We start from the raw sequence: 144,179 nt of genomic DNA on the forward strand, positions 1-144,179 counted from the left end.
TGCATTATCGTATGATAATTTTGTTCAGTTGAAGAATGTGAACTTTGTAAAACATGTCATTCAGGAAATTAAACAATAAAACAATTACTAAAAAATAAAATGGAATTGGAGCAAATTGACCTGGAGCCCTTGTTTGAATATAAGTTGTCTTTACTTTGTTTAACCATGTGTGTAACAAAGTCGTTTGTTTTGGTATGAAATTAACTAGGCTAATCATGTTTTAATTAAAATTCATTAGAGTGCTCATTACACTTTACTGTCAAACAATTCCACCGGCACAGGACAATAAAAAAGTCATTGTAGGCAGAAAGTGGTCGTTCTTTTCCTTTAGGTTGTAAGCAATTTTCATAAAAAGGATTTTCTCATCACTAGTTGTTCAAGAACCTTGACCTTATGTCAAATTTCAACCTTTGAGCATATAATTTGAGAACGCCTGTGGATAGTTTCAAATGATTTTAAATCCATTCCAATTTTAGGAGTTACCTCATCATTTTTATGGTATTTTCCTATTTTTGAGGTCTTCGTTTATCTTTTCCCTTCACTTTATTGATTTTATGCCTCCTTATCTGCAAACCAGACATTTATCTTGCCACTGATGAAATCCTTCTTGCTATGGTGGCTTCAGATCATGTCTTCGGTAGTGGTCAATGATGCATTGAGCATCATTTTGAGAATGCTGCGGCCTTCCTATGTTTTTTGTGTGGCTCAATTAGAGCAGCTGCACTGTTCATTTGGGTTGAACAGTGGCTCCAGCCTTATTAGCAAGCACTAGATTGAAGGACCCAGACTGGGCCCCCGAGAAGTGGAAGATACTAGGGAGAGTAAGCAGAGTGAAACCAGAGCGAACATTCCCATTAACACATTTCCTGCCGCTATTTTCCAATTAGCTTGCTATCGATCAGCTAGCGACTCTCTTGCCGTGCTGTGGCTTTCACAGACTAGGCTCGTGGCCACTTTACTCTCAAGTTGTGTTGAGATTTCACCACACAGTGGAGGTGGACAAGCAGGCTTGTTTTGGAAACCGTCCAGAAATGCTGGACTGGTAAATTGCCTTTGGATTTCCTTTCATTTAATGTCCCTGTCCTCCCATTGAAAGCTATTTGACCATGTTTTAAGGAGTAAATAAAACAAGAGAAGGCATATAGGTATATATCCATGTAAGGTTTGTGTACTGGTACTGAGAGGTATAGCGGCTGCAAATGTCATGGTTGATGTGAACATAATGCTGGTACACACACTCCTCAGGGAAACACTAAACTGAGAGAATAACCAAGAAAACTAAAGAAATGTCAAAGTTTTGTCTGTGAAAAGCTATTTCCTGGAAGTAAAAAGTTATTATCACACAATGCAATTATTCTAACCATCAAATGCAGTATCCCCTTACAGTTTGCATAATGTGTGTCTGGGTAATGGCCAGTCTGAACTCCTGAGTGACAAGGCAAGGGGGAGAGAAGGTTAAACCCCCTGTGATTAAAAGAAAAGTGGGATTCCAATAATGTCCCCATTACACCATGAAGATGGCAATTAGGGAGAGTGCAGCTCTATAAATGTCTCTCTTTGATTTAACATATTTCTCTATGACCACTAGCCAGCAAGATGGACTATAGATATTGTTCACAACTATTTTAGCTTACACTTAGTCATAAAGCAGTATTAACTGAATATTGTTCCATGTATGTGAAGGAACATGCTGTAAAGCCCTAAAATGGCATACTCTGTGAGGCAACAAGGAAAATACATTATCCGTCAATTACTTGTTCACAGATTAAACACAGAAACCTTTGTTTGGGTACAGGATTTCCTTTTTGGGCTGTAAGGTGGAGCAGATATTAGCACTGCAGACTCACAGCAAAAAGGTTCAGTCAGGGCCAAATAGTATGGAGTTTGCATTGCCTCTATGTGCATTTGTGGCTTTTCACCAGGTACTCTAGCTGCTCTCCAAAAGCATGCTTGTGAGGTTTTTGGATCATTTTAAATTGCAATGAGGTGTGAGCTTCTACACCCATGGTTGTTTGTCCTCTGCATCCCTGTAATATGGTTTGGCAAGGTAGTACCCTGCCTCTTGCTCATTGAGTGGTAAAGACAGTCATCAGTCAGATTTTTTGTTCTCAAAGCGTGGATTTGTAAAATCACAGGTTTGTATATGTTTTTTCTGCCAGTTGCAACAGAATAATTCACTAAATCGTGGCAGTGAAAAAGTATGAAATACAAGAGGGAAGGAACCCGTTTGTTATTTGAACTCAAGTGAGTTGAATTTAAAATGCAGATTATTTAAATTTTAACTAATCTAAAGCTTTGGGCAACACCTAACAAAGCATAGGTTTTAGTCACGTTTGATCTTTAAATGGGACTTAATAGAAAAGCATCCAGCTGCAGACATTCTCCGCCATCTCGTTCTAAGGCCACAACCCTTCCAGTCCTTTTCTGGTTGGAAAAAATTGGAATTATTGACCTAATCCCTAAATCTAACATTGAATAGGTTTTTGTTTGTGCATGGACCAACTTTAAGGGATGTTAGGCATGAATGGGAAGGGGCTTCAGACTGTGGGGACTCAGAGTGGTGTTGGGACGTAGAGTTGTGTTGAGAGTTTAAAGCTACGTACTGAATGTATGACAACAATGCATATGCAATAATATACATTTAGTACAAAAGGTGCCACCAAAAACACAACAGATAAAGGAGGACACTAGCATCCATCCCTCCGTCCGTCCGTCCGTTGTGTAAACCTAACAACCTGAACTCTTTTCCAGTTCTTGCATGTGCAAAGAAAGAAATCACAGTTTGACAACTTTTGCATGTAGTTTGTCTTTACAAACATTATAGTTAAGAGTCAGGGTTATGATTATAGTCGGAGGTTAGATCAGGGAAGATTTTCATGAATTAATGTACCACAAAAGGCCTGAGAGGGGTGGGGCACAAAAAGAATTGTGTCTACTGGAAAACTTCTCAATTGTCCAGGTGACCCAAAAGTATGATGAATATGAGAGCAAGGTCCAGATGGACGACTTGGACATGAAGAAATTTCTACTTTTGCAATTCCAACAAAAAGTTCTGCAAAAAAGCACAACTTTAATTTGTCTTTATGCAAATAATTTAATTAAACATATCAAACTGTGCAATGTAAATGGTGTTTCCCTCCCTCCATGCAGTTGGATGTATTACTAATCTTATGTTTAATAGATCTTTGGTGCTGTTGTCTTGCTAGAATTACTTCAAGGAAGAGGAAGGAGTACTAGTGACATATTCAAGACAGTGGAGCAAAGGCTGATTGAGATGGACAAAGAACTCACTCGACATCCAGCTGACCACAACATGGCCAGCCAGCAGGCAGAGAAGCAAAAGACAAGATGAGGCACAAACAGAACCTACATTTTCCAAATAAAACATAATAACACTCTTCTCAGACAGCATTCTCAGAAAGAAAAAACAATAAAAGATAATGCTAAAACAGATTTTCCATATTCCATTTGATGTGTAACACTATATCCTGGTGTGTTTGCACGAATCACTGTAGATTTATTGGACATACTCCCCTGTAAGCAGCTGCTGACAGCAAGTTGTTTGTTGAGAGAAGTCAAAGTAAGTAAAGCCAGGGGATTGGAAACAAAATAATCCTCTGGTTTTGTCACTATCAATAACTTACCTTGGCATTGCACACTCATTTTAGATATTGTTGTAATCAACATACTCCTTGTTGCACCTTTTAATAAAACCTATCCAGAGTAAAGATATATTGCTTCATACTTGCTTATGATTACTAAGGGTTAGGGTAAGCTAACCCTAACCCTACCCTTAAAACCTTTAGATGATCAGGAGATTTAACAGCACTTTAAAAGGGAGCAACAAGCATCCACCATCCTCCAAACATTATAAAACACCATTCTTATCTTCAACAATACTGAAAAAACAACCTTCATAACAGTGCCTGAGACCAAAATTCAGTATCATTTTCCTTAAACATGAGAGGCCTCTGCGAACATGAGAACTGTCATTTTCAAACATCAGATAGGACTGATGACACTAATTTACATACAATGTATTTCATAACAAAAAGTCTAAAGATTTAATAATCAACCCCAACTAAGATGCAAGTGTATTTTTGCTAATTCAGGGCAGTTATTTGAAAACATCCTCTAACATGTCTTATACCAAGTGGATTTGCCTTCATTGTTTTCTAATACATTAAATTAATATTGTTTGTGATTTTACTGAAAAAGCAACTTAAAACAAATCAGTTTCTCTCCTTAATACTCTATTATATCCCCAATTTCATTTTAGAGAACAGTATTTAACATGCCGCACTAGCAGATCTTGCATAAACAACCAAGAACAATAGTTTTGAAGAGCGCCTGCCAAGGTAAGCAAATCAATCGGATGGAATCTCTTTGTTTCATGTACAGTACCTTGTATTTCTTTTTTTTGAACTGTTGTTTTTGAAAATCATTAAGCTCATGAAGGCAGGAAACAAAAGCTGCTGTCAGTGAGTGTCTGGTAGTGCACCCCGTACAAGCAGCACCCTCTTATCTGAGCTCAGCAAAAGTTCCCATCGATTGGCCGATGAGTGTGCGTCTGTCAGCCTACCTGTCTGCAGCTCTCCCTCCCACACCTTAATACCCACCACATACCCCCCACACCAGTACCCCACCCTCACCCCCTGGTCTCTTTTTTCTATCCATCCTCCCAAGGCCACATTGATTAGTCTTGGCCAGGCTGCTGCCCACTGATCAGTCAGCTTGATGTCTTTTGTGTCTGGGTGAAGTGAATAAACCGTTGGGCTAATCAAACGGGAACGAAGAGGGTGGCTAGGTGGAGATGGTGGTTGGTCCATGAATGTGAGACTGAGAAAGAGAACAGTGATTAAAAGGAAAGGTAAATGGGAAAAGACGAGAGAATGAGGGTACAGGGTCTCAAAACAGTTCAATTTAAAATTCTATACCTTAAGTTACAAAGCGTTTTTTTGCCATTTTAAACAAAAGTTCATAAATTCATGGGAGATATTATTAATGTGGCTTACTGTACTCAGGCTTTAAATATGGAACATGTACAAACTAGAAATTGGAAGATAGAATGGAATGACCGAGGGAAAAAAAGACAAAAACCAGGAAGGACGGTAGGGTTGGAAAGAAAAATAGTATGGAAAGAAGGAATAAAGAATGTAAGCTAGGAAGGAAGGAAGGAATAATGGATGGATGGATGGATAAATAGATGCATAAATTGGCATTTGGAATAAAGTCTGGAAAAACAGAATTTTCTATACTGTGTGTTTCTCTATACTTCTGCAGACCAGGGAAATACATAAATCAAATTTGACATTTTCCAGATTTTTCCAGACTGCATAGAAATCCTGCCAACTGATTCTACGAAGGATCAAGAAGGGGTTGGATTGGGCCTCATCCCAAAAGGATGACAAGCACACTATGCAAACTGGTAGCCAATCCACGCTTATGCCATGAGCACCCCTTGCTTTTCTTCCTAACTGTGGACACAGAATAATTGCATCCATGAGACTGCATGCATTATCTAGGAGTTGAGGCAAATCTATTGGAAAGTGGATGAGGCATAAGAGCAGGGATCAGCACCTCTTAAATTTCTGAGCAGAGCCTCACAGAGAGCCACAAATGGGACAGATTGATTAGAGGGGGCCTGGATAAACCGTAATTTCCCTTTCAGCCTTGTCAATAAGCATTTAATAATGGGGGATGAAACAAAGTTGGAGGAGATCGTGGTTGAGGGTGTTATTATGATAAGTGAAGCTTTTATGAGGATATTTTGTAGCAAGGTGACAGTGGGAAAAATAGCACTGATGGATGCACGGATTGATGATGCTTATGCAGACTAATGTGCACCATCAGAGAGGGAAATATTCAACCAGATGGTAACCTGAAGCAGCAGTCCATAAATGCATTTATTAGCAGCCAGACAATTCCAAGATAATGAGGTTCAGGCAAAAATGGTTTACAGTCTGATATTGCCCAATCAAAGCACATACATATTCTGATATTCACAAATAACTTGTGAATGAGTTATTGTCACAGGAAAGCTGATTCCTGGCTTGCTGCGACAGCAGAAGAATTTCTAATCAATCTTTTAAAAACCGAAGACATAAACAAACATTTATCCAGTTTGGAGGCCCCTGTGTGACTTGGGATTGGTAGATTTTCTTTTCCGTCCTCCATGTTTTCAGTCAATCGTGCCTTAGATAAAAAGAGCTTAGAAAGATTATCCCCCTGGCTTGCATGCCATTATCATTAATCAGTGTGTTATTGACTGCTCTGTCCTTTCCTGTTTCAAGTTCAGGCCTCCCTTAATCCACAGATTCTGCCCAGAAGACACACACCTGACTCTGGGCAGCTCAGTGAAGCTTGAACCACGTCCACCCTTGCATGCATGAATCGATTTGCAGTGAGCCCTCTCTCAAATCAAAATGGCCAAACATTGTGACTGCTGATGTAAATTGTCCTCCTTACTGTATCTAGAGACTCGTTTTTTTTTTCAGAATCTGCTGCAAAGTCCAAAAGAAACCAAGCTCATTATGTGTTAGTTTTCACTAAAAAAACATTAGCCACCCATTTAGAATTTATCAGTATCTAAAGGTATGTGTGTGACAAAATTACAGATTCAAATAGCTTTGATTAAATTTGGAAGTTTACATTAAATGTATAAAGTACATTCAATTAAATTTTTTGTTGCTATAAATGTGAAATATTGTACTTATTTAAAGAGACTCTGGTGTGTAAGGTCAACTTTACTTTGTATGAGATGATGGTTTATTGCATTGAATGTGTATGTGCAGTATTGTGCAACATCATTCATTCATTGTCTTTATATCAAGCTTCCAAGAAAACTAAATTTTCTTGTATTATTTCAAAGTATCCCTCAATCATGTTTTCTCCTATCTCCAGTTCCAGACCATTTAAGAGAAATATTTGTTTTTTTTAAGCAACATAACTCTGACCTATGAATTATTCTGAGAAAAAAAGGCTCTTAAAGTCAAGGACTTCGCAATTTACCTAAGAGCCAGTTTGAAGAAGTATATTACAGCACTTTTCTTTTACCAGCAGCCTGTACAAAACTATTTGTTCTGATTGTTTTAGCTGAACCAGCACACACACACACACACACACACATAGTGTCTTCCTACCGCTACAGGGACCTTGTATTGACTTCCATGCATTGCTATACCCTTACCCTAAACCTAAACTAAACTCAATTCAACCCAGGGGTGAAAGTATTAAATTCTTGCTGCTACTTAGGGGCGGAGCTAGAGGGTGGGCTGGGAAGGCACTGGGGGTATACATATATATATATATATATATACCCCCAGTTTGTTATGGATGCATAACAAACTCCCCCCCTCCCTTCCTCTGCTCCAGAGAAGACGACACCAAGTAATCCTGTTTTGTTTTTATTTCTATTAGAAATAGCTTGGTCAGGATAGTGTAGGATTTTAGGGCGATTTAGAATCGGCACTTATAGTCCAATGTGTTCTAAGTTGTATGTGCATGCAATGTTTTATTGAAACTTTGATTGCTGTTGGACTCTGAAAGCTGCCGCATTTTGAAGCTGCGCATTTCTAACGGTGTTTGAACACCTGAGCACAGACTCAGGTGAACTTAAAGTTGGACTGCTAGAACCTCATGGTGGAATACTCACTATTCCATTGTCTTCACTCTTTGTGTTTTTCCACTGGTTGCCGCCTCACCCTAACCCCAACCCTTTGTGTTTCACGGATCTCCAACTTTGGGGGTTTTATGACTGCACCCTGGTGGAGGCCGCTCCCAAATCTTTGCTTCGTACTATATTTTCTCTTGTTTTTGCCATAACTGCTGGTTAGACTTTTATACACACTCAATGTTCTTTTATCTTGTTGAAGTTAGTTATTTTACCCCTTTGTGTAGAATGTTTGCATGCTTGATGAGGTGAAGATTATTGAATCGGAATAGCGAGGTGTATCAGGGCTGTTGATTTAATAAATATTCACGTAGATAAAGAGAAAGCATTTGTGCTTATTTTGAGCAAGAGTGATTTGTCTGTCAAAATAAGGTCAAAGTTCCCCCACCTTCATTACATCTAGTAATAGTTATCAATTATTACTGAGAATTTTATAATTGTAATTATCAAGAGCTTTGAGCCATAATTACAACACCAGAGGACATCTCTGATTTTGATTTGTAAGTAATGATTTTTGGTTAAGAAATAAATGTTTTTTCAAATTATGATTTTAAATTATAATTCTTGATAAATATTAATTAATCAATAATCATAACTCTTACACTTGTTGCTGTCACAGGTCAAAGGAGAAAGAGCAGACTGGTTTTGAAAAAGAGACAAGCAGAAGTAGCTCAAATACCCATCCAATAAAACAGAGGTATGCAGAATACCATCTCTGAATGCACAACTCCTTGAACTTTGAAGCAGATCAGCTACAGCAGCAGAAGACCATATCCGGGTCCCATCTTCTCCACAAATAAAAGGTAACTGAGGCTACAATTCCCACAGGTTTGCCAAAATTGGACAGTAAAGGTTTAGAAAATGATTGCCTGGTCCATAGAGTTTTAATCTGATCGGCAACATTCAGGTGGTAGGGTGAGGATTTGACAAAACATGAAGACACTGAGACATCCTCACTTGATTCAGCGATTCAGGCTGGTGGTTGTAAAGGCTTATTAAGCCTAATTTAAACTCCAAGGTCTACCTGAGTATTCCAGCAGGACAATGCTCCATGTCTTAAAGCTCAGATCATCTTAAACACTGTAAAATGACCGCCCAAGTCACCAGATCTTAAGCCAATAGAGCATTGTTGTAATGTGGTGGAACAGAAGATTTACATCATGGATGTGTATCCATCAAATCTGCAGCAACTGTGTACATATTGACCTCATGCTATCATGTCAAAATGGACCAAAATCTCACATGTAATATCTGTGACATATTGTTGGATCTACAACATACCACTCATGAACTGACTAGAAAAACAGTGACTAAAGAACCAAATCAAATAACATTTGATCAAACACAAGAAATGGATGAAGCAATAATCGATATCCATGTTAAACTAAAGCACTTCACAAGGATGATGTTGTGTGCTCTCCATGAAAGATAATATATCTCTCCTACAGCTGTGCTATATGCTGTATGTGCACAAGCATGTCTGTGCCAGGATGTTTGTTTACAGGTGAGGTATGTTAGCTTAACAGTGTTTGTGTGCACCATTGGTTTAAGTGGTTAAACACCCTTTATGACAGGCTGCCTCTCACTGTTGACTACAGCTATTTACAGACAGAGATTTACCGACACGTACAGCCTGGTCAAATAGATGGAGATAATCTATGCAAATGCATTCTCAATCAAAAGCCATTTACAAGCCTGTGTATCTTCCGGCATGTGTTCATTGAGACAGTTCCCCCAGGGCCCACCGGTGGAGTTGGTATGGTGATATGAGACTGATTAAAAACAATGCAATGTGGTTTGTTTAGCTTCAAGAACACCAGACAAATTTGTGTTCTCTTAGTGTGCAATGAATGTTATATTACCCAGTTCTAAGAAGCGTGTTTAGTTGTTTTGTTGTCAGTCGTGCAATGCAAGCACCATCTTGCCTTGGGGAGAATCACATAAACCTGCACCAGTCACTGTTTTATTTTTTTTTTTTATGTAGATGTTTTACAGTACTGTGTTGTGTGAAAAATTAAGTTTATGGTGTCCAATTACTAGAGAATTGGATAACTCTGCAGTTCATAGTAGAAAATGGTTGAAACAGAGCAACTCAATGAGATAAAAGATATTCAGGCAGTCATAACTTTTATCACCAACACTGTGTCAATTTGGGCTGGGGTCTCTAGATAGGGTGTACTTTGCGTGTAGAAGATCAAAACCTTTATTGGTATCTGGTGGACATACTTTATTCATTTCCACCTATTTATGCACCACCAAAGCATCACAAATGTCAAGTCAATGCATTTTAAACTGAAAGGTTTAACAGAAGAGCCTGATAAGTGAAATATTGCTTTGCATTACTTTTAGAAACTCTAGGATCCATGTCATACCCGCCTGACAGTGTGAGAACAAAATTAGAAGTATTTTGTGTTCTCTGAGTAATCCTTAGTAGTTTCTCACGGGGTAAAATTCTGTTCTGCTGGATTATATTTACCATGGGTGCAATAAGTATTTCACAGTGGATGGTATAAAATGAAAACAATAAAACACCTTTACTGTCATTGTACATGTACAACAAAGTTTACTTATTGGACTGATACACCCAAACAAACAATTGCTGACTGTTTTATGTCAGTGGTTATGATGTGATTTCATGTTGATGTAAATGCCGACATGACCATCCATTTCTATACCCGCTTCTTCTTTACAGGATCGCAGGGGAGCAGGTGCCTATCTCCAGCGGTCTAGGGGCTAGAGGCGGGGTACACCCTGGACAGGAAGACTAATTTGACCATTTTTTCCAAAGTAAACATATATACATATAAACAAATCCAAAATATTCAAATGAGCATTTCTTGCTATGATGGCTTTCACATACAGTCCAATCACTCAACAAAAACGTTACACTAAAGAAATAAAACAAGACCACCAAATAACAGTTTAATGTTTAATAAGCTCAGATGCTGATAAAAATATTGTTGGCTGTAGTATTACACAGGACAGAAGTTGAAACAATCTCCAGCTCGTGTTGACATACAAGCTATCTTTAGGACTGCAGCAAAGATAGCATATGCAGGAAGCTAGTAAAGGCACAAAACGTCCATATCTTAAAATTAATGCAAAACTTTTGTTTTTCCATGTTTATTTTTGTACAGTCGTTGCTAATCATTAGGGCAAAAATGAATGTGCAGGATGTGTTATTTTGTGTAAATGAGGTTGTTTGAATATCATTAGCATCCACCATGACACATGTTTCTGCAATGAGTTATTCTGCTAGTATTCATTTAATTAGCAATACTGTGAAAAACAAGCTCTAAAAACAATTACAGCTGACAACTAAGCATACATTCACACAAGCAAAGCTCCCATATGCCTGACTGTAGATGTAGTAAACGGAAAAGTGAGGGATGTGCAAAAGGACACTTTGGTATACAGAGGGAGAGGAAACTACTCTTCCTACTACTAATCTCTTCCTTGAGGTTCCTCTTGTCAACCTCTCTTTGCTACTGTCAGAGTAGTATTTACCTCAATTCCTGCCTTGTATGTGCTTTACCCTGACTGTACTTTACAATACTTTGGCTGTAGAGCTCATCATACACAGGACAAAGAGGAAGAGTTTTGCCCAACTTCAAACCCACTAAAACATGGCTATCACCTAAGATGCCTATTGTAGAAGCAGCTAAGAGGCTTATTATAACACCAGAAGAGATTTACAGCTCAGGTATGAGAATCTGTCGACTAGACAGCTATTAGTTCTACTCTCCAACTATTTTGCCAAATACACTGAAATAAAGCCATTGCTGAAAGAAAACCATAAGAAGTTTTATTTGTCAGTTTTCCAAAAGCCACGTAGAGCCATTAGAGGAAACCAAAGCTTAATTTTTGGCCCACATGCGGAACGTCATGTGTGTTTGTGTGTCTGAGCAAACTAGCCTCACAGTCAAAAAACGTTGTGGCAACATAATGATTTTCTTAAACAGGGTCAGGGAAGCTGGGAAGTTGATGGGAAGATGGATGGAGCTAGATACAGGGCAATCCTAAAACAAAGGCTGCAACAACCTGGCAACTGCTTGGACATTACTAACAAGCACAAGCTTGCATTCATACCATTAAAACAAGGTTCATAGTTGTTTTTCTTTTCACTTTCTTTATCTGTTGTGTCCTTGGCTTCACCATCTGAGTGGGAATATTACTGTCCCTGCCAACGCATACAGTCCCCAAAACCTCTGGGCCAACATTCTAAAACAATGGACAAGAGTGAGGGTAGGGTTCTAACCCATGATCAGAATTAAAAAAAACCTTTAGAATAACAGATGAAATGTGCATGAGAAACACAAAGTCCATGTGCCTTTTCAATTCATTTCAAAGATACTTTATTGATCCCCGAGGGGAAATTAGAATTTAACCTTTTAGTGTTATTACATTCTGAAAGGCTGAGAATCTACAACAACATATAAAACAAATGTTCACAGATTCTCTCTATTCAATCTGACGGAGCTTGTGCTTTTTGCAAAGAAAGATTTCAAAATAACTTTCAGTCTCTAGATGGTCTCTAGGTGCAAAGCGGGGAGAAACAATCCAAAATTCTTGAAAGCCAATTGTATGGTTTTTGATTGACTTCACAGTCATGCACTACTTTGTGTTGGTCTGTCCCTTAAGAGCTAAATAAAATACAATGATGTTTGTAGTTGTAATATGTCTAATGTGGTGGGGCAAAAAGGGTGTGAATTCTATTGCAAGGTACTGTTCTTTCAAATTATTATTAAAATAGTCTTGGAATACTGAGAGGAAAAAAGCTAAACTAGTCCTTTCATGCTAACTGCGTGATACCGAAGTTTTTAGCAGCTTCTGATTTAATCATCTGAATTCAATATAAGATAAGCAGATTTTTTGCTAAATAACATATTGCTCAGTGCCACTGTTGGGCATTTTCCCTCGATAAACCTTTGAGCATGATCAGCACTTTAAAAAGTAATCCTGTAGAGCGGTTTTTAAAACTCTACAGCCAACAAAGGGCACATGTTGAAGGAATCAAATTAGTGTACCAGGACGGCCTGTCACACGTCCACACCTCCGCACGCCTCCACTGAAGTATCTCCTCTATCAGCACGGTTGCTTTGTGCGAGCCAAAAAATCATTTGTGCCCATCGTGTATTCTGCAGCTCTTCTCTCTCTTCCACTGCACACGACGAAGCCGAGAGCCAAAAACCTGCCTCTCCCAACTACCCCCCTTCGCCTCACCTCCCTTGCTAAACTCCAAAGTCTCCTAATTCCTGTCGCAGTAATTGGGGCTGACAGACACAGCTAATTATGCGCAGATAATCTGCTGCATCTGACTAATTATAATTCCCATTAGCTACTGATAATACTCATTAGATTAACTTTCTCCAGAAGAAATTGAAAATAATAGGTCGGCCTCAACGCTGCATCTTTTCGGCAATCTTAGGTAGACCGCTTGGTGGAAGGGGGAGTGGGGAGGGAGAAGGAGGTTGTTTGGTGTAGAGAAGGCAGTCTGCTTGTTGTTGTTGGCCACTGTGGAAATAGATACACCATCTGATCCAAATGAAATCTGATACGCATCGACTGCAGTGGCAGGAATAAAGAGAGACAGCCGAGGGGGATTGGATTTCATCATCGGGTCTGTGTTCGGTCAGATGGGAGTATGTTCATAAAAATAAACAGCATATATTTATCTGTATGTGAGGCCTTAAAGGCATTTGCTGTATAAGTTTTAAGAGTGCCCACTCCTGGTTGACCACTCATGCTGGAGAAAATAGCAGCTTTAACTGTTACTCCAACTTGTGCTTACCTGGCAGGGGAGTTTATCAGCCCACTATGCGGCATTATCACAGTAAAGCACCAATCACACACTGCTCTTTAACAATTTCCTTATAGTAACATTCGTCCACCACTGACAGAAAATTAAAACAGTGATCAACTCCAGTGAACTGAAACAGATGAGAGCACCTCCAATAAAAGTTTTTCTTTGATATAAAATACAGAAAATCAACAATACAGAAAATACAGAAAATTTCCTGTCTCCATTAATAAAGGAAGAAACTTGTTTTGATGCTCTATCTTCAGTAACTGTGAATGTGTGACTTTGTTTCATCTTGAAGGATTATTGTGGTTGCAGCAAGGAAACAGCTTCCAAAGACCATTTAAAGTGCTGATAAAGAAAGATTTGAGTGCATTTGCAAAACATTTGAAGTAGGTGTGCTGATGGAGAAACTATAGAGAAAAATATTTGGTCAGAAAATCAGCGTTCTCATCCTCCATATGCAGCATTTTCATTCCCATAATTGTTCCATTAGCGGCCTTTAACAACCGCATCTCACTGTGTCTGCTGTAAAAGGCTCTACAGTAACACTTTGTGCAGCTGTCATTTTTATGTGGGATGGGCTTTAGGGCTGGTAGCAGGGCAGGAGGCAGAGCCAGCGGTTGAATCAGCTGAGAAAGCTTGGTGTGACTCACGTTTAATGATTCCTGCCTGGCTTTCATCTGTCGCAGCCTCTGACCTGCACGGTTTGGTGATGAGAGGTGCAGGAAGCTCCTCGAGAGCTGCTTAGCACAAGCCATGAAAACTAAGTACACCCTTTATCCCTTTGTGTTCTTCAGTTGTGCATATTAGGCTAAAAAACTGAAAAACTTTATTTAATGTAGTGTCTTTTTTTGTTCTGCCTGAACTCATTTTGCTCATCTTCTCTCCATATTTCTGCCTTTTTATCAATCAATATGAGTCGCACACTGTACCAACAATGTGTCCCTTCTCTCCTTTCAGTTTCCCAATCCGTTTCCCATTCTCATCGGCTCTGGATCCCGGCTGATTGCTGGAGAATTTCCATAACAGGAAACAACACTTGTAAATTTTCTAAAGGAAGCTCAGCTGTCTAAAATGAGCTTGCAGAGATAGACAGAAAAGGGCTATAGTGTCCTATTTGCATGAGCAGACAGAAGGTTAATAACACAAGCCCCGCTGTGAAAAGGAAGAAGAAAGAAAGAAGAGCAGAGTTAGTAGGAGGGATGGAAAGTGCTGATCCTCCACTTCTGGCTCATGAGAATCCTTCTAAGACACATGGGAGGAGTGTGGAAGTAATTAGAGCCCCGTATATGTGATGGGTTTCATGTACAGCACCACCTCCTTTTTTTTTTCCACTGCAGCACCTCATTTTCCCCAAATACATGTTGAGACAAGGCTGCAACAACAGCAGTTGCTGCAAATCTGAAAAAGGGGTAGCTTTTAACCGTCTGCTGCTACCGCAGACATGCCTGGGTTGGTAAGATCTTTAAATCTCACCCAACTATTAAAAGGCCAAGATATATCTGACTTGATTTACTGTGTAGGTCAGTTTCTCTTATTGGAGTGTAAAGGTTCCCCAAGATGTGACATTTGACCTTTTATTTCCCCCTCAGGTCATGCACAGTGTAACCTTAAGTATTCTAGTCTCTGCAAAAGACAACCTATTTTTTCTGGTGTAGACCAAGAATGGTCCTGAAAACCTTGGGTTGATAAGACTGCCAGAGTTATGTGTATTTAAGGCACAGAATGTTCTTTTCTTCTAGTTGACAAAGTTAGACAGCTGAATCATTTTGTTCAATCAGCTAAAGATTTAATTACACTTTTAAATGAATGTGGTGCTTCATTTAATTATGTGAATTTGACTTGAATATTTTTTATATATCTTGATGCCAGATTATTGTTGCCCTGATACATTCCTTGTCTATTTAGATGCTTTAAAGACTTTTATAGGACTTTTCCCTTGTCCTGTGTAGAAAACTTTGATCTCATCCACTACAAAACAAATCCGAAATGATGTAATTTACTGATTGCGTTGGTGTCCATGACATGATAGAGATTTTAGGGGTAAAGAAAAAAAATTTCACTCCACAAGATACATGCCAGTCTGAGGACACAAGTGCAACCTCTGGGAACTTTCTGAACAGTTGACTTCAAAGGTTGTTTGGAAAATCTGACATTTCTTTGTGCCAGTCTTCTCTTTATCTTGCCTGAAAGGAGAGACTTTTTTGCTTAGCATTTCGATGCCTCCCAAGACCTGTGAAGCAACTGAGCTATGAGGTGGACACTCAGTGTGGCAGTGCTGAACTCAGAGAGGCTCAAGTACATGAAGGTGGGAGACGTGTTGTCCATCTTCTTTGATTTAAAGAGAAGGTGCACTGGCAGAGCAACGAGCTGCCAGGGAAGCAAGGTGTTTGTGGGGAATGAAGTGGCCGAAATGCAAGGCTTGGCCATCTTTGTTACACATATATGTGCCAGAAGTATAAGTGTTCAGATGGTGGAGTCGCTTTACCAGAGCCCCCTCCTTCGGTGGGTTTCTGCCAAGCCTGATCTTTCTAATTCTTCCCTGAAAAAAGTGCCAATTGCCACTGCAGACCAAGTGCTGCCTACTGTTTCAGACAAGTGTGCTGAAAGAGATAAACTGAGGCTGTGAAGCAATCCCCATGGCAAACTCAAAAGACTTTGTGCCAGTATTGGCCAACCTCAAGAAACAGTCAGACCTCGATGACTGAATGCTCAGGACCCAAGGCCCCTTGACTCTCTCCTCTCTTATATAATTCCAATAATTCATGGGGAATAGAAAATTGTTCTGCTCAAATATGTTAAAATACAAGAAACATACATTTTGTGACAAGTCCTTTGGTGTGTAATTAAATAAATGTACTAATGAACGATCTGGTCTATCACAAAACAATTACCAGTAATTTAACACACAAAACCCCATAGAAAGAACACAACTAATCCAGTCCCCCGACACTTGTGGGAATAAATGAGCGATGGTTTGATATGAAAATCTGTCACTTTAGACCCCTAAATCAACATTGCTTATCAATTGACCAGAGACTTACTGAGTTGTGAAAGCGTACGTGATTACTCTGAACAGAGCCATAAACTCCAAGACACCAGTGCAGGGAGAAGAATAAAAGTAGGGGACTTCCCAAATTACTCCCCATTTGATGACAGATGAAACTGATAAAAAGGACATTAAGCAACAGTTGTTTTGTTTTTACTTCCACTGAAAATAATCAATTGTACCCCTGTCAATTTTTCCCTGTACCGATCTTTGCCAGCATGCTATACTTGGCAAGATAGAAAATAGTGTTACAGCAGCTTTAGAACCAAGGTATGTGGAATATCATCTTTGAACACGCACCACATCAAAATTTAAAACAGGCTAAAACAGGAGAAGACACCACCAGCTGAAACTCCTGTTACTTAAGAACAGGGAGCTCAGGCTACAATTTGCACAGGCTAAAAAAAATTGGACAATGCCAGGTTGGAAAAACATTGTCTGGTCTTGATTTCAGTTATAATATTTGGATGGCAAATCTATCTGTGTGATGTCAACATCAAATGCTTGAAGATGCTACTAATGATTCAATACTATGCAGGGGTTTTTTTTTTTTTTTGGATTCCCTTTGCACCACAAGTGGCCTTTATTTTATTTTTATTTTTTGTCAAAAGTACGCAGACAAGAAATAGGGTGGAGAGAGACGGAACGTATCCAGCACAGCTCATTGAGATTGCGACTCAGACCCGGGACAGCTGCGCTGAGGACTGAAGCCTCCGTGTTTGGGTTGCCTGCTCTACTGCTACGCTACACACCGTGCCATGGTGGGAATTTCTTCCTGACACACTGTAGTCCTCTTAGTACCACGTTTAAATAACTCACCTACCTGAGAAATTGTGCTCAACGTGTCTATCCCTTTATGACCCCAGTGTACTCATCTTCTGATGGCAAATAATTTTAAAAGGAAGATTTCCATAATGGATGTACACCTGTCAAATGTGCAGCAACTGCAGGATGCTCTTATGGCAGTGTGGTCCAACATCTTGTGGAATCCATGCCACAAAAAATTAAGGCATTTCTCAAGGCGAAAGAGCAACCAACCTGTAACTAGAAAGGTGGTTAGTGAGCATATTTTTAAAATATATATTTTTAAATGTACAAGAAAAATGACAACCTATTTGGGCTTCTCAAAAGCAAAAAATACAGAAGTTAGAGATGGCTTTGCACATGTTTGGAGTTTTGAAGAAACAGATCAAGAAAAATCTAGTCAGCTATAAATGCAGCTCACAATTTTTCTAGCTCTAATCTCTTACCTGGTAATGTGGCTGAAGAGTGTACTTCAGAAGTTACTGGAGGGAACTGATCAACAGGCAATGGCAGTATCCCTGCTGGCTCTGGCATAATGAAGTTATTTTATTTTAAGACTATCTGTGGGTTTTTTTAGGACTCATGCGGCTTCTTTTCTGCATTCTCTAGATTGTACAAACACACTGGGAATAACGCAGAAATACTTCATAAAAGTCTAATTTCAAGTTTTTTTTTTTTTCTTTTTGGTCTGTGCAACAATGGACGGCCACAGTTTGGCTGTAACAGAATTTAAAATGAATTATGGAAACAAAGAAGAAGGGGGAAAATAGTCGCACAAACACTTTATAAATAGCAGAGATCCATGGCAACCTGAGATTTGTTGTTTGCCATCACACGCTGCTGAGAGCGAGACAAGAGCGCGGACTTAAATAACACCGGGAGATTGGTTTGTGATAGAGGCAAAGTCAAAACAAATTATCCTTTTTCTATCACCACAGGCCTGCTGGTAAAGGATCTGAAATAGCTTTGTGCCTGGGGACATTTTACCACTGAAAGAATATGGCGGCAATATCCTCGGAGGACCTTAAAAAGAAAAAAAAAACAAAGGGGAGAGGGACAGAGGAGAGAATGGGGAATGAGAGGGTTTAGTTTTACTTCAAATCACAGGTGGCGACTTGATCTCCTTAACTAACCCTTTTTTTCACTTTATCCTCCTCCCTTTTGCCTTCCCCTTCCCATTTCATGCGAGCGCCTGGAAAAATGAGAAATACCTCCTCGGCCGACCGGCCTCTCTTCTTTTTTGTTGTTTTCTAAAAGCAGGGCCCAAAAGGGGGCTTGAATTACGACATTGTCTAAACATAATGAAAATGGAATCGTCTCTTGGGGTCAGTCCTGACGGTTTTATCCAATTTCCATCAGCTCCTGCTTGTTGATTTAACTTGTTTTCCAGGTAAACAAAAGAGAAAGATGTGTTTTTGCTCTTCTCTATTTAATCTGACCTTCAGCAGACCTCTTTCCAGTTGGCTCTGTAATGCAAATAACCACTTGAAAACCACACACTTTGTACTACCCCATCTTTCCATTATTACTTGCAACATAAAAGCTGTAACATAAGATATTTATCATGGTTTTAATTGTTTTTTGTTTTGCAAGATAAAGTAATTCAGTGCAAGTGTTTTACTCTGGCCCCTGTGCTGTTCATTAATTTGTACCTAGTGGGAGATGCATCAACCTGTTACACATCAGACTTGCATGCACATCCCCACCCTGCCTGCCTTCTGGTATCTTGAGGAGGAGTACTTGTGACCACTTTGGTGGCTGGCATTGTGATGGCTGTGCTAAAGGGTTGAAATGGAGCCAGGCATTGTCAAATAGTAGATGGATGGGTGCTCAAGGAACTAGCCCTGACCCTGAGCAGCCTCAGCAGCATGGATGAGAGGGACAGAATGAAGCGCTGATAAACCATTTGGTTGTTTGGCCTGCGAATATTTTGCAGCATATTCCCAAAGTTGTTTACGGGTGTTAAATGCGGGGAAACTTTTGTACGTGCTTCAAATTCTGAAACTAGATGCAAAGGCAGAACTCCGAGCAAATAGAGTCTCTCTGCACTTACAGTTTGCCCACCTTAATAAAGGTATAATGATTGCATTTAGGGAATAGCAAACCCAGATTTATTTATATTTATCTTAATTACAGCCAGAGCAAATCTGACCAAACCTTCCATTTCCAAAGACTAGAGACTATTTTTTTTATAGCAGTTTCACAGAAGGTTCATCCTTACTTAACATGAGCTCTGCGTGATATTGTTGCATCATTCCACTGTTTTACAATCTATGGCAGCACATTAAAAACATTCATGTCACTTATTGATTTAGAAGGACCAATCTAATGTGATTCCTCCAGACAGATCTTGGTCTCCAGGAATGCCTCATTAGGTCAGGACTTGCAACTCACTGTTAATTACAATAATAACTAAACTTTTTTCTCCATCTCTGTTATAATTTCCTCATCTGCTGCGTTTGTGGCTGAAAAGAGGACAACCTCAAAGCCGACTGTTCAAATTGTTCCCATCTGCTGAACAGGTTTGCTTCTGCATGTATTTAACGCAATCCGCTTTGCTAATCCAGTACAGAAACAAGGACCAAAGATTTTTTTAAAAAACAGGAGATTTCAGTGCTTAATAAATTCCCCATTTGTGTCTTATATTATTTAAAGGGATAGTTTTGGAGTTTTTTGAAGTACGGTTCTGTAAAATTATTACCAGTATAGTTATTTTCCCTGTAGTAAGAATATAGCAAATTGCAGTGAGTTTAAAATAAATCATCCTAAACTACAATCATCCATATTCTTAAAATACAAAACTATATCAGCAGATATATAAACGGATAGTTCAGGATTTTATTTGTAAGATTTTGTGGTATATAGATTATCTTAAAACTACACAAATCTCAAATTTATCATTTAAAATCATTTAAACATTTTCATGTATGCTTTGAGTGGGTATTTGATGATGACGAAATCATGATGTTAGCTGATGATAAACCACTTCTGGTTGAAGTTACTTAAATAACCTTCTATAACATTTTAGAACTAACTAATCTGCATTTGTACCAAACCAAGACCTGCACAAGCCATTTGCTAAGTCTAATCCTGTTTAGTTGGCTTAACAGTGTCTGCACCGACAGCTGCAACTGCTTAAGATTGGTCTAAACGGCTGGATTTTCCATCAAGATGCATTAGTACAAATCCATTGAAGACCAGATGTTTTACTGCTTTTCCAGGTCTCGTAGTGGTCTGAAAATGATCCCGACGAGTCAGAGCTGGCTATGTGGATTTATACAGATGGCAGTGTAGCCAGTTGCTGGGCTGACTCCATTCATTTCCAAAAATCCAAACTGTCAATTTACTAGGCCATGAAGAGGCACAAATAACTGAAAGAAGAAGCATTTCAGAATGTAACATAAATAATAATAAGAGCCTACCAGCGTTTCACAAGGCATACAAATCAAAAAGCAATAACATATAAACAGAGCAGCAATTGTTAAGGTCTTCTAATCTCCCCCTAATATAAACAGACAAATAAAATCTACTAGGAACCTGTTTTTGTCCTCACCTCATTTTGCATAAGTATGAAACAGAAGGAGCGAGAAAAAACAACATATTTTTAGGATTGGAGATAACAGACATAGTTTGTTGAAATTGGATGATACAGCTCAATAACAGGAATGCAACCGTAATACAAGAAAGCTCTCATTGTATTTCCCCATATTTAATCACCGCTGACATGTGTGGTGTTACAATGTGCTAACTACTGTGCTAAATCTCATGCTGTTGTTTGTGAGAAGCAGAGATAAAGGAGGGAGGGGGAACACATTTCCATTGCTCCGGCTGCTATAAAGGACCCCTGTTAAATGGATTTTTTTAAACCCATGGCAGTAACAAAATTACAAACTGAACAATAAAAATGTCTCCGTCAGAGATGTGTTTCTGGGGTAATTTCATGTTAAATAATGTGACGGGGCAAATGTGTTCATTGGATTGTATATCGATGCTGACTGACAACAGTTTGCAACAGCTGTGTTAGAAATAATAATGATAACTAAAAACCAAGTATTGGATGTTGGAAATAAGGGTTATTGTGTTGCTGCTTTTAGCTTCTATTTGAGCTGGCAGACATTTACATTCATCAGAAGCCACTTTTGCTCCGATACTTTCTGACATCTGGCTGTTGACATTACAGCGGTGGACCGCTCAGCAAATTCATCAGCTTCTAATATGTTGCTAAAAACAATTTTTTTAATTTTTCAATAAATATTATAGAAGTCAAACTTGGAAGAGTTAAACTACTTTCCAGTCAAAGTTGCTGAGTAGGTGAAATGGGTTTGGTTGTCTTGTCACACATTTGTTGTGTGGATCTTGAGGAATTTTAATGGGGATAATGCGGTGGAGTGGTGTGCTTATGCTAGCATTGCTACACAATTCTAGCATAAGCAGATAAAGAGTTTTGTCTTATTTTGATTTTCTCTTGATATCACAAAGAAAGAATGTTTGAGGCATTGCCTTGAAATACTTCCATAGGTATTGCTCATAACATAAATAAAGTGAAATTAGCCTATCCAGAGTTTTTAAGACATTACATCATCATCTGGGTTTTAGTATATTGTTTAATGGCATAGTAGTCTTAATATATGTAAAATGCATCCAACAACTGCTTTTGATCCCCACTTTATTCTATGTTTTTGTATCTATCATCAAACGTTGTAGCAATTGCCCTCCAGCATAGAAAAATTTGGATGCAAATAATTTACTGAACTTTAAATCAGAAGAGTGTGAGGTCTAAGGGAAAACTTTTCAAGCTTATTTTGGAATTTAATAGTGTTTAGGCTCTATATACCCAACTAAAAGCTTTTTAATGTTTCACAGAGCATAGTTTTTGCCACCAGAATTGCCTTTCAATCGAAGTCTCTTTCCTTGTATGCAACACAAAATCAAACCATGGCAAATCCACCTCTATTTATGTGCAGACTTCCAACATTAACACTACTTATAAGGTCATTTGTGCTGTTAGTTTCATACAATAAAACAGGGGACTATATACCAGAAAACGAGATCTGAAGTGTCTTTCAAACTCTAAAGTTTTACTTTGAAAACCCTAAAAACATTGACCATCAACTTATAGACTTCTTGCTTTGGCCTCGGCAGCAATTATTTTAATTTAGGTGGTACGTGGTAGCTGTTTGGAGGAGCTTATTTTTGCTAATTGTCGGGAAAATAGGCTGTATTTATTCACCTCTACAGTTTGCATTACATGACCTTTAGCAGCAATAAACAAGCTCTTCTCCTTTGTAAGCTCATTAAGAAAAACCTTGGTTAAAGCTTTATGAGAGTTAAAATCTCTTGATGTGCCCAAGCATTTGGATAGTGCACCTTCCCTTTTGTTTCCTCTTCTCACTAAAAAAGCTGTGCAAATAAATATACTTATCTTCTGCTTCTTTTTCCTGGTGTTCGGAGCTTTTAGTTTTCAGTGCCTGGTGGTATTTCGTGAGTCTTTTTGAATAAGGCTTATTTTCCCACTTATTTCCTTCCTTAACACAAATTGGGACCATTTGGTGAATCAAATGATAGCTGCTGTTTTTGTCCACTGCTTTTGGACAACCTCTTTACAATCTCTCCACATTTCCTCTAGCAAATACAGATGCAACGCATGGAGCACAAGTACCCGAGGCTGTGAATCAGTTTAGGAATTAGAATCTTTTTGGGCATCTAACACATAACAGACCAGAAAAAGAACTTCTGGCACAAATAATATATGCTACATAACTGGGAAATGGCAGAAGAAGGATACATGGTTTTCAAATAAAATTCCAAAAAGTGTGGCATGCATTTGTAGTCCGTCACCATGGTTAAATACATTGTGGAGCCACCTATTGCTGCAATGATGGCTGCAAGTTCTTTGCACATCAAGACACTGAAATTCACTCTTTCTGTGCTAAATAGCTGGCAGGCAGGTTGGATGGGGATTGCCTTTGTGGCACAGATTCTCGTTTTGATTTAGGTCTGGGCTTTGACTGAGCCATTTTAACACACAAATATGGTTTGATGTAAACCATTCCAATTAGCTCTGGCGGCATGTTTGGTGTCGCTGTCCTGCTAGAAGCCCTCACTCTCTTTTGCAGCCCCACCTCATTTATCTCAATCCATTTTCCTATCAACTCGGACCAGCTTCCCTGTCCCTGCTAAGGAAAGCATTACCCCCAGCATGATGCAGCTATCACCGTGTTTCTATGTGGGGATGCTGTGTTCAGGGCAATGTGCAGAGTTAGTTTTACTGCAACACATTGTTTTTTGCAGGTAGGCCAGACAGTTTCATTTTGGTCTCATCAAAACAGAATAACTTATTCCATATGTTTGCTAGGTTCCCTGCAAGACTTGTGGCAAACCGCAAACAGGAATTACTTTATTGTTTTTTGTTTTAGCAAAATCGGGTTTTTCTTAATACCTGAGCTGTGGCTCTCTGCTGCTCCTCCAGAGTCACAATGTCCCGTTTGGGTGCTACTCTGATAAATGCTCTCCTTTCCCAGCCTTTCAGTTTAGGTAGATGGAAGCATGCCCACAGCATGATGCTACCACCATAGTTTTTCCTTGTAGGGTTGGTAAGTTGAGCGTCATAGGCAGTTAGTTTCCTGATATCTAAGGGTGAATGTTAAAGATTATAAAGACTGTAGTGACACACTGTTAACACTTATCTCCATGTGCACCAATTATCAGGGAAAACCAGGCTTACTTGAATTCTTTAGTAAAACAAAGGGAATCGGATTGGTTTTGATAGCTGAAATAGTGGCTTTTTTTTACTCTGTATGACAGCTTTTCTTTGCTACTGTGTGCCAAATCAAGATAAAAACCAAAAACAAGTCTTCTCTTTGGTGCCCTAAAACCAGCTAATTAATACATTCAACCATTAAAATTCTTAAATCAAACGTGTACTTTATTTTCCTTGTATAAAGTGGCTGCAGTCATTTAATCAATGCTAATTATTTTTCATGCAACCAATTCTACTTAATAAGCTGCAACATGCAAAACTGCTCAGTTTCTTTTCCTTCTTAAGTGATCAATATTTCCACTAACTGCTTTGCTTTACCCAATTTACACAAAGGTTGGTTTTTCCAAAGGATGTAACTATGGATTGTAGAAAGGACAGTTTAAATATATTACTTGTTTTTTGCATGTTATGGTGCCTTGTTTTTAGGCTTTAATTCAATAAAGCAAGCCCCTCCTTGAACCGTCACCTTAACGTGGTGGAGGGGTTTGAGTGCTCAAATGATCCTAGAGGCTATGTTGTCTGGGGCCTAAATGCCCCTGGTAGGGTCTCCCATGGCAAACAGGTTCTAGGTGATGGGTCAGACAAAGAATGGTTCAAGAACCCCTCATGAAAAACACAATATCGAGGCACGTGACGTCGCCCGGTACGGCGGAGCCGGGGTCCCACCCTGGAGCCAGGCCTGGGGTCGGGACTCGTCGGAGAGCGCCTGGTGGCCGGGTTGCTCCTCGCGGGACCCGGCCGGGCCAAGCCCGAACGAGAGACGCGAGGCCATCCCCCAGTGGGCCCACCACCTGCAGGGGGAACCGTGAGGGACCGGTGCAAAGAGGATTGGGTGGCGGACGAAGGTGGAGACCTCAACGGCCCGATCCCCGGATGCTTAGGCTGGCTCTAGGGACGTGGAATGTCACCTCGCTGGAGGGGAAGGAGCCTGAGCTTGTGCGGGAGGTCAAGAGATATCGACTAGAAATAGTCGGGCTCGCCTCCACGCACAGCGTGGGCTCTGGAACCCATCTCCTTGAGAGGGGTTGGACTCTCTTCTACTCTGGAGTGGCCCACAGGGAGAGGCGGCGGGCTGGTGTGGGTTTGCTTGTTGCCCCCCAGCTCAGCCGTCTCGTGTTGGGGTTTACCCCAGTGGACGAGAGGGTTGTATCCCTGCGCCTTCGGGTTGGGGAGAGGTCTCTGACTATCATTTCAGCCTACGGGCCGAGTGGTAGTGCAGAGTACCCTGCCTTCTTGGCGTCCCTGTCGGGGGTGCTGGATAGTGCCCCTCCCGGGGACTCCATTATTCTGCTGGGGGACTTCAACGCCCACGTGGGGAACGACAGTGACACCTGGAGAGGCGTGATCGGGAGGAATGGCCTCCCCGATCTGAATCCGAGTGGTGTTTTGTTATTGGACTTCTGTGCTAGTCACGGATTGTCCATAACAAACACCATGTTCAAACATAAGGGTGTCCATCAGTGCACTTGGCACCAGGACACCCTAGGCAGGAGGTCGATGATCGACTTTGTTGTCGTATCATCAGACCTTCGGCCGCATGTTTTGGATACTCGGGTGAAGAGAGGGGCTGAGCTGTCCACTGATCATCACCTGGTGGTGAGTTGGATCCGCTGGAGGAGGAGAAAGCCGGACAGACTCGGCAGGCCCAAGCGCATAGTGAGGGTCTGCTGGGAACGCCTGGCGGAGCCCTCGGCCAGGGATGTATTCAACTCCCACCTCAGGGAGAGCTTCGACCAGATCCCGGGGGATGTTGGAGACATAGAGTCCGAGTGGACCATGTTCTCTGCATCTATTGTCGATGCTGCTGCCCATAGCTGCGGCCGTAAGGTCTGCGGTGCCTGTCGTGGCGGCAATCCCAGAAACCGGTGGTGGACACCGGCAGTAAGGGATGCAGTTAAGCTGAAGAAGGAGTCCTATCGGCTGTGGTTGGCTTGTGGGACTCCTGAGGCGGCTGACGGGTACCGTGAGGCCAAGCGTGCTGCGGCCCGGGCTGTGGCAGAGGCAAAAACTCGGGCCTGGGAAGAGTTCGGTGAGGCCATGGAGAAGGACTACCGGTTGGCCTCGAAGCGATTCTGGCAAACCGTCCGGCGCCTCAGGAGGGGGAAGCAGTGCTTTGCCAACACTGTTTATAGTGGGGGCGGGAGACTGCTGACCTCGACTGAGGACATTATCGGGCGGTGGAAGGAGTACTTCGAGGATCTCCTCAATCCTGCCATCACGCATTCCGTGGTGGAAACAGAGGCTGGGGACTCGGGGTTGGACTCTTTCATCACCCCGGCTGAAGTCACCGAGGTGGTTAAAAAGCTCCGCGGTGGCAAGGCTTCGGGGGTGGATGAGATCCGCCCTGAGTACCTCAAGTGTCTGGATGTTGTAGGGCTGTCATGGTTGACACGCCTCTTCAACATTGCGTGGCGGTCGGGGACAGTGCCTCTGGACTGGCAGACTGGGGTGGTGGTCCCCCTTCATAAGAAGGGGGACCGGAGGGTGTGTTCCAACTACAGGGGATCACACTCCTCAGCCTCCCTGGTAAGGCCTACGTCAGGGTATTGGAGAGGAGAGTACGACCGATAGTCGAACCAGTGTGGTTTTCGTCCCAGCCGTGGAACACTGGACCAGCTCTATACCCTCTACAGGGTGCTCGAGGGTTCATGGGAGTTTGCCCAACCGGTTCACATGTGTTTTGTGGACCTGGAGAAGGCATTCGACTGTGTCCCTTGTGATGCCCTGTGGGGGGTGCTCCAGGAGTATGGAATTGGGGGCCCTTTATTAGGGGCCATCCGGTCCCTGTACGAGCGGAGCAGGAGTTTGGTCCGCATTGCCGGTACTAAGTCGGACCTGTTCCCAGTGCATGTTGGACTCCGGCAGGGCTGCCCTTTGTCGCCGGTCCTGTTCATAACTTTTATGGACAGGATTTCTAGACGCAGCCAAGGGCCGGAGGGGGTCTGGTTTGGGGACCAGTGGATTTCGTCTCTTCTTTTTGCGGATGACGTGGTCCTGCTGGCCCCCTCTAGCCAAGACCTACAGCATGCGCTGTGGCGGTTCGCAGCCGAGTGTGAAGCGGCTGGGATGAGGATCAGCTCCTCCAAGTCCGAGGCCGTGGTACTCGACCGGAAAATGGTGGCTTGTCCTCTTCAGGTTGGAGGGGAGTTCCTGCCTCAAGTGGAGGAGTTTAAGTATCTCGGGGTCTTGTTCACGAGTGAGGGAAGAATGGAGCGGGAGATCGACAGACGGATCGGTGCAGCTGCCACAGTAATGGGGGCGCTGTGCCGGTCCATTGTGGTGAAGAGAGAGCTGAGCCGAAAAGCAAAGCTCTCAATTTACTGGTCGGTCTACGTTCCTACCCTCACCTATGGCCATGAACTTTGGGTCATGACCAAAAGAACGAGATCACGGATACAAGCGGCTGAAATGAGCTTCCTCCGTAGGGTGGCCGGGCACTCCCTTAGAGATAGGGTGAGGAGCTCGGCCATCCGGGAGGAGCTCGGAGTAGAGCCGCTGCTCCTCCACATTGAGAGGAGCCAGTTGAGGTGGCTCGGGCATCTATACCGGATGCCTCCTGGATGCCTTCCTCGGGAGGTGTTCCAGGCACGTCCCACCAGGAGGAGGCCCAGGGGACGGCCCAGGACACGCTGGAGGGACTATGTCTCTCGGCTGGCCTGGGAACGCCTTGGGCTCCCCCTGGAGGAGCTGGAGGAGGTGTCTGGAGAGAGGGACGTCTGGGCGTCTCTGCTGAGTCTGCTGCCCCCGCGACCCGGTCCTGGATAAGCGGAAGACGACAAACGAACGAACAAAATCGGGTTTCTCTTAATACCTGAGCTGTGGCTCTCTGCTGCTCCTCCAGAGTCACAATGTCCCGTTTGGGTGCTACTCTGATAAATGCTCTCCTTTCCCAGCCTTTCAGTTTAGGTAGATGGAAGCATGCCCACAGCATGATGCTACCACCATAGTTTTTCCTTGTAGGGTTGGTAAGTTGAGCGTCATAGGCAGTTAGTTTCCTGATATCTAAGGGTGAATGTTAAAGATTATAAAGACTGTAGTGACACACTGTTAACACTTATCTCCATGTGCACCAATTATCAGGGAAAACCAGGCTTACTTGAATTCTTTAGTAAAACAAAGGGAATCGGATTGGTTTTGATAGCTGAAATAGTGGCTTTTTTTTACTCTGTATGACAGCTTTTCTTTGCTACTGTGTGCCAAATCAAGATAAAAACCAAAAACAAGTCTTCTCTTTGGTGCCCTAAAACCAGCTAATTAATACATTCAACCATTAAAATTCTTAAATTAAACGTGTACTTTATTTTCCTTGTATAAAGTGGCTGCAGTCATTTAATCAATGCTAATTATTTTTCATGCAACCAATTCTACTTAATAAGCTGCAACATGCAAAACTGCTCAGTTTCTTTTCCTTCTTAAGTGATCAATATTTCCACTAACTGCTTTGCTTTACCCAATTTACACAAAGGTTGGTTTTTCCAAAGGATGTAACTATGGATTGTAGAAAGGACAGTTTAAATATATTACTTGTTTTTTGCATGTTATGGTGCCTTGTTTTTAGGTTTTAATTCAATAAAGCAAGCCTCTAGACAGGCCTGCAAACACACATTTATACTCTCACACAACACAGGACCTATATGCAGATGAAATCATAGCTGACATTAATAGGTAAACACAGTGACGTAAACAAACACCATTAAAAACCTGAGATGTTTTATTTAGCTGAGATTTATTTGCCCCAATGGCTCAGCTGCAGGGTTTGTTTAACAGGTAAGGGTGATGTTGCTGATGATGGTAGTGGTGGGGAAGGAGGAGGGGAAGGTTCTTTTAGGGGATGCAAACAGAGGTAATTATACTCCACATACTTGTAGTATAGGGGTCAGCGCAAGTCCGTCCCCTTTGTTTCACAATCAATAGCAGAGGAGCTAGCTGAGATGGAGATGAAGGGACGAAGAGGAGAATGAACTTGAAGAAAATTTATAAGTTTTTACGTGTAGGATTAAACATCTAAAGGTATGTCTGGACAGTTGCGAATACAAAACAACAGCTGATTAGTGACTTTAGGAGGTCAGATGCAGCAGAGAAATCTCCAGTTGTAGCTACCGGTCTTTGCAAATGTTATACTCAGCAAATGGTTGGAGGAGATAATACAGTATTTAAGATAGTATGATCTAGGGGTAAAGAGAGAGAAACTTAGCTTACACCTACACTCACTGGCCGCCTTATCAGGTACACTTTATCAAATGTACAGTTGCGGATAATACAAACAGTGAATCAGGGAATCATGTGGTGGCAACTCTATACATTTAGGCTTATGTCAAAGCTCAAAATGAGCATAAGAAAAAGAAAAAAACACAGATTTAGGTGACTTTAATGTGGCAGGGATGTTGGGGCAGGCTGACTATTTCAAAAACTGCTGATCAACCAGGATTTGTTCTTGTAAAAAAGAAAATATCCAGTGAGAGGGAGTTACTTCAATGGAAATGCCTCATTGATGTCAAAGGACAACGGGCAGACTGGCTCAGGTTGAGAGGAAGTTAAATGTGGAACAAATGAGCACTTGCTGCCTGGAACGCACAACACATCAAACCTTGTAGCAGATTGGAAAAATATTACTTGGTCCAATTAGTCTACAGCCGAGCCGAAACATTCAGATGGTGTAATCAATATGAAAGCATAGATTCATCCCACCTTACATCAAAGCTACAGGCTGGCAGTGGTAGTGTAATGATATGGGGCATATTTCTTTACCAACCCAGCAATATTTGAATGTCACAGTCTACGTGAGTAATTGCATATCCCCTATGACCACAGTCAACACATCTTTTTATGGCTACTTCCAACAGGATAATGCATAAATGTGACAAAGCTCAGATCATCTCAAACTGGTACCTTAAACATGACAATGAGTTCACTGTTCTCCAATGGCCTACAGAGTCAGCCGATCACAGTCCAACAGAACACCTTTTGAAAGAGTTGGAACCGGATGTTTGTGTCACGGATTTCAATATGGACCCAGGAAATGTACTTGACAGTGTTTTACATGGCTAAGCCTATATATAAATATCTATCAGGCACTTATATAAGATATGGGTTGGTAAAAAAATTGTCTAAAAAGGCAGATTAAAAGTGGCACATCATACTGTGTTTGTATGAATGAAAAACGGATGCCACTTCTCCAGGGCCTACACATGAAATTGAGACAGAAAAGCATTTATTCCCTCTGAGCTGAGGTAGTAATCTATCTTGGATCGTGTGCACTTCCTCCGCCTGACTGAAAGATAAAAATGAAGGGGGGGCTTGGGGCTGGTTGGGGTGCTACTGTGGTAAAATCATTCTTCAGCCAAATGGATAAACATGAATGGCAGTCTTTTTACAAGCGATATGGATGTTGTTGTCACAGATCCATGGGAGACAAGAGTGGGGTATCTTAATGGCGAGGAGGATGAGGCCTCATCGATTCGCCCACCGCTTTGGGAGAGGAAAATGGCTAACTGAAGCAAAAGGTATCTTTCTACTGCTTGCTGATATTGTTTCTTTATAGAGATTTGAAACCTTGAGTTGAAGTGCCCACCCCATTTTGCTGCCAATTACAAATGCAATTAGGCCTTAATGTGTCCAGGGTTGGCAGAATTTACCCCGTTATGTAACCAAGAGTTGCCCCTTCTAACTCAACCCCTGCCCGAGCAGGGTTTGGCGTTTCTGACAAGTCATTGTTTTGTTTCATCTTGTCAGTGCTTTGAAGTGCGAAGCGCCAGCAGGGGGATGCACGATTATTCAGCTAAACTCTGCAGAGGAAATTACAGCTCTGAGACAGCAGGTGCATGGAAAAATACCCCCCTCCCTCCTATCCTCAGGCATAAACAGGAGCACAGGCATGGACACAGAAGCAAATATGCCAAAATGTACATGAAAAATAAATGAAAATAGCATGCATCACAAAGATAAAGTCGCATTTTGTCATTTTGAATAAATGCTCAAATCCTCTCCTCCTACAATCCGTGGGGGAAAAAAAACATAAAACACAAGCAGCACAATCACTCTGTGACACAGATCCGCACATGATCTCCCAAGAATGCAGCGAGCAAGCATGCAGGAGCTTTTCTAGATGAGGTAATTCTGTTCCTGTTTGTTTGACAGAGGGAAAAAAGAGGGAAAAGATAGAGGTAGAGGAGGGTGGGGGTTTAAATCTAACATAGGAGGCCTGTGGCAGAGCCCCCAGGATCAAATTCAATTCTGGCAAGATACACATTAAACCCCGTCAATCACGGGAGTGCCCTTGGAATTGTGATGAGAGCAGTGGGGGAGTCTCTTTTTGCACGAAAGCGGGGATGAACCTTCTTTAAATCTGCTTTGGCACATTCGAGAACCTGCATCATCCTGGGGGGTCCCTGTACTCGATTCTACATGCTCCTATCTCAACTCAAAAACATTTATGTTCACTAAAGTTACCCCTTTACATCCTCAGGCTGTGTGAAAGACTGTTTAAACCACAAAGAAAGCAGACATTTACAAAAAATTATCATGATAGCTATAATATCAATAAAGAAATAGAACATACTACATTTTAACCAAATTCTTCTGCTCCTAAATTATCAATATTAATCGGTTTAAATTCAAATGTTAAGATCAACTTTTTTCCTGATGAATACACATACATTCCCACAGATCATTGATAAATTTCATAACTAAGTTAATAACTTTAGGTTAAGGATTTAACCCCGGTTCTCTGAAACATGAGTGAGGTATCTCACTATGGGACACGCCTCCAGCGCCTGTCCCCCAGAAGCTCTATTACATTATGCGAGTCTTGACTGGCAGGCGGAAGTGACGTCGGCTCCCATGGGAGGGACTTCCTCCCAGTATAAAAGCCGACGTCACGTAGGTGATCTTCAGTTTAATAAGCACACCTCTTCCTCGCTCCCTGCAAGGAGGGTGATCTGGTGAGATACCTCACTCATGTTTCAGAGAACCGGGGTTAAATCCTTAACCTAAAGTTCTCTTTCAACATTCGTTTCGGTATCTCACTATGGGATATTTCTGCTCCCGTATTGCCAGATAAGCTCACTCGAAGACCAACAGATGCATCTTGCATTCATCAGAATCAGAATCAGAAAAGCTTTATTGCCAAGTACGTTTTTGGACATACAAGGAATTTGTTTTGGCGTAGTCGGTGCAATACAGTACAAATTAAACAGTACAAACATATCTACAATATAATATAAATATAAGTGCACAGTTTTAAGTGAGTGAGAGTAAATATAGAGCAGTATAAGATGCAAGAGCAATACAACAGTGCAGGTGATCATTGTGCAAGTAAAGCAGTGCAAGTAAGCAGGAGTCCAAGCTGAGCGTTAATGTAACGCATAGAGTTACAGGTTACAGGTGTCCTGTCAGCAAAAAAAGGGGGGGTGTGGGGGAAAGGGAGAGTGTCAGTGTGGTTTCCGGGCTTTGTTAACCAGGCTGGTGGCAGATGGGAAAAAACTGTTCTTGTGGCGTGAGGTTTTGGTCCGGATGGACCGCAGCCTCCTGCCAGAGGGGAGAGTCTCAAAGAGTCTGTGACCGGGGTGGGAGGGATCAGCCAGAATCTTCCCTGCCCGCTTCAGGGTCCTGGAGGTGTACAGTTCCTGGAGCGACAGTAGACTGCAGCCAATCACCTTCTCAGCAGACCGAATGACACGCTGCAGCCTGCCCTTATCCTTGGCTGTAGCAGCGGCGTACCAGATGGTGATGGAGGAGGTGAGGATGGACTCAATGATGGCTGTGTAGAAGTGCACCATCATAGTCTTTGGCAGGTTGAATTTCTTCAGCTGCCGCAGGAAGAACATCCTCTGCTGGGCTTTCTTGATGAGGGAGCTGATGTTTGGCTCCCACTTGAGATCCTGGGAGATGATGGTTCCCAGGAAGCGGAAAGATTCCACAGTGTCAATTGTGGAGTCACAGAGGGTGATGGGGGCAGGTGGGGCTGGGTTCTGCCTGAAGTTCACAACCATCTCCACTGTCTTTAGAGCGTTGAGCTCAAGGTTGTTCTGGCTGCACCAGTCCAACAGATGGTCCACCTCCCATCTGTATGCGGACTCGTCACCATCAGAGATGAGTCCGATCAGGGTGGTGTCGTCCGCAAACTTCAGAAGCTTGACAGACTGGTGACTGGAGGTGCAGCTGTTGGTGTACAGGGAGAAGAGCAGAGGAGAGAGAACACAGCCTTGGGGAGAACCGGTGCTGATGGTCAGGGAGTCAGAGACGTGCTTCCCCAGCCTCACGCGCTGCTTCCTGTCAGACAGGAAGTCAGTGATCCACCTGCAGGTGGAGTCGGGCACACTCAGCTGGGAGAGCTTCTCCTGTAGCAATGTGGAACCCACACCCAGCACCGTGTGAGCCAGTGTGGGCCTGGTGACATCCAGTTTATAGAACCTAGTGAAGGTGTGAGGGGTCGCCCAGTTGGTAGCCTCACATATTTCCTCCACAGGTATACCCTGGAACAACGCCCAGGATGAGGCCACACCACAAGTGGAATGAGCCCGCAGACCTGCAGGGGGTGCAAGGCCTCTGCTCTCATAAGCCATAATAATAGCCCCCACTACCCAATGCGAAAGACGTTGCTTTGTGAGAGGCTTTCCTTTATGTGATGAAGCCCACAACACAAACAGCTGCTCTGATTTACGAAAATCTGCTGTTTTTTCCACATAGAACCGCAGAGCTCGTACTGGGCAGAGCGTATGCAGTCGTTCATGCTCCTGAAAGGAGAATGGTGGTGGGTAGAAAGCCATTAATTCAAGGGCACGGCATGGCAGAGCCGTAGCAACCTTAGGTATAAAGGCAGGATTAGGTTTCAGTAAAACCCTTGACTCACCCAGAAACTGCATGCAGGACGGGTTAACTGAGAACGCTTGAATGTCACTCACACGCTTAGCAGAAACCAGAGCAATCAATAAGGCCATTTTAAAGGAAAGCACTTTGAGCTCAACCTGCTGCAACGATTCGAACGGTGCACGTGACAACGCATCGAGTACCATAGGTAAATCCCATGAAGGAGTGAGACTCCTCGACACTGGATGGAGCCGTCATGCACCTTTCATGAATTGACACACCAGGTGGTGCTGCCCCACTGTTTTGTCACCAAAGCCAACGTGACAGGCTGAAATAGCAGCCAGGTACACCTTCACAGTGGAAAAAGCCAAGCCTTTATCCAACAGTGCCTGCAGAAAAGTTAAAACGTCCAACACAGGGCTTTGCCTTACGCTCACCATAGGTTTTGCCCACCAACCCACGAATGCCTGCCATTTACCCTCATACACGTTACGCGTGGAAACGGCCCTTGCATTTTGAATTGTGTCAATAACGTTCTGGGGAAGCCCACTGGCAGCCAGATTTAACCCCTCACAGGCCAGGCCCATAGGGCCATGCGCCCTGGATGCGGATGAAATATTTCTCCGCGTGCCTGCGTCAGGAGATCTCTGCGGAGGGGAAGCCGCCATGGCTCGCCGTGTAGCATCTGAAAAATCTCCACTAGCCAGTGTTTCCCTGGCCAGCGGGGAGCTATCAAAATGAGTGAGTGTTTTCCCTCTCGCACCATGGCGAGAGTAGGAATGATCAGTTCCAGCGGGGGAAAGGCGTACAGTGCGCCATTTGTGCGCTAGAGCATCCAGTCCAAGTGGAGCTTGTTGCTCTGTCAGTGAGAAAAACATCGGACAGTGAGCATTTTCCCCTGATGCGAAGAGGTCGACCCCCGCTCGGCCGTACCTCTTCCATATCTGGGACATCACATCGCGGTGGAGTTTCCACTCTTTGTAGCGGGGATTGCCCCTTGACAGCAGATCCGCGCCTCTGTTCATTACCCCTGGCACGTGAGTCGCTCATAGCGACAGCAAGTGTGAGCTGGTCCAGATTATCAGTCTGTATGCCAGCTCGTGTAAATGACGTGAGCGCAGACCCCCCTGTCTGTTGATGTAAGCAACCACTGTTGTGTTGTCCGTTCTGACCAAAACATGGTGCCCTTTGATAAAGGGCAGAAAGTGTCTCAGTGCCAGCATCACGACCAGGAGTTCCAGACAATTTATGTGAGCTGTCTGTGTTTGTGGACTCCAAACGGCGTTTACCATCATCCCGTCGTGAGTGGCTCCCCAGCCTGTCAGCGAGGCATCTGTGGTTCCCATGGTAACGCCGGTGTTGATAAAACCGGGACGCTTCCACGGGCTCAGTGCGCGTGCACATATGAGAGAAACCAGGACGCTGCGGTGAGCATGGTGTGTGGGGCTCAAGCTGAGTGACGCCACCCACCTTTGAAACGGGCGCATGTGTGATGACCGCAGACGCCATCAGACCGAGCAGTCTGAGGCATAACCTGAATTTCACCTGTGTGCCTCTGCGAAAGAGTGCCAGACAAGCCTGAAAGGCTTTTACTCGTTCTGCTGAGAGGCGCGCTCTGAACTCGACTGAATTCAGGGACAGGCCAATGAAGGTGATTGTTTTTACTGGGGTTAAAATGCTCTTTTCCCAGTTTATTGTGAATCCCAGAGCTGTCAGATGTAAAGTAAGCATCTCGGCATGCGTCATGAGCTCCTCTAAAGACTGGGCTGCAATCAGCCAATCGTCTATATACGTCGCCAGACGCATCCCCCTTTCCCTCAGAGGCGCAATGGCTGCCTCGGTGCATTTCACGAACACACATGGGCTCAGTGAGAGGCCAAAAAGAAGTACCAGGTACTCGTATATCTTTCCCTGAAACGCAAATCTGAGATACTTTCTGTGAGGGGGGTAGATAGGGATGTGAAAATATGCGTCTTTTAAATCTATGGAGACGAACCAGTCTCCTGGACGCACAAACTTTATCAGAGCTGCGTGTGTTAGCATCCTGAACGAATGCCGTCTCAGATGTGTTCAGAGCCAGCAAATCCAATATCGGTCGCAGACCCCCGCCCCTTTTCGGCACGAGAAAGTATCTGGAGTAAAAACCCGTCTCTGCTTTGCTCCTGCGATACCAGCCGGACAGCTCTTTTGTGCTGCAGGGAAATTATTTCCTCTTGCAGGATGCGAGCGGACTCTCCCCGGGCGTATGACTGAACTATGCCCTTGAAACGGGGTGGGGCTGTCACAAATTGGAGCCTGTATCCCTTGGATACAGTCTTTATCACCCAATCTGACGCTCCACACGCTCGCCACAGCTGAGTGTTGTTTGCCAGTGGACCTAAAGGTGCTTCCGTGTAAACACTGCGCAACAACAGCTGAGGGATCTGCTGTTCCGCTACAACTGCTAGCTGCGCTCCACCCAGGTCTGCTTCTTCCACAGAAAAAGCAGCCTGCTGTGTTAGAGGTAGGGTGAGAGCTCCCCCTTGTGGCTTCATGTGCAGCTGCACGGCCATGTCCTGTCCTTGTGTTATTTTTAACATATTTTTCATGTTTTTTTGTTGTGGCTGCGCCCTCGGCTCCAGGCCTGGATGCGTGCCAGAAAACAACTTTATTGAACATGTTGTGAAGGGGGAAGTTCGTGTTTTTAGACACTGGCATATGTTTGTGCACTGGTGTGTGCTTTCTGTCCACAGCTGCGGCTCCACTGAGCTCTCGGTGGCTTTGATCCTCCTCCACTTCGGTCGGCTCTGAACGATGAGCTCCAACATCGGCTCTGCAGGCCGTTTGAGTTGCCTTGAACATGGCGTTCTGAACTCGAACTGGAACAGGATGTGTCCTGGTAGGGGGGGTGCAGGTGTCTGGCAGATCCTGCTCTCCCACTCCGAAGACGGCTCTCTAGGTAGCGCGCCTCTTTTTCTTTGCGCTCACAGTAGCGGAAGGGGTCGCTTGGTTTCCAGGCGTCGTCAGGGGAGCAAATGGCTTCCTTCCCCAAGCACCTTTGAGCTCGGTTTGTTTCCCACGGTCCGCTGACTGCGGCTGAGGCTGGCGTTTGGGGATGCGGTAGGCCGGTCGAGCCGCCGCTTGAGCGAACGGCACACGGGGTGCTGGAGGGGGAGGAGGCTGCGCTTTCCTGGGTAGACACAGCTTTAGCACTTCACCTTCCCTTTTTTTTTTTTTTTTTTTTGCATGGCTGCCACAGTGGGGCCAAATAAGCTCTTCGGGTCCACGGGGGTGTCGAGGAGCTGGTTCTTCTCTCTTTGAGACAGGCTAGACAGGTTCAGCCATCTAGCTCTCTCCTGAGTGACCATCAGGGCCATGGCTCTCCCGGATGCTTGGACAGCGCTTCTGTGGAGACGCAGGCATAGATCTGTCACCACGCACAACTCGTCCCACAAATCGGCCATCGGTGTGCCAGTCATCTGCTCCTGTAATTCTGCTTGGTAAGCGAGGAGAAGAGAGGAAGCTTTAAGGCTTTAACAGATGCAGCCACCGCCTTGTAGCTTTTCTCATTCAGAGCGGACTGAAAAGAATCAGCTTTGAAGGGAAGGGTGGGTCCTGCTGCTGTCATGGCTGACTTCTGCGATGGGTGCAGGTGAGATGCCAGCAGAGGTTCTACGGGAGGCAGATGTGAAAAACCGCCGGCCTCCATGCCCATCCAGTCCAGCGCCGACCCTCCCAGGGCGGGGTTGTTGGCGGTGAGAGGATTGCTCCAGGACCGGGTTGCTTCCTCGAGGCACTCGAGAAAGACCGGCAACAGCTGTCTGCTGGAAGATTTGGCTCTAGGAAGCCGCTTCCCCTCATATCGAGATGCGGTAGTTTCGGTGAGGGTTTCCGGCCACTCGATGCCCAGCTTCTTTGCTGCCCTTCTGCAGACATCATGAAGGTCCGTTGCAGTCGGGTTTGGGGAACCGCAGCGACTGGTGTCATCCGTCACCAAGGGCTTTGCAACCGACTGGATGGCATAAGGCCCGCAGTCCAGCTCGTCATCGTCAGACCCGAGACTGATGGACTCCACTTCAGATTTGGATTCAGCGTTAGGAAGAGTGCTGAAACCTGGAAGTGCGGCCTCGTCTTCCTCTGGGTCAGTCAGTGGCGCGACAGCGTCAAGCTGATCACCCCAACTGGCTCCAGCCAAAGTGGGCTCTCTCTCATCAGTACCAGGAAGCTCCGGTGGCGGGGGATTGGCTACCCCCATCATAGGATCAACCTCTGACAGGCTAGCTTGGCGTGCTAGCCTGTGCCGACGAGACTTAAGGGAGAGCCGTGCACAGTGCTCGCAGCTCGCCGGTGACGCCAACGCGTCCTGGGCATGTTGCAGCCCCAGACACGAAGCGCAGACAGAGTGGGTATCTGCCCCAGCTATGAGATTGCCACATGTGCAGGTTCTAGATGGTGGTTTGACTCTGTTCATGGTGAGAACGAGTGCAAGTTACACAACTTCTTAAGCTCCGTTAAGGTTGCAGCTAGTTTGGTGACCAGTTGCAGCGCTGCTGTTTGGTGACAGACCAGCATTGAAAAGGACTCAGAACAGTCGAGCACAGTTATTGAGAAGCGCTCGGCGACCGAGGTGTTAGCTCGCTCTGTGAACAGTTAAGCTAGCTCAAGTTACTGTAATGACCGTCTGAGAGGTGCTTCTGGGAGCGAGAAGAGGTGTTAGACTGAAGATCACCTACGTGACATCGGCTTTTATACTGGGAGGAAGTCCCTCCCATGGGAGCGGACGTCACTTCCGCCTGCCAGTCAAGACTAGCGTAATGTAATAGAGCTTCTGGGGGACAGGCGCTGGAGGCGTGTCCCATAGTGAGATACCAAAACGAATGTTGAAAGAGAACTTTAATTATAGGGCATTTTTGCTGATAAAATCACAAGATTCTTTACAATAAAATGCAATAAAAAAATACACCATCAAAAAATTAAACAATGAAAATAACAGGAAAAACAGGTTAAAACAGGATACAAGGATCAAAAAAAAAAAAAAAAAACAGGACCCCCCAGTGATACCAGAATCATCAAAAAGCGTATTTAAAATATGTGTCTTGAACTGAGACTTACATCTGCCCATACTTACAGCAGATCAGATGGTTCAGGCGAGGGATATACAGCAGGTGTTGATTAGTAGATCGGAGCAAGGGTGAGGTGGTATGAACTTGGAGGAGGTCAGTGAGATATACTACATTGCCAAAAGTATCGGGTCACACCACCAAATCAATGAATTCTGCGGTTGCAATCACTTCCATGGCTGCAAGTGTATAAAGCTTGATGTGGGGAACGCAAAGCTGGCCTGCACAGAGTCCTGACCTCAACCTTCTTGAACACCTTTGGCATGAAAAGACATTTACATCAACAAATTGGACCTTGTAGATTAAGAATAGGATGTCATCAAAGTTCATGTACATGTAAAAAATTGTCCATGTAGGGCCCTGTATATTGTTTTGTGTATTTTAAAATTGATCCTGTAGGTCAACAGAGGCCAATAAAGGTATTGGAGCAGGGAAGTGACATAGCAATACCTGTTTGACTTAGCGAATAACCTAGCTGCAGAACTCTGAATGGACTGTAATTGCTGAACGGCGGTTTAATTGAGTGATAGAAGGAATATATCCTTTCACATTTATGTAGATGACGTTTAGCTTTACGCCTTCTTCTATAAAGCAACTGAAGATTTTCTTATTCAAACATGCTTTTCTTAAGATCTTTTTAAATACTTTAGTATTTGTATAATTTCATTAGTTGTTTTTTTTTCTTGAAATCTCAAAGGTACAGAGATAAGGTCTAAAATTTATTTCATTTATCTCTGTAAGAAAATGTGCTTTAATTTCAGGAAAATAAAAAATAAACAAACAATATCAATAAAAATGTGGATGCTATCCAAAGAAAATAACGTTTGTACACCCTACCCCCTAAGAGCCACTTTTACTCCCTTTGGTTGAAATACTGTGAGCATCATGCTTTCATTTTAAGCATTGAGATTTCTAAGGGGATTCTTGCAGAACATCTCATTGGGATCAAGACTTGGACTTTGACTAGGTGTTAGGCTTTGGATTTCCGAATTACCTAATCCAGCCAGTGCTTGGTAGATATAATGGTATGTTTTGGGATGTTGTCATGTTGCAAGGTGAAGTTCTGCTTCTTCTCTGTTTTTTTACAGATGGTCTCAAATTTTCCTTAAAGGGACATATCATGCTTTTAAATCCTTCCTTTTCACACTTAAATTCTTCAGTTGTGGTCTATATAAAGTGGAACTGCAATGCTTTGGTCTTAATTCCTTGTTATTGTAGCTCCACAGGACCCCCTTTCACCCCTGTTTTGAGGTGCATCTGAAAGAAACTCGTTTTCATGCGGTTTCTTTAAATGCTGTTGAGGCACTTCACACCCCGCCCCCTCATGGGCATAGACCGTTCCGCTTTGATCCGATCGGCAATTGTTGTTGTTTTATAACAATTATCTAGCGCTGCAGACACAAGACAAATATGGCTAATGCATTGCAAAACTGTATATGTAATAATACTATTCAAAACATGCTGTACGGTTATGTCCTCAAGGAGCTAAAAGCAGCACACAACACTAACATAAGCAGAAGGCACAATGCTACTGCTATCAAAACAGTGGCCCGACTAGAAGGCCCGCTCCCTCTCTCGAAGGCCGGGAGAGGACTATAAAATCCAAGAAAGTGAGAAATAAACATGGCGGATACATAAAACTGATCAACCGGACATCCATGACCTTATTTAGCTGCTCTGCAGCAAATACTGTGACGTAACAGTTCAAAAAACCTAATAGATGATAGAGAAAACTGAATGGAATGAGAAATACGACCCAAACAGAATATAAAGATATCTCCGCAACACCTGGAGAGACTAAAATCTACTTTGCTGCACTCTTAGAGACTCCAAGTACACAAAAAAATATATTTACAGGAAAAAAAAGGGGATTCTGCATGATATGTCCCCTTTAAGCACCTTTTAATAAATGGTAGAATTTATGGTGGATTCTACATTAGTAAACTGGCTTGGTCCTGCTGAATCAAGGCATCCCTAAACCATGATACTTCCAGGTCTGTGCTTCACAGTTGGTATGAAGTTATTTTCGTGGAGTGTCAAATATGTCCTCAGTTCTGTCATCCAAATAAATAAACTTTAGACTCATCTGTCCAAAGAAGTCCTGGTCTTTGTCTATGTTCTGTCTGGCAAACTTCAGTCTGGCCTTTGTGTTTTCCTCAGGGAGCAAAGGTTTATCTTTGCAAACCTCCATAAAAGATAAACTTGTGCAGTCCTTTTTGGCATGTACTTTCATATTAATAGTAGAAAGAGCCTGCTGAAGGCTCGCGATAACATTTTAGGGTTTTTGGAGACTTATTCAGCATCTTGTGGTCTGTTTTCACGGTAAACTTGCTTTGATGGCCAGCCTGTGCATGTTGGCTGCTGATTTGACTGGCTGCCTCATTTATAGACTACAGTCATATTCAATAAACTTTAATAATATTAAAATGTTAATTTTTTCAGCAGATTTCCTTTTAATTATGATAATTTTCCGCTTATAGCTAATGAAAAAATTACTTTTAAGATTAAAATATTACATCAGACCAATAAAAAAAATCTATTTTAATACAAACATGAGCTTAAGGAAAAGTATGTTTAATACCTGCTTAAAGCTGCAGTAGGGAGTTCTGAGAAAACCATGTGGACTTAGCCTGAAAATTTGAACAAGCAAACCTTACAAGTCCCTCCCCCTTGCTCTCTGCTGTGCTACAGCCCTCCCTCCACAGCACCTCCCCCACAGCAGAGCCTTCCGTAAACGTGCAAGTTGCTTTTTGTTCTTGGCCTTCTTCTGTTTATCCGTCTTTGTTTTCTGAGCAAGAGCCACTCGAGAAATTGGCAGTTGTCTGTAACGTCAGGTTTTTTCTCTGCCATTAGCACAGCTGCAGCACACCAGCAATGTCGAGCTTGAATGACGGTACACACTCTGCTGGGGAGGGCTGTGCACAGCGGAGTGTGATTGACACTGCTATGCTAAGACATTCCACCTGGCTCTGATTGGTTGTTTCTGACCAGGAGCCATGCATTTCTGCACATAACAGTAGGACCACTGGGAGGAGCCAGAGAAGCCTGATTTTTTTTCACAAATTATCCAATGTTTTACTGTCAGGACATAGTGACATGTTTAACAAATATCTAAAAAATAATAATTTTTACAACAGTTACCTACTGCATCTGTTAGTTTAAAAGGGTTATTTAATCTGACAAATTAGCCTCATTGGAACACATTCTCCAATTTATTGAATATGCCTATATTCTGCACAATAGAATTACTTGTTTCTAAATTTTTTTACAATCTCTTGCAGTCAGGTAAACTATAACAATCTGAAGGCCTTAAGTACCTTTTTGGATCTCTCTATGGTATTTACTCTACTTTCAACAGTCGGGAGGACACCAAACTAAGTGTCTGAAGTTTAAACTGAGAAAAACTCCTGGAAAATGCTTAGTAGCAATGTCCTCATCATGTGCACCTGATGTGATTAGTCTTTGTGTAATTTTATCAATTTACATGTGAATAAATTTTGATGTTTTCTCATTTTTTCCTCCCCAGATATTGCTTCCGTTTTTACATAATACATGGATTTTTGGGTTTATTTATAAAACTTGATCTTTTTGTGTGTTTTTAACCCATATGTTCATATATGTTGTTGAATGTTGTGGTTGTAGCATGCCAACGCTTTCCAAGAAGGGCTGTGCAAACTATTGCATGGCACAGAACATGTGCTCCAGATCTTTAATCCCTACTGATTATTATGAGTATACACTGTGCTCAGCCAAATAAATGCATATGCTTAATCTCTCTTCACTTTCAGCAGACAGGAAAATTACATGCTGTTCCACTCGCAGCTTGACTTCATTCCGGCTGCAGTGGAAGCGACAGTTAGCCTATTTACTTTTATTCTGGACTTGTGCTAATTATCTTAACTACACAAGTAATTATCTTTCACATCAAAGGGCCTAGCTCTGAGCCCTGCTGATCCCCTCCCTCCGCCTCACACTCCCAAACAACCAGCCTGCCTGGCCCCCGACACGCGCCATCACCATCATCACATTTCCGGAGCCAGCTGAATCATGACATTAGCGGATAATTAGCCGATCGCCTGACTGGGTTTGATGGGGGCAACATGTGATGAAGCGAGCCGTCTGCCAGCGGAACCAAGACTGAACGGTAGCTGCTCACATGTTTTACCTGCAGCCTGAGAAAAAGCTTACAATTTCCACAGATTCATCTCAGATCAATGAGTTTTGTTTACATTACAGCCCTAAAGAAATGCATCTAAGGCAAAGAAAAACAGAATGTACAGTTTATATTTGTGTGCAAATGCCTTTTACTCACTTTATCTGCCTCATCTGTCAATACCTCTGGGCTACAGACAATAATCAGGTCATCTGGAATCAGGCGCAGACTCTTCATTAACAGTATAACCATAATCTCTGCAGAAAACATGTGACTTTGGAGGGGAAATTTACATCAAGTGCATTTAAATTCCTTTGAAGTTGTTTGTTTTGCTCACCTTGGAAACACGCTATTTCTATTTCTCCTATGCGATGCGGAGTAAACACACCCCATAAATATTTATCCACCTTTAGCTATTCTGGCCCAGTGTTTTTCGACATGGCCACCGGAGATTGGGCCTATCAGGACCCGGCAAGAGAGAGAGTGAGAGAGAAAGAGAGAGAGAGAGAGGGCAGAAAATGGGAGAAAGAAGAGAGAAAGAGCAAAAGAAGAGAGCTGGAAGGAAAGAGATGGTGCAGGAGAATATTTTCCCAAGTCCCAAAATGGAAAGTGAAGGGTTCGCAAAATGTTTAATGCAGAAGAATGGTTGCACGGTTCAGAGTCCGTTTCCTTTACAAGTCACCTCACACACTCATGAAACTTCAGTCACACAAGCCTAAGCTGCATTTTTTAAGAGTTTTGGGTCTCAGAGGAAGCTCTTTGAAGCCCCAGACTCTAAGGGAAAACACCTGGTGATTCGGTCCAAATAAGCACCTTGCAAATATTCACCCCTCCTTAAAATTTTCCATGTTTTCTTTTGTTATCAGTATTTTATGTACTAGATGAACCCAATGTAGTGCATAAATGTGTAGTAAAATGAAAAACCAGACATGGATATTGACATTTTTCACAACTAAAAATTTGTATAAGGTGGAAAACTAACCCTGCACTTCACCCTGAACAATGGATTACCATCTAAAACAGGGTGATGGCTGCATTATGCTGTGGGGACACTTTTCTTTTTGGCCTTATTCTGAAATTCTATCTAAGCCTTCATTTCGAAACAGCTTTTTGCTTCATTTCCATTTTTTTCTCATTAGTTTCTAGATATATAATGCAGATTTTTCCAATAGAACAGACACATATTAACCCATTGATTCATTTTAATTTCAAGATGAATGTCTTTTGCCCGTAAAAAAGCATCCCTATTCAAATTGATTCACTGTAATTCAAATGTTTTTATCAGAAACTGAGGAATCCTTTCACTCTCATGTTACACCCAGCGCTGTGCTAAAGTTTCCCACTGAATCTTTTCAAATGTTTTCATATTACAACCAAAAACTTCAATGTGTTTGTTTTTATGCTAGACCAACACAAAGCAGTTCATGCATATGGAGTAAAAGAATGGTTTTGAAAAATGGTTACAAATAAAAACTTGACACAAAATAGTGTGAACCTTTAAATAAAAGCCGTTTCAACCAAATCTCTTCAAAAGTCACCTAATTAGTAAATAACTTGAGCATACTATGCATCCATAAAACACGGTGTTGGTAGCATCATGCTGTGGGGATTTTCCTTGGTAGGAACAAGAACGTTGCTTAGATTTAATGGGAAAATGGACAGAGCTAAATACAAGGATGGCCCTTCAGACACACAACCCTGAACATAAAGCTAAAAATTGCAGTTCACAGATGTCCTCAATCCAGTCTGACTAAGCTTGAGCTATTTTGCTATTAAGAAGAACAGGTAATTCCCCCCAAATATATTCAAGGTATATTTTTGTATTGAATGGAATGCATACTTTCAAATCAAATGTCAGGGTCTTCAAATTAAAAGAAAGAACAGCTTTAGGAATTAGAGGTCAAACATGGGTAAATAATTGTACAGTCACCATAAATAATTCTCCAATGTAACACCAGTTAGTCTCTGGCAGCCTTGTGACTGAGATGACAAGGAAAGACGGCCTATTTCTGCGCTGATTTGGCCATATGTTCAGGACGACTATGCTGCTGAAACACACGATGGGAAGCAGGTCCTCAGCATGATGGGTCCTCCACCGTATTTCACAGTGGGTGTAAGATGGTTTTCCACATTTTCATCCTCCACTCCAGCCCCACCTGGAGAGAGATGTTGTGTCTCAGTAGAGTTTAGCAAACTCCACGTGTTTACATTTGTGATGGTCAACCATTTGACCCATTGATAGCAGTTAATGGTTGTTATGGAGACTTTTTGACCCGGAGAGGCCACTCTTTGCTGCAGCTGTCTAACAGTGAGCTTTGGAGAACGTTTACCTCCCTTTGCATCCTCTAAGTTGTAACAAGATAAGCCAAGGTCCTCCTCCAGCCTTGTTCAACCAAGTTCCAACTATTTCATACTTTTTTAATTACACATGTAGATATGGGCAAGTTTAGAACAGTACCTACTTTCTTCTAGCAGTTTCCTGTCTAATGAAAATCAGGATGTGTTCATCTTACTTGTGCATGATTCTGTAACAGACGGCCGTACTTTTGCCTGGATGCTTTTAAAGAATCTTTCCTTACCTGCAGTCATCTGCCTTTCTCTTCAGGTGTGGACATCCAGAGCTCATCATGATGCCAAGCTGACTGATGCTTCATTTTGTTGTCTTCAAAAGTATTGATTTGACCTCTCCTCCTGTTCCTGCTATTTCTCAGATTGTTTCAGCAGCAACAGAGCAGTCCACGTTTGCTGGCGATGAAAGAATCAAACTCTGGACCTTTCACAGCTCATCTGGCAAGACAAATAGCAAAGAATTAAGAACTCTAAACAACAATGAAAGAAGAAAAAATATTTCCACAATCAAAGCAGCTCTACAGAAGGAAAAAAAAAAGAGCACCAAATGAGAGAAGAGAGAAATATACATGAAGTTTTTATACTTCAATCAACAAAATTTTGCACAATGCTGCAAGTATTTGTTTTCCCCTTAATTAGCACTTTGATTTCTAAAAAGTCATTACCACATTGCAGCGAAAGTACAGTGCCCTGCAAATGTATCCTTACCTCTTTACCGTTTTCACATTATTTCACATGATTATCTCAAACTTCATTATATTTTACACACCATCCCAATGGTGAAATATGGTGGTGGTAGTATCATGCTGTGGGTTTTTATTCAGCAGGGACAGGGAAAGAGGGTGGTGGGATGGACACAATAAATTAAAGACAGAAGGGAGGAGACAATATTTAGGCAACAGGGTAATTTGTGAGGAGAATTTGTGACAAGCCTTGAAAATTAATGTAGAGAGATGTTATCCATTCAATCTGGCTGAGCTGAAGGTATTCTGCAAAAAATCAGCAGGCAAAAAAATTTAGTCTCAGACATTAAAAACTGGGCTGCACGGTGGCGCAGTTGGTAGCACTGTTGCCTTGCAGCAAGAAGGTCCTGGGTTCGATTCCTGGCCTGGGGTCTTTCTGCATGGAGTTTGCATGTTCTCCCCGTGCATGCGTGGGTTCTCACCGGGTACTCCGGCTTCCTCCCACAGTCCAAAGACATGCCTGTTAGGTTAATTGGTCACTCTAAATTGCCCTTAGGTGTATGAATGAGTGTGTGCGTGGTTGTTTGTGTGTTGCCCTGCGATGGACTGGCGACCTGTCCAGGGTGTACCCTGCCTCTCGCCCGTAGACTGCTGGAGATAGGCACCAGCTCCCCCGTGACCCACTATGGAATAAGCGGTAGAAAATGACTGACTGACATTAAAAACTGGTAGAGCTGTGATTTCTATAAACTCCCTTCCACTTTACAATTGTGCATTTGTGTTGTTTTCTTTCGCATAAAATGCTAATAAAATACACTCAAAATGTATGGTTTATAGATAGGATAGGTTGAGGAGCTCGGCCACCCGGGAGAGGCTCGAAATAGAGCCGCTGATCCTCCACATAGAGAGGAGCCAGTTGAGGTAGCTCGGGCATCTATACCGGATGCCTCCTGGTATAGATGAGAGGTGTTCCAGGCACGTCCCACCGGGAGGAGGCCCAGGGGACGGCCCAGGACACGCTGAAGGGAACGCCTTGGGCTCCCCCCGGAGGAGCTGGAGGAAGTGTCTGGGGAGAGGGACGTCTGGGTGTCTCTGCTGAGTCTGCTGCCCCCGCGACCCGGGCCCAGATAAAGCGGAAGCCGATGGGTACGAGTACGAGTCAAATTTCTGGTTGTGACATGACAAAATGTAAAAAAGTCACAAGGTTATAAACACTTTTGCAAGGTACTGCCATAAGTACAGCCAAACACACGTCAAATGGCAGCTTATGAACTAGTGTGGTTCCTCATGCTCCGCACTGACAGCGGACCTGTGTGGAAGCATGACATTTCCTCCCCTGAACTCTGGCGACACCTCTGCCAAAGGTAGGTTGGATTATACATCCAGAAGTGTCACACGACCGAACGCACACACACATCTGCAAACCGCAGGCTTCCACAACGCCGCAGTCCTCCACCTGGATGTTATTGGCGCCCGCCGCACCCTAATGAGCCCACCTCAACTCAGTCAAAGTCATCTGATGACACTGATGTGGGGAGATTGATATTCACGCTTGACTCGCCGTCCTCTCCGCTCGACTGCGGTGTTTACCTCCCCACACAATTAGTATCTGTTGAAGACAGACGAGAGAGGGATGGAGACATACTCCTCTGCTGCTGCTGCTGTTTGTGCGACCACATTAGCTCCAATTGTTTGTGAAGATGGGAGATGTCTTTTAACGCGTCTTGAAGGTGGCTTTCCAAATCACGGGGGTCATTACCGGCTCATTTAATCCCCATAAAGCGGGTTTACCTCTCTGAAGCACCAAATGACTAAAGCCACGTTGGGCTTAAATAAAATGCATATTTCAGCAGATAGCGGCAGAATTTGCATCGGAGGCGCGCCCAGCTTTGGCCCGTAGGCTGCGCGTCATCCGAGGGGCCGTGGAGTTAACTCGGAGCGAGGCGCTGCAGGTTCAGCCAACCCACACAGCAGCACCGTATGGGGTTCTCTCCTGTTAACTCTCACCCGAACATTAGCATATAAACACTTAAAGCGGTTAAAGAGGACAGCTGTGTGCCCACTCTGTAAAGATGGAGATGGTCAGCCTCTGGCATAAACAAACTTTTGGATGGGGTGAAGGAGGACCACAAACAAAACCAGAAACCGTGGCTTCCGATTGATTTAGCAACAGTTCACATGCTATCTAATTAGTCAATTTGCCGTTTCATTACAGTTTATATGCTGAATTTTAATTCCCACTGGGAAGAAAAAGTGGCTTTGGCTGAAATGAGCAGGTGGACATGCAGGTCTGCTGGGTTTGTGAATGTTTTGGGAGGTATCTTATGTGGAGCCACAGCGCCCCTCTCAGGACAACAGGGGCATTGCAGCCTCTTCTGTTTGAAGAGATAAGCTCATGGCAAACATGTCTTTGTTAGCTGAAACAAAAAGAACATCCCTCAGTTTTCTTTATTCAGACTTCATATTAAAGGTTCATTTCATTCCAGACAACACAATTATTCAACCTTGAATGCGCTATGTGTGTTTCATAGGCGTGTTTTTAAGTTTTGCAAATGTAAATGCACAATTTTAAGTTTTTGCAAACATTTGCGCTGTTTTTTTGTCATCTAATATGCACACGTATTTAATTCAAATAACAGATTGACTATGTGTTACCAATAAACCACATCCAGTTTAATTTGAAAAGAGTTTATGTCTACCTGTTTAAAGATTAAGGATCACTGCTCTAAACCAAAACCACAGCAACTGAAGGTTAAATTGTGAACTTTTAAGGGTAATATGGCAAATGTAAGTCAGTTAAAGATACATTTTGAAAAGATAAACTGATGGCAAACAGATACTTGTTTGTTCAAACAGAAAAAAGACCAAACTATCAACATGTAAAATGCTACATGTTTTTCATTAAAAATACAAATGAATTTAATCTAAATAACTTGATATTTTTTATATAAATCTACCATAAATAATATTTCTGTTGAAGATTATGGATTGCATAAACCTGTCATGTCAAAGTTCTACAAATTTCCAGTGTAAAATTCCAGATTTTTTACAATTTTTTTAACATTTCGGCACAAAATATTTTCTTGAATTTCCTTGTACAGTAGTCTTTCTACATGAAGGTTTTGTATATTAAAGAACTGAATTTTTCATGTCAAATTTTATGCTTATGTCTAATTGGATTCTATGCATAGTAGAATTATATTTTCTTCTAAGCTCTAATACCTTTATTAGCTACAGATCCATTTATAGTCATAAGAGCAGACAGGAAATAAGCTTTTGAGATAAAGACGAAAAATGAATATCACTGATACGGCTCATTAAAAGCAACCTTGTTGTTTGTAAGCAAAAACGAACATCTTCAGCCTAATTAAAACATTGCGAGCAACAAATATGCTCGAATGCACATCAAAAGAATCTTTCACTTTCTTTATTTTTTATTTTTATTTTGCTAAAAAAAAAAAAAACAGTCCCAGCAATATTCTGTATATCTCCCCTTTTAAAAATAACACTACAGTAAAGTACAAAATGAAGTATATCAAAACTACCCGGTGCTACCCAGAGAAAATAGGCCATCATATAAAAAAAAATCTTCCAAGTCTACAACTACTAAAGAAATAAAAGAAGGTTACGCTAAAAGGCAAATATTCACCACAGAATGTGTCACTTCACACTCGCTCTGCACGTCTTTCTTCACATATAAAGTAATGCAAATACTTTACAATAAGTTAACAGAGGCACATTCTTTTACGACAACAGCAAAGCAAAGTTACAGTCAAGTGTTTTACTTAAAAAAGGAAAGAAAACACTCAACTTTTTTCTTTTTGTTTTTTGGCAATTTCTCATATAAAAAAAAAATCAAATGGCAAAAAACATCTGGGTAGCAACATTTTTGGTTTCTTTAGTACATTAGACTGTGTTATGAGCTTTAGAGACATATCGAGGGCCAAAAGTGGAGCAGTCCAATACATAATTTATGAAATACATATTTATAAGTTTGCAGATATTGATCTAATCATATTTGTTAAATAAAAACATTACAGATCAGTTCATCGTGAAATTAAGCTATCATTATGTCTTATCAAATGGATCACAACATTGATGAGTAAGACTGACAGATCAAATTAATTCATGTGCTGCAACACAGGAATTTAAATGAAATAATTACATATTTTAGATCATATAAACTGAACACAAATTTCTGACTGTTTTCAGAAGTTTTTAAATTTTATATTTCTTTACTGAACTTATTTATGTATCGAATTGAACTTTTGGCCCCCAACAGAGACAAACATACAGCATACAATGCAAATATAAATACTGTATTTATATGAACAAAAATATACCAAAACTATTTTCATACAAAAAATAAAAAAATGGAAGTTTACAATATAATAACTTAGAAAACAAACAAAAAAGGCTTTTATGGATTTTTGTTGTTTCTTCTTTTTTTTTTTTAAAAACAACACAAAAAACCATGACACTTTTCTAGTCTTTTTGATCATCCAAACAAAACAGCTCTTACTAAATACTAAAAAAAAACAACAGCTGTACAGTACTAATAGTATGTATGTCCAACAAATAAAAAATAAGTTAGTGTCAGGCAAATGTACATATTTACAGTTTAAATACAATGTAAGGGAACCGACATAGAAATGTGGGAATGACGTAAGCTTAATACATGTTCAATCAAATTTATGGGATTTGGTAAGGCGACCAAAACACACTAGATCAGTCGTTCACGATAAAAATGGCAGTGGAAGTGTTTTGATTCAGAGTGGAGAAGGCAAAAAAAAGGAGCCTCTGTCTTGCTGTCTCAGCACAGTCACAAGCCTGAAGAGGAAATGCAGACACATTCATTTCTGACACCACCTGTTACAGCAGGCGCCCGGTAAACATCAAAGTCTCCCGCAGAGACAGAAGGAGGGCGATGAGGAGTGTAGGGGGAACTTTTTGGTTAGTGGTCTTATCAGTCCACGTCGCTGAGGTCGCTCACTTGCTCGTCCTGCACCAGGTTTAGGTGGTTCATGGCCCGGCTGAAGGCGATCTGGACCGCCTTGCGGACGCTGGACGTGCGGCCTTCCATCATTTTGATCTTGTCGATGGTTTTGTCTACTCCGAGAGGAACCATCTTGGATCTAGGAAGCCACTGCCTGAAGAGGTAAAGCAAAAACAGGATCAAACCACAAGAATAGCAGCTAGTTATTGATGTTATCCCAACATTACTATCCTGATATTTTTCTCTTTAGAAAATTAACAAAGCACAAGACCTTTGTTATTTTTAAGCCTAAGCCTATGATGTTTTGCATTTGAAGTTTTATTGAAATAAATAAAGTTATCAACTAATATACTTTGGGGAAAATAAGTACTGAGCACATCTAGTTTTTCCCAGTAAATATTTCTTCGAATTGAGCTATTAAGATTCACACCAGATGTCAGAAAAAACCCAAGTAATCCACACACAAATCTAATTAGTCCATAAATTATGTATAACATACTGAAATGACACAATCAATAAGTACTGAACACGTGAAGAAAAAAGAGACATAAAAAACAGCACAGAAAGCCAAAAATAGCTGAAATCTGTCAGTATTTAGATAGCAATACTGCCCCCATTAGTGCCTGTTAGTATTTTGTGGTTTTGTCCCAAGTGATGGCCCATAAAAAGGTTTCCCATTAACAAGATATTGTACAAGCATCGTGTGATGCCACTGTTTCAAAACAGGAAACACAAGAGAACATGTTTTTTTTTTTAAGTAAGGCAGATTTGTGTTGATCTTCCTATGTCAGGATTACAAATAATAGGCTACTTGTCAAACTTGCCGACATAGTCAGTCAGAGCAAAGAGGGGTCTCCATAAGTATTAGACGCTAGTTACATACCATGGCCGTTTGGGAAGCATCCCAGAAAGATCCTCTTTTTCCCCTAACATCACAAGTGTAAACTTTCTGAATTAGCTAAACTCTACAAACACTTGTAGTGGAATTGTGTCCTCTGGTCAGATGAGACTAGTTTGTTCTGGTTTATATTGCAACGAATTCTCCAGATCAAGTGGAGGTTTACACCCACTGCTGCTGCTAAGTATGGTGATGGGCCTGTGATGCTGTGGGCCATGGGAAGGTTATTATTTTAGATAAACCCATATTACCTCTGCTAGAATATGGGTCATCAGAGAGTTTTTCAACAGGATAATGATCTAAAACATATGGCCCGATCGAGACAGAAATGGTTCCCAGACCTAAGTCCTATAGCAAACCTGCAGGATAAGCTGAAGGGAAGAGAATATAAGAGGAAACCCGACACCGGTTGATCTAGAAAGATCTAGTAACATGTTTTAAAACAAGCCTTCATCCATGTCCTATAAAAGGACATTGTAGAAATTAGTAATGAAAAATTGAATGTAGGATTTTTACCTGTCACTGAATACATTCTCAAATAAAAAGGTTCGATTTGTCCAAAATGTTCAGCATGAGACTAAAGCTGCTGCAATAGAAGACTGATTCATTCAAAGGCCTTTTACACATCTCTACCAGGGTTGCCAATAATCATGGAGCGTGCTGTACGTATGAAATTGCTTGGCATCCTTTCACAATGTTTTAATGGGAGCTGAGGTGAAAATATCAAGTGCCTCTCAAGGCGAAGCCATTTGTTTTCCCCTGACAACTGACGCTCTGCAGCCAGAGGAGAATAATGATCAGCTGACAGGGAGGTTGACAGGTTTACCCTTGTAGATGCTTGTGTCAGCCTAAATCACTCAGACGAACTGCGGCACCCACCAGCTGCGTTTGTTGTCGAAGAAGAGGACAAGATGGAGCTTCTCGTCGGCCTTGTACTGCATCTGCTCGCCGATGCGCAGCACGTCCATGGGGGGAATGGGGATGGACACCCCATTGTGCTGGCAGCCGACGCGTGGCATGTGGGGGTCTACAATCTGTTCATAGCGGGGAGGGGGAGACGCAGGGGGTCACATGCATGTGGTTGCAAGGCCATCATGTGGCCACACAGTCAAATCTGCTAACACAAACAATCCTATGCACACTAGTAGTTTCTGCCAACGGGACTCCTTATTTGTCTTCTAAGGCAGACATTAAATAGTTGATTTACACTGCAGTGCCATCTAGTGGACAAACAGAACACTTTCTCAAGCCACATGAAGAATACGTTTACAATATGGTTTCAGTGAATCCTGAAAATGAAGGTGACATTTAAATAGAGTTAAAAAACCATCAGGCAGTGTCTGCATCGCATACTCACCAAGGCAGGGTAGGAAGGGTATCCACTACATTTGGCCCAGACTAGCTTGAGGGGTTCCAGTGCAACTGTTGCAGCACTAGCTGGCATCCAAATATTGCTGTTGCCAACCTCTACAGAAGTGGGAACAACACCAGACAAGTTATACACAAAAACACTTTCTCAAAGTTGGATGGAAAATGAACTTGAGAAAGGTACAGAGGGACTAATACTTGAATTTGCCAGAATTTCAGTGTTTAATTAGCCAAATAAGGGCTTGAGATCAGACAGGAGCATCCAGATGCAGACTGGTTTCATGCCACTATGGCAGGCGGAGAATAAAAACTTACTGGTCACCGCCAAAACTCAAAAGCCCCTGGCTTGTAGCTGATGTTTATTTCAAACCTTGTGATTTATGCATGAATTAAAACCAGATGTCTGCAGGTTTTATCGCATTAAGTCTTTAGAATTTTATTTAACACACAGATAACTTAGTGTTATCCGCAGACTTTAGGGATACTGCAAATCTATTTAGTCCATTATGCACTGAATACTGCAAAAGTATCCCCCTTAAACTTCTCTACCTTCTGTCGCATGAAAACTACAACCTTCAGTGTATTTTATTGGGATTTTATATGATGGACCAAAACAAAATAGTGCCCAATTTTGAAGCACAAGGAAAATGATACAGAACAATGGCTGCAGCCACAGCTACGATGAAATGGGTTAGATCAAAGCATATTTGCATCTAAGGATGGTCTAGTCAAAGTCCAGAACTAAATCTAATTGGGAACTGTTGCAAGTCCTAAAAATGTATGTTTACAGATGACACATGATCACATGATATCCCAACTCTGGAGTTCATGCTTGCTTGTGGCTGCAACATGTCAACTTGAAAAGGTTCACGGGGTAGCAATACAAGGCAATTAGTATACTATCTGAAACCAATATACAACCTAGACATTTAATTTGAGATGTTTGAGATCCCACAAATCTGAAAATATTGAAAGAATAAGCATCAATGTACTTTTCATCAAAACCCAGATTTCGTTTATACCAGCTTTTGAGAGAAAAGCAACCATGTATTCACGATATGATTCTTAAACCTTTCAACCATGTTCTTACCTGCAGCAATTCGTGCAGCTTTTGCAAAGTTCCCCGACTCAATGCAGGCGATGAGCTCGCTCTTATCATCCACAGTGTTTCTTCTGACCAAAGCCGGTTTCCCCTTTCCACATTTTGGAAGACTGAGGATGGTGCTGTGAGCAAAACATTAACACACACACACATTAGAAGAACGTAACTTGGACAAAACCTAAAAGGCCAGCCTCAGAGGATTTACTTTATGGGAAAAGGAAAAGCTGGCTAGCTTGGATTACCTGGCGCTTCCCTGTAGACTGCTGCATGAAGATATGGAGGACTCGGACGCACAGCGCCGTCGCAGCTCCACTGGTCTGCTGCTCCTGCGCGTTTTTTCTAGTTCCTTCTCCTCATCTATCTCCAGAAAACCTCTCGACAGGCCTGGGAGGAGCCAGAGCAAGATTCCAAAGCCAATCTCAAAAGAATATCACTGAACCAAAAGTTGCACTCTGTATCAGACCAACTCCTGTTAGACTACATGGGAATATTCTGTAAGCAAAAGAAAGATTTTTTGCATATGTTTTACCAGTGTCAAGTCTTTTTCCAGGAGACGCTCCCTCCTCTTTATGCTCAGCCTCCCCTCCTTCCACCTCCTTGCTTCTGCGGTCACTGTGCTTCCTCTTCTTGCTGTGAAGCAGCGTCTCCAGCCGGGGTATGACGACCGACAGGAAAGACTTGGAGCCCAGCTGGGAGCCGTCTTTACTTTCCCCCTCCTGGTCGCTTGATTTTCCGTCGGCTCCATCGCAGCACTCCTCGTCTTCGTTCTCAGGTGGCCTGTGCGTGCCAGCGGTCTTCGACTTGTGAAAGACGACAGCCGTCCGGTGGTTGGCCATGTCCGTGAGCTCTCCGAGGGTGGACGTGGCCAGCCCGCCCACTTCGCCGTCCAACAGAGAACTCTGAAGGGAGTGGCCGTTGAGGCGTGGAGCAGAGGACAGCAGGTCTGCTGCTTCTCCATCCACCTTCAATCGCTTGCTGTGAGTCTTTTCCTCGCAGTCCGGGGCTTCGTCAATTGGTTTGAGGGTAGGGGGTTCGGAATCTGCTTCCGAGCGGAGTAGGGGGGGTATAGCGTCCGGTGGCTCCAATTTTGGAGGAAGAGACTTGTCTCCTGTGAAGGGGACATTATAAAAGCCCAGTTCAGTGGAGAAAGTTTGATCTTACAGCCAGAATTACTTATCTCCATTTAATTTCCATCAAGGAAAGGTATCCCCACAGCATGATGCTGCCACCGCCATGTTTCACCGTGGAAAAAGAGAAAAGAAAGCGGAGGTTTTTATGTCACCAGTCACACCTTTTCTCTGCTCCTGCAGCTTTAGCACCACCATCATTGGCTTGAAAACCTCAAACTTCTGTGTGGCTCACTGATCTGGAACAACAACTTTATAGAAGCCTCTGAACAACTCAAGCTTAAAGTGAAGCCACCCTTTACAACAAAAAAGATCAATGCAGGCGGGTTTTATTTTAACACAGTTCGGCGTTGTTGTTTTTTTCTAAATCTGCCAACAGCTTTTTATGAAAACAAATGGAAACATACTGCTCTCCTGAAATGTATTTTCCCCGTTCTATTTTTACAGCCTGCTGAACAAAACACACATTCATCACCGCACTCTCATACGTACTGCAACCTCTGCACCATTTTGAGGAAAACTTACTGAACACAGAAGGATTATGCTCAGATTCCTATATTTTGATTTCTGGCAGGGAAGTCCAAGGCCAGCCTTAGGCACTAATTATAATTATTATATAATATTATTAATTGTTATTAAAAATGAGCCATGATATGACCTACAGGTCCTTCTCAAAATATTAGCATATTGTGGTAAAGTTCATTATTTTCCATAATGTCATGATGAAAATATAACATTCATATATTTTAGATTCATTGCACACTAACTGAAATATTTCAGGTCTTTTATTGTCTTAATACGGATGATTTTGGCATACAGCTCATGAAAACCCAAAATTCCTATCTCACAAAATTAGCATATTTCATCCGACCAATAAAAGAAAAGTGTTTTTAATACAAAAAACGTCAACCTTCAAATAATCATGTACAGTTATGCACTCAATACTTGGTCGGGAATCCTTTTGCAGAAATGACTGCTTCAATGCGGCGTGGCATGGAGGCAATCAGCCTGTGGCACTGCTGAGGTCTTATGGAGGCCCAGGATGCTTCGATAGCGGCCTTTAGCTCATCCAGAGTGTTGGGTCTTGAGTCTCTCAACGTTCTCTTCACAATATCCCACAGATTCTCTATGGGGTTCAGGTCAGGAGAGTTGGCAGGCCAATTGAGCACAGTGATACCATGGTCAGTAAACCATTTACCAGTGGTTTTGGCACTGTGAGCAGGTGCCAGGTTGTGCTGAAAAATGAAATCTTCATCTCCATAAAGCTTTTCAGCAGATGGAAGCATGAAGTGCTCCAAAATCTCCTGATAGCTAGCTGCATTGACCCTGCCCTTGATAAAACACAGTGGATCAACACCAGCAGCTGACACGGCACCCCAGACCATCACTGACTGTGGGTACTTGACACTGGACTTCTGGCATTTTGGCATTTCCTTCTCCCCAGTCTTCCTCCAGACTCTGGCACCTTGATTTCCAAATGACATGCAGAATTTGCTTTCATCCGAAAAAAGTACTTTGGACCACTGAGCAACAGTCCAGTGCTGCTTCTCTGTAGCCCAGGTCAGGCGCTTCTGCCGCTGTTTCTGGTTCAAAAGTGTCTTGACCTGGGGAATGTGGCACCTGTAGCCCATTTCCTACACACGCCTGTGCACGGTGGCTCTGCATGTTTCTACTCCAGACTCAGTCCACTGCTTCCGCAGGTCCCCCAAGGTCTGGAATCGGCCCTTCTCCACAATCTTCCTCAGGGTCCGGTCACCTCTTCTCGTTGTGCAGCGTTTTCTGCCACACTTTTTCCTTCCCACAGACTTCCCACTGAGGTGCCTTGATACAGCACTCTGGGAACAGCCTATTCATTCAGAAATGTCTTTCTTTGTCTTACCCTCTTGCTTGAGGGTGTCAATAATGGCCTTCTGGACAGCAGTCAGGTCGGCAGTCTTACCCATGGATTGGGGTTTTGAGTGATGAACCAGGCTGGGAGTTTTAAAGGCCTCAGGAATCTTTTGCAGGTGTTTAGAGTTAACTTGTTGATTCAGATGATTAGGTTTATAGCTCGTTTAGAGACCCTTTTAATGATATGCTAATTTTGTGAGATAGGAATTTTGGGTTTTCATGAGCTGTATGCCAAAATCATCTGTATTAAGACAATAAAAGACCTGAAATATTTCAGTTAGCGTGCAATGAATCTAAAATATATGAATGTTAAATTTTCATCATGACATTATGGAAAATAATGAACTTTATCACAATATGCTAATATTTTGAGAAGGACCTGTATATTTTGTGGAGCTTGATCAAGTCCAATCTATGCACAAGTAATTTTAAACCAGCAACATTTAGTTCCTTTCAAAACTTCCATATATTTTGATGAGACTTTATGTGACAGACCAACAAGGTACAGTTATTTTTTATATTTTTTTTATAAATAAAAATCTAACAAATTAAAGCATAATATTGTTTTTAGCCCACTTTGCTCTGATACCCTTGAATAAAATCCAGTCCAATGGCCTAGTCAAACTTCAAGCCTATATCCCAAACAGAATCTGCTGCAAGACTTGACAAATTTCTTCCAATCTGACCTACACTGAACTATTCTGCAGAGAATAGACACGTGAAGGTGTAAAACCTGTCAAGACAAACCCATAAAACCTTGCAGCTGTTACGGAGATGAAAGGTCGTTCTGCAAAGTACTGGTTCATGGTGGCTGAACAAAAGCACACAGTGTGCTTTTTAGATTTTTATCTGTAAAAAGATACGGCATTGATGAGGTTTACTTGGTTCTGTCCTCTACTTGACTATGATCCTGACTGAAATAACCAGCACAAGCCAGATCATCTGTGAGGTTCAGCTTACATACAAGACTGTTTATTGGTTTACATTATTACATTCAGCTCCCACAAGGACACATTTCTTCTTCTAGGTGTCTTTTGTTGCTTTAAAGAGACATATCTAAATTATTAAAGCTGAACATTTGAATAACATCAGCTCGTCAAAAACAGGCAGAAACAATAACTGTCTCTAAGATAGCATTGTTTTCCCTGAGTTTCTTAATATTATACAGGTTCCATGTTTGTCCATATTAGTAAAATGAAAAATGTTGCATACCTTCATCATCTTGAAAATGCCCATTGGGCTGCAGTCTGTCATCTGTGGACCTCTCCAGCTCCGGAGGGGACGAAGCTGGTGCTGGTACGGAGGTGGAACTATGGTGGTAAGAGGGCAGAAGTTTCTTCAGGCTCATTTCACTGCGCACGTCATTGATGGTTTTTTTAAGCAGCTTCAGGCGCTTGCTACGGGAGGGACTGGACTTCATGGCACACGTCAGGTCGAACTTCTCCAGGAGATGCTGCAGCTGCTTGTCCAGAGGCAGATACTCTCGGTTGGCCGGCACCAGCAGACGGTCCACTGAGGATGGGAATAGGACACAAGATCACCAGAAGATTCATAATCATGGTCAGCGTTCCTATTTGTTTCGCTATCTGGTAGTATACTGATGTCCACTAAAACTGGGAGGACTTCAGGTTGTTGACATCACATCTAAGAGGCATGTTGTTGTAATTTGACTCTCACCGTCTTCCCAAGAAAACGACGCCGGCTCTTTGATCTCGGGAGCTTCTGACAAATGCATGCCGCTCTCCGCGTCGAAGCCGATCTTCTCCACATCCCGTCGGGCCTTCCTGAGCAGGACTCCGCCCTGGTCTCTGAGGCGAACCGCGGCCCGGTAAAAGTAGGTGTCCTTTGAGTTGTATTTCATGCAGTTGTCGACGATGAGGTTGAAGTCGGCCTCAAACTGATCTAGGTTGGTGTAGGCTTGGGTGTCAATACGCAGCCGAATGGTGGAGAAGTCCATCGGGTGTTTGATGTGGTCAAGGTAGTCTGGCACCTGCAGGGGGCATCAAATGATGGATAATTTGCAAAATATCACTGCATTTTAATAATAGAAAATGAAAGAAGAGTTTTAAAGAGTTCATGCTTGAGTTAAAAGCAACGCCCAACGTGGGGCTCGAACCCACGACCCTGAGATTAAGAGTCTCATGCTCTACCGACTGAGCTAGCCGGGCCTGACGTGAAATGTGCCCTGAGCTCTTTTTTTCGTACTGCCACAGGACCTGGGTCACAAGTGTCAGATTCCCCTTAGCAGGAAACAGCGTTGTGTAACTCGGTCTACACGGGCTTCATGACCCGAGTCTCTGAGATCAGAGTGAGACTGAAACCAGCAACTGGCTGACGGCTGCAGGCTGTGGTGTTCCACAACCTTCAAGACGACATCGCTTATTTTTAATGAGTCGAGTCAAAGACAATTAGGAATAAAAGGATAGTACAATTTTTTAAATAAAATACAGCTGATATACTTTTACTTCTTCTGCATTGCAGTTTAATACATAAAACCCTTTAAGGCCAAAGGTTAGTGATAAGGTGACAGGTTATTTTTCGCAGTTTAAATGTGACGGAGTTTGTCTTAACCGCAAAAACGCTGAACACACAAAGAACTTGAAGCAAGTGAGATGTTTCCCTTTTTTTATAAAGAACATTGTCATAAACTGAAAAATATTTAATTAATTGTACAATAACAATGAAAGTGTAAAATATTTTCATCAAATTCTGGAGGAAATCAAGTTGGGGAAATCTACAACAATGAAGCAATGAGGCAGCGCAGGATTCCACAGCATTTAAAACATCCGGGGTTTTCTACATTTGTTTCATGACGAAGTTCCAAACTTCTCAGGAATCAGTTTTCTGAAGTCCTTTTATTGCCCGTTTTTAAAAGTATAAATGCAAACATTAACAATGAATTTCTGTCAAATATTTCTACAGTGGTCAAGCTTTAAAGGTGGAACCTGAAAAAAAAATCCCAGACAGGATGAAAAAGATGGATGGATGGATGGACTGACTAATGGACAGAGGTATACAATGTAATATGGGTGAAAATCTGAAAATAGAAACATTTTTTCAACGGTTTTTCTTTTCTCCAATTATCCAAACTTGGAAAGCATATAAATAAAAACCTGGACTTTTTCAGCATCTGCAGGAACCCTGAAAATAAGAGAACATGTTCAAGCGTCTCTTGTAGATCACCTCATTGACATCAACAGGCTGGGTGAAGATCTTCGCCTGGTCTTTGGCCTGTAGCTGGTCCAAGAGTACACGGAGCAAAATGCTAAATGGTGTTAGCTGCATCTCCAGGATGGACTCATGTAGCTTAATCTACAACACAGTCATGAAGAAAACAAAGACAAATATAATTAAATAGCTAGAGGTTATAGTAAGGTAGTCAAAAATGTGCCCCAACTTGTTAATGTGTCTTCCTCTACCTCTTCCCTCTTTAGCTTCTCTCTCTTGCGAATGAGCTCCAGCAGCAGCCGAGCTCTCTCCAGGTCGTGTCGGAGGCGGTGCCATTCCTTCAGCTGTTCCTTCAGCGTTCTGCTTTCCTCCTCATTCTGCCTCTAAGGAGGTAAAAAAAACTAAGAAATTCAACAAATGCATGCACAACTTATGTTGAGTTAAATCAAAATGTTGACATGTTTTTTTTTCTGGCCATGTAACTCTAAAACACTGACCAGTTCCGGTTCGTTGTGGAATTTCTCTAAAGCACACAAAATCATACATGCAGGTAATATGTATAAGAGAAAAGCATACAAAAAAACATGTGAAAATAGATAAGTATGCAAATATGCACCATGTTTCTCAACACCTTGGCAAATGTTATCGCAAAGTACAAGGGGGTCGTACCGGTTGTGCGTTTTTCTGAGACTGCAGGCAAGTTTGAAGGCGTCTGATCAGAGGCAGCCCATTCCTGGATCGCCTTTTCAGTGTCCAATAATTTAGGACCAGTTCCACAAAAGCTCTCTTCTTCTGTATGGACACCTGGTTCAGAATGGTTTGTAGCCTTGACAAGCAAAAGGAAAATGTATTTGTTAGAGTTATTACCAGTGAGATAATACATGACAAAAGTATCCAGAACTACAGGTCCTTCTCAAAATATTAGCATATTGTGATAAAGTTCATTATTTTCCATAATGTCATGATGAAAATATAACATTCATATATTTTAGATTCATTGCACGCTAACTGAAATATTTCGGGTCTTTTATTGTCTTAATACGGATGATGTTGGCATACAGCTCATGAAAACCCAAAATTCCTATCTCACAAAATTAGCATATTTCATCCGACCAATAAAAGAAAAGTGTTTTTAATACAAAAAACGTCAACCTTCAAATAATCATGTACAGTTATGCACTCAATACTTGGTCGGGAATTCTTTTGCAGAAATGACTGCTTCAATGCGGCGTGGCATGGAGGCAATCAGCCTGTGGCACTGCTGAGGTCTTATGGAGGCCCAGGATGCTTCGATAGCGGCCTTTAGCTCATCCAGAGTGTTGGGTCTTGAGTCTCTCAACGTTCTCTTCACAATATCCCACAGATTCTCTATGGGGTTCAGGTCAGGAGAGTTGGCAGGCCAATTGAGCACAGTGATACCATGGTCAGTAAACCATTTACCAGTGGTTTTGGCACTGTGAGCAGGTGCCAGGTCGTGCTGAAAAATGAAATCTTCATCTCCATAAAGCTTTTCAACAGATGGAAGCATGAAGTGCTCCAAAATCTCCTGATAGCTAGCTGCATTGATCCTGCCCTTGATAAAACACAGTGGACCAACACCAGCAGCTGAGACGGCACCCCAGACCATCACTGACTGTGGGTACTTGACACTGGACTTCTGGCATTTTGGCATTTCCTTCTCCCCAGTCTTCCTCCAGACTCTGGCACCTTGATTTCCGAATGACATGCAGAATTTGCTTTCATCCGAAAAAAGTACTTTGGACCACTGAGCAACAGTCCAGTGCTGCTTCTCTGTAGCCCAGGTCAGGCGCTTCTGCCGCTGTTTCTGGTTCAAAAGTGGCTTGACCTGGGGAATGCGGCACCTGTAACCCATTTTCTGCACACGCCTGTGCACGGTGGCTCTGGATGTTTCTACTCCAGAATCAGTCCACTGCTTCCGCAGGTCCCCCAAGGTCTGGAATCGGCCCTTCTCCACAATCTTCCTCAGGGTCCGGTCACCTCTTCTCGTTGTGCAGCGTTTTCTGCCACACTTTTTCCTTCCCACAGACTTCCCACTGAGGTGCCTTGATACAGCACTCTGGGAACAGCCTATTCATTCAGAAATTTCTTTCTGTGTCTTACCCTCTTGCTTGAGGGTGTCAATAGTGGCCTTCTGGACAGCAGTCAGGTCGGCAGTCTTACCCATGATTGGGGTTTTGAGTGATGAACCAGGCTGGGAGTTTTAAAGGCCTCAGGAATCTTTTGCAGGTGTTTAGAGTTAACTTGTTGATTCAGATGATTAGGTTCATAGCTCGTTTAGAGACCCTTTTAATGATATGCTAATTTTGTGAGATAGAAATTTTGGGTTTTCATGAGCTGTATGCCAAAATCATCCGTATTAAGACAATAAAAGACCTGAAATATTTCAGTTAGTGTGCAATGAATCTAAAATATATGAATGTTAAATTTTCATCATGACATTATGGAAAATAATGAACTTTTTCACAATATGCTAATATTTTGAGAAGGACCTGTAGTTTGTCTTTGATCATAACAAAAGAACAATACAGGGTTCCTGCACATTCTTATGCAAAAAGTCTAGATTTTTCCAAATTCAATTTTCCATAGTTGTCAATCCAGACAAGAAAGAAAGAAAGAAAGAAAGAACGAACACGTGGGAGGAAAGGAAAGGAAGGATGGACACAAAGAAGGCAAGCAGAAAAAAAAACATCAATAAAGAGCAGAACAAAAGGCAAAATAAAGAACCCTAGAAAGGAGTGTAGGCATGGAACAAAGGATTGAAGGAATGCAAAGAGGGAAAGTAAAAAGAAGAAAATGAGATTGGAAGAAAGAAATTAAGGAGAGGCAACTGTGGCTCAGTGGGAAGGGTGGTCGTCTTGAAATCCAAAAGTTGGCACTTAACCCCAAGTTGTCTACCCAGTGTATGAATTCAGTTCATTTAAGGAAGAAAGAAAGAACACAATTAGGAAAGGAAGGACACAAGGAAAAAGGAAGGAAATAAGGCAGGACATAACGGAGAGAGAAAGGAAGAACACAGACGTATAAAAGGAAACAAAGTCAAAGGAAGGAAGGACTGAAGGAAGGATAGAACCTTTGACAGTATGCAAAGGAACAAAGTCTTGTAAAACATTTTTCCATTCAAGCACCATACTTTTCAAGTCTGTGTAGAAATCCTGAAAATAAAACACTGATTCCTGAAACTTCCCACATTACAGCTTGGGATTATACCTGTGAGCAGGAAAACTAGGCACAGTAGCGGGAGTTGCAGCCTCACTTTCATCGTCGGGTTCAGGCCTCTTGCTCTTGCTTTTCTTTTTCTGTTTTCCCTTGCAATGTTCTTTATCATCTCTCCTCCCTTTATTCGCTCTCTTACAAAGCCCGTTTTTCCGTTTGGCATCTTCATAGATGGAAAGAGGCCTCCTCACACATCCGTTGGGCGTGTGAGCTCCACAGTAGGCGGTCTTTTTAATGGAGAGGACGGACTCCCCTGTTTCGGTTACCTCGTTGATCGGCTCCATCTTCATGAAGAGGCCAGCCTTTTGGGCACAGGTAACATGGAAAGCTGTGTAACAGTTGGCCTTGTGGCACTGAATGCATGCGCCGACGTTTTTCTCCTTGCATATGTAGCAGGTGAGCTTCCAGCGAGCCGGCGGAATCTGACCGACGCCGTCGATGGGTTCGATAAATGTAGTGTTGGAGAAACCGACCTCTGGCACCCAGAGGGCGCATACAACGTGGCCCCACCGCTCGTCGTTCGTCTTTTTCACAGCTCCACCTTTGTTGGGACAGAGAATGCAGTCCGGCGGCTGGGTCGGTGACTGGAGGCAGTGTCTGCAATGCCACTGGCCTTCTGGGATGTAGGGGACGCCGTAACATTCTTGGTGCACGGACACGCTGCACATGCCACAGAACAGGATTGTGTTGCTTTTGTGGCACTCTCCGATCATACAAATTGAACAAACTGCATCCTCATCAACGGGGGGCTGCTTCTCACTCGCTTGATCCAGACTCTCCAAGTGCAACTCTTTCTCAAAGCGGTCAATTAGAAACTCAAAAACATTATGGGAAACCTGACTCATCCCTTCGCTTTTACGTTTTTCATTCACCAACTCCAGCCATGTGTAATCTTCCTCGTCCATGTCATATTCTGTTTCCTCGTCCAGCTCCTCCTCTGTCTTCTCTATGTACTTATAAAATGCACCTGGGCGCTTGGGAACTGCAGGAAGGTTATATTCAACGACTCGAAATTTAGGCTCGGGAAGCTTCGGGGCAGCATGGCCTCCAGCATGATGCCCGCTTCCCTCTGCGTGGCCGGTGATGCCCAGCGCCGCGTTTCTCTTCTCCTGATTGTTTTTTAGTCGAGCCGATCTCTGGCGGACCTGCTGCTGGGGTTTGTCTGCATTCTCCTTGTTGCTGGTGCACTCCATCATCTCTTGGACCACGGGGTCGTCATTCGAGATCACGTCCAGATTGTCATATATGCTGAGGCGATGGATGCGGCCGTCCAGTTCGAACTCCACCATGCGCTGTGCCTGGGCGTAGGTCAGGATCTGCTTGTTGGGAGAGGGCTTGATTGGAGACTGTGACCTCTGGGGCACCGCGGGCCGGTGCTGCCGAGCTTTCTTCTTCATCTTGACTCTCCGTGATTCTGTGGAGGGATAGAAAACATATCATTTTTGATGGAATGAGAAGTAATTTTGCTGGAATGCTATGACTGACCAACAACAATTTCAGAATCAGAATCAGCTTTATTGCCAAGTTCGTACATAAAAACAAGGAATTTGACTCTTTGACTCTACACTTTGCTCTTTTGTTCTGTTTTTGCATTACAGAATATACAAATTTACAATGTACAATATACACATATATAATAAAAAGGTGCATTTGCAACATCTGTATGCTGTTGTTTTGTACTTTATTGAATGTTCATCAGAGAAACAGCCTGGGGGAAGAAACTGTCTTTGTGGCGGCTGGTTTTAGTAAACAGTGCTCTGTAGCGGCGGCCAGAAGGTAAAGCTCTGAACAGTTTATGTGCAGGGTGTGTGGGGTCTGCAGAGATTTTAGCAGCTCTTTTCCTGACCCTTGACCTGTACAAGTCCTGGATGGAGGGAAGGTCAGCTCTGATTATTCTCTCTGCAGTCCTGATTATTCGTTGCAGTCTGGACCCGTCCTGTTTTGTGGATGAGCCAAACCACACTGAGATGGATGAAGACAGGACAGATTGAATGATGGCAGTGTAGAAGATGACCAACAGCTCCTGTGGAAGGTTGAACTTCTTGAGTTGCCTCAGGAAGTACAGTCTCTGCTGGGCCTTCTAACGAACAGTGTCTATGTGTGAAGACCATCTCAGGTCCTCAGGTCTGCATAATTTTGACGTGGATGAAAATTTATACACGATTTTCAACATTCGGTTGAATTCGGTATTAGCGGAAAGGGGGCTAAATACAAATGCACCCAACATGCCTAAAACCATGCTTTTTTTTTTTACTTCTGCGTCCCACATTATGCACTACTTTTTTTGTCAGACTATCACGCAAAATCCACACAAATACTTGATACTTGTAACTGTATGTTACAAAATGTGAAAAAGTACAAGGGGTATGAATACAATCTGTCCCTTTATCAGCTAGTTTTATTTAGCTGGTTATAAAATTGTTCCAGAGAGCATGCTAAATTACGAGCAGAGGAAGCAAGATGTTATGCAAACGCTCCTTTTAAGGGATCAGAACAGAAACATATGTTTATAAAATAACCCTACAATATTTCTAGCATAATGCAAGCTTATTCAGGATGGACATTGCTCCAATCTTCCGTTAACACTAAAATGAGATAGATAAAGTTTCAGTTTATTCCAAAAGCTATGATTGTTAGTGGAGGAGGTTCAGCTATTAGAAGTATTGCAGCCTGCAAATAAGACAACTTATACCTAAGAACATGAATTCAAACTGACTGCTAAATTGCTTTTTGATACAAGGATATGATCACGTTTAAATCAACATCAACTACAAGACTTGTTTGTTGGCTATTATACGCTGTCAGGAATTCACACCTTACACTGGAAATACATAATAAGTGTGTTGGATGGGGTCTCCTTGCAGTAATTCCCACCTGACACAATTGATGGAGCCTACCATGCAAAGGTTCACAGACAAAGTTGAGAGTACTGTGATGACACACGAGTGGGGAGAGGAAAACTGATATCGCCCTTGCAGCATTTAACAATAATATTACCATTGCAGGATTATCTAATATCGTGCAGACCTATCAGGGTTCACAATGAATCCATGGTTGATACCTCTTCAATAAGTAATCTTTAAATAATAAATCTCCAAATACTGATGGATGGATGATCAGTGGTTGGCTGGAAGGACAGATGAATAAATTCAGTGAATGAGACCAAGAGTAGATCAACTGAAGGATATCAGCTCGATGCAAGTTTAGAAAATGGGACAGGGAACAAAGTCTGGACAAACATTTTATATGCACCCATACCCTTTTTCCAAACTTACTCAGTTCAGGAAAATACTTCCATACTTTTCCACATTCACTAAGGAGCTCTGCTAAATCCAAACCAAAAGACTCCAAACTCTTTTAAAAGTACTTTCCGAACTTTAATCGGGATAATAGCGCAAAAAAGCCGCTCCATTACCAATGCTAGTACTTCAGAGCTCGGTAATTAGCCATTCTGTAAACAGTATCTTAGCAGCCGGGTTGTCAGTCAGCTGGGGCATTAAATTTCAAAGGGAGGCGTCCACTGGGTGCTTTCACAATTTAAATGCACAAGGAGTTGACCCATTTCACTCAAGAATTAGCATCAAGGTGAATTAGCTAGGATGCTAACAATAACGTAAGCTAACTAGCAAGAAAAGCTAACCGCCTCCCCCCCAGAACAGAAGCAAGCAGCTTTAAACAAAACAAAAGCCATTTGAAACAATGTTTGTGAATTAAAGCAAAATAGAGAGCTCTTATGAAACACATAAAAGACACTGTCTGACTCGGAGTCAATTCAAGAAGCAAAAAGGATGAAAAATCCAAAGCACATACCTCTGATAAACGAACAGTTTTGCTAGTAGATAGCTAGCCAACAGCCGTACAAAGCAACGGCCTGAGATACGGTTCCCGTTCCCTGCACAACGTTATCATCCAGCGGGAAACACTTTGGTCTTTTCACCTACTAATAAAAGAGAAAGAGGTCTGCTTGTTGCCCGGGAGGCTTCTGTGCTAATTTCTATAGAGAAGACACAGTTCCTCCTTTTGTAGGCCATTCAAAGGCTGCAGAGGCAAACAGCAGCGTTACAGGATGGAACATCCCCCCAGCACAACAATGCGTTTATCCAGCAGCAGACAACTCCCACTCGTACGCACAACTCTACGCGTGACGCTGGAGGTCATATTGGTGATGATTTCACACAAAAGACCCCCCATCTGTCACACAATCAATGCATTGCCTTTTTTTTTTTTTGTCGGTCCAAGCTAGCCAAACACAGACAAAGCTCCACACAAAGCTCGGGGATGGGACAGGAGCGCCGTGGGAGTACAGCTGTGACGTGTTTTGTTTTGACTTGAGCACCGTCAGATGAGACAGATACGACTTTTAAACCAACAAGTCATGGTCTGTGTTAAACCTTAACATACACCAACAGCGTAGTTTGAACAAGACAGAAAAACGGGTTTTAAGCCCCACCCAGATTACAGGTGTAACACCAACCGTCGTCTCTTATCACATCCAATGATGTCAGGACGAATTCCTGCTTTACAGAGTTGTACGTTTTGTAATCCCCTCCAAAAACATTTCATGTGGAAATTGTGTTTAACTACATTAAAATCTAATTTGAAGTGTTGGTGTGCCATTTAAATATTTAGTGGCACCACTGTCTGGGAAAACAGCTGTTAAATACTGTTACTGTTACTTGTTAAATTACTTTTCCTATTTAAATACCAGAACGTGAACGCAACACATGCGAATCTGATGGAAATCAAGTTTTTTTTACATCTAAACTTTACTGGTAAGTTTGTTCATTCATCAACTCTGACCAGCCTACTTGTCCCTGCTGAAACACAGCATCCAAATAGGATGATGCTACCTCCACCATGTTTAATGGTGGGGAAGGTGTGTTCAGGGTGGTGTGCGGTGTAAATGTTCCACTTGATCGTGCTAAATCGGATTTTGCATGATCGCCATCAATATCAGCTATACTGTCATCTGACTAGAGCGCCTTCCTCCCTGTTTTTGCTGTGTCCCCTACATGGCTTAAGGCAAATATGACTTATTTCTTTCAACAACAGCCTTTATTCTTCTCATTCTTCTATATAGGCCATATTTGTGGATTTCAAATCAACAGATTTCCCCCACATATCTCTGCAGCTCCTCCAGAGTTCCCGAAAGCTTCTTGGCTGCTTCTAAGAGTAATTCTTTCCTTGTCATGTGTTATGAGTTAAAGTTACACTTCTGGTATAATACTGACTTACTTATGATGTAAGTATGCTCCAGTTCCCAATTAAAATTGTACATGAGAAAGGCAAAGCTCAGGTTTATACAAAAAGCAAAACTTGCAGATGGATTAGGTGCAACTCAACTTTTCTGTGGACAAAACAGAGTTGTCGGCCGTGGGATGTTTTGCACCGACCATGAATTAATTAATTTGCACTAAAAGGGTGTTTGACTTTGATTCCACTCCACTCCTTAAATGTAATATTTATTGGGGTCACAAAATTTGATTTTTTCACAGTAGACTAGGTATAATATAGAAAAATACCATCAAAGTAGGGACAAATGGATACATGGTCAGGACAAATACCCCATGTATTCAGCACTATTTTATACCTTAAAAAGGAGGGTAGGAATGACCAGATCTTTAAAAGTACGTAATAGGGATCTGATCAGCACGCGAACGCACCATTAGCGCAAACTAGTAGTTTCATTGATTTTGGTGGATAGGGCTGATTAATCAAATTAATTCACAATGTCCGTCAAGACCGGACTGTGAAACAATAAAATAAATATTGAGATTGCTATAAATGTTTTGTGCATATAATGAATTCAAATTTTTACTGTTTTCCTCATTTTTGATTATACATTTTATGAATTTATTTACGTATTCAATGAATGTACATCCAATTTTATTAAAACTATCACATGTATATATATTTTTTTGTTTATTGAATTTTGGAATTTTTGGCCCTAGCACATGGGTACGAAATAGAAGTACCATAAGGAACGAAATGGGGATACAAATTGGCAAAGAGGAGAACTGACCCCCAGCCATTTGTGGTTGTAGTTCAATTTGAAATGTTTTCCAATATTACATGAATGGGTGAATTTAGGTTGCCTAATATGAAGTTATCAATTTCAATATTTGGAAAGAGAGAAAAAAAAATGTTTGGTCCAACAAACAACACTCTGCACTGTTGTAGATAATACATTGTAACTTGTTCAGCTAATTAATGTAAACATAAAAATCTTCAGTATGTGGAATCTGGTAGTAAAGTGTGATGTCATACAATACTTGAACTCTTACCCGTTTGGTCATAAGGAAGACTATGAGCCCAGTGACATCACTGAGCGCGTTCCTTCCGTCCGACGCTGCGTGGAGCTGCTTCTCCGGCCGAACACGAACTGCTAGCAAACCAGGAGACAAAAGCAACAAAGTGAAGCCCCCTCCGGATCAATCAAATGTGTCATATTTAACCGTTTACGAACCGAATCCCTTCGATCCCACCCTCAGAGTGAACAGTAAGTACGCTGGGCTGATGTAGGGGTCTGAAAAAGTGGGCTTAATGCTGGTGGGCCGTCGTGGTGAGAGCTTCCTTGATTCGGATTCCGTGCGGTTCGTGTGCTGCCTCGGCTGGGTTCTGCCTCGCCAGGTTAGCTTGTATGTCCTGTGTGTGGCCTAGCTGGCAGCTAACCAGCTAGCAGTCTTGGTGTGGTCCGACTCTAACTGGGCGTATGTCTAAGGGTGTAAGAAGAATACCAACCGTGTATGTGTAAATGTATCGTAGCTGTGGGTATTAGTGCTAAATTCACGTGACAGAAGGACTATACCTGTGCGTTGCTTTTGTGTGTTTATTAGCGTTGTGGCTAACTATTAGCCCTAACGTAGCTACCGTCGTGTTTACTGATAATGTAGCCTTAGGATCGACACTATTTAAGTGTAATGCGGATTATGTGATACATGGAGTAGTTTCATGATTATAGCAGCTTAGGTTCATTGTGGCCAAGTGAAAAGCCGGCAGGTAACACTGATGTAAAGCGACTTGTTATACGCTGATGAACGCTAGCCAGCCGTGGCTATTTTCTGCTGTCCTCTCTCATCTTCCTGCCTAGCACGTAAAGCCAAACCCGGAAAACTCACCGCCGGTTCTCAATAAGGAAACTTCGTCATCATCTTAATGATTTCTTTTTAGAATCGAGGTTGTTTTCATAACTTTTGAAGGTGTTTATGTTACCTACATTCATAGAACTAGAAACGGTGATCTTTTTATTTATTTAAAGAAAACGAAATCCAAACCATTGAGAATGATATGGCCTCAGTAGGTATGGTAGCAGAAAGAATATTAAGAAAAACTTCTAAATGCTACCGAGATTATGTGTAAGGGTTAAAAAATAGGACAGATACGTTTATGTTAATTGATGTCCTTCCATGTACTCTGAAACATGTGGAAGGTTGTGAGGCAAAATAACAAAAAATCTGGTTAATTGGTTTGTAACAATCATGTTATTCAGTCCACAGGTCATATCTTGCATTATTTTTCAATAGATCACTATAGTTAAATCCTAAAATAAAAATCGGAATTATTTTCAATTTCCAAAACTATTATCAAGCATTTATTAGTAACACACCAACTCTGATGACACCAATCTCTTTTGGATGTCTCCCTTAGTATTTTTCTTTTTTTCCCTCTTTTTTATTTTATTTGATTGTGTTCATTAAATGCTTTCTTCAAAATGTGTTTATATGTATTCTAGTAGTGTTTACTAGCACCAGCTGATCAGATTGTGCCTCTTGTGATGTCATCCACCCAGAATACAAAGTGAAATTTAAAGGTCCACTGCAGGATTTCACAGATATACAGTGCTACAGTATATGTCATGTAAAATGTATATACTTGTCCCTATTAATTAATTAATTAAATAAATAAGTAGTTACCCAGTTATGTTTTTATTTCAGTGTAACTTTTAGTGGAAAAAATACACAACTGGATGGTATCTTTTTGCGGTTTTAATCTGTATTACGAGGCTTTTTGTGCACTAGAGGATCCTTGCAGTACTCTGTGATTTTTTTTTTTTTTTTTTTTTTTTTGCTCTAGTTTTGCTTCTGTTCTTTAGAATACTGCTTCCTGCTTTTCCTGTTGACCTCAAAAACCAAACCTCAATCTAGGCAGAGAGTTGTTGATTTTAAAGATTTCAAAGATTACTTTCCCAATCAAGGTAATTACAGGTACTTATTGGTTCCTTGTGGGTTTTACTGTTATAACGTCTGTAATACATGAGGAAATTAAATGCTTGATAGAGAGTCTTGCGATATTAGTGTGTATTCTCTGAATGATGAGGAAGAATATCATGGGCTATATTCAAAAGAATTTGGCTTATTTCTGGATAAAATGGAGATCTTTTTAGACAGGTGACCCACGGCAGCTGACTCGAACGTGAGCCGGGGAGTCCATACATCAAATAGGACATGAATAAATCAAGTTAGCACAACTTACAACAATCTAATGATTTTTATCATTTAAAAACCGTTCATTCTTTGAGCGTAGAAAGAATAAAATGTAGCACTGTAATCAGGCATGGACCAGTATGATATTCTCAGGTTTTTATTTTCAAGGGTTTTATACTATCATGTTTTATAGACAAATATTTAATACAAAAATGCAAATCTAATTGATATTACTTCAATAAGAAGAGCTACAATTATTCCTACTGTTGCTAAAAAATATATTTTTTACATTTATTTGTGGGCTGCACGGTGGCGCAGTTGGTAGCACTGTTGCCTTGCAGCAAGAAGGTCCTGGGTTCGATTCCCAGCCTGGGGTCTTTCTGCATGGAGTTTGCATGTTCTCCCTGTGCATGCGTGGGTTCTCACCGGGTACTCCGGCTTCCTCCCACAGTCCAAAGACATGCCTGTTAGGTTAATTGATCACTCTAAATTGACCTTAGGTGTATGAATGAGTGTGTGCATGGTTGTTTGTGTGTTGCCCTGCGATGGACTGGCAATCTGTCCAGGGTGTACCCTGCCTCTCGCCCATAGACTGCTGGAGATAGGCACCAGCTCCCCTGCAACCCACTATGGAATAAGCGGTAGAAAATGACTGACTGACTGACTGACTGACATTTATTTGTTGATTTTGAAACATGGACTTAAAAATGTTCTGCTCCCTATTTTTATAAAAATTTAAATGAACTCTTAACAAATGATAGAGCAGTGCTCTAGCCGTTCTGTATTTGAAGGTTCAACTTGCTAACGTTGGTGTTGTCAAGTAGATCTGTTTACAATCACTTTATTCAGTTTTATTATTCAACTTATATACTTCTAAGGACAATAATCATTTTCAGTCCATTCTTTTTAGGTTTGTAGGGTTAAAGGACAGAGTTTAGGAGCTTGGCTTTATAAACCAAAGCAAGGACGATTAAACGATCAAATAAAATTGTTATAATTATAATAATAATAGTTGTAATATCTCAAACCAAACTTAATTCAGTAGCATTTGTCCTCACTTTCTTTCTATAACCTATTGCGATTTGTATAAAAAACTGACTTTTCTAAAATAACAATGCTGGCCTTTTTCTAAATATTAATTTTGTTACATTATTATACTGTAAAGAATTGAGTGAGTTTGTTTTTAATCTTACAGAGCAGCTTAATTTTTTTTTGTGCCTAGTATAGGAACCAGTTAGATGAAGAAAAGTAAAAAAGAAAGTAAAACATACAGGCTTGAATACGTCATCATGGTAAACTTGTATTAACTGCTTTTGGAATCCTGTTTGTGCCTTTTGCACAGATCTTACCTGTTGTTGTTTTTTTTTTCTCTATAGGTTGTGTAAAAAGAAGTGGAAATAAGTTATAAATGGACAAGCAGGCACTCAGGGTTAATGGAAGCAACACACTTAATACCACACCTGCTTGAGAAGCACCTTATCAATGACTACACCTTAAATAAAGTGACTACACGCAAACCTGACTGATTTACAGAAACCACTGGGCTGCCAACATGGATGGGGAGGAGGATATTCCTCATCTAAGTGAGGATTTGTTCAGTGAATGTGACAGTTCTGCAGAAAGTAAAAAAAGAGAGGCGAAAGGGACCTGCTTAAAAATTGAGGGGCAGGAGGGTTATGTGTTAAAATCCTACAGCATTCATCCTCACGATCTCGCGGATGCAAAGTCGCCAAGTTGCTCATCAACACTGGATAAAGATTCCCTCCCTACTTTCCATTTATCTTCTCAGGTAGACAAGCAGTTGGAGTTAGAGAAAGTATGTGACATTGATCCATCGTCCCCCACTGGTGAAGGACATATAGAGATAGAGAAGTACGCAAACGGCAGTGAACTGAGTGGAAACATTAAAGACCATATCGGGGATGCAAATGGAATGGAAGAGGAAATGCAAGATGATGAAAGGCTAGCATTTGGTAGCTCCATTGGCCCTTTTCTAACTCGAGACTGTGATGACTATAATAATTTATTAAGTGGATACACAAGCACCCTTTATGATGTTGCCATGGACGCCGTTACTCAGAGTCTTTTGTCATCTATGAGGGGTCACGGCAACCCGAGGAAAAAATCTCCTGCATGGAATCATTTCTGCACATCGCCACGGGACAATACCAAAGCAATCTGTTTATACTGCATGAAAGAGTTCAGTCGGGGCAAGAACGAAAAAGACCTCAGCACAAGTTGTTTGATGAGGCACGTACGAAGGGCTCACCCCACTGTGCTTTTACAAGACGGCGCAGATGCATCCTTAGCCAACCTGCCTCTGTCTTTTCCCTCATCGATGATACCTCCCTCTCCAAGCTCGCCAAAAAACGGAGACTTAACCAACAGCATTCTTACTCCTGCCTCAAAGAACACGTCACCGTCCACATCCTCAGCTGAAAATTCAAGCCCGTCATCCAAAGAAGTGCTGCCCAAAGTCGAACCAAAACTAGAACAGTTTACCAATGTTGACGCTGTTAGTAGCATTCTTCCATCCATACATTCCAGCGAAAATAATGTTGAAGATTTATTAGACGGAGGGCCCGAGCGCCTTCCAGGAACCCCAAAAGGCTCCAGTTCCCGTCGCAGGTCAGCCGTATGGAAGCATTTCTACCTGTCACCTGCAGACAGTTCCAAAGCTGTGTGTATCCACTGCATGAATGAATTTAGTAGGGGTAAAAATGGAAAGGATCTCGGAACAAGCTGTCTCATTCGCCACATGTGGAGAGCCCACAAAGAGGTTGTGATCGAGGAAAACGGACAGGGCAACCACATTCCGCCACCCTATACAAACCCACCATCGTTTCTGCCCCGAACACAGCTACAGGATGGGCTGGAAATTAAGAAAGAGTCGCCTCTTCTTATCACCTCACCAGAGACCATATCAGATGAACTACCCCAAAGCATGGAGGAGAGCATGGAATTTAAGGAGGAGAGTGAAGAGGTTATGCATCTCTCAGGGCAGGATTCCTCTCTTAACCTCTCCTTTAAAACTCAGGGGGATGATACACCACTGACTTCCTCACCATGCGACCTCTCTGAAGGCCCCAGCCTCAGTCAGGATCATTTAGTTTTCCAACAGAATAAGAAGATTATGAAACGAGTTAAATCTGAAGTGTGGCACCATTTCATAGTGTCACCAGTTGACCAATTAAAAGCACTGTGTCGTTACTGTCCGTGTGTCATTAGTCGGGGCAAGAGGGGCGATTTTGGCACCAGCTGCCTGATGAGGCATCTCATGAGGCGTCACCCGGATGTTCTCAAAAACCAAAAAAGCACAGACGAGAAGGAATCGTCTCCTCATCCCTACGCCATCCTCACCTCAACAGATCCAGTTTCAGCCAAAGAAACTGACAGCTCCGGCACTGAGAAAAAAATGCAAACCATGCCGGTTTTCAGCAAAAAGACATCAAAACTGTGGAACCATTTCTCCATTTCTGACACCGATCCCACCAAGGTGATTTGTTTGCACTGTAGCCGCACAATTAGCAGAGGCAAAAAGACTACGAACCTCGGCACGAGCTGCCTCTTCAGGCACATGCAGAGGTTCCATGGACATTTTCTTGACAGTAACAGTACTATCTCAGGTGATGTGCCGTCTGCTGAAATTCACGTTAAACAAGAGGCAATGGAAGCCTTGATTTATCAGCCAGAGGAAAACTGTGAGAGGTTTGATGAACACCATCCTGTTGCCAAAAAAATCACCAGGCTTATTGCGGAAATGCTCGCATTGGATCTTCAGCCATCAGCTATGATAGAGAATGCTGGACTTAACAGACTGTTAGAGTTCCTCCAGCCTCAGTATTCTCTACCACCTTCTTCTTATTTTACCAGCACTGCCATACCAGAAATGTATGAAAGGGTGAAGGATGTTGTGCTGACCCACCTAAAAGAGGCTGAAGGTGGCGTTGTCCACTTCACAACAAGTATTTGGGTCAACAGCCAGACAAGAGAATATTTGACCCTTACCGCCCATTGGGCAACATACGAGTCAAGTGTCCGACCTCAAAGTCAAGACTTCCACTGTTCTGCTCTCCTAAGTGTCTCAAGAATAGATTGTGATCAAGATATGCACAACATCCCAAAGCAGCTTGAGTACCTGTGGGACTCTTGGATCACCTCATCGGGTCTGAAAAAGGGGTTTACTGTAACGGATAACGCTACCATCAAAAATACCTTGGAGGAGCATGGCCATGTTACCGTGCAGTGTTTTGGACACACTATAGACCTCATTGTAAGCGAAGCCATAAAAAGCCAGAGAATGGTTCAGAACCTTCTGAGCATAGCACGAAAGATCTGCGAACGAGTGCACCGTTCGGCAAAGGCAAAAGAAAAGCTGGCCGAGCTTCAGAAGGTTCACCAGCTGCCAGAAAACCAGCTGATCCAGGACGTTCCATCCAAGTGGAGGACATCGTTTTTCATGCTGGAACGCCTGGTGGAGCAGAAGATAGCCATCGACGAGATGTCGATAGAGTGCAATTTCAGGGAAATTATCAGCTGTGACCAGTGGGAGGTAATGCTGTCAGTCTGCAATGCACTGAAACCCTTTGAGGTGGCCTGCAGGGAGCTGAGTAACCGCACTGCTACCCTGGGACAAGTCATACCGCTTATTCACATCCTGAACAGGAAAATAGATCTTCTGTTTGATGAGACTGTTGGCATAGACACTATGCTGATGTATTTAAAGGAAGCGATGGCAAGCAAGATGTCTGCCACTCTGCACGACCCACGTTACACTTGGGCCACCATGTTGGACCCTAGATATAAAACATCATTGTTCACAGAGGAAGAAGCCGAGCGTTGCAAACAAGATCTGATCCAGGAGCTGGATTTGTCCTCTTCTACCTCAGGTTCAGTTAACTCTCTCCTGGCCAACGGCTGCATTGAGGACCCAGTTTCATCCAGCACCTCCTACTCAACCAGGGACAATCTCTGGTCCTTGATGCCTGAAATCAGGCAAAACACAAAACACGAGGATAAGACAAAGTCCTCAGAACTGGCAGTGCTGGAGTACTTGGAGGAAGACATTTTAGATCAAAGCTGTGACCCCCTTGACTACTGGAACCTGAAAAAGTTCCTTTGGCCCGATCTAGCCAAAGTAGCAGCCCGTTACGTTGGCTGTCCTCCCAGCATCGTCCCGGCAGAGACACTGTTCAGCACAGCTAGTGTCAACTGTGCTCTAAACCAGCCTAGGCCCTTGCTGGACAACATAGAGGGGTTGCTGTTCCTTAAGGTCAACCTCCCTTTGATCTATTTTCAGTACTGAACATTGGTGAGCATTAACTTGAAAACTGTTCTATCAAGGACCAAGTTGCATAGCTGTGAAATGGGTAGTGTTGTGTGGAGCTAATTGTAAGATAGGGATTTATACACTGATTCTTAATGCAAAGGCCAGATTGAGGGTTCCTTGTATTGTGTACTACTGTTAAAACACTTGGAGCTGTTGTGATGAAATGTCTCAGAAGTGTATCAGGGAGGGAGGGGTTATTTTTTTAGCTGTAGGGGGTTGGTAATGATGTTTGCTTGTAACCTTCTTTTGTTTTTGTGTTCGTCTACCCTCTCCTTGTGCCTTAACCAAAACTACTTCAGGTCAAAATGCTGTAAATATCATAGAAATTGTGCAGATCTCATCAGGATCCGTTTAGATTTTTTTTTTATGAATTAAAAGATAGATGCAAAGATCTTTTTTTTTAAAAAATAAAAACATGGCCCAAAAATAAATGCTGTGACTGAAAGATGTTTTAAGTTAATGCTATTTAATTTTTCTTTGTAAATTTGCGGCTCACGGTACTGTCACTTAGAAATAGTCCTTTTTATTTTTACTCGAGATGTTTTTAATGAGATGTATAATATTGCTGTATTTTCAGAATAAGGTGGGTTCTTTGGAATATACCAGTTGTCTCTTAAGCACAATTTACGTTTATTTCCAGGGGGTTAAATTATGGGTTTATTATTGATTAATAACAGTGTACTGTACATTTTTATATTACATGACTTCTGAACCTAATTTGATAAACGTTTTAGCATTCAGACTGGAAACATCCAAATTTTGTGGTCATTTGTAAATAAAGGTTTACCTTGAACAGTGTTCGCTTTTTTTTTTTTATTCTGGATTTGAAACATTGAAATATTTAAAGTGATGGTTCAGGATTTATGCTTTAACTGCAGTAGATAATTCTTGTCCTTATTTAGCATAGGTCCAGTTTAGTTTGTCCTGGAACGTTTAGTCCGAGAGGAGCCAAGACCAAAGCAGATTACCATCCAGTCTCAAAATATTGCGGAGATTTACACAAATGCTGAATGTTTCAGCTCACAAATAGTATATATATACAGGTCCTTCTCAAAATATTAGCATATTGTGATAAAGTTCATTATTTTCCATAATGTCATGATAAAAATTTAACATTCATATATTTTAGATTCATTGCACACTAACTGAAATATTTCAGGTCTTTTATTGTCTTAATACGGATGATTTTGGCATACAGCTCATGAAAACCCAAAATTCCTATCTCACAAAATTAGCATATTTCATCCAACCAATAAAAAAGTGTTTTTAATACAAAAAACGTCAACCTTCAAATAATCATGTACAGTTATGCACTCAATACTTGGTCGGGAATCCTTTTGCAGAAATGACTGCTTCAATGCGGCGTGGCACGGAGGCAATCAGCCTGTGGCACTGCTGAGGTCTTATGGAGGCCCAGGATGCTTCGATAGCGGCCTTTAGCTCATCCAGAGTGTTGGGTCTTGAGTCTCTCAACGTTCTCTTCACAATATCCCACAGATTCTCTATGGGGTTCAGGTCAGGAGAGTTGGCAGGCCAATTGAGCACAGTGATACCATGGTCAGTAAACCATTTACCAGTGGTTTTGGCACTGTGAGCAGGTGCCAGGTCGTGCTGAAAAATGAAATCTTCATCTCCATAAAGCTTTTCAGCAGATGGAAGCATGAAGTGCTCCAAAATCTCCTGATAGCTAGCTGCATTGACCCTGCCCTTGATAAAACACAGTGGACCAACACCAGCAGCTGACACGGCACCCCAGACCATCACTGACTGTGGGTACTTGACACTGGACTTCTGGCATTTTGGCATTTCCTTCTCCCCAGTCTTCCTCCAGTCTCTGGCACCTTGATTTCCGAATGACATGCAGAATTTGCTTTCATCTGAAAAAAGTACTTTGGACCACTGAGCAACAGTCCAGTGCTGCTTCTCTGTAGCCCAGGTCTGGGGAATGCGGCACCTGTAGCCCATTTCCGGCACACGCCTGTGCACGGTGGCTCTGGATGTTTCTACTCCAAACTCAGTCCACTGCTTCCGCAGGTCCCCCAAGGTCTGGAATCGGCCCTTCTCCACAATCTTCCTCAGGGTCCGGTCACCTCTTCTCGTTGTGCAGCGTTTTCTGCCGCACTTTTTCCTTCCCACAGACTTCCCACTGAGGTGCCTTGATACAGCACTCTGGGAACAGCCTATTGGTTCAGAAATTTCTTTCTGTGTCTTACCCTCTTGCTTGAGGGTGTCAATAGTGGCCTTCTGGACAGCAGTCAGGTCGGCAGTCTTACCCATGATTGGGGTTTTGAGTGATGAACCAGGCTGGGAGTTTTAAAGGCCTCAGGAATCTTTTGCAGGTGTTTAGAGTTAACTCGTTGATTCAGATGATTAGGTTCATAGCTCGTTTAGAGACCCTTTTAATGATATGCTAAATTTGTGAGATAGGAATTTTGGGTTTTCATGAGCTGTATGCCAAAATCATCCGTATTAAGACAATAAAAGACCTGAAATATTTCAGTTAGTGTGCAATGAATCTAAAATATATGAATATTAATTTTTCATCATTACATTATGGAAAATAATGAACTTTATCACAATATGCTAATATTTTGAGAAGGACCAGTATAAGGGTACCGTGAAAACATACCAGTTGCTGTTTATGGATGCTTTTAATGCCATTTTACATTCAGGCAACAGTTTGGCCCTCCTGTTGCTTAAATGTACTGTTAAGGAAAAATAAAGTCACCCACCCCTGCATAATGTAGTTAATCTTACATGTTCTGGTCTCAGTAGATGTTTCAAACAAGAAGGATAATTGCTGGCACACCATCTCCAATTCCTGTGTAAATGATAATCCAATCCTGACAAGTTAACAGTTCAAACCGCTATGACATTTTTAAGACTTTTTAAGGCTGTGAAGTTTCGGCTTGGCCTCTTTCAGACAAGCTGTAACTTTAGGCTCCAGGTCCAATCATTCTGGATTTATACTAAATAAGGACAACAGGTGAGTTTACTACTACTACAGGTTATCCCTGTAAGGACAACAACATACTTTAACTTGCCATCTTTGGTTTTATTTATATACAAATCTGTTTGCAAAAGAAATAACTCATTCTCTGGTGTAAAGATGGATGCACCTGCTGGGGTAGAAGATCATAGAGGTTCTGTGTTGAATGTGACAGCTGGACAACAAAATATATATATTTTTTTAACCTAGCAGCATCATATTTGACCTTCCTTGGTCACCCAAAGAGTCTTAACTATCACATATCAGTTCATGTTTCTCTTAGTGTGGCCTCCCAGATCTTGCTTTTCCATCAGCACAGCTTTCTTCCCTAAATGCACTCTGACAGGTGGGAAGTGAGCTGTGGTGAAGGCCATGTTGCTGAAGCCCTCGATGAAGACCAGAGGCTTGTGAGTGTCCCGGAGCTGCTGTATCTTGGTGATGTTGGCCTCCATCAACAAGTGCGAATACACTTGAATCTCAGGGCTTGTGGTGCTTATGTCTTCTCTTTTGTCATATCTGTAGAATTGAAAAATTGTTAAAAGTTTGGGATGCATTTTATGAAATGATACAAAAACAGCATCTAAACTCATTGGTATAACCGATAAAGATTTGTAAAAAGCCTCAAAACAAACGATCCTGTAGCAAAATGTCACACTGCAAAAGCAATTAAAGGAAATCCGACATTTATTATAAGAGGCTGAGATAAATAGTTGTTTATTTCCTATAAAAAGAAAACACCTGAAGCCTTTTACTGAATAATTTACCTGCCATTCAAGTAGGTTTGTAGGAAAAAAGCAATTTGAGTGTTTCCTTGCAATAGAAATAGACCGTGACACAGGCTTATTTCTATTAGCTCCTCTTCAAAATGGGAAAAATAAGAAAACATGCCATTTTTACAAGGATGTGTGGTGATCTTTATAAGTCAAGAAATGGCTACAAGAAAGGAACTTAGTGGCTTGTTTCCTAGGGGTGTAAATATGACGACATGGGACTACTTTTTTTAGCTACTCTTCAAAATGGTAAAGGCAGGAGAACATGGCATCCAGGTTGATCTTCACTGTACATAGGGTCGGCCCAAGTTTCCTCTATTTCATGGTCAAAGCTCACAGTATAGAGAACAGCAATAAAGTTTTCAGTGTGAAATTTTCCTACGCCAATGAACGATGCATTTATTTGAATGCTTTTTACACATCTTCAGCAGGGGTGCCAATAACTGCAGGGCATTGTTTATGCAACACTTGCCTCCAGTTTTTGTTTTGCTCTAAGAAGCGTGACACTCCTGTCTCGGCAGCAAAGGTGTCAATGTGGACAAAGACATCTGGAGGGGAAAAAAGTGCATGTCTTTATTCACCGCATTAAAAATACAGACTTATTAATATAAGGAAAAAAATATTGTTAATGGCTTAAAGCTTGAGAAATTTTACAAATCATTAATGTTCCTGATAGTGTGAGAACCCACTGTGCAAAAACAACAGTCGTAAGTGATTCTGACCTGCTGTGGCTGCCAACAGCCTGTGTAGTTCCTGGATTCCTCTGCCTCCTGGGTAGTTATTGAGGGATACGTACAGGCAAACACTAGTGTACACTGAGTTGATCAACAGCTGGCCAACCACAACCGCAGAGCCAAGTTTGTACATCCAGGATTTCTGATAGTTGCACAAACTGAAGAAACAAAAAAATGACTGAAATAAAATAAAAGGGCAACGCTGTAAGAAAAAGCTGTTTTTCCTTCGTCTACAAGTTCAACTTGCATGAAAGAACAGCCACGTGCTGCTGCCAAATTGAGCACGGGGAACGTGTAAATGATAAAACGCAGCTCCTTGTGGGGCAGCAGCGAATAGATGAGGATGAAGCCAACTGTGGGGAGCAGCAGCAGCCTTATCCTCCTGTCGAGGAGGCCGAGAGGCACGAAGAGCAGCGTGCAGCCCAAGGCTCGAGGTAAGGCGGAGTAAAAATACCACAGAAACGGCAAGGTCTAATGGAGAGAGGAGTTAAGGAGAACTTTGGAGAGTAGAAAAAGATTGGGAGAAAAAACATTAGGTTTTGCATATTAAAACAGGATTAAAAAACTGCAAACAAATATGAGGCACTTTTTTCTTAAAAGGATATTCCCCAGTTGGAGCTTTTATTGAGAATAGTGTTGTACCACAACACCTGCCCCTCAGGCCACAAAAGCTTCCTCCAAAAGAAGCTGTCGACAGCCACCGTCAGAGCTGCAGAAAAGGATGCCAAAGCCATCCTTGTGGTTCAGTTTTATGCCGTTTTAGTAATAGAACAAATAGGACAAATCTGTTGGCACCCCTGATGTGAAAACAGATATTAATGTGGAAACACCTCGTGTCCACTGTTACAGTAGAGGACTTGTGATGCTGTGGGCTGTTTCCCTTCCAAAGAAGGTGCAATTAATGATGGACTTACTTTAAGTCTATCGGGGGTGCCAAAAGATTAGTCCGTCTCAGTAAACGCTGTAAATTCTGCACTCACTCAGAGCCAAGAGTCCAGCAGGAGCAGCATAGTAAATCAGCTGCAGCAGCCCCAGCCTCCTGCTCAGCAGCAACATCAGCAACATGAGGCCTAGCAAGATGCAGAGCTCAGACCGGATCACAATGATGACCAAGGCAGAGAGGCTGGTGAACCAGCCATGTTTCTGAGCCATCCAAGATGTGAATGCTACAAGAACTGGGAAAGCAATATTCCACTGATAAAGCAAAAGAATGTGACAAGATTCCTCCAGTAACAGTGTGTTATTAGTGCAGCTTACCTATCGGTAGTGCAAAGACATTAGGGAGTGTTCTCGTGCTGTAAAACATGAGGTGAAACTGGGAGGCACAGATCAGACAGAAAAGAACTGCAACTGTGGAGCCAAACTGCCTCCTCACCTCTTTCTGCATGTGCCAAAGAGCACCAATCACACACAATCCCAGCGAAGCTCGGGCTGCACAGGACACACATTAAAAATCTTTACGGAACATAGTGTTAGAGGCAGTTCAAAACAGTCATTGTCTGTTAATTTGCTTACCTATAAGCTGAGAGTAGAATTTTGGTGCCTCCAGCAGAGATGATAGAAAAACAAGCGGGGAGCAGAGCATTGAGAGGAACAGGGGTCCGAGAAAAGTCCGCGGCACAACTCCAGGGAATTCATGATGGTCATACTGGAAGACAGAAGCAGGATTTTCTACTTTCCAGCACACTGAAAAGATCAGTACCAGCACAAACTTTAACAGTGCAATGTGTATTTTACAGAATGAACGATTTTTTATTGCTTGCTTAGATGTTTCTGCTAGTGTTTAGATTTATTTAGAGATGCGCTGATAAGAATTTTATGGCTCCGGTTTTTGTAAAGCTTTGGCCTTCTGATGCGGATTTCAGCTAAATCTGATTTTGCTTTAAAAACTGGAGTATAAGAATATAATTGAAAAAATAGCCTTACTGCTGTGAGTGGTCATTCCTTATTTAGCTTACGAGCAAAGGTGCTTGTGCAGTATATTGTAATCCCAATATATTTAGCTTATTATATTATCTGGCATAATTGTGTACTTTAAAAACATCACTACCTTAATTAGACTGATAAGTGGGTTTCCTTTAGTTTCAGAACTGGATACAATACCAGATCAGTTCAGCATTCTTTCAGCTACTGGACTAGGAATGTGCAGCAACATGTGGGGGAGGGGAACTAAACTCTAGCCACTCTGGCACTTTTTATAGCTTCTCAGTAAAATAATTTTAAGCTGTATGACAATTTTACAGTTTTGAAACCATAATTTTTTAAAACCTCAGTGTGCCTTGATACCAGAAACCGACCCATGTTTACACTGTAAATTTTGATGCTTTGTATAAACCTGATCTATTTTAAGTTGAAATTTCAATTGCTTATTACTGAAATGTAAAATAATGCCCAAATATTATAATGAAAATATGACTATAACAACATCATAACAAAATTCGTTATTAAAAAAAGTATTTATCTTAATTGAACATGCTAAACGTGTAAATAATTAGCTATTTACGAAAAATGACTTATTTTAGTTGTACTTCAATTACACTCAAAATGGAGGTGGGAACTATAGGTGCTATCCAACATTTTTATTTTAGACCATTATTTTGTTGAAGCAATCGAGGATTAAAATTTATTTCACTTCCATTTATCACCTAAAACCTGTATTAGTGTTTGAGTTATCTCTCTTGTGCGCATGCGTGTGATTTACCTTCTACATCATCGAAAGCCTTCTTACCTTGTCAAAATCAAGTCTGTGGTACAGAATGTCGTGCGTCGCTTGTAAATTGAAGCTTTCTTCGACTTTAGTAAAAGGACACATGTATAAATGCAGGAAGCTCACAGAAATTAACAGAAGCAGCAGAAGCAGCTTGAAAACACTCGTCTTTTCCGCCATGACAGCTGGCGAGCCGAAACCTTTACTTCCGGTCGACACAGGAAACGGACGGAAACGTCGGTGACTGTTATCGGTGCTATACAAAAACGTGTTGAAACCGGTTTAAAATTATGATTAATGTTTATTTTAACATAAAAAAATATGTTTAAATAAAAAACAACTTCGCTCTCTAATATTTCCACGTGCGGGTGGACTTTATGTCCCGCTCGTGGCGGCTGGTGATTGGTTGCTTTAATGATTGACAAACCTTCTAACCAATTATTACAAGCCACAATCAAACTAGAGGCTGCATCATTTTTTCGACTACCGGCATGTAAATATTACTTAGCTGTGCTTTGCATAGATGCCGCTATCTTTCATTTAATGTTAGGAATAGCCAATATAAATGTACCCGGACCGTCGCAGCACTTTGTAGCTAGGTCTGTAAACCAGCTTGTGAAAATAGTGAAGCGTGCTCCTGTCATGAAAGCGTGATTGAATCTGTTTGGGTGAGAGATGGTGTCCTCCTGCGAGCCACAGCTGCGGCTTTTCTCTTGCTCCGTTATTCTTCTTTTACTTTTTCAAGCCAGCGACGCCAAGAGGGATTTAAAAAGCGCCTGCGTCACCTGCCAGCAAATCACCGAGAACTTCAACAAGGTCAGAGATATTTTACACCCAATCCTTCTTACATTGCCTTGCATAACTTGCCATGGAACCTTCTCCCATTATCACCAAAATCTTCACCATATTTTAAGTATTTGACCTGCACGAAGTGGTGCATAATTGTCAGGTGGAAGGATATCCATACATGCTTTACTATTTTATCTGAAATGAGGGGCACGCATTTGTATTCAGCCCCTTTTAGTCAGGTGTCCCTAAATAAAATTCAGCGCCAAAAACTGCTGTTAGAAGTTACCGTTCACCTTTACGTAAATACCTGCATCTGCATAAATGTAGCGTTTCTGTGAAGGCCTCCAGACGTTTGTTTGAGAAGATTAGTGAACAAATAGCATCACGAAGACCAAGGAACACAGCAGACTGGTCCAGGATGAAGTTTGGAGAAGAAAGAAGAAGAATCAGGATGAGGTTATTAACCAATGCCACAAGCCATGTGTGGTACACAACCATGTGGAAGAAGCCGTTCTGCTCAGATGAGACCAAAGTTTCACCGTTTTGGACTATATGTAAGAACCCTAAGTGTGAAGTAAAAATGACATGTCCTCCTATCAGCAAAACACAGAATTGGCAGCATTATATTGTGGGAATACGGGAAAGCTGTTCCAAGTTGATGAGAAGATACAAAATACGACACTGTGGAGTAGGTTCACCTTCCGGCAGAACAAAGGCCCCAAACAAACAGCCAGAGCTACTATGTCCACGGATGCTCTCCACCTGAGTTGACTTTGCTTGACTAATTTTGCAAAGAATGGCAAACATTTCCATCTGTAGTTGTGCAGATCTCCTGGAAACTAATCAACTAAATTTGCAACCGTAGCTACAGCAAAAGGTGGTTCTAATAAGTGTTTACTCAGGGAGGGGTTGAATTTAAAAATCAGAAACTATGTTTCATTTTCCTTCTACTTCACAATTATGTACTACTTTGTGGTGGTCTATCACATAGAAACCTAATAAAATGCATTGATGTTTATAGTTATAATAGACCAAGTGGCAATAGGTTCAATAGTATCAAGGCACTTTAATTTTTCATTTTTACATAGTCGAAACATCTTGGGTTTGTGGTTTTCTTTTCCTTAGGGTTTTGACAGAACAGCAAAGCAGAACTTCGGTGGGGGCAATACAGCCTGGGAGGAGAGGAAACTGTCCAAGTATGAGAAGAGGTGAGACAGACCCAGATCATCCTGTCCCCTCAACCCGTAGGTCAACCTGTCACAGAGCTTTTTGACCGTGGCAGTGGAAGCTTATCAAAGTTTGAGATAAGCATGAAAAGTAAAGAACCTTTACCTGCTCCCGTGTCGTACCTCCCAGCTTCCTTTTCGTCTGTACCCGGTTTTCTTATATATATCTATATATGTCTGTCTTCCTGCAGTGAGATTCGACTGATGGAGATCCTGGAGGATCTGTGTGAGAGCAGCAGCTTCGAGTGCAACCGCATGGTGGAGGAACACGAGGAGCACTTTGAGACTTGGTGGTTTAAAAAGTGGGTGTCCAGCGAGCTTTTGAAAGCGATAGATTGACAGAGAAATTCTCAGTGAGTCTAAGCTGATACTTAGAAAGTCTTAAGTTAGTATGTCAGTTGTGGCACTAGGTCATCTATGGAGTTTTGGAGATCCTTTTGTGCCTGAGTTATTTCTAGATTAGGGTTAAATGGCTTAAAAACTACCAAGGTTCTTTTAAATAGAGTTTTTAGCAGTATTCCCCCAACAATTACATGTATATTTCTATATTCAGTGAAGTTCATCTTGTCTTATTTCATCCGCTTCTGCAATACAGGAAAACCAAACATCCTGATCTGCATAAATGGTTCTGCATAGACACCATCAAGGTTTGCTGTCCAAAGGGAACATTTGGGCCTGACTGCAATGGTAAGAAACTGTCCCTATAAACTCAGAAAAACTAGATCTGGCTATAAAAGCCGTAATATTTGGCATCCCCGATAATTGTTTTTGTTTTTTTTTCTGTTCCTGAAGCTTGCATAGGGGGCTCAGAGAGGCCGTGTCATGGAAACGGAGTGTGTGACGGCGACGGGACTCGCGGAGGCAACGGGAAATGCAGCTGCGACCACGCCTATAAGGGGGAGTTCTGCTTAGACTGCATCGACGGGCATTTCAGTGAAGTCAGGAACGACACCTTCTCTCTGTGCTCAGGTAAACTTTAAGCTAACTTTACCATGAAGAGACACGGCTGAATAAATACATTAATGATTTGGGGCTTACGTCCCCTCACAGAGTGCCACTCGTCTTGTAAGACCTGCACCGGAGCAACCAATCAGGACTGCGACGAGTGCAAGGAAGGCTGGGAAAAGGACAACCAAAAAGCTTGTGTCGGTAGGAGGAACACAGCCACAAATGTCAATGGATTTTTTTTGGAATATTACTTCATACACAGAAAGGAAGAAAATTAAAACCTGCTTTTGTGCAGCACACGACTAATAGTTGTCCTGTTAACTGATTCCCTTACCTAAGCTGTGGATCTAGACATCTCAAGACATTTGGGGGTAACGGCAAACATGTGGAAGAAGGTGATCTTGTCAGATGAGACCAAGCTCGAACTTTTTGACTTAAATGCAAAACACTTCATATCAGAACACACCATCCGCATGGTGAAACACAGTGGAGGCAGCATCATGGTGTGGAGATGCTTCTCTTCAGTAGGGAGGCAGCTGTAATTTCAGGGAACAGGTTGTCCTTACAAAGTATTTAGAACTGAATACAAATACACACCAGATTTTTCAGGTTTTTACATGTACAAAATGATGAGAAATGTGTATCATCACACCCCCCCCCCCCCCCCCCCCCCCCCCCCCTTACATGATGCTGTGCTTTGTAGTTAAAAAAAGTGAAAAATATATATTTTTTTATAGCTGCAGCAAAGGATAAAATGTTAGATACTGATGAGAATGTACGAGGGTCCTAATAATATTTTTTTAAATCATACAATGACTTGCATACCGTTTCATTCTAAGGAAATACTAACATTGTACGGTTACATGTTTTAAAACTGCTACATTTGTGCTCTTCTTTGGTTGAATGATCTGCAGATGTGAACGAGTGTGCCAAAGATTCTTCTCCATGCAACGAGGATCAATACTGTCTTAATAGTGAGGGCTCCTACTCCTGCAAGGGTAAGGAGATGTTCAGTTTACTATTAGTTTCCACAGATTAAAGGGAAAATGAACACAATGTTTTTCTACCTTTACAGCAGCTGAACACAGATTTCATTTGCTTTGATTGTACTTTCTATCTAATAATTTGTTTTTACTCTGTCACAGCTTGTGACAACGCCTGCACGGGTTGCACTGGAGCTGGTCCTGATGAGTGCCAAGCTTGTGCCCAAGGGTACCAGGATGTAGAAGGAACCTGCACAGGTAGGATGGAAATATGTCTCAGCCTGTTGCAGTTTTCTTACTTGGTTGGTTCTTATGTGTTTAGGCTTCGTGATTCGGCTAAATAGACCCTGAGCAGGTGGGTGGAGATGCATTCAGTGTGAATTTCAGTAGACTATAAACGATTGTAAAAAGATCTGTACAACCATTTGAACAGACTATCAGTATTGGCACTTGACTGAGTGGGAGCCTTCAACTATTCTTTTATTTACTTATTTGTTTACTGCATTGTAGCTGTACCTTAATGTTTAGGACCATTGTAGATGTATTGCCTACTCCGCCAGGCGGCTAATACCAACATCATTATCCCATGAGGTTATTAAGAAGAAACTCCTCAATAACAGACTATATTAACTGTGGGATTTATTAAGACCAGCCATTCTGTTTCTATTGAATTTAAGAGGGAAACTAGCCACCAGGTGCTGCTAAGAGTTGAGTAGGAACTCCTCTATATACCATAGTATTGTAGAGTCAAATCTCAGTGACCCAGAACACAATAGCTAACAAAACAGAGAAACAAAGAAATAAATCAATATGTTGCAATGGCCTAGTCAAAGTCCAGACCTCAACTTGCTTAAAATGCTGTGGCTGAACCTTGAGAATGATATCATTATTGTCAGTCATGGAAATCTTTTCTTGCCTATTACTGTAAGAAACTATTGAGGCCTGCTCTGCAAATCCCTATAGGTTAAATCACTTAACTTTGCAAACACACTGTAACCTCTAAAACCTGGTTTGTTTGAGGCTGCTGGATTAATTTTCCCTGTTGAACAATAACTTTCTTCTCATTAATTGTCTAATCTGTTTTTTAGATTCATGCAATAGATACCTATTTCTTATTGGTGTACTTGTTTTCTAGATATTGACGAATGTTCACAGTCTGAGCCTGCGTGTCTGAAGGAGCACCAGGAGTGTGTCAACAATAAAGGCAGCTTCATCTGCATCTGTGCCAGTGGCTATGAGGAGAAAGATGGCGAGTGTGTCCAACAGAGCGGTGAGGATGCCTGCATTAAATACCCAGTTACACCATGCATTGATGTCGGCATATGTAGAGAGCACTTTTCTCACTATTATTCTATGCCTCCTTTGACTTTAGATGCAGTAGAGGAGTCTGAAGCATCAGAGATGACTTCAGGTGCACATAGGGAGCTCTGATGTCTAAACTGGAACCAGTATCTCATGATTTGTTTTCTTTTAACCTTCATCGTCTGCTTTCAAACCCCACTATGATGTTTTCCAGCAATGGAACAAGACAGAAACAGGACATTTATGCTGTCTATGTGCCGCAGTTCATTTGTTGTTTTTAATAATGAAAAGTATTTCAATAAAAGTGGATTATGTTCAATTCATCGTGATTCTGTGTTAACTAACATAAGGAGTTTTACATTTTTTAACTTGTAGAATCAAGCAAGTTTAATTGTAGCGCCTGAGGTATTGTTGTGTCGCAGTGATTTGTAATGACCACATGGTGGCAGTGTTGTCTTTTGAAATGTGTCTCCTAAGCGCTCACTGGAAAGGGGCTTATTGAAGCTGAAAGTAGGTTTCAATGACTTGGGATTGCCACACGGTGGCAGTGTTTGCTGTTGAAATGTGGATCCTCAGCGCTCACATGACTGGCATTGATCCAGAAAAGGCAGGATGGTGTGTTTGTGCTTTAAATCATCTCTCCTGTCTAACTCAGTATCTTTAATATTACAAGATTTCCACTTTCATTGATCCACATTTTCTTTTACACTGTGATAATCAAAGCACCTTTATAGGTCAACGATTTAAGAAATTAGTCTTGCTCTAAATTGCTTTCATTGAGCTGATGTGGGGGTGGGGCATAAGCCAAAGTTTACCAACAATTGCACCACCTTTAGTCTCACTTTCTGATCAGCCCTTTCGTCGTCCTTTGGGATGATGTAAATTGTTTTGATTCGCCAGGTCTCTGCTGAAGGTGGAAGGAGCAGCTAGTTGAGACCTGTCTGAGCTGGCAGTGGAGCAGCTGAGATGCAGAGCTGCCCCACACCCACCCTTGCACTCAGCATGCTGGGTCCATATTTGCGAAGGCATGGATTACACTTTTTAAGACATGATATTAATTGTTTTATCCATAACTGAAAGGAGAAAGTGTTTTCCTTAGTAGATGGGTGATATGAGGTACCTGGCAAGAAGAGGGCATTAGCATGAGTCAGCATCCTGACACATGAGTCAGTGTACCTAATACTGATGCCACCTTCTTGGTGAAATTAGTCTTCATCAGATGCATATTTGATATGATCCTTTATCTCCTGGAGATGAGATGTGCTCTACTTGGGGGACCACAGCAACCGCTCTAGTGGGAAAGTTTGGAGATCCTGTTGCAGCAACCTGATGCTGTGTGACAGGGTACTATGAGTTAAACACAGCAGATTCACGTTTTGTCACTCATGGGCACACCTAAAGACTTGTTCAAGGAACAATGTGAAATGCGGGGGAGTTGAAGTTAATCCACTGCTTTTATAACTGGAGCCCCCAGAGAGGTGGGTACAGAGCCAAGGTGGCAAGTACTAGAGACATATAGTCAAATTAATTCAATCAGACAAAGATAACATGATCTCATTTTTAAGAAAATAAGGTTCAAACCAATTTGGCCTTTTACATCACTTTTGAGGACTTGTGACCCACCCCTCCGAGGAGAATTGTTTCAATTCAGCCACATTGAATGTTTTTGAGCATTAACAACCTGTTTAAGATCACGCAGCAGCATTTGAATCTGGATTAAGACAAGACAAGACTTGGACTAGGTCATTCCAAAACCCCCTGTTTGATGTATTTTTTGAGTCATTCAGAGGTGGACTTGCTGGTGTCCTTCTGATCATCGTTCCGCTACATAACCCACGCTCACTTGAGCTCAAGGTCACGACCTAATGGCTGGACACGCCCCTTCAGGACCTGAAGAAAGGTCCTGAAGGGGCAATGCAACCCCAGACCATCACACTACCAACACCATGTTTGACTGTAGACATGACGTTCTTTTTCTGAAATGTGTGGTTTTATTTTATCCCGGATGACTTTTCTATATTTCTATGAAAAGCAAACAGAGGTTATTTTACACAACCCACACATAATCCATTGCCAACCTCGCTTTTTCTGGAGCTGTACTTCATGTGAGGGTGTGGATATGAATTTGAAATTTAATAAACACATCTGCTCTGTTTTGCAGAAAATCTTCGGTCAGTTAAAGCAGGCAGCAAAACCTATACCAATTTGATGGAGGCAAGACCTTGAGTGAATAATGGCTGATTTAATACGATTACTCCAAGGCAATTTATCCTTTTAGGTTGGGCCTTCAGCTTGGTTAAAAGGGAAAGTGGAGCATGCAGACATGAGCCCATCCCCCCAAACCTGTCCTCTCCCTATAGCCTCCTCATGCACCATCAATTGGCTCATAAATACCTACATGGTCCTGCTGACCCCCTTCAGCCTTAGGATTACCAAAACTGTTATTTAAATATATTTCTTCATTCCTGGGCAGAATTGCCTCTTAAACTGTGTGATTTGGGTCAAATGTGCTTCTCACAATAGTTTGCTGGAATTTTGGCCCAGTCGTTCTGACAGAACTAGTGTCTCTGAGTCAGGTTGGTAAGCATCTATGCTTGGACATACCTTTCCAGCTCTGCCCACAAATTCTCTTGAGACTGAGATCAGGACATTTTGGCTTCTCCAAAACATTGACTCTATTGTCAATCACAGTCTGAGGTGACTGTGGCTCAGTGGGAGAGTGGAAAGGCGCTATATAAGTTTAGTCCATTTACCATTTGTCCTTAAGCAACTTTGTAGCTTAACTTGGTGATCTGATTAGAACAAGGCCGATCTGCGCCCAAGCTCTAACTTACTGGCTGATGTTTTAAAAGGGTTGCTTCAGTATTCCCACATGCTTTCCTTATGATGCCATCTATTGTATGAAGTTCACCAGTTTGTCCTACAGCAAAACACCCACAAAATATGATGCTGCCACCATCAGTCATCAAAGTTGGACTGATGTTCTCAGGCTGGTGAGTTTCCCCCTTTGTCCTCCAAATGTAATGATCATTATGGCCAAATATGTCAATTTTAGTTTCATCAGACCACAGGATGTGTCTCCACAAATTCAGCTCGTAGTCGCTTAGTGCATTTCCAAACCATAATCGGACTTTCTATGTTGCTTTTAGAGTACTGGCTTCTACCCGTCTGAGTGGCTTTTCAGCCCATGTAGCTACTGGACCTATTTCAAAGATGATGGCTGAACAATCCCATTGCAAATAATTCTTCAATCAGATGAACTTGACATTTTCTGACATCTGGAAATTGAACCAGACTTCTGAACAACTGTTTTTCTAATATCTTGGGGGACTTCCTTTGATTTTTTCCATGATGTTACACAAGAAAGCAGTGTGTTTGAGTAGTGTCTTAAAATATAGCTACAGACGGCCTTCAATGAACTCAGATGTTTTGAATTGACCTATCAGAAGCTTACAAAGCCATGACATCATCCTGGGGGCTTTCCCAAACTCTTTAATGGCAGAAACATCTTAGTGCATGTAAACATCTGACTTTAAAGAATGTGGGGGAAACAATAAATGTAAAAGAATGTAAATATGTGGTTTCCACTCTTATCCCCTCAGGCCTGGGAATGTTTTGGGATCCCCCGTTGAAGACCTGGAGAGGGGTTTTCCTCCTTGACGTGTTACCTTTATAACCTTATCTGAAATAAGCAGTGAAGACCAGTATAATGACCAAACTAACAACGCTAACAATAATAATCAGAACAATTGGAACACTGAATGTACTTGTTTTAAATTAATCTCTTCAAGACAAATTCGCATACTGTTGGACTACATTTTGTTTAAGAATAATTTGAAAACGATGCAACAAATGTCTCAACCTCTGGCAAAAGGAAACAAATAGTCCTTCGTGACTTTCTAATTTTCAGTGCTCTAAACTTTTGACCCCTTTGAAGGCCGCTTCTTTAACCACAGGGCTTTCCTATTGTTGGGAATTGTTTATTCCGAACGCCAGCCTCCCTATTCGTGCAGCAAAGCAAGCTAGCTCCAGTTCTCCACATGCATGCATGGGCACGTTCGCTCTGTGGTTGGAGGGGCACCCCGATCCTTTCTTTTAACCACGGTGGTTTTCCGCTACCAGTAAACCTCAGCTGGGAACCACATGGTCCTGCTGTAATGGGGTGACTAGGAGGACGCTGATTACTAAGACGGCCTCTGAGCAACATAACGCAGGGACACAAGGTTGATGGGATCTAAATCTCACATTCAGAAGTGTTTTTCACATCTCTCTTTGTTCAGTAGCACTGATTGGACCTTTAATTCTACTGCTCTTCTGTCTCGGTCATCAGTGGTTGAATCTCAAACCAGCTTTTTTCCCAAAGCTATCCTTAGCTGACAGTCTCCATTGTTCCATTATAGGCCGGTGGGACGGGGATAATCACAGTGCAAGAGATGCTCTAAGGGAAACGGCATGTTAATCTAGAAGCCAGATGTGGCACCATGTGCTTTTGTTGTCTGTCAGTGGTCTGCGTCGCCTCTGATGTCGGGCACTCCTTAAACTTGCAACCCCCTCTGATGCGGTCAGCCTCGCCTCGCTTTCAGCCAGCTGGGCTCCCAACCTACAACGATGAGGCCGGACAAATTGGACGCTGTGAGCTGAAAGTCAGACACATGACTTCTTGAGGTGCAAAAGCAGTGACACTAACTCTTGTGATCTTGGCTTCTTTTCTTATAAAATGTAGACTTTGGCAGGAAGTGAAAGCACGAGAAGAGAGTGGAACAGCTGGAGCCATTTGCCCCGGGTCGAGAAGGGGAAATTGGAAATCTGTTTTGTTTGTGAAAGATATCTAACCCACTGACTCACAGCCTGTGTGACCCCTGGAGCTCAAATTACCATCCCAGAGCTGAATTTCAGGAAAGCCGTGGTTCATTTATCCCCCAGGTTGCATCAGAGAAGCCAAAAAGTTGCTTTTCATTTTTGTAGTACAGTGACAATATGCCCTGTTCAATTTAACCAACAAACAAATCTATAAGAGAAGGGAATTACAAAAACAATTTAAAAAGTACAATACTTTAAACTAAGACTTTACTGAAGCACCTTTTGATTCAGTTTCAGTCTTATTGGTTACACACTTTATATCCCAAAATATTCATGGATTTCACAATAAAAAAATAGGAACAAAGAAATATGTTTTAGTAACTTATATAAATAATAAAACATGAAAAAATATTCATACAATTTACTTTCATTATATCTCAAAGCCACAAATATTTATTAAATATTATTTAATTTAATTATTTAACATAAAAGGCCCATCATCCATTTTTGTATATGTGATGCTTTAAATTGGAAACATGAAGTTGTAAACACATCCATTAAATAAATAAATACATGTCTATATTAGTATTTATATATTTTAATATTTTATTTAATACATCTCCTTAAATCCCAATAAATACAATTAAGTTTGAGGATGTATCTTGGTTGTACTTTAGCAGAAAGCAGCAGGACTAACAGCTCAGCACTTTGTAAGTGATACAGATTTCTTTTCTCCTTAGACTGCCAGGGTTGAATAGTATGTTTGGTAGTTTCCCAGAGTAAATTCAGTTCACCTTTGGTGGGAACAAACCGAGAAACAGAATATAAATCTGAATTATTTAAGTCACAGGGTTCTTTTTCTGCCACAAAAGGGCCCTTAAACAGCAGAGAATTCAATAACTCCTGAGTTTTGATTGCATTTTTAGAAATGAGATTCTACCTGAAACCATTTCAGCTCAATAACAGCACGGAAGTAATCTGGGCATTTTTAATTTTAATTTTAATTTTAATTTTTAATAATTCATTTCATTGCTCTGAGAATGAAAACAATACTTTGTTGTTTTTAATGATCTGATATACTCTTTCATTAGATTCAAAATGGTATTGTTTAAGTGCAGTTCGCTTCGCCCTGCTTTCTTTGGCACAAACTACTGGTACTGTACTTTTTTCAAAGGGGTATTGGTTTGAAGAGAAAAAGAGAGCAGTAGAGACACGTGGAAAGCTGGCATTTTAAGTGCTGAACAGAGACTGCCATTACCCTCCTGTGTTTGATCTTAAAGCCAGCGTCCAGGTCTCCATGTGTGTCTGCATGTGCAGGTGCATGAACAGGGTGATGAGATTAAGCCTGTGTGTTTTGCATGTACAGCAATACACCACGACTGACTCATATGGCCTCTGATCTCTTGCAGCCATTAGGAATGAGAGGAGACAGACAGACTTTGATCTCGGTTTACTTAAGTGCTGAATTCACTGCTGAGACGCAAAAAAAAATGAAAACATTTAAAGAGATTTTGGCTGCCATTGCTGTAGCCATAATTACATTAATGGAATACCTATCTATGCTATTGTTTTTTATTTTGATACATAGATACAGATTTAGTTTCCACAGCAATGACTGGCTGATTGTCCCATCTCAGCTTCAGAGGCAACAATGTGGATTTCCTCCTGGTCATGAACCAGATCTTTAGCCTCATGAAATTGCTGAAGCGCACATGGGAGTTTGGTTGTCTAGTCCGCATCTGGAGGTAGATTATCGCGGTCTCACTCAAAGTACTTTGTGGCGGATGCTGCAGGTTTCAAGGGTTGCTCTTAAAGGATAATCGCTCCTTGCCAAAGATAGAGCTGCCCTACACAAAGTTCAGCTTGTTCCAAGAACTGGTTTGGACAGCGCCAGGACTGCCCCATGTCAACAGCCATGTTTGTGCCGTTTATGGACAGGATCTCAAGGTGTGTTTGTGGTGAGGAGAGTGTCTGGTACGGGAACCTCAGGGACTCATCTTGGCTTTTTCCAGATACTCTTACAGCATGTGCTGTGGCGCCAGGATGAGAGTCAACAGGAAAAAGGTGGATTGGTCCCTCTGGGTCAGGGGTCAGTCTCTACCTCAACCTCTGGTGTTCAAATATCTTGTCCTGTTCACCAGTGATGGTAGGATGGAGAGGGAGATGGATAGATGGTTTGGGGCCTTGCCTGCAGTAAAGGCCTACATTAATTTGGGTAAACCTCAAAGTGGAGCCGCCTTCCCTCTGCATCACAAGAGGTATGCTGATGTGGTTTGGGCTTCTGATCAGCATGGCTCCTGGGGGCCTCCCTTCAGAGGTTTCCTCTTAGAGGAAACCTAAAGACAGACACAGATCCTGCTTGTAGGAATACATATTTCATCTAGCCCGGGAAATCTTTTGGTTTCCTCAGAATGAGCTGGGGAGCATCACTGGTGAGAGAGATGTCAGAGTTTCCCTTCTGAGCTTTTACCCCTGTGACATGAGCATATGTGCATTTGTATTTACCACCTTTGCTATGAACCCCCTATAAAGTTCTGGTGCAGTCAATTACCTTCAAATGTCACATAATTAGTTAAATAAAGTCCACCTGTGTGCAATGTTAGGGTCACATGATGTGTCAGTGTAAACATACATTTGTGAAAGCCCTCAGAGACCTTGAATGTCTGTCCATAGGACCACAATAAGCCATACATTCCATAAAACTGGGGTTTATGGAAGCTGTCCAGAACAAAAGACATAAATTAGTGTTACAAATAAGAAGGCATACTATAAGTTTGCCAAAAGGCATGTGGGTGACTCCCCAAATGTATGAAAAAGGTGCTCTGGTCAGATTAGACAAAAATGTAGCTTTTCAGACAACAAGAAAAACGCATTGCCTAGCGCAAATCCAACACATTCCATCAATCCAAGAAAACCAGCAGCAGGGACTGAGAAACTGGTCTGTGTCGAGGGAAAGATGGATGGTGCTAGATACAGGCACATTCTGGAGCAAAGCCTGTGTGAGTCTGCTTGTGATTTGAAACTGGGACAGAATTTCACCTTCCAGCAGGACAATGACCAGAAGCATACTGCTAAAGCAACATTTGAGTGGTTTAAGTGGAAACATTTAAATGTTTTGGAATGGCTTAGTCAAAGTCCAGACCTCGTTTCAATTGAGAATCTTTAGTTAGACTTCATTGCTGTTCACTAGTGAAAACCATCCAACAGGAAGGAAGTGGAGCAGTTTTGTCTTGAGGAATCTGCAAAAATCCCAGTGGCAAGATGTGATAAGCTCATAGAGACTTAGCCAAAGCAACTTGCAGCTCTAATTTCAGCAAAAGGTGACTCTAGGATTTCCATTAGTCAGTGCGCTCTATACAACCAATGAACACTCTGCCATCGTCACTGGTCTCTTATCAAAAGAAATCTAAACTGTAACCAATATTTTATGGCAGATGTTCACAGTTTTAAAAACACGACTATTTAAATCATTAACCAGTTTACCATTCACCAGCCCATGCCTACTTTGCTAATCTTTCAAACACAACTGTTAACAATAGTTTTATGAACAATCGCTTAAAACTGAGCAGGTACCTCGTTTACTGCCAGACAGCTCTGTCACATGCTGGGAAAAAAAAACATCTAGGGATCTCCTGAAGTGTCTCGTACCAAGATGCTCAGCAGTAGATCCTTTGAGCCGTGCGGATTGGGCCTCAGCCTCTGTGCTGTGTCCAAACGGTTAATCTTTGGTAGACAATTGTTTTAAGGAAGGCTGAAAAACAGCAAATGTTTACCCAACTCCTGCTTTAGGTAAACATATTCGTGCATCATGTCAAAATGGTTTTAATTCTTCAGCACACTACTCCTTTATGAGATGGTTGAGGATGTAATTTAAGCTACCTTTCATCTAGAAAGAAGAAAAGTTTGGAATTTAATTTTAGCCCCCATGGAATACATTATCTAGTGATTTAAAAGCTTTGGCATTGCTTCATGCATACTCAGTACTCAGTAAAGTGATTTAAAAGACAGAACATATGAAAGCACATAAAAGTTCACCTTCAAACCATAGTGATGACAGTTTAAAATAGTGGAAGGTCATTGAAAGTGTGAAACAGGCATCCAAACGTTAGCTTGTCTTCAAATAAAAATAACCCTGTAATGCTTCCAAATGCATTATAGGCAACTCGAGACTTTTCCTTCACCTTACTTCCTTAAGCCTGAGGCCATGTTTCTCACGATAAAAGAAAATGTGGAATTTTCTTTTCACGACAGTGGCGAGGCTCATAGTGTCTTGTTCAGGGTGCATGTTTGAGAATTTGGTGGTGTGAGCCAATAGACAAAAGTCTCTTTTCTACGAAGATCAGCCTAACCTTGAATGATGTATCTAAGACCATAAATGGCTTGTTATGACAGAGAACCTTCATGGCCAACTGCTGAGGAGACAGCCTAGCTGAACAAAATGAAACACTGGGAACACATGGTATATAGTGTGCTTGGAGATGGAGTCTGGATATCAAGTCAAGTTAAGTCAAGTCAAGTCAAGTCAAGTCATATAGCGCTTTTCAGCAACAAGGCACTCAAAGAGCTTTTTTTGATAACACAATGGATTTATTTTGTGAAAGTAAGCAAAAGGAAGAAACTGCTGAGTTTTGCTCCCTAGCAAGATCTATGAATGCAGCTGGATGTACCAACACTGCTGGCAGCTAACATCCATCAATGCAGGTGTCGGTGCAGAAGATCAGCTACATACATTTTAAGCCTGATCTTCAAATGGTTTGCGTGTACAAAACCACACGCAAACCTGTGTGTTAGCAAAGCTGATCTTCAAACCATGTGCAAATTCAACTGTATGTGTAAAATCCACAGAACAGCAGGCGCAAATGTTTTAGCGTGTTTGGCTTCATGAATATGCAAAACACCATAAAATGACCCAAACGCGTAAATTTATGGGAGAGGGATACTCACATGTACTCCTTTACCACCCGCAATGCAATTTATAAAACCTGAAATGGATTGCAGGTGCTGTTTTTGCTTCTATATTTAGTACTTTTGAAAGGCAGGTGCTAATCTGCACACAAAATGTTGTGCCATATTACTTAACTAACAAAACTAAACACCAGCAGCCACCAGAGACCAGAAAACCATCATGGAGCCAAAGGGACATTGAAGGAAAATTAAATAATAAAAAAAACTGTTGCATACGCGTCTTGTGCACAAGACAGGTTATTTAATTTTTTTTATCCCTCAATGTTCCTTCACGGCTCTGTGTAAGGCACATTCGTGTTGTATGCAACCATTACGGGCCTACCTTGGTTTGCAATGTTTTGGTCAAATGACATATATTCTCAAAGTTACAAGTTATAAGTGTATTGCCGACTGAGTTGTGGGATTGCATGCTGGGGTTGGAGAAGGTTAAAACAGATGTTTAGAGCTGTATTTAGATGTAAGTCTGACAGTGGCTGTCAGCTTTTCTACGTTTTATAATTGATGTTTTATGGTTTAGCTGTAGCTTTACTAGCTACCTGCTACAGAAGAAGGCTGGTGTTGGATTTTGTTGACCAATCACACAGATGTTTTAACAAATCCCCTTGCTTCTTAGACATTAATATATAGGAGTGGTGCTGCTGCCATCCCATCCTATCCCTTCTAACATTTGAAGGAAGATCAATCAAAGTTTTTCTTACCCCTTACACGGTCGGTGCCTATTGCTATAATATTGCCTATTGCAGTCAATGGGCCAAAAGATTCTATTTCATCAATGTTGTAAGGACAAGAGAAACACAATTTGGTTTCATTTTATAATTTGAAGAAATGAGTTCTCCAAGTCTCACCCATACACCACTTTTTGTTTCTCTGTTGCAGCCATGTTTTTAACTCAGTGAAATGTAACTAACGCTCAAATGTTTGCAGGTAGTAACGTGTAGGACCTGCCATCTTCAGATAAGTCACTCTTGGATGGTTAGAGAACCTAATACGAAGTTCCAATAAGTGCACAAATAAAGTCACAGGCAGTTGGAGCCAGATGTTCAGCATCTGGTTAAATTAGCAAAGTCAAAAATAGCTTTTTAAAGTATTTGTACTGAAAATAAATTTTAATTTTAAACCCTCGTAAACACGGTGGTGCAGTTGGTAGCACTGTTGCCTTGCAGCAAGAAGGTCCTGGGTTCAATTCCCGGCCTGTGGTCTTTCTGCATGGAGTTTGCATGTTCTCCCCGTGCATGTGTGGGTTCTCACTGGGTACTCTGGCTTCCTCCCACAGTCCAAAGACATGCCTGTTAATTGGTCTCTCTAAATTGCCCTTAGGTGTATGAATGAATGTGTGCATGGTTGTTTGTGTGTTGCCCTGCGATGGACTGGTGACCTGTCCAGGGTGTACCATGCCTCTCGCCCATAGACTGCTGGAGATAGGCACCAGCTCCCCCACGACCCACTATGGAATAAGCGGTAGAAAATGACTGACTGACAGACCCTCGTAAACACAAATCTATTTAAAGAGAAAGCTACATTAGGGATTGTGCATTTGAAAGCATGACCTATCTAACATTGGTGACTGTGGCTCAGTAGGAAGAGTAGTTGTCTTGCAATCAGAAGGTTGTGGGTTTGATTCCAGCTTCCTCCTGCCATATGTCAATGTGCCCCTGGGCAAGGCACTTAACCTCAAGTTGCCTATCGATCTGTGTATCGGTGTATGAATGTGTGAGTGTTAGTGAGTGCGATTGGGGGAATGTGGCTCTAGTGTAAAGTGCTTTGAGCGGTCTGTATGACTGGAAAAGCGCTATAGAAGTTCAGTTCATTTACATTGGGTTTGCCATGAATTAGCAGGATTTTGTTTTGTTCACCTATTTTAACATCTGTGGCATTTATAAGACACTTGCTGGTTTCCCACATCAAAGGAATTTTTTTCCTGCATTGCTGGACCAAACTTCAAAGTAATTTCCAGACCTTTTTTTCCAAAACCAGCTGGAAAACCCTGGTGGAGGCGGAAACCTCTGTTCCTTTCTCTATGTAGCGGTGTGTTGTTGCTATGGCGCTCAGGTGGTGTTGATACTGGAGGCTGTAAACAGGAGGAAAAGGAACAAGGAGGTGATAAGTAGGAGAGCAAAGGAGTCACAGATGACTTAAGTCTTGGCGATAAATTGGATTTCTGAGGATGGAAGGGCACAAGTTGTGCTTACTCCTGTATTGTTTTTTTCTTTCAGAAACCACAAAGTTATAACTTTGGATAAGTTACATAGCTTTTTATAGTTAAGTATTGGCCAATTACAGATTTCTTTTTTTGTTGTTTTTGTAACACTTTAACATTTCAGATTAATAAACAATTTTTAACATCAGACAAAAACAACAAATACAAAAATAAATACAAAAGGAGATGATTTCTAGAATTAAAGGGAAAAAAACGCTATCCTGGCCTAATGCCCTTATGGGTGTATATAATTTGTCGCTTTTAAACATCAACCCAGGTCTGATAACTGCCAGACTTGAAGAATCAAGAAATCACTCAAATTGGATTTGTCTGACAACACCAAGTAGGTCAAAAGATCTCAGAAAGAACACATCACGCCCCAATGTTAAGCCATTCAAAACCAGATGCAAAAGAAAGTCAGTGGCATCTACCAGTCAGGAAAGACTTCTACGCTTTAGGACTCCAATGAATTACAGTAGGAAGCATAGTGTTAAATCTTCCAATGAGATGCTGGCCAACCTAATTACTCCAAAACTACACTGACTTCTCATCCAGGAGATCACAATAGAACTCACAACAACTAAAGCACTGCAGGCCTATCCTGCCTCAGTTAAGGTCAGTGTTTATGATTCAACAATAAGAAAGAGATTCTGCAAAAATGACCTCCATGGGTAAACTCCAAGGCCTTACACCTTCTGGCCAAAAAGAACACAAAAACCTGCATCACATATGCCAAAAAAAACAAAAACACATTGATGATCTCCACGACTTTAAGAAAATATTCTGTTGAATAATGAGACAAAAATGTAAAGTTTTGGAAGGTGTATGTCATGTTATATGTGGCATAAAACTAATATAGCATTTCAGAACAAAACCCCATATCTACTATCAAATATAATGGTGGTAATGTGAAGGTCTAGATCTAGAAGACCTGTTGTAATTGATAGAGCCATGAATTCTGTTTTGGCCATCAGTTTGCGACCTTAAGCTCAACCACTCTTGGGTTATGGTCAAAACCACACTAGCAATTGTTAGATTTAAAACTGTGGATGTAAATTCATTTAAGATGAGGTGGCATGACATGAAACGGGCCATTGATGCTGGAAAACCTTCCAATGTGGTTGAAGTAAAACAATTCTGCAAAATTTTCAGATGTAAACATATAAAAACTTTACTTAACTGAATTCTGCAATACTGCAACTATTTGGGTAAATAATTAATGTACAAAATTGTTTTAACTGTATTACTATTATATGACCTATAATATTCCATGTATTTATTCTTATTTTTATTTTAATACATAGACTTGAGCACAGTTTGTAAAAAGAAAAGAAACACTCAGTGCTTAAAACAATGGAAGTAATTAAAATCTGCTACCTTTTTCTATGCAGTAGCTTGCAAAAGTGGTTATACCCTTTGAACTTTTCACATTTTGTCACTTTACGTACAAAAACTTTATGATTTTTTGTTCGGGGTTTTAGGTGATAGACCAACAGCAAGAATGCACAGTAGAAGAAAAAAAGATACATGTTTTTTAAGAATAAACAGTTAAGACATTAATATGCTTCATAACATTCTATTGTAGCTCTTCCTGTGTGCTTAGGGTTGCTGTCCTGCTGGAGAGTGAACGCCTGCACCTGTCTAAAGTCTTTTACAGTCTCTAGCAGGTTTTTTTTTTTTTTGTTATCTCCTTCTATTTGGCTCCATCTAAGAAAAGCATCCCCACAGCATGATACTTCCTCCACAATGTTTCACTGTGGGGATGGTTTCTTCTGGCTGATGTGTGTTGCTAGTTTTCCTCCATACATAGCGTTATACATGTAGGCCAAAAAGATCTGTTGTTGAATGACTTGCTAGATAATTCGTGTGTATTTAAAGTATAACTCTTCAGGTCCAATTTGTGATAATTGTTTTGTGTTAGATAAGCAGCATGTGGTCAAAATACAACATCATGACACAGTTAGTTGTGCTCTAAGAATATAGCACACTACAGCTGGAGCTCCAAAACATTCTCTCATCTCCATCCAGCTTCCTAAACAGGGCTCACTCTGATCCTCATTTTATTGAGATGTTTAGTGGATGTGTTCCATCGCAACATAATAAGAAGGGACGCAAGTCTCTTATGAACCCTCAAAGCCACATGAAAGCGATATGCAGCCTATCACAAGCAGCAACAACAGACCTGCATGGGCTTCTGTGTCACTGCATGGAACTCATTTCCTGGCTGGTATCGGTTCATATCGCTTTGCTTTTTCTGGACGGAGACCCCAGAGAAGACAGAGCAGGGATCACAGGAGAGCTCAGCAGCTTCTCCTTGCTGACCACCACACTGATGGCAGTTATGCAACTGAGAGGGCTACTTTCAGTCAGCACAAAGGGTGATTCACGTTCAGTTCAACAGCCTCGGGGGGGAACAAAATCTGGTCTGTTTTTCAGTGATTAGAGTTCTTATGAATGCTCATTCTGAAGTGAAACCTTCTTTTTGAGCAAGATGCAGTAAGTGAGCATCTGTTAGGCATTTTCTTTCTCAGACAGTTGACTTTTAAGGAAAAAAAGAGTGCATTCTTCATTGAAGTCAATGCTGATGAGTCTGCAGTCAGAGTGAACACTGCTGGGTCAGCAAAGCCTTGCCTGTCACCTCTCTGTCAGCTCAGCACTTTTGGACATATATCTGCCATGTAGAGCTGCCGGTCCACTGGCAGGCTACTCATTCCCAACATGACCTCGCTGCACTAAAGCGTACCCCATGCATCCTGTTATTCACATCTCAGTTTTCAACATAAGTGATAAAGTACCTCCAAAATGCACAAAAGTGCCTTTTTAGATTTGCAGGTTTACATAAAAGAATAAAAACAGATTCAAGACTGAATACAACATCTCATAAATATCTCTTAAAATTTAAAGATTTATTTTAAGATGTAGATGGAATTTAGAGATGCCTTAAGAGGTTAAATAATGACCAGAATAAGCCTATTTTTGGCTTGATAGGACTGACGTCTGGTCAGCTGGTTAAAAACTCAAATGTCCAAATTTTCTTTTTTTCGATCACTGAACACACAATATCCAAGCACTAACAAGTTGTGCTACTACACAACTCTTCAGTGTGGAAGTTGTTACAGACGTTATTTTAAAGAATCTATAATGTACAAGGTGGCATGTCTGCTGTTTATTACCTTTAAATGTAGATGGAGACTTTCAGCAGATAACAAAGAATCAGCAGTACAGTTAAGTTGTTTTTTTTTTTGTAATGCTTTCAATCTGCCTCTCTGTCATGGAACATGCTGGGTTTGGAAATGTTTGCAGCCTTTTGGAATTCCCAAAGTTAACGTAAGGCTCTGCATTCTCCTTTAAATTGTCTTTTTCTTTAAAGGAGTTGGAAGACATTAAAAAATACATTGAACATATTGCCTTCTTGTTAATTTAACACTTTAGCATATGCAATTTGATACACATAAGCCAACCAATAGTGCAACAGTGGCACAATAACACCAATACACAATCTGATACTATGCTATGCATACTCTTTAATCACATGGGGACAAACTAAGGGTAAAAATTGGGCCACCACGCGCTGTCTCATTCATTAGGCTAAGAAATATCTGAAGCAATAATAGTGCACCGAAATTGTATTACCAAATAGTTAGTTGATTCTTTGATGTGAAAAAAACTAAAAAAAAACCAAAAAAAAGTTTCTTACCTGGTCATTACGCAGCAGAACACTGAATTCCACACCATTTCCATTAAAGTATGCAGCTTAGAAACCATGAGCAAGTAATATTATACCAAATGTGTTCTAAAATGTGCATATTTTTGGTTTTGGTCTCAATTAGAGCTTGGTTACTAAGTTATTATAGTTATTGCAGAATTTATTTCGGTCATTTGATGCGACACACCATGAAATTATTTAAACTTTTATGGTGGTTCCTCAAATGACATCTGATTGTTAACTAGTGCCAGTGGTATAACTGGTTTTGATTAGTAGGGTTGACAGATCAAATAATACATAATACACTCCAATATATATATATATATATATATATATATATATATAGTCATACAATTTCATGGTAATAAAAAAAAATGTGGACTGTCCCTTTAATTATTTACAAAAACCAATATGTGTATTTTTCAGATTTGTGATGATCTATGTCTATTAAACTTTGAACACTAGGTATCACCCTGCATGCAAGAGGTGATCCGGTCAATTTTCGGACTGCCGCCCACATTGGGCAAGCTGCTGGCCAGAGACATGTGGACATACAAGCAGTTGATGGGAATCATTCAGCAGTGGTGGCCTCTCTTGTTTTACTGTACTCAGCTGCATGGGCCTCTTCTCTTGAGGACTTGAATCTTTTATAGGTTTCATTGTTAAAGAGAATGATCCTTGGTGTAGCACTGCAAACAACCTAACTATAGTTCCTATATGCCCTAATGTTCATTAGACACATGAGCCTAGTTTTTGGTTAAAGGTGAAGTGTATGTGCAAATTTGGTTATATGTAGTTACTATAACGTACCTTTTTAACTTTTTGTCACAAAACCACAAATCTCAATGTTTTTCAGTGGGATTTTATAAAACAGACCAACACAAAGCAGTGCATGACTGCTAAGTAAAAGGAAAACGGTCCACAAATTCCAGAAAAGGGTTGTTTGCATATATATTCTGCCCCCTTTATCTTATTACCGTAAATAAAATCAGGTTCAACTTGAAAGAAAGTTCCCTTGTGTGCAGTATAATCCTAGTATAAATACAGCTGTTCTATGAAGGGCTCAGAAGGTTGTTAGAAAACACCAGAGAACAAACAGCATCAATAAAGAAGCTTAAAGCAGGATTATGTCATAAAACAGTATCTTAATCTTTAAACATCTCACGAAGTTCTACTTAATCCATCAGAGAAGTGGCCAAGAGCACCATGGTAACTCTGGTTCAGGTGGGAAAATTTTTTGACAGGACAATTAACCACACACTTCACAAATATGGTCTTTATAGAAGACTAGCAAGAAGAAAGTCTTTGCTGACATAAGAAGCTCCATTCGTAGTGTGCCTCAAGTCATATAAGAGAGATTGCAAACATATGGAAGAAGGTGTTCTGGCCAGATGAGACCAAAGCTGAACTTTTTGGCCGACATGCAAAATGCTTTTGTAGTGGAAATATAAACACTCCAAATCCACCTGAACACAACATCGGCACAGTGAAACACGGAGGTGGCTGCATCATGCCCTGGGAAGGCTTTTCTTCAGCAGGGAGAGGGAAGCTGGTCAGAGTTTATGGGCAAAGGAACAGAGCTAAGTACAGTCGTGAAAGAAAACCTGTTAAAAGCTGCAAAAGGCTGGGGCAGAGGTTCACCGTCCAGCAAGTCAATGACCCTAAAATCTCTAAAGTTTAACGGGTGTGAATACTTTGAGGCCAATTCTTTTCCCACTTATTTCCAGTGAAAATGATGCCCCTTTATTCCTTGTGGCAGTTTTTATATGGTCTAAAATCTAACTGAGAAGAGGTTAAGTGATGGTGACATAAGACTCAGTCTGTCTTTGATGTGCAGATATGATCAGGAAATTAGCCTCCCTCCAAACTTTTGTCCCCAGCCGAGCTGGAAGAAAAAAAAAGAATCAAAGAGAGAAGGAAAAAGAGCTTCCGGTGCTTTCATTCTGTTGCAGAAAATGTAAACTAAATGTGTGACCAAATGACTACACAGCTTGATCTGGCAGGTTTACATAATGCTGGAAGCTGGTCAGGTTTCCCGTAGCCAAGAACTAGCAGCTACGACTTGGCGCACATCTTGTTTCTAGGGTTATTTAGCCACGGCTGTGAATGGCTCCGGATGAAAAACGCAGTGGAAGCGTCTCTGATTGTGGAGAGGAGGAAAGGCAGTGAAGCTGCCCACTCACCAGCTTGCTGCGGCCCCCACATGCAGACATAAAAATACTGCACATAGTGAGAAACGTGAACATATTGGCAGCTAGGATAACTGATGTAGCACTGAAGCCATCAGGTGGGGAACTGTAAATGACAAACCTTAAATTGTACATACATTTTATTTGACTGACACAAAGCACAAAGGGCTACTACAGACACACTCTTTTGACTTCTTCCATCTTGTTCTCCTGCCTACGCATTGACACGCTCTCACACATGTTTGTACGTGCCAGTACAGAACTCCCAGATGGACTACTACCAGAGCGGTGGTTGCATAACAAAGGCCTGTTTCAAACCCCCACCTTGGAAGCGAAAACAGAGAGGATTTTCAACAATGTTAAGACACTGATCAAGCATCAGTCTATTGGCTTGTTTTTCATGTGTGACATAAACATATATTTATCACACTTTCAGCTGCCATTCATGCCAGTTGTGATAACACATTTGCTGACTTTATGGGAATATGGCATTACTATTGCTAAGCACATATCATTTTCCTTCATGCACTTCTTAGTATTGATCTAGCATATAAAAACTGAATAAAACACATTGAAGTTTGTGATTGTAACTTAGCTAGATATGGTAAACTTCAATGTGCATGAATCTCCTTTTGCAAGGCTAAAATATATCAAAAATGTGCTGTTAAGAAGCAAAGCATGAAGAAATATGTGTTGATTTCAAAAACATGTGCACAAAACTCTGCATATTGCCAGTGTTTAATAAAATGTATCAAATCTGGTTAATATATGAATAACGTTTAAACAAATCAATAAACATGTTGAAAACTGTCACCCTCTCAATGAAAGGGTTACGCAACTGGAGGTCATAGGAGAACAAGATGTGACTGTTAATCGGGTTCATCTCACCTCTACCCCTGCCAGGGAGTGAAGCCCCCCCCCCCCTGTCCCTCATAACCCCACATGGCTGGCAGAATGCTACCATTTACAAGCTGGGAAGGAAAAGGCTTCGAGGTGGGGGTAACTGAGAACAGACAGACCTTCTGCCACGTATGCACACACACATGTCTCTTAATCTTCTGTGACAACCACCCCACACACACACAGGCACACATATTTTAAAACTCCAGCTCTGCTAAGTTGAACAACAGGTTCAGTGAGGGAGGTTTTACCAAATATCTTTGCTGCTCTGCTGGACATTGGCCCCTCAGACTGAATGCAAAGAGGGGCCCTGCATTACTTTCTGCCACCCCAGCAGCAACTAAAGCCACCTTTGAGACCCATTAAAACTTTAAGCTCAATTCCTTGTCAATTTTTTCTCTCTTTAGTTCATCTGCAACAGCTGTCTAAATTTCGGACAGTGTTGATGTTGCCAAGCGCATGACATGTTAAACTGCTGTCTGAAGTGGATTTTCCCCCACCTCCCCCACCTGGACCGATCAAACAAAAGCCGAAACAATAGTGTTGTTGTGCAGGCACTAATGCTCAGACAAGGTTTTCTTGTCATCTCCCTCTCCCACCTTGTTTGTGGTTGCTCGTGAGTATTTCACAATCATCTTGGATGGTAATTTCACTTTAAACAATAGCTCCTTTATATTGTTCACAATTAGATGTAAGAGTAAGACCTCTGACTGCTTGTTATAGGGGGTATATTTACTGCCTCTCCATTTAATGCAATGGGTTTCCTATTTGAGTTTCCTGGCTTGAAGACATTTTGCCCTCATCTCCCATGAACCTCATCTGACCTTACCCACTCTCATGTGACTTCAAAGTGTTTGGTCTGTTTGCCTTGCAAGTGTCCCTACTGCTTGCACATTTTCACATTTTCTTCACATAACTTTCATACGATAGACCAACTAAGAAGGATTTTTTTATTTGTTTGCAAATAAAAAAATGGTGCATGCATTTCTATTTAGTACCCTTTACTTTGATACCCTAAATTAAATCCTGTGAGTGCATCAGACTGCCCATTACTTAACTTGCAACTAGATAACATGTGTTTAATTTATTCTCAGTATAAATACCACTGTTTCATGAAGACCTCCGAGTTTTGTCAGAGGCACCATAGCAGTGACAGCATTATGCTGTGGGGATGCTTTTTTTCAGAGTTGATAGGAAAATAAATGAAGCTGATTTTAGGACAATCCTGGAAGTAAAGCTGATCAAGGCTGCAAAACGCTCAAAACTAACATACACTAAGGGCTTCAACGCAATGGTTTAGTCCTAACCTAAATACGAAAATCTGTGAAAATATTTGAGTGTTTTCCCATTGAAGGAAAAGAAAATTCTTTAGTCTCCAGATGTTCTAAGCTGCTAGATAAATCCCCCCAGACCTGCAGGTGCAGTCTCAATGAAAATAGCATCACAACCCATTGCCTTGGCAGGGCTGAATACAAAAGCAAACCATATATTGTTTTCATTCTTCATAACAATTATGCTCTACACTGTGTGAGTCTTGCATGTAAGAATGCCATTAAAATACACTTACGTTTGTGATTTTGACATGAAAATGGAACTAATACAGGGGTTGGACAATGAAACTGAAACACCTAATTTTAGACCACAATAATTTATTAGTATGGTGTAGGGCCTCCTTTTGCGGCCAATACAGCGTCAATTTGTCTTGGAAATGCCATATACAAGTCTTGCACAGTGGTCAGAGGGATTTTAAGCCATTCTTCTTGCAGGATAGTGGCCAGGTCACTACGTGATACTGGTGGAGGAAAACGTTTCCTGACTCGCTCCTCCAAAACACCTCAAAGTGGCTCAATAATATTTAGATCTGGTGACTGTGCAGGCCATGGGAGATGTTCAACTTCACTTTCATGTTCATCAAACCAATCTTTCACCAGTCTTGCTGTGTGTATTGGTGCATTGTCATCCTGATACATGGCACCGCCTTCAGGATACAATGTTTGAACCATTGGATGCACATGGTCCTCAAGAATGGTTCGGTAGTCCTTGGCAGTGACGCGCCCATCTAGCACAAGTATTGGGCCAAGGGAATGCCATGATATGGCAACCCAAACCATCACTGATCCACCCCCATGCTTCACTCTGGGCATGCAACAGTCTGGGTGGTATGCTTCTTTGGGGCTTCTCCACACCGTAACTCTCCCGGATGTGGGGAAAACTGTAAAGGTGGACTCGTCAGAGAACAATACATGTTTCACATTGTCCACAGCCCAAGATTTGTGCCCCTTGCTCCATTAAAACCGACGTTTGGCATTGGCATGTATATTGACCCTGTGAAGCTCCCGACGGACAGTTCTGGTGGAAACAGGAGAGTTCAGGTGCACATTTAATTCTGCCGTGATTTGGGCAGCCGTAGTTTTATGTTTTTTGGATACAATCCGGGTTAGCACCCGAACATCCCTTTCAGACAGCTTCCTCTTGCGTCCACAGTTAATCCTGTTGGATGTGGTTCGTCCTTCTTGGTGGTATGCTGACATTACCCTGGATACCGTGGCTCTTGATACATCACAAAGACTTGCTGTCTTGGTCACAGATGCGCCAGCAAGACGTGCACCAACAATTTGTCCTCTTTTGAACTCTGGTATGTCACCCATAATGTTGTGTGCATTTCAATATTTTGAGCAAAACTGTGCTCTTTCCCTGCTAATTGAACCTTCACACTCTGTTCTTACTGGTGCAATGTGTAATCAATGAAGACTGGCTACCAGGCTGGTCCAATTTAGCCATGAAACCTCCCACACTAAAATGACAGGTGTTTCAGTTTCATTGTCCAACCCCTGTACTTTGTCCTTGCACTGTAAGTTCTAAGAAAATGCCAAAGTCTAATGTTCTATCTAGATTCACAAGATCTGAAGACCTGTCAGATTTTTGTCAGTGTGTGTTTGTAGGCTGTAAGACCCCCCAAACATAAAAAAGAGAGGAAAGAGGCATCGTCGCAGTCCATGGTGAAAAAGAACCTAAACCCAAACAGCCAGAAGGGAAATAGAGAATAAAAGGGTCAGCAAAGCGAGTAATCTTAAACAGTTCCAAAATGTGACATAGACCACAACTAAGTACTAACAGATTTTGGAGGGAAAAAGCTGATCAGAAAGATAGAAATGACCTGGGAGCCTGATCACTTGATCTAGTAAATGAAGCAACACCCCTAACATTCAAGAAACGTTTTACAAGTGATGAGACAGAACTTGTGGTGGAAATACTTCTGTGAAAGCACAAAGTAGGAAACTCATAAAGGTAAAACAAGAAATGAGACTAAGGTATAAAGAAAAAACTGGACTGGAGTACAAAGTGGAAGCTTTTGCCAATCAAGTTAACTCCTTTTATGTACAGCACATCTATGAAGCAACAAAATAATTGTGAACTGAACTTCTACTCAAACGTTGTAGCAAGAAATTCAGAATCAGAATCAGCTTTATTGCCAAGTTCGTACATACGAACAAGGAATTTGACTCCGGTACACTTTGCTCTTTGGTTTTGTTTTTGCATTACAGAATATACATATTTACAATGTACAATATACACATATATAATAAAATGGTGCATTTGCAACATCTGTATGCTGTTGTTTTGTACTCTATTGAATGTTCAACAGAGAAACAGCCTGGGGGAAGAAACTGTCTCTGTGGCGGCTGGTTTTAGTAAACAGTGCTCTGTAGCGGCGGCCTGAAGGTAAAGCTCTAAACAGTTTATGTGCAGGGTGTGTGGGGTCTGCAGAGATTTTAGCAGCTCTTTTCCTGACCCTAGACCTGTTTAAGTCCTGGATGGAGGGAAGGTCAGTCCTGATTATTCTCTCTGCATTCCTGATTATCTGTTGCAGTCTGGACCTGTCCTGTTTTGTGGATGAGCCAAACCACACTGAGATGGATGAAGACAGGACAGACTGAATGATGGCAGTGTAGAAGATGACCAGCAGCTCCTGTGGAAGGTTGAACTTCTTGAGTTGCCTCAGGAAGTACAGTCTCTGCTGGGCCTTCTTTCGAACAGTGTCTATGTGTGAAGACCATCTCAGGTCCTCAGAGATGGTGGTTCCTAAGAACCTGAAGTGGTCCACGGCCAATACAGTGTTGTTGAGGATGGTGAGGGGGTTGTATGGGGGTGGTGTTCTCTGAAAGTCCACCACCATTTCCACAGTCTTGAGTGGGTTCAGTTCAAGGTAGTTCTGACCGCACCAGTGTACCAGCCGATCCACCTGCTGTCTGTATGCAGACTCATCACCGTCCTGGATCAGTCCAATGACAGTGGTGTCATCTGCAAACTTAAGGAGTTTCACGGACGAGTCCGATGAGGTGCAGTCATTTGTGTACAGGGAGAAGAGGAGTGGGGATAGAACACACCCCTGGGGGGCATCAGTACTTATTGATCTGGATTGGGAGAAGATGCTCCCCAGTCTCACCTGCTGCTGTCGGTCTCTCAGGAAGCTGTTGATCCACTGACAAGTGGAGGCTGGGACGTTGAGCTGGGTGAGCTTCTGGTGGAGGATGTCTGGTATGATGGTGTTGAAGACCGAGCTGAAGTCCACAAACAGGATCCTGGCGTACGTCCCTGGGTGGTCGAGGTGTTGCAGGATGAAGTGTAGACCTAAGTTAACAGCATCATCTGCCGACCTGTTTGCTCGGTAAGCAAATTGCAGGGGGTCCAGCAGGGGGCCTGTGATGTCTTTCAGGTGCTTCAACACCAGCCGCTCAAAGGATTTCATGACCACAGACGTCAGGGCTACAAGCCTGTAGTCATTTAATCCTAGAATGGTGGGTTTCTTGGGCACCGGGATGATGGTGGATCGTTTGAGGCAGGAGGGGACCTCACATTTCTCCAGTGATTTGTTGAAGATCCTTGTGAAGATCGCAGCGAGTTGATTTGCACAGGCTTTCAGGCATGATGGGGAGACGTTATCAGGTCCTCCAGCTTAATTTGTTTTCATGCGCTGAAAGAGCCTATTTACATCTTCCTCGGAGATCTTTAGTGCAGGCAGAGGATCTGAAGGTAGGGGGTTGGTTGTTTTACGGGTCAAATTTGTTCCTGAATGGGATGTGGAGGGGAAATTGTTGAAGTGAGCTTGGGCTCACTATATGCTTCTTATTGGATTGACTATATGCAAAATTTGTGTATTGGGCCCCATTGTCGGTCTGAGCTTGATCTAAAATAACTATTAAGAAATTCATTTCAAATTGAGCAACACTTTTGGGACCCAAATGGTCCTATGGTCATTGAGCGAGAAGCGGGTACACCCTGGACAAGTTTCCTGTATCTCAAAGGGCAACACAGAGACCCAAAGGCCAGACAATCTGGCACACATACATATTGACTCACTCTTAAAGGCAATATAGAGAGGCCAATTAACCTAATATCCATGTGTTATAGACTGTGAGAGGAAGCTGGAGTAACTGGAAAAAAACGAAGCATGCTTGGGTAGAACATACAAACTCCATGTAGAAAGACCTCAGGCTGGGATTTGAACCTAGAACCTTCTTGCTCCTCACCAACAGCACTAACAACTCCAGCACTGTGTAGCCTATGCAACAAATATACACTCTTTATTCTCCTGAAATCATTTAGTTTACTTATTAGCTTTTTACCCTAAAACATAAGAGTTCTCTCTGCTTTCTCCGTCTTTAACCTCACAGGTAACTTTTTCCGCATCACTAAACCTCTATGTTGCATGAATGCATCCTGTGTTCCCTGATGAAAGCGGCTGGAGGTTGCTGATGCCCATAGGTTCTTTCAGCCAATAGGCTCCGCCCAACGCTCCAGCTGATAACAAAAGCTCCCGCTGCTTGCTCCAACCGATTAACCAAACAAATGCCACTGCTGGCACAAACCTTGTCTGTAAATGCCTGTGGCCATTCCTAACATGCTTGCCTGTTTATGTGGCAGAGAGGTCAGAGGGGTTCTACTATTTGTATGTATGTGTGTGTGTGTGTCATTGAAGCCATGTGTCCTGTAGGACTGCGACCTGCGAATGGACTTACTGAACTCTTAGGGTTAGGATGTGGTATCAATATAAAGGGTTCTGTGATTGGTTGGTAGCATGGAGTGGGGTGGACAAAGCCACCTTTTTGGCTGAGTGAAGCTTGGTAACTTTATGCTGACTGCTATCAGAATGTACAGTGCCTTGCAAAGGTATCAACACCTTCAGTTTAAAGTAATTCAGTGTATTTCTAACTTATTTTAATTGATAGACCAAAACAAAGCAGTAAGTAAATATGAAGCGTAAGGAAAATTAAATATCCTTTGCAAACTTATTTAACAAAAAAAACCTTAAAAGTGTTACATGCTTTTGTTTTCTGCTCCCTTTATTCTCATATCCCCAAATATCACTGCCTATTCTGGCTGGAGTGACCTGCCTTAAGCTTCATCTATCTTCTCGTTACTTAAGAAAAACATTTCCCGCAGCATAATGATGTCACCACCATGGGAGATGCACACAAAGCATTTTATTTGTAGTTCAAAAGTTTTATTTTGTCTCATCTGATTAGAGCTCCTTTCTCAAATGTTTCACTGTCTGACTACAGGGATCGTCGCAAACTTTAAGAAGGACTTGTTTTGTGTATCGTTTTACAATTTGTTGAATGTATGATTACTTCCAAAATACAAATATTGTACCGTAAACCCACATGCAGTTAAGCCCAAAATAATTCAATTCAATTCAATTCAAAAATACTTTATTAATCCCAAAGGGAAATTAAATGTTGTTATAGCTCATATTATGTAGGTTTCTTCAAAGAGCCGTTGTAGATGCTGATGGCTGTGGGCAGGAAGGATCTCCTGTAGCGCTCCGTCTTACAGCACATCTGAAGAAGCCTCTGACTGAAGACATTCTGTTGTTGTAGGACAGTCTCATGAAGAGGATGCTCAGGGTTCTCCATAATGTTCTTCATTTTACGAAGAATACTTATTTCCAAAATGATTTCCAGAGATTCCAGAGGAGTCCACAGAACAGAGCCAGCCTTCTTTATCAGCTTATTGAGCTTGTTTAAGTCCCTGGTTCTGATGCTGCTTCCCCAGGAGATGATGACAGAAGAGATCACACTCTCCACAATAGACTTAGAGAAGATATGCAGCATCTTGCTGCAAACACCGATGGACCTAAGGTTCCACAAGGATTACAGTCTGCTCTGTCCCTTCTTGTAGATGGCTTCACAGTCGCATCTCCACTCTAGTCTGTTGTCCAGGTGAACACCGAGGTATTTATACTCCTCCACCACCTCCACCTCTTCTCTCATGATGGAAATAGTTTTTGTCTTATTCTTGTATCTCTTAAAATCTACAATCATCTTCTTTGTTTTATTCATGTTCAAGATGAGATGATTGTTTCCACACCATGCCACAAAGCGGTCCACCACCTTCCTGTACTCAGCTTCTTGTCCATCTCTGACCCACCCCACAACTGGAAAATCATCCGATTATTTCTGCAGGTGACAGGAGTCTGTCTGTCAGACATTCGTACCCTGGCAGATTTTAGTTGAAGGTACTCTTTTAATTTTACCAAAATTATTCTTCTGATGGAAGGTAATACCATTTTTGAGTGGTCCAAAGTCCAAATTTAAAACTCATAGAGAATCTGTGGTGGCAGCTAAAGATAAGGGTGATGGCAAAGAGGTCTTCCAACCACAAAGACCCGAAGGTCATTGCCATAAATTAATGTCAAAATATCAGTGAAAACAAACAATAAGCAGGTCAGCAACTATAAGAAGGCTTTGACTGCTGTAACCCCAATAAAGATCCATTAATTATTGAGAAGGTAATAAATAACTTTCTACATGCAATTCCTAAATAAAATGCAATAAAACCAAACTTTTTATCTCAAAACTGACACTCCTTTTAAATTGTTTATCATTTGGGACTCAAATGAAGTCCTTGGTGTAAAGAAAATTGTTTTAATATAGCTGTGAATAGTAAAACTGGGGTTATTTAACAACTGCACCTCCCCTCTCGGGTGTTCTTCGTACACAGTTGGAATGCGGATGCTCACACACAGCGTGATTAGAGGAAAAGCCTGGAATATTATTGTCCTCCAGCAGCGAGTGAATGACACGGTGACACGCAGTCAGCTGTGACGCAGGCACTTGCATCACTCCAGCACTACGTGTACCAGAATCAAAACACAGCAAGCAGCAAAGAGAGGAGGGAGAGAGAAAAATGGCAGTGCTCAGCCTTTTCCAGATCTTGAATAATTAAGCAGCGCCAAGCTGTTCACTGAGCCAATAACTTATAGGATATTTTTAGACAGCATGCACAACACGGGCCTGGTCGTGACTCCGTGCAACGAAAGAGGCAGAGCTCACGCAAGCTGGCAGACAAACATGCAAACATATGGATGCTCACATTCAAGCATATGCATTCACATGGAAATCTAATACTCTTTTTCATTTCTCGCACACTAGTCCATTTCCCCTGCAGTATACGACCATGCATAGATGCACGCACAGAGGCTGTACTCGCCTGATGACAGCCACGTGTCCTTTGCTTAAACTTTTAGAGCCAGCAGCAAAGAAGGACAAAGCTATAATTGTTTCAAGAGAAGGTCAGTGGCTCTGGAGCTCATTATGTTATCACAAAGTTATGTATACAAAGGCAGCAAATGACATAACGTCTTTCAAAAACATTACATTGAAAATGTTTTGTTTTTTGAAAGTGTTCTACCCTATAGTGCCTGGCAAATGCATTCATTTTCACGTTTTATATGCAACATTTTATTGGTATTGTATGTGATACAGTTGTCTTTTTTCCACAAATGAAAATCTGAGAAATGCAGCATGCAATAGTATTCAGCCCATTTCTTTGATACCACACATATAATCCGATGCAACCCTTAAAGCGCTCTGAGGTTTACAGCATCATGACAACCAAGGAACACAGCAGAAAGGTCAGGGATAAGGATGTGAAGAAATGTCAAGTAGAGTCAGGTTAAAAACAACTTCCAAAAGAGTTTAAGCTTTATTTCACAGAGCACTGTTTAATGTATCAATTGAAAATGGAAGGAGCAAGGCACAACTGTTTCAGCTACCGTGAAACACGGTGGAGACAGCATCATGCTGTGGTGATACTTTCATTGCTGATGGAGGTGATTCTATACAGAAATTATTTAGGGGATTTGGGTTTTCAAACATTTTCGCAAATACCCTGATAAAATAAAATGTAACTTTTTGGTCTATGTGCAAAATGCTACCGCACTGTATGTGGCAGAAAACAAACACTGCAATACACACCTCCCCGCTGTAAAAGACGCTGGTGGCAGCATCATACTGTGGGACTGCTTTAATTTTACAGCACAAGAAAGAGTTGATGGCAAGATGAATGGCACTAGATAGAGGGCTATTAATCAAATTAATCTCAAAAATTGCTACAAGATTTTTTTTTTTATTGCTAACCGTCGAACATTTTTTATTTATTTTTCCTGATTGAAGCATACCAAACACATACCAAACTATTATTTTTAGTTACTACCCCAGAAATTACTAATTTAAACATGGCAAAACAAGAGCTGTTTCCATTCTTAACACCCAAAATGAGTCATCTTGTTTCAAGACAATAAACCCAAACAGAATATGAATTACCATGCTATAAATATAATATGCATATGTGAGGGAGATTTTGATTTCGCTAAAGTAAATGGGCTTTTCCCTCATGCCTGTACTGACCTTTATTTGGTACTCTGTCCTTGCGCTGAACCCCCCAAAGCCTCCTGGGTAAGAATCCTCTCCATTAATGGATTGGTTTTATGAAGGCATTATATACTTATATATACACATACAATTGATCAGTAGGGTTTTTTGTATCTTTTTTTGTCTGTTCCTATAACATTTGTCCTATTGCACTTCAGTAGCCTTTATGAGCACTGCTGCCATACCAAGTCTGACCATCCTGAATTTTTTTTTCGAAGAGTTCATGCAGAATGTTATTTGTGGAGTGGTTTGGAGAAAAGCCTTCGTGCTCACATTCAAGAGGGCAAATGCAGTTCATGCATGTTAAAGGGGTCAAGGAGAGTGGATGTGTGTACAACATGTGCTACAAAATGCAATATAGGGATTGGTGACACACTTAAAAGTGCTTGCACGCAAAATTTGCCTTTCAGTGATGTCATCAGTATGCTTCATGGCTCCCGGGGCTCTTGGACTGACGTGTAGGTCTTTGCAAATCAAAGTTCACCAACGGTTGAGTGGGAATGACGTCACTCAGTCAGGGCTGAGTAACAAAACAGCAAAAATGGGTTTAAGTTAGTTAACTTGACAGATACTGCAAGGAAACAAGATATAAAGTCATAAAAATTTCTCTCTTAAATGTTTTTGATATAATCTCAAAGGAGTGTGATATATAGAACATTGTGAGATTTACACTTACCCATACATACAAATATTCTTTTGCAGCCTCTAATGGTTTTATTCCAAGACTCTTCCATATTTAGCTCAATCCTTCCTCTCATCACCTCTGACCAGCTTCTCTGTCCCTGTTGAAGAGGATAAATGCCTACAGCATGATGCTGCCACCACCATAGTTCACAGTGGAGATAGTGTTTACCGTTTGGCCACAAAAATCCTTTAAAGCTTTTAGCCTACTTCATGTTGTCAGACAGGTCCTATTTAAGTGATTTCTTGATTCTAAATGTCTGGCAGTAATCAAACCTAGGTGCGGAGCGTAAAATTGAACCTACATTTCTATAAAAAAAGATTAATCACATTTAATCAATGATTTAACAAGGGGGGCAATTAATTTTTCAGCCTGGACCAGGTTGGTTGGTATAGTTTTTTAATTTAACAAATAAAATCCTCAATAGAAAACTGCATTTTGTATTTACTCTGATTATCTTTGACTGATATTAAAAACTTTAAATAATCTAGAACATTTAAATGAGTCATAAACACAGAAATCATTGGAATTAAGGGGTAAATACTTTTTCAGATCATTGTTCACTGAAGTCTGTGGTTATAATGTGACAAAATAAGGAAAATTTCAAGAGGTATTAATACTTTTGCAAGACACTATATGTATGTGTAGTGAAGGTTTATGAATGTCCTCATAAATACCTTCTAGCCATCTGTGTTTTTAATGACATCATACAGAGATGTTTATATCTTGTGGTTTAGGGCTAAATGTCACAGAGTGAGAATGTTAATTTAATTTTATGTTACTTTGGCCCCATAAGCAACATCACTGACATCACAGATTTATGCAACTTATTTAACTTTGTTGTTTCTGCGCCAATGCAAAAGCTGCAACAGATGCAGCAGCTGACACTCATAAGCTCTGATATCACGTTCTGGGTTAAATCAGATAACTAAAAGATAATGAAAAAAAATTGAGTTTATACGTTGACACATTTTCAAGTTATGCAAGCTTTCCACTAGTTTTCTAAAATAATTTTTAAACTGTAGTGGCTTGCAAAATTATTCTTACCCCTTAGTCTTTTCCACATTTTATTCAGTCCTCTTTACTCTGAAACCCCTAAAAATGACCCCTCTGTCATTTACTCCAATTATAAATCCAGCCGCTCTGAGAAGGCCACAGAAGTTCAAAGAACATGAATGCACCATGAAAATCAAGGAACACAACAGACAAGTCAGGGAGAAACTGTGGAGAAGTTTAAATTAGAGTTATGTTATAAATTGTTGGAGTTATCCCTAAACTCCTGCATGCTCGTTTGTTTGGTAAAGCTAAGACCTCCTATACTGTTATTAATAAAAAACAAAGTAATAAAAGAAACACGGAGACTGCAGTCTTTAGATGCCTGTACAAGGAGAAGATCGTCTGAATCCTTCTGAAACTTCCGAAACTTCTGATTACTTCCCCAAGAACAGCAGTGTTTATTCAAAAGCCAGGCGTATACTTGTACATGAAAAAACATACATTTTAATCGACTGTCTGATTTCAAATCTGGAGCTGTCTGACACCCATTCAGCTGACTTTTCGACACTTCCTGTTTTTCTACTTTTGACCTTTATTTACATATGTAGAAATATAAAAATATCTGTTGTCACTGGGCAGAAGTCTTGCATATAAAAATATCTTGTTGTCACTGGGCAAAAGTAAGTCTTACATACAGAAATATCTTGTTATCACTGGGCAGAAGTTATCTAAGTCAAACACACACAGGAGCCTGTTAGCAGACCTCCTCTAAATTACACAATACATTTTATTTCACACATTATTAAATATACTTAAGCATAGCCATACCAATCCTATAAGCATAGCATGAATATTTTCCAACAATTTCCCCCTTTTGAAGTCTTAATAAGGACTTCACCCTAAAATGCCCCAAAGGTTATTTTCAAAATCAATGTAACAATAAAAAAGGAAATAATGCATGAACCTACCAAAATCCAACCCCTATGGGGTAGGGTTTTTGCCTTTTGGCTCATATGTTCATCAAAATACTTACTACAGGTCCTGGAATATACAATGAGTGAACAAACCCTGTAAATAGAAAAATAGAAAGTTTTTAGTTCAGTTCTGTTCTGGGTGGGAGAGTAGGTACGACCACCCTGTGAGAGGGAAGCTCAATCACTTCCGCCTCTTCTGCTGTATGCTGTCCTAGTCTTCAACTCACAGGTGTAGACTGACCTGGAGCCTGAGATTCATACCAGGGGATTATTCTGCCCCCATGTGGGTATGAATACTTTTGCAGATTGTTGAACCCAAGGTGTAGACTAACCTATGGGTATGATGACTTCTCCTCACCCCTAGGGGATTATTCTGCCCCTTCTGTAGGGTGAGAAGGATGCTCTTCTGTTGTCGTGTTCTCTCTCACGTTTTCCTGGACTTCCGTGAGAGACCTCTGTGGATTCTCGGCTGCGGTGCACTGACTCCAATGGCACCAGGTGTCACCTTTACCTTTGAGCCTCACCACATGTGAGGTTCTTTCTGTGACCTGGAATGGACCGGTCCACCTGGGTTCTGACCACTTCCTTTTGATCACCTTCAGCAGGATCCACTCAGCTTTGGACGTGGTTGGCTGGGGTCCCTCGGTTAGTTTCTCTGGAACCTGTTTTGAGAACTCTGTAACCAAACTTAAGTTGGTGACTGAGGTGTCCTGCCAGTCCCCAGGTGCCAGAGAGCGCTTTACCACTCCTCCCAATTCCTTAGCTTGATACTCAGGATGCAAAGAAAGAGAAACAAGAGGAACAGCTTCATCTGACAGCAAATACCATTCTGCTTGGTCAGGTGTTAAATCAACTATTGTAGCCACAACCTCAAGAGCCACATAGTTATTTTTGGATAAAATAAACCATGTCCTACCTTCTACTGTTTCATTAAACAAATCTGGTACCATTCTGTGTGACAACGGTCGTAGAACAGAGTGACATGGGGCGGGTCAGGCGGAGAGGTGTAGAGGCAGAGACTTTGAATCCAGGGTTTCCACAGCTGATACACAGAGAAGATGCTGCTTGGAGGTTCGGTCAGCAGTCCCCAGTAGATGTCTGGCTGTAAAAATATTGTTCATGCTGAAGCATTTGTCCACATGCCAAAAAGGAGAGCAGTGGTTTAGGAGGTTGCTGTGTTCAGGCAACATGGGATCTGCTGTGCCCATGCTGCCTTGGTCCTCCTCAGGGGTGTCAGTATGGGCTATAGACGGGTGTCCACCCATCTGTGGATACTGGCCCTGCTGGGGTGGTAGAGGTGCCATACCTGCATTAGGAGGGACCGTTACTCCCTGCTGTTACCCCCAGGTGCGTGCCCAATGTCCAGACTGACCGCAGTTATAGCACACATCTCCCAGTGCCCTGCTGGCTCCACCCCTTCCTCTGGGTGCTCCACACCATCCACCACGACCAGCTGACCACCAACATGCCATCCGTCTCTACGACCGAGGACACTGTACCTGTAATTATTAAAATGGATAGGGTGCAGGAGGGAGTAACCCCCCTCCTTGCCACTAATCAGTCATAGCCATAGGGGTGTGTGCTGCTGGAGGTGCAGACGCAGCTGGAGGACATTACATTTTCAGTTATATCATTTTTTCTCTTATTTAATTTCTCTTTGGCCACTTGCAGCTGCAATTTAAGAAGCTGATTCTGTAGCTGCTCTTTCTTCTCTTTTCTTTTTCTCTGCCTCCTGAGCTGTATGTAAATGGTGAATCAAATGTTCTTCCCACTTTTGTATAAATTTGTAGTAGTATTGGTTTTCCTTCTAAATGATAGATATCACTCTGTTTAACAGGTCCACTGTTCAGCCAAGTTTTAACTAAATCAATATACCTAACTTTGAATATCTCACAAAGTATTGTTTAATCCAATCCACTGAGAAGCTGGTCAGAGTTGATGAAAAGTTGAACAGAGCTAGACACAGGGAGACAAGGGCAGAAGTCCATCTTTAGCAGAACAACGACCCTAAATACAGTGCCTTGCGAAAGTACTCGGCCCCCACGAACCTTTCAACCTCTTTCCACATTTCAGGCTTCAAACATAAAGATATAAAATTAAAACTTTTGGTGAAGAATCAACAACAAATGGGACACAATCGTGAAGTGGAATGAAATTTATTGGATGTGTTAAAATCTTTTAACAAGTAAAAAACTGAAAAGTGGGGCGTGCAATATTATTTGGCCCCCTTGCGTTAATACTTTGTAGCTCCACCCTTTGCTGCAATTACAGCTGCAAGTCGCTTGGGGTATGTCTCTATCAGTTTTGCACATCGAGAGACTGAAATTCTTGCCCATTCTTCCTTGCAAAACAACTCTAGCTCAGCGAGGTTGGATGGAGAGGGATTGTGAACAGCACTCTTCAGCTCTTTCCACAGATTCTCGATTGGATTCAGGTCTGGACTTAGACTTGGCCATTCCAACACCTGGATACGTTTATTTGTGAACCATTCCATTGTAGATTTGGCTTTATGTTTTGGATCATTGTCTTGTTGGAAGATAAATCTCCGTCCCAGTCTCAGGTCTCTTGCAGACTCCAACAGGTTTTCTTCCAGAATGGTCCTGTAATTTGGCCCCATCCATTTTCCCATCAATTTTGACCATCTTCCTTGTCCCCGCTGACGAAAAGCAGGCCCAAACCATGATGCTGCCACCACCATGTTTGACAGTGGGGATAGTGTGTTCAGGGTGATGAGCTGTGTTGCTTTTACGCCAAACATATAGTTTTGCATTGTGGCCAAACAGTTTGATTTTGGTTTAATCTGACCAGACCACCTTCTTCCACATGTTTGGTGTGTCTCCCAGGTGGCTTGTGGCAAACATTAGACGAGACTTTTTATGGATATCTCTGAGAAATGGCTTTCTTCTTGCCACTCTTCCATAAAGGCCAGATTTGTACAGTGTACGACTGATTATTGTCCTATGGACAGACTCTCCCACCTCAGCTGTAGATCTCTGCAGTTCATCCAGAGTGATCATGGGCCTCTTGGCTGCATCTCTGATCAGTCTTCTCCTTGTTCGAGATGAAAGTTTAGAGGGGCGGCCGGGTCTTGGTAGATTTGCAGTGGTCAGATACTCCTTCTATTTCAATATGATTGCTTGCACAGTGCTCCTTGGGATGTTTAAAGCTTGGGAAATCTTTTTGTATCCAAATCCGGCTTTAAACTTCTCAACAACAGTATCTCGGACCTGCCTGGTGTGTTCCTTGGTCTTCATGATGCTCTCTGCGCTTTGAACAGAACCCTGAGACTATGACAGAGCAGGTGCATTTCTACGGAGACTTGATTACACACAGGTGGATTCTATTTATCATCATCAGTCATTTGGGACAACATTGGATCATTCATAGATCATCACTGAATTTCTGGAGTGAGTTTGCTGCACTGAAAGTAAAGGGGCCGAATAATATTGCACGCCCCGCTTTTCAGTTTTTTATTTGTTAAAAACGTTCGACACATCCAATAAATTTCATTCCACTTCACGATTGTGTCCCACTTGTTGATTCTTCACAAAAAATTAGAATGTTATATCTTTATTTTTGAAGCGTGAAATGTGGCAAAAGGTTGAAAAGTTCAAGGGGGCTGAGTACTTTCGCAAGGCACTGTATATAGCCAGAGCTACAGTGGAATGGTTTAGATCACAGCACATTCATTTGTTAGAATGACCCAGCGAGAGTACGGACCTAAATTGAGATTCCTTGGCAAGACTGGAAAATTGCTATTCACAGAAGCTCTACTTCCACTCTATATGTGCTTGGGGTATTTTTTCAAACATTTTGCTAACTTTTCAGTCTTACAGACTTCTAATTGCAGTGAAAGGTGGTCCAACAAGTACTTTCTCAAGGGGGCTGAAAACTCAATTCAATTCAGTTTATTTATATAGCGCCAATTCACAACACATGTTGTCTCAAGGCACTTCACAACAGTCAGGTACATACAGGGGTTGGACAATGAAACTGAAACACCTGGTTTTAGACCACAATAATTTATTAGTATGGTGTAGGGCCTCCTTTTGCGACCAATACAGCGTCAATTCATCTTGGGGATGACATATACAAGTGGTCAGAGGGATTTTAAGCCATTCTTCTTGCAGAATAGTGGCCAGGTCACTACGTGATACTGGTGGAGGGAAACGTTTCCTGACTCGCTCCTCCAAAACACCCCAAAGTGGCTCAATAATATTTAGATCTGGTGACTGTGCAGGCCATGGGAGATGTTCAACTTCACTTTCATGTTCATCAAACCAATCTTTCACCAGTCTTGCTGTGTGTATTGGTGCATTGTCATCTTGATACACGGCACCGCCTTCAGGATACAATGTTTGAACCATTGGATGCACATGGTCCTCAAGAATAGTTCGGTAGTCCTTGGCAGTGACGCGCCCATCTAGCACAAGTATTGGGCCAAGGGAATGCCATGATACGGCAGCCCAAACCATCACTGATCCACCCCCATGCTTCACTCTGGGCATGCAACAGTCTGGGTGGTATGCTTCTTTGGGGCTTCTCCACACCGTAACTCTCCCGGATGTGGGGAAAACTGTAAAGGTGGACTCATCAGAGAACAATACAAGTTTCACATTGTCTACAGCCCAAGATTTGCGCTCCTTGCACCATTGAAACTGACGTTTGGCATTGGCATGAGTGACCAAAGGTTTGGCTATAGCAGCCTGGCCGTGTAGATTGACCCTGTGGAGTGCAGTCGGAGTTAGCTTTTTATTCAAATTGGATAAAAAGTTTTTCTGTCTAAGGAAACCCAGCAGATTGCATCCAGTCAGTGACTTGTAGCAATCCCTCCCCCTGGATGAGCATGTAGAAACAGTGGACAGTCACTGGCATTGACTTTGCAGCAATCCCTCATACTGAGCATGCATGTAGCGACAGTGGAGAGGAAAAACTCCCTTTTAACAGGAAGAAACCTCCAGCAGAACCAGGCTCAGTGTGAGCGGCCATCTGCCACGACCGACTGGGGGTTTGAGAGAACAGAGCAGAGACACAAAAAGAACACAGAAGCACTGATCCAGGAGTACTTTCTATGGGAAGGAAAAATAAATATTAATGGATGTAGCTCCTTTAGTCGTTTCACCTAGAAAGAAAGAACAGATAAAATCTGAGCCAGTTTTCAAGGTTAGAGTCTGAAAGAGAGCACATAGAGTTTGTTACAGTTAAGCTCAGTCAATCGCCATGTCTAGGAGAGAGAAAGGGTTAAACACTAAAAGACAGGGCTATGTGGATCATTGGTAGAGGGTGAGCATTAAGTTGTTGCCAGCAGAAGCTTGGACGATTCCCCTCTCCAGAAAGGTGTCACAGGTAGACACAGAGCCAGGCTAGGTGCAGCCTCTAGGAAGAGAACAGAGAGAACAAAGTTAAAAGCTGAAATAACAGCAAATAATGCAAAAGTGGAGAGTAGTGTGAGAATGTAGCGAAGAGGGTGAAAGTGGTCGTTATGTCCTCCAGCAGCCTAAGCCTATAGTAGCATAACTACACAGATAGTTTCAGTTCAGATTATTTAGTTAAACGGCGCTTATTTACAACAATGTTGTCTCAAGGCACCCCACAAAGGGTCCCACTGATGGTCATTGTTATACTAAAAACCACAAGGAAAACAAATGCATAACACGTTATTTCCATCCACTTCCATGTAAGGCTACTATGCCTTGCTCTATCATATAAGACACCCATAAAATGTAGAAGTTTCTAGTTGTAATGTAAAAATGTAAATGTTCAAGGCACAGTAATGGTTTCCTTTTTTCTCATCCTAAAAATAAATCAAAAATTGATTTGGAAGGTCCACAGTCCTGGCAGTACTACAGCTTGTTGGGTAACAAAGTCTCCTGATATCTTTGACTTCCACCTGAAACACCCACATCTGCATCTTCCTTTGGTTTTCTTCCAGATTTGTTTTTGTTACATTAACTGTTTCATGTCTTTTCTGTAATTTTTGCCTTTTTCTTGGCAGAAAGCACCAAAAAACAGATCTTTATTTTCAGCTTATGTGCTCTTTCTCCCTCTCTCTCTCTCTTTCTCAAAAGAACCATCATGTTCAGCTGGTGTGCATTGATACCTTCAGACCTTGTGTTTTTTGCTCTGGGTAAAGCAGGACAATAATTTTTCAACATGTTAAAATTTTATGAATGCTAGTGTCAGGGTTTAGATTAAAAGCTCCTGTCCCTAACAATGAGAGCTTCTGGGAATGAGTTGTAAAAACATATTGTATAACACTTTATTTTCCATTAAATAAAGGGATGCTAACATAAATCAGGGCAACAATTCTGTGTTAAGCCACATTTATGAATGCCATAACTTTTAAAAAGAGCAAGTTTGCAAAAGAGACAAAAAGTAGGCCACAACCAGTCGCGTGGCTGTTATGACGCTGGATCTAACCTTCTTCCATTTGGCCAGTGATTCAGTTCCCTGCTGCAGGTTATACTGCATTGATATACCTTCTAAAAAACTAAAGCATCCAGCTCAGCATCCTACAGTATAAGCTGTGTGGTAGAAAAGAGGCCGTGGGAGTATGTGCACAGCTGCAGATGCAAGTGAATCTTGGGACTCAGCACTGGCCCCAGAACTATACTCACTACTTCATAATGATACACTTTAAGGATAATTCCTGTTTGTTTCCACCCTGTTTCCCTTAAATGTGGGTCTTGTGGCTCTTCCCAACTTTGCAACCTCTGTTTTAGAAATTGGGAAGAGGACTACTTGAACAAAACAGTGATCATTGCTGGGGTGCTTAAAATCCTTTTGAATAAACATTTTTACCTACATATATTTTTAACACAATTCTCAATTTGCTGTAAAGTAGTCAAAGTGCTTGTCAGCAAGCAACTGATCCAGTACGATTTAGAAGGCTGCATGTCCTCTGATTACAATTACAAGATTAATTTTTCTTTGGAAAAAAGCATTAATTGGTATTTTTTGATACTGGGTTTTAAACGATAAGAAATATATTGTTTTCCTACTTTGTATTTTCTTTTTTTTAGGCTGAGCAAAATATTTACCTTCTTTGTATGTCCTGTTGTACCTAATGCTAGCGAAAAATAAATATTTCTGTCTTTGGGTTTTCTTTGGCTTTCTATTGAAGCAAACTTTGTCCTTGTTTATATTTGTTAAGCTAAATTTAGCTACACTAACATTTTCAAGTTTGTATTTCATAGTCTTGGTTAGGATTAGCCCAGGTGACTTTTACCTTGTTTATATTTTCTTGTTCTATATAAGCTAAGTTTTTCCTTGTTTTTATGTTTTGTTTTAGCCAATGTTAGCAAAAAAGAGATATTTCCTTCTTTTGTATTTTCTTTTTTTTTTTTTTGGCTAAGATTATTTAAGATTAATTTATCTTATTGCTTTAGCTAAAATTAGCTAAGGTATATTTTCCTCATTTGTAGGTATATTCACTGAAATATATTCTTCCTCTTTGTATTTTCATGTTCTTTAGCTAACATTGTTTAGGATAGCTTTTTCCTCCTTTGCATTTTAGTGTAAAGGAAAGGTTTTGCTGAGCTAGCATTTTTTGTTTGTATTTCGTTGTTTTAACTAAGATTAGCTAGCTTGACTGTTTTCCTAGTTTGTATTTATGTGTTTCAGAATCAGAATCAGCTGAATTGCCAAGTTTGTACAGACAAACAAGGAATTTGACACCAATACACCTTTTGGAAATAAAGAATATATTTTTTAAATGCACAAAGTATATACACAACTGACTTTACAATAGAATATAATGTGAGATCAGTCAGTCCAATTATACATGGTGTTGTTCTGGAACTTTGACTGTCAAGTGTTCATCAGAGAAACAGCCTGGGGGAAGAAACTATCTCTCTTTTATCAGACAGCGTTCTGTAGCGCCAACCAGAAGGTAAAAGCCTAAACAGTTTGTGTGCAGGGTGTGTGGGGTCTCATCACTGTCCTTGTTCGGTCCAATAACAGTGGTGTCATCTGCAAATTTCACAGATGGGTCCGCTGAGGTGCAATCATTTGTGTAGAAGGAGAAGAGGAGTGGAGAGAGAACACACCCCTGCTGATGGTTCTTGTGCTCCCCAGGCTCATTTGCTGCTGCTGGTCCTTCAGGAAGCTGGTGATCCACTGACAGGTGGAGGCTGGGACTTTGAGCTGAATGAGCTTCTGGGTTGATGGTGTTGAAGGCCGAGCAGAAGTCCACAAACAGGATGCTGGCATACATCCCTGGGTGGTTGAAGTGTTGCAGGATGAAGTGTAGTCCCAAGTTGACTGCATCATCTGCCGACCTGTTTGCCCGGTAGGCAAGCTGCAGCGGGTCCAGCAGGGCTGGATGTCCTTTAGAGTCTTCAACACCAGTCGCTCCAAGGATTTTATGACCACAGATGTCAAGGCGACAGGCCTGTAGTCATTTTATCCTATGATGGTGGGTTTTTTTGGATACTGGGATGATGATGGAATGTTTGAAACAGGAGGGAACCTCACACAGCTCTAGTGACGTTAAGTGAAGATGTGTGCCAGTTGGTCGGTGCAGGCTGTCAGGCATCATGAGGAGACATTATCAGGTCCTGAGGCCTTCCTTGTTATCAAGCACGGAAAGATCCTATTTACATCTTCCTCTGAGATCCTAAGTGCAGGCAGGGGGTCTGAAGGTAGGGGGGTGGTTAATCATAAGTTTCTCATTTTCAGATACATATGTCATCAAGCATGATTTCTGGATCGCCGATCAGCCGTTATTACAGTACATAATTATTCAATACGCTACCATGCTACATTCTGTTGTCAGATCAGCTCTTGCCTGGTATATTTTACCAGTCCTCGTCCATATGTTTAGGCACAAAAAGACTGGTTATATTTAGAAGATTTGAAAAGTACAATTTTGCTTTATATCTATTGAGCTGAGATTTATTTACTCACCAAAGACAGATGGGCAGGCGATCTGCAGCAGGGGTACAGCGCCTGTAGTTGCTGTTCCGGAGGCTGATTCATCCCCCAACGCAGGGCAGCAGGTCCTCAAACTGGGTCCTGCATAGACAGAAGTATCACTAGAAGCAATCATGATCCAGACGCTGGTGGTGGTACTCTCCAATCTGGTTCTGTATTTGGTGAACCCTGGGACATCGATGCCGGTGCCGTTGTTTGGCTTTTCATAAATAAAGCACCGTGACTCCTTCCATGTTCAGTTGAAACCGGCAAGCAGCAGATAGAAGTTCCTCAGATTTGATGATGTTGTGAAGCAACTTGAGCGTTGTTGCTCGTTGGCCACTTGAATTGCTGGCGAAATGTCAGGCGAGCGACACCATGTGAATAAGGTAAAAAATTCGCTGAAATTGTGGGAGGTCTAAATGCACCATAACAGTTCGAACCACAGGTTTGGAAGCTTTTAATTTCTGCCTGTAGATTGGGATGAGATGGACCAGAGAGTGGTCAGAAAGTCCCAAAGCAGCCCTGGTGACAGCATGATATGCCTCCTTTAAAGTTTTGTAGCAGTGGTCCAGGGTGTTTCTATCCCTGGTGGGTCACTTAATGTTTTGTGTGCATTTGGGAAGTTCGGAGAGGTTTGCACTGTTGAAATCCTCAAGAACAATGATGAGAGAGTCTGAATGTTTTTTCTCCACGTCTGTCATCAGCTCACCTTGTTGTTTTTCAGCATCTGATGTGGAGCCTTGAGCAGGTATGTAAGAGCCAACCAGTACAGACAAGGAGAACTCCCTCGGTGAATAAAACGGTTTACAGTTTATAACAAATGACTTCAGGTCAGGGCTACGTGTCTTTTTCAACACTTTGATGTCTCTGCACCAACTTTCATTTAAATAAAAGCAGATTCCGCCTCCTTGCTTTTTCCCTAAGAAGTCCGCGTTGCGGTCCGCTCTTAACAGTTGAAAGTCTTGTATCAGAATCAGAATCAGCTTTATTGCCAAGTTTGTACATACAAACGAGGAATTTGACTCCGGTACACTTTGCTCTTTGGTTTTGTTTTTCCATTACAGAATATACATATTTACAATGTACAATATACACATATATAATAAAATGGTGCATTTGCAACATCTGTATGCTGTTGTTTTGTACTCTATTGAATGTTCAACAGAGAAACAGCCTGGGGGAAGAAACTGTCTCTGTGGCGGCTGGTTTTAGTGGACAGTGCTCTGTAGGCGGCCTGAAGGTAAAGCTCTGAACAGTTTATGTGCAGGGTGTGTGGGGTCTGCAGAGATTTTAGCAGCTAATTTCCTGACCCTTGACCTATATAAGTGCTGGATGGAGGGAAGGTCAGCCCTGATTATTCTCTCTGCATTCCTGATTATTCATTGCAGTCTGCACCTGTCCTGTTTTATGGATGAGCCAAACCACACTGAGATGGATGAAGACAGGACAGACTGAATGATGGCAGTGTAGAAGATGACCAGCAGCTCCTGTGGAAGGTTGAACTTCTTGAGTTGCCTCAGGAAGTACAGTCTCTGCTGGGCCTTCTTTCGAACAGTGTCTATGTGTGAAGACCATCTCAGGTCCTCAGAGATGGTGGTTCCTAAGAACCTGAAGTGGTCCACGGCCAATACAGTGTTGTTGAGGATGGTGAGGGGGGTGTATGGGGGTGGTGTTCTCCGAAAGTCCACCACCATTTCCACAGTCTTGAGTGGGTTCAGTTCAAGGTAGTTCTGACCGCACCAGTGTACCAGCCGATCCACCTGCTGTCTGTATGCAGACTCATCACCGTCCTGGATCAGTCCAATGACAGTGGTGTCATCTGCAAACTTAAGGAGTTTCACGGATGAGTCAGATAAGGTGCAGTCATTTGTGTACAGGGAGAAGAGGAGTGGGGATAGAACACACCCCTGGGGGGCACCAGTACTTATTGATTTGGATTGGGAGAAGATGCTCCCCAGTCTCACCTGCTGCTGTCGGTCCGTCAGGAAGCTGTTGATCCACTGACAGGTGGAGGCTGGGACGTTGAGCTGGGTGAGCTTCTGGTGGAGGATGTCTGGTATGATGGTGTTGAAGGCCGAGCTGAAGTCTACAAACAGGATCCTGGCGTACGTCCCTGGGTGGTCGAGGTGTTGCAGGATGAAGTGTAGACCTAAGTTAACAGCATCATCTGCCGACCTGTTTGCTCGGTAAGCAAATTGCAGGGGGTCCAGCAGGGGGCCTGTGATGTCTTTCAGGTGCTTCAACACCAGCCGCTCAAAGGATTTCATGACCACAGACGTCAGGGCTACAGGCCCGTAGTCATTTAATTCTAGGATGGTGGGTTTCTTGGGAACCGGGATGATGGTGGATCGTTCGAGGCAGGAGGGGACGTCACATTTCTCCAGTGATTTGTTGAAGATCCTTGTGAAGATCGGAGCCAGTTGATTTGCACAGGCTTTCAGGCATGATGGGGAGACATTATCAGGTCCTCCAGCTTTCTTTGTTTTCATGCGCTGAAAGAGCCTGTTTACATCTTCCTCGGAGATCTTTAGTGCAGGCAGAGGATCTGAAGGTAGGGAGTTGGTTGTTTTACGGGTCAAATTTGTTCCTGAATGGGATGTGGAGGGGATGATTTGAGGTGTGAATGGCTTCTTGTCATGTCTGCAGTAGAAGCCATTCAGACGGTTGGCCAGGAGACGACTCTGTTCAGGATGGGTGGAGGGGCTCCTATAGGCAGTCAGGTTTCTCAGACCGGTCCATACAGCTGAAGTGTCACCAGTAGAAAGGATGTTCTTAAGCTTCTCAATGTAGCTTCTCTTGGTTGCTTTTGTCTCCTTTGTAAGTCTGTTCCTGCGCAGTCTCGGGTGTTCTCACTCAGCCAGGTTTCGGTAAAACAGAGGGCGGCAGATCCACAGAGGTCTGAGGTTTTACAGGTGAGGAGAATCAGTACGTCCATGTTGTTGGCCAGGGAATGCGCATTTGCCAGGTGGACTGAAGGCAAGGGTGCGTGTAGTCCTCGTTGTCAGATCTTCACAAGCATGCCGGCTCTCTTCCCTCTCCACCGTCTCCAGCGGTATAGCCCATAAAGAGCTGCAGCTTTGCTTGCCAGTATCTCCGTGAAGCTGGCTTCAATGAATGATGGTGAAAAAATGGGACTGTCTGATGTTTAAAAGTTCCTCTCTGCTTAAAGAGGCCACTGAATGGTGGCAGACAGCACCACAAAAACACGCAGAAAACGAGAATGCAAAGCTCCGAGGCTGCCATCAGTGGCACCATCTTGGACTAAAAGCTAAGGCTACCTAAAATAACTCTATCCTTGTTTGGGCTTCTTTATTTTATTATCTTAATGACTTTCTACAAGGCATGTTTCAACCAAAGTTAGCCTTTACCTTTATCACACTGAATTATTTTCAGGAGCCTTTTACATTTTCCAGCCTTGGTCTGTTGCATTTCTTCTAAGGTGAAAGGTACAATGTAGACAGGCACAGTCCATTGTAGAGGTGTTGCAGCTATTGAGGCAAGGAAATGGCTATCAAAAACTCCTCAGTTCTTAGGATATATTCTTGTCATTTATGTAAAAGTCATGCTGTTACAATTCAGGATTTCTGATTTCTAAAGCAGAAAATTAAATGGACAGCCCTCTGAGGTTCGAATTCTAACATGAAATGTTTTCACCAACAGTGAACTCTGAAAATATAACACACACTTCAATCCTCACATGTGACTCTGCCATACTTTGGTAAACAGAAGAGTTCATAGACAATTCTACAACTGCAAGGTGCTCAGGCGTCTGCAATTCTACAACTGCAATACAAGCCCAAATTATTATCCTTCCTCCACCATGCTTGGCAGCTGATTTGAGCTGTTTGTAGTGAAAAGCTGTTTGAGGTTTTCTCCAGAGTGCTGTCTATTATGACATTGTGAGCCTTTTCAATAGATACTGATCAATGAAACCACAGACAAATGTAAAGGGTGATCAAGAGAGTTGATTTTGACAAGAAAACAAAAATGAATGGAGATACAAGGTTTTTGTCCAGCAGCAACGATACCTGTAAAGGACCTTGCTCCAGAAGTCTTTTGGATCATTCTTTTCAGAGAAAAGAGCCTTTCTCCTGGCAACTGCTCAAAACAACCCATACTTTTTCTGATCTTTTTGTAAAGGAACAGTCATGAACTTAAGGTGAATTTGCTGGGACGTCTTCTCCTGAGATGAAAGCAAACTGTTTTGAATATTTGACAAATGTAAATAATCTTTCTTAGTGTAAAATCATTTATTTCAGATAGTTTATTTTAAGATTGCTTTAAAACCCTCTAAAAGCTTATTGGCAGCAAGAGTTGATTCACTAAGGTCATTGCTGATGTCTTTTCATCCTGGCTTTGTGTTATCACAGACCTTTATGCACCTGACTAACAAACTGCCAAATCTTCTGCTTTTATAGAGGTGGTCTCACTTGCAGATGATTAAAGATGATTAATTAATCAAGGCCCTAGAGTTGAAGGAGGATGCACTTTATTTTTGCTGTGATCTTCTGATCTTGGAGATACCAGTCTGTGCATGTAAGCAATGTTTACATCAATTATTTAAATGGTAGATTGATCAGTAAGTAGTAAAATACCTCTAAAAGCATAGTGTACTGTTTTAAACTAAGCAGATCTTTTCATCTGAGTAGATTTATATTGACTACATACGGAGCACGCGAGGGGACATGGGGGAATTTTTTTCTTTTACATCCCCACACAATAGTTTTGCATTCCCACTCTATACTTTTGCGTTCGCTCGCAAAACATTTGCGTTCCCACGTTATACTTTTTGCGATCTTAGTCCACATGCTGTCAAACTGCTGGACTCTGGACAATAATACTGCACCAAACCACATCTATGACACTTTATTTGCTTATTACTTCTGCCTGATGTGTACTTTTTTTGCACGTCACTTTTGTTTTTATGATGAGTTGAAGGGTTCTTCTTATCCTAAGCATTTAATCGCATTATTGACTGCGTGTTAACCTGCATATGACAAATAAACCATATCAATGCCATATCAGTGCTGTTTGTTTTGTGAGCAGTTTGTCAAATGTGTTGCTGTTCCAAAATGCACAACTTTCTCACAACTTTTGTGAGCAAATGCAAAAGAAAAAAAAATCCCCGCAGTCCCCTCGCGGTCTCCGTAATTACATTTAAATTGCACTGACAGAAATCTGAAGTTAAATTAAATTTGTATTGATTTAAAAAGAATTTATGTATTTAATTGAATATGATTTTCTGCCATAGTTAAGCGGATAGGCTGCTGTTTATGTTATCCCCATACATCCTTTTAGTGCATGTTCTGTACCATATGTACATGTGTTATGCGTGCTATGGTGGTAACAACATGTTTGTTTGTGCATAGCTTGAGTGTGTACATGTGAGTACCTACATGCAGAGTGTTTATTTGGTGTCCTTTTCTCTGTGTGTGTGTGTGTGTGTGTGTGTGTGTGTGTGTGTGTGTGTGTGTGTGTGTGTGTGTGTGTGTTATGGGAGAAGAGTGGCACTGAAAGAGCCTTTTGGGAACAATAGTGGCTCATTATTGGCAATCCCTTGTTTCCCCTTTCTCGGAACTAGCTGTCCTACTTGTAACGTGATCACTGTGACAACCGTAGCCATCACCGTGGCAACGGGGTTACAGGTAAACAAGGAGGAGGGGAAGTTGTGGAGAGGAGTTGAGGAAAACAGGTAAGGCATGGAAAAAAAAGAGGAATAAATAGAGTGAAAGAAGGATGTTACTGAGCGCACACACTGACCAGAAGACAGATCTGGAACGAGAACAGTGCTTTTCAAACTATTCTCACCCCTTGAACTTTTCCATATCCTTTCAAGTTACAATCACAAACTTCAATGTATTTTAATAAGACTTCAAGGACAAAAATAGAGTAGTGTATAACTGTAATTAATTCATTTAAATTCAGACCCCCGGGTTTCACACAACATGATACTGCCGCCACCATATCTCACTGGGGATTTTGTATTCATGCATTGTGCATGTTGGCCAAAAACAAAACAATGTCCTTCCACTTTTCATTTATGTGCTACTTTTTGGCCTGTCAATTTAAATCTCAGTAAAATTACTTTTTGTGGCTCTAATTCAAAATGTGGGGTATCGATAACTTTGCAGGTGACTAGTTGAATTTTACACACACAAAAATCAGAAAAGCCATTTCTTATAACTTATTTCTCCCAAAATCTTTCCATCCTCCTTTCATGTTAGTGCAAGCCTCTTACGTAAACCATCTCGGGTCAGAAACTAACGATTGATCTCATTGGTAAAAAATAACCTGAGGGTGAGAGCCTGCTCATATTTCTGTTGATATTTGATAGCATTTTAAGACATTTTCATTGCTCCGATTCTTATGTTAATGTTGAGCAAGGTAGGAATGACTGAGAGAGGATAAAGAAAAATAAATCAGAGGAATTAATGGGGCTCCGGTAAAGACAGAGGCCAAAGGAAGCAGCAGCATTCATCACAGATCCAACTCCTTGGGGGTTTTACCCGTGACGCACTGGCACTACATTTGGGTCACACTGTTCTAGAGCTGTTTCATGATGAACTTTTTGTTTTGTTTTTTCTAAAGGAAGTGGTGCTGACATGCGACAGTGCTGAGTCACACCGCTCTGATGTGCAGGTGAACGGTCACCTTGAAGGCTGCAGCAGAAGGAGAGGGGAGTAAATTGTGACAGTGTGTGGATAGCAAAAGAAAGATTAGCAGTTCTGATTGTGATTAAGACAAAAAAATTATTGTTTCCTTTTCATTTTGTGGAACTGAGCCCTCTTTTATACTGATAACCCTAAATAAAATTTAAAGGCTTCTGATAAGCACTTTCTATGAAAATGTTTTTAGATTTGCTGTTAAAAAGATATCTTCTGTACAAATATTTTTGACCTCCTGTTTCTTTAGTTTCTCTCATGGAAAGCCTTCTTTTTTGTGGTTGGTGTACCTCGCTAAAGCTGCTTGCAAAACGCTAGCCATCTATTAAAACTCTCTTTATATTTTTAAGGAATAGTTCACATTTTTTGAAGTGAGTTTCTGTAACGTTGTTATCAGTATTAATCTCCTTACCTGTAGTAGAAAGATCGGATATTACTGTGAGTTTGCAGACAAGTAAAGAAATCCTTAGAGCGGTAGAAGGCTAACAGTAAGTTAGCCTTCGGCTTTAGATGATGTTAGCCAATTTTTTACGGGTGGATATCTGCAGAGTCAAGTACATCTGACTATGGTGGAGCCTTTATTATGCTAACGATGCACTGGCTGTGTTGCTGCTGCTTACTGGTATCTACTCCTCAGTAAGGAATGTAGCTATTGGCTGTCTGAAAAAGTCACTACAAATTGCTAAATGGTATATTCAACTTAATTTCCATGTTAAGTGAATACATTGCCTGTTTGATATGTACAACAAATTAACTTTCTTCTGACAAATGTAAAAAAAAATGTTTCTTTCAGTATTCCAACTTTCCTTCCTCCAAATTTGGGACCAGCGAAAACAGACCAAAAACAACAATACGTGTTTTCAAATCAGAGTCAAAGACCAGAAAAGGCCTCTATATGTTGTCGCTTTTTTTTAAAGATAGTGTAAACCATGTCTATACAATGCATATTTGCACAATTCAACCGTGTCTTTCTTGTCTTTTAAAACACTGCATATAGATATTTACAAAATATTCTCTTTTCCCTTTAGTCCTGATAAAAATGTCCTCATTGAAAGCAAACTAGAACTGAAGCCAAATTCCTTGGCTTCAGTTCAGTGTGCACAAACTTGGCAAATAAAGCTGATTCTGATTTTGATGTCAAAAAGTAGTGGAAAATAGCAACAAAGTTTTCAAGTTGGCAACATCAATATTAATCTGCCTCATAAGCTGATTTAAACCAACAATTACATCTAAAAAGCCATAGAAACTTACTTTCTTCAATGCTGTTGCATTCATGACAGCATGTTGCAAAATATCAAGTTTTAGCATTCCTGGCAAACTTGTGCGGCTTGCTCACCTAAAGCGGCATGTGCTTTTGCCATACAAAGTAAACAAGTTGAGCGGTTCTATGAGCCATTGTGGGTTAGTTACGATGTTACGAGTTAAGAATAGTAGCAACATGGAAAATTACTCTTTTATAAAACTATTCAACACCCGGTGTTCGGGTCCATTGTGTTGTGTGCCAAATATAATAAAACCCCATTACATGTCCCGCTGCCACCCAGACACAATTATTGGACTCTTTACAACACAGTTTGTGTACACTCACAATACAATTGATACTTACATTGGGCATGTATGCACTACATTAGTGTAGATAATAATAGTATTTTTTGGTCAGTTGACCAGCAGTGGTCAGCAACAGGTAGAGGACAGACAGTGCCATGTCATACTATGCTCTACAGAAACAGAGACATCTCCAGTGACTGGCACTTTCACTGGCATCTCATTAAAATCACCTTTAATTTTAGGAAGGGTATGATGAAAATTTAAATGGTTTTACCCAGGACAGTAAAACCTTTGTACCTTGATATCAGTAACAGTCCCGTGCCTCATCTACATGTAGAGCAGTTGAGTAAAACAACTACCTGACCTAATGCAAACCTTGAGACTGACATCAAATGCCTACAACTCCTGGTAATCCTAACTAATCAATCGTCAAGGCTTTTTTATGTCTGGTGATCTTCTCTTACCGCTTTTACCATTGTATGCTTCAGCAAGTGCCTGTAGCACCGTTACTCCACCTGTGAGACAACAGCCTATGTCTCTGATGCTAATTCTAAGCATTGCAGCTCCTTCTCAGATTGTCATCATACCTTCATACCAAAACTTGAGTGCATTTTAGATATTTTGCTCTATTCTGTTCCCAAAGGTTCCCATGGTCCTCCCATATATTCACAGGCTGAGCGAAGTGGTGAAAGTGCAACCCGATGGTCTGCTGTGTGCGGTTGAGTGAGGAGCTTAGAGGTGGGGCACAAATGAATGGGTAGTTTCTCCACACAGTAGTAGTTTTCTCTCCTCTCAGAGCAGCTCCCATACATTCCTGTTGGAACGAGGGGAGCTATGCTCGGTTTGAAGTGGTTGTCACATACCTGTGGACAGCACGTGCCCTTTAATCATAGTCATCATGGAGCCATGCCGGGAACTTGTGACAGTGCTGGGAGGGAGGATAGATGCAGTGGCATTCTCACAGTTTATTATTGAAACCCTGTTTGTATAAACTGTCTAAATCTACCATACAGTCACGTTTACTCAGCTGAACAAATTGTGAAGTAGAAGTATAACTATGTCCCTACTCTTTCACTTCGAGCATGTCGAGGTTTTTTTAGATTTCTTCTTTGTTTTTATACATTCTCAGAAATGTGTAATAATTTTCTTTATCAGAACCTCTATAAAGGTAAAAATCCCCTTTAAATGTAACTACAAAGCCAGTTAATACTTACAATAGAACTGTATGTGATAGACCAACACAAAGTAGACCATAAGTATGAAGTAGAATTCAGCTTGCTGTATTAAGCCAAGTTTGATAAATAGATGCAACCAAGTCTGCTCTTGAATATGAAGTTGCTGGATGTTTTTCTGGATGCCCTATTTACTATGAAATCAAAATTAAAACAAAAAATATATCTGAAAAAAGACATTTTCTTCCTTAATATTATTATTTGTTAGAAAACAATTCAATAAAAATGTTTAAAAAGTGTTCATGTGCACCAAATGCCTGTGTTGGTGGCCCAAATTGGTACCACTTTTCCATTACAGGCACGCCCCACACAAATTCGTTTTGAGGGTCGCAATTGGCCCACAGAATACATTTTGGACACCCCTGGTTCAATCCATCATCTGAAAATGGAAAGAGCACGGCACTGTTTCAAATACAGCAAAAAATTGTCATGCTGCCGGGAAACTTTAAATGCTGATAAAGCTGTAATTTGAGTAACAGCTTAAACAACATATTTAATTAGTGGTGCTGACTACAAAAATATCCCAGATTTTCTGAGTTTTATTGGAACATTCGATTAAAAATATAGAAAACTAACCGTCATTTTTTTCTTCCACTTCAACATTGTGTTGGTCTGTTACAAAAAATCAATATAGATTGTATTGGACTTTGTGATTATAACATGACAAAATGTGGAAGTGTATTTTTGCAAGGCATTGTATAACTGCTCAGCTCCAACTCACTTAAAGCTCTGGAATACTTTTTAAACCAGTCATTGTGCATAAGAAATGTTAAAAAGTTATATATTTCGCTACAGATACATGGAGCATTAAAATATCAAAGTTGACCTGACTGACATCCCTGCAAAGTAACAGTCAGTACTAATATATGCAACTCGATATCTGACCTTTTAAAACCGGGTGCTGTGTTGGATGTGTCACAAAGAAAGTGGTTGGCCATTTCTTTATGGAAGCAAATCGTTACCATTTTCAGAAATGCTTTTTCATTTTAAGAATGTGGCTGCATAGTTTGACTCATAAATGAAATTAGTTATCAATAATCCTATTTGTATTTTAATTTTCTTCTTCAAGACTGCTCATTCTTTCACTTAATTAAAATGAAAAAGAAAAATACTTTTGAGATTTATTTTTCAAAATGTATCTCAGCAAATAGATACCAAAATTCAATTTGAAATGTAAAATTTGAAAATGAAAAAGCATTTCCAGAAGTGCTTTTTCATTTTAAGAATGTGGCTGCATTGTTTGACCCATAAATAAAATTAGTAATCAATCATCCTATTTGCATTTTAATTTTCTTCTTCACGACTGCACATTTTATGCCATAATCAAAAAGAAAACAAAGCAGACATTGCTTTTTCGTTTTCGTGCTCTGCCCGCAAAGTACTGCCCAGAACTCGAAAACGAAAAAGCATTCCAAGCTGCGGGCGCAGAAGAGTGACGTCAGCAGCCGCTCTTCCTCAGCTCCCTGCTGACCGAGCTACCCATCTTGTTCGGTAGGGGGCGCTGTGCACGTCTGCATTGCATTACATTGCAAACGTGCCGAGAAATTGATTGAATTGCAGCAGGACCGAGCTCAATTTGTGGCAGTGGCAGGCAGAACTGGTAGTTTCGGTGGCAGGCTGTGGCAGTTCCGCCACAGCCTGCTCAAACTGGCTCAGAGTTTATCTGTTCTTTCTTTCTAGGTGAAACGACTAAAGGAGCTACATCCATTAACATTTACTTTTCCTTCCCCTAGAAAAGACTCCTGGATCAGTGCTTTTTTGTTCTCTTTGTGTCTCTGCTCTGTTCTCTCAAACCCCCAGTCAGTCGTGGCAGATGGCCACTCACACTGAGTCTGGTTCTGCTGGAGGTTTCTTCCTGTTAAAAGGGAGTTTTTCCTCTCCACTGTCGCTACATGCAAGCTCAGTATGAGGGATTGCTGCAAAGTCAACGCCAGTGACTGTCCACTGTTTCTACATGCTCATCCAGGAGGAGGGAATGCTGCAAGTCACTGACTGGATGCAATCTGCTGGGTTTCCTTAGACAGAAAAACGTTTTATCCAAATTGAATAAATAACTGAATCTGACAGCACTGTTCAATGGTTAGGATTAATTGGAATGTATGTACCTGACTGTTGTGAAGTGCCTTGAGACAACATGTGTTGTGAATTGGCGCTATATAAATAAACTGAATTGAATTAATAGTCTGGTATTTGAGTTTCTCTAGCTTAGACTTTTTCAACGTTACCTTCTCTTACTTTAACAGAGCATAGCATATATATCGTGGCTTGTAAAAGTATTCATACCCCTTGAACCTTTCCACATATTGTCACATTACAACCACAAACATAAATATGTTTTATTGGAATTTTATGTGAAAGACCAACATAAAGTGGTATACAATTGTGAAGTGGAAAGAAAATTATACATGATTTAAAACATTTTTCACAAATAAAAAATTGAAAAGTGTGGTGTGCACAAGTATTCAGTCCCCTTTACTCTAGCTGCAACCATTTGCCTTCAGATGTTTCCTGATGATTGCTAATGACTACACAGAGTCCACCTGTGTGTAATCTATTCTAAGTACATATACAGCCGCTCTGTGATGGCCTCAGAGGTTGGTTAAGAGAATATTGGGGAGCAAACAACATCATGAAGTCCAAGGAACACACCAGACAGGTGAGGGATAAAGTTGTAGAGAGGTTTAAAGCAGACTTAGGCCATAAAAATATTTCCCAAGCTTTGAACATCTCACGGAGCACTGTTCAATCCATCATCCGGAAATTAAAGGAATATAGCACAACTGTAAACCTACCAAGCTAAGGCTGTCCACCTACACTTACAACAATAAACTTACTAACAACATTTTGCTGCAATTATAGCTGCAAGTCTATTAGGGTATTTCTCTACCAGCTTTGCAGATCTAGTGACTGAAATTCAAGTGGTATTAATACTTTTACAAGCCACTGTATGATATGCAAATCTCCTCACCCCTAAAACTAAGCCCTTGTTTTTCTTGTAATATTTATTCAGCAATGATCTGGTAGCATCAATGAATACCAAAAGCTAAATTAAGGAAAACAGTGCATGTCAACGAAAGCTATTTCTGAATATGGAGTACATACATCCTAAAATCCATAGAACTCATAAACCGTGAAGTTACTTCCAATTGTTTGACCTGTATTGGCATTGCTTCATCATCAGATTGTCATATCTAATTATTCAATCTAAGAGGCTGGAAAGTGATAGAAGGTAAAACATTGAATGGAATGAATAAAACTCTGCAGCCATACTTAATATTTGGACAGTTGAAGAATGTGAGAAACCAGGTGATCTGAAATGGTACATGAATGTTTGATAACTATAGGGACCATGTTTGTCATGGATTTAAACGAAAATTCAACATGGAAGACTCACCTCCCCGTCTCGTCCAATCACTCCTCACTGGGTGCTCCAATCAACGGCAGGTCCGCACTCCTCCTCGGCCAATCATCTTCCAGGGCATCACTTTTAAAGACCATCTGCATGGAAGACACTGCTCTTCTGCTGAGCTTCGACCCTCCTCCGCCCCTTCTCCACCATAGGAGAACCATACCAAGGCCTACACCACCACCAGGATAGGATCCCAGGGAGGAAGACGTACCTAATCATAATCATAACATGTTTATTCAAACTCATTTCATCCTCAGCGTTCACGTCTTCCTCAGGTGTCCGATCGCTAAATAAATAATCTTTCATTAATAAACTCTTTAACCGTCTTCTTGTTGTTTCTCCATTATTTGAGTCTTTCGAGGTTGAATTCAGTTTAAGCGAATACTTGAAACCAAGCCTGACTGATAAAGGCCTCCTGTTGCACTGTGAACAATGAGAGCATAGAACAGCTTTCTCATCACCTGTTTATTGTAAGCTTATAGGGGGCTGGAGCCTATCCCACTGTGCAGACTGCTGAGAGGAATCTGAGTTATGCCCAACATAGGAGTCCCATCTTATTCAGCTGGGTCCAACCTGAATGTTTGTGGATGGCTTGATAGAAACCTGAGAAAATGAGAGTTGAGAAACCTACCCAAAAGAGTCAAAGCCAGGGATCTTTCTGCTGACACACAAGACCTCAAAACTAGAACAGACAACAATCTAATAAAAAGAGTTAAACGTTTTTCAACTGAAGAACTCTTGCTCGGTTTGCGTGCCTTTGAACTTGTTGAGCACTGACGCACGTTTCCACCACCAAACACGAGTGATCAATAGTGGGCGTTACACAGCATGGTAGCAAGACAGGGAGCTTGCTGAGCTGCGCGCAATGATCATTTTAATGCAAATAGAGAGCATCCATAAACTACAGTTAATACGGAAAAGGAGACGGCCACTCCGTACAAGAACAATGATATATACAATGTTTTCATTTGCATATGTTCAGCATCTGTGAGTGTAACGGAAACAATTAGTTATACAAAGCATATTTTGTGCAAACATATAAATATTGTTTATATGGTACGTTCTATGTCTTCACCTCTGTACTTGTTGCTTCTATTGTCTGCAGCTTCGACTCACCCACGGGTG

The 144,179-nt window shown here is 41.6% G+C and overlaps 4 protein-coding genes, 1 non-coding gene and 1 pseudogene across 8 annotated transcripts; 2 read left to right on the top strand and 4 right to left on the bottom strand.

The window, feature by feature from the left end:
• Window positions 1-34,457: 34,457 nt before the first annotated feature.
• On the bottom strand, window positions 34,458-36,447 carry LOC124883410 (annotated as a pseudogene).
• Window positions 36,448-49,590: 13,143 nt separating this feature from the next.
• brd1a (bromodomain containing 1a) lies at window positions 49,591-70,528 on the bottom strand. 3 transcript variants are annotated; one of them, XM_047389403.1, is made up of 14 exons: window positions 70,429-70,528; window positions 70,247-70,347; window positions 63,957-65,376; window positions 61,398-61,554; window positions 60,980-61,111; window positions 60,744-60,872; window positions 59,238-59,550; window positions 58,773-59,072; window positions 55,073-55,651; window positions 54,786-54,927; window positions 54,532-54,665; window positions 53,431-53,540; window positions 52,953-53,107; window positions 49,591-51,329 (listed from the first exon to the last, which is right to left on the bottom strand). In XM_047389403.1, exons 3-14 carry the CDS (start codon window positions 65,357-65,359, stop codon window positions 51,146-51,148), a joined length of 3,738 nt encoding a protein of 1,245 aa, XP_047245359.1. In that variant the 5' UTR covers window positions 65,360-65,376; window positions 70,247-70,347; window positions 70,429-70,528; the 3' UTR covers window positions 49,591-51,145. The 3 variants fall into 3 exon arrangements, with proteins under 3 accessions (XP_047245359.1, XP_047245358.1, XP_047245360.1); XM_047389402.1 differs by lacking the exons at window positions 70,247-70,347; window positions 70,429-70,528 and adding an exon at window positions 67,773-68,396; XM_047389404.1 differs by lacking the exons at window positions 70,247-70,347; window positions 70,429-70,528 and adding an exon at window positions 67,773-68,398 and having other exon boundaries at window positions 51,195-51,329; window positions 52,900-53,107.
• On the bottom strand, window positions 59,656-59,728 carry trnak-cuu. The gene has a single exon. It is a non-coding gene; the product is annotated as a tRNA-Lys (tRNA).
• On the top strand, window positions 70,295-78,512 carry zbed4 (zinc finger, BED-type containing 4). Of its 2 annotated transcripts, none has more exons than XM_047389399.1 (2): window positions 70,295-70,461; window positions 73,762-78,512. In XM_047389399.1, exon 2 carries the CDS (start codon window positions 73,938-73,940, stop codon window positions 77,688-77,690), a length of 3,753 nt encoding a protein of 1,250 aa, XP_047245355.1. In that variant the 5' UTR covers window positions 70,295-70,461; window positions 73,762-73,937; the 3' UTR covers window positions 77,691-78,512. The 2 variants fall into 2 exon arrangements, with proteins under 2 accessions (XP_047245355.1, XP_047245356.1); XM_047389400.1 differs by lacking the exon at window positions 70,295-70,461 and adding an exon at window positions 70,478-70,592.
• Window positions 78,513-80,748: 2,236 nt separating this feature from the next.
• On the bottom strand, window positions 80,749-85,208 carry alg12 (ALG12 alpha-1,6-mannosyltransferase). The gene is given in 10 exon segments (XM_047390519.1): window positions 80,749-81,007; window positions 81,009-81,219; window positions 81,946-82,021; window positions 82,196-82,365; window positions 82,455-82,678; window positions 82,813-82,916; window positions 83,188-83,382; window positions 83,465-83,638; window positions 83,723-83,855; window positions 84,936-85,208. Coding segments are annotated over 10 exon segments (1,482 nt in total). The 5' UTR covers window positions 85,095-85,208; the 3' UTR covers window positions 80,749-80,971.
• Window positions 85,209-85,399: 191 nt separating this feature from the next.
• On the top strand, window positions 85,400-90,481 carry creld2 (cysteine-rich with EGF-like domains 2). The gene is made up of 10 exons (XM_047390520.1): window positions 85,400-85,730; window positions 86,829-86,911; window positions 87,121-87,231; window positions 87,525-87,616; window positions 87,722-87,898; window positions 87,980-88,078; window positions 88,792-88,875; window positions 89,023-89,118; window positions 89,996-90,130; window positions 90,233-90,481. The coding sequence occupies exons 1-10, from the start codon at window positions 85,590-85,592 to the stop codon at window positions 90,289-90,291; spliced, it is 1,077 nt and encodes a 358-aa protein (XP_047246476.1). The 5' UTR covers window positions 85,400-85,589; the 3' UTR covers window positions 90,292-90,481.
• The last annotated feature ends 53,698 nt before the right edge of the window (window positions 90,482-144,179 follow it).

The sequence above is a fragment of the Girardinichthys multiradiatus genome, chromosome 17 (genome assembly GCF_021462225.1).
Source record: "Girardinichthys multiradiatus isolate DD_20200921_A chromosome 17, DD_fGirMul_XY1, whole genome shotgun sequence".
Taxonomy (NCBI): Eukaryota; Metazoa; Chordata; class Actinopteri; order Cyprinodontiformes; family Goodeidae; genus Girardinichthys; species Girardinichthys multiradiatus.

Excerpts from the sequence above, each read along its gene's own strand:
- brd1a (XM_047389403.1), bottom strand. The coding sequence starts at position 65,359 with ATGAAGAAGAAAGCTCGGCAGCACCGGCCCGCGGTGCCCCAGAGGTCA. Across the intron at positions 59,551-60,743 it reads AGCCTGTTGATGTCAATGAG|GTGCCAGACTACCTTGACCA; the intron begins GTGATCTACAAG and ends TGCCCCCTGCAG. Across the intron at positions 53,108-53,430 it reads ACCCTTCCTACCCTGCCTTG|ATTGTAGACCCCCACATGCC; the intron begins GTGAGTATGCGA and ends CGCTATGAACAG.
- zbed4 (XM_047389399.1), top strand. The coding sequence starts at position 73,938 with ATGGATGGGGAGGAGGATATTCCTCATCTAAGTGAGGATTTGTTCAGT.
- creld2 (XM_047390520.1), top strand. The coding sequence starts at position 85,590 with ATGGTGTCCTCCTGCGAGCCACAGCTGCGGCTTTTCTCTTGCTCCGTT. Across the intron at positions 85,731-86,828 it reads TCACCGAGAACTTCAACAAG|GGTTTTGACAGAACAGCAAA; the intron begins GTCAGAGATATT and ends TCTTTTCCTTAG. Across the intron at positions 88,876-89,022 it reads GGGCTCCTACTCCTGCAAGG|CTTGTGACAACGCCTGCACG; the intron begins GTAAGGAGATGT and ends ACTCTGTCACAG.